Raw genomic sequence first — 110,994 nt, forward strand, 5'->3', positions numbered from 1 at the left:
CATGCGGGTGGGGCACTGCTCGGGGAAAGGCATGGAGGCAGGAAGCAGCACAGGTGTGCAGGAGTGAGGCTGGGGCAGAGGGATGACGTGGAGGGAACACAGCACGGGCAGGCCACTCCTGCCCCGTCCAAGGGCTCCTGATCTCAGCAGCATCTATCAGAGGCAGAACAGGCTGCAGTCCGGGAGAGAGAGGAGGGTACCTGACCCGCCCGCATGCACCAGGACAAGAATGCTGCCCGCAGGGCCAAGTGGGAGGGAAGGTCACGCCCCAGGCACCCCAGTCTGTGGGCTTTTCCGTCTGTTTCAGAGGGTTGGGGGCCAAAAAGCCCTTGGCTCCTGGCTGGACTCTCCCTGCCCGGGTTTCCCGGGGCTGCCGCCACTGCACCGGGCGCGCTCTTTATTCTCTGCAGCGCTCACGCCAGTCATTCCAACTGTGCCGGCCAGGAGCAGGACTGCAGACCCATCTCTCACCCCAATCTGGTCCCGGCCTCTCTCTTCGCTGACAGAGGTGATCAATTTGGGGATTAGCAGTGACAGGCATTCACTGAGGCCCACCTCTTTGGGAGCGCGGAAAATCAAAGCTGTAGGTCGCGGCACAGGGAAACGGAAACGGCCCAGACTTTGCTCCCCCCGCACCACTCTTCTGGCGGATGAGGCCCTGTGAGCCTGGTGACCACCACCCAGCAAGCAGCACAGTCAGGAGGGAGGGAGCGGGCTTTGCGCCTTCTCCCCACCCAGCCTCCCAGCCTGGGGAATTTGAGACGAGAAGACACCAAGACACCCCTAGACTCTCTGGTGCCAGTCAGTGGCTGAGGGTCCAGGCCTCTGTGGTTAGGGGGTTCCCTCAGGGAGCTCGGGAGGAGCCCTGCAGAACACGGTAGGATCGGGTCACAGTCTCTGAGCAGTATCTTCTGAAACCCTCATCCTGGCTGGTTGAGCTGCAGGGGAGACCCCCAGAGAGTCAAGGACGTGTCCTCAATTGGAGGAGGAAGTGGGGTACATCCGGGCTGGCTGGAGGTGCAGGAACCAGAGTGATTTTTTTCCTTTGCCTTTTTTTTTTTTTTTTTCTTGAGACGAGTCTCGCTCTGTCTCCCAGGCTGGAGTGCAGTGGTGCAATCTCAGCTCTCTGCACGCTCCAACTCCCAGGTTCACACCGTTCTGCCTCAGCCTCCTGAGTAGCTGGGACCACAGACGCCCGCCACCACGCCTGGCTAATTTTTTGTATTTCTAGTTTCACCGTGTTAGCCAGGATGATCTCGATCTCCTGACCTCGTGATCCGCCTGCCTCGGCCTCCCAAAGTGCTGGGATTACAAGTGTGAGCCACTGCGGTTTTGTTTTTTTCGAGACGCTGTCTCACTCTGTCGCTCAGGCTGGAGTGCAATGGCATGATCTCAGCTCACCGCAACCTCCACCTCCCGGATTCAAGTGATTCTCCTGCCTCAGCCTCCCGAGTAGCTGGGATTACAGATGCCCGCCACCATGCTCAGCTAACTTTTGTATTTTTAATAGAGACGGGTTTCTACCATGTTGGCCAGGCTAGTCTTGAACTCCTGACCTCAGGTGATCCCCCCACCTTGGCCTCCCAAAGTGCTGGGATTGTAGGCGTGAGCCTCCACACGCAGCCCTCCAGAGCCATTTTCTTATTGATGTAGGGGTTTTCTATATCTCAGATTTTTATTTTTATTTATTTATTTTTTTGAGACGGAGCTCATTCTGTCGCCCAGGTTGGAGTGGAGTGGCACGATCTCAGCTCACTGCAACCTCCGCCTCCCGGGTTCAAGCGATTCTCGTGCCTTGGCCTCCCCAGGAGCTGGGGTGGTGTACACCACCATACCCAGCTAACTTTTGTATTTTTTAGTAAAGACAGGGTTTCACCATGTTGTCCAGGCTGGTCTGGAACTCCTGACCTCAAGTGATCCGCCCGCCTCAGCCTCCCAAAGTGCTGGCATTACAGGCGTAAGCCACCCCACCTAGCCTATTATCCTGGATATTAACTCCTTCTCAGATGTGTGATTTTTTTTTTTTTTTTTTTTTTTTTAAAGGGAGTCTCGCTCTGTCGCCCAGGCTGGAGTGCCGTGGCGCCATCTCGGCTCATTGCAACCTCTGCCTCCCGTGTTCAGGAGATTCTCCTCCTTCAGCCTCCCAAGTAGCTGGAATTACAGGTGTGCACCACCACACCCGGCTAATTTTTGTATTTTTAGTAGAGATGGAGTTTCCCCATGTTGGCCAGGCTTGTCTCAAACTCCTGAGCTCAAGCGATCCGCCCGCCTTAGCCTCCCAAAGACCTGAGATTACAGGCGTGAGCCACCGCGCCTGGTCCGAGGCTGACTTCTGAGCTGGTTTTTGTGCTTGCTCCGGGGTAAGGGTCCACCTTCACTCTACTGCAGAGGCTCCTCTTCCTCTGGGGGAGTGGCCTCTGCTCTCAAACCCCTGCGTGCAGAGCCTGGCCCCAGCAGGCCCCAGAGGGGGCACCCAGGACACTGGGGGTCCTCATCACACTTCCTGCTCCCCTCCCAAGGGGACCGCGGCAAAGGTGGGCGCGTGCCTGGCACAGTCAGCCACAAGCTTTGCCCAGGATCGTATAGTTACTGACTCAAACCCCCCACGCTCTCCAAGCCTCGGTTTCTCTTTTGTACCCAGGAAGCTGGACCCAACAGGTCCCCTCTCTTTGAAAACACGTGTGCCAAGTGCAGGCTGCTCAAAGAACACTTCTGGGCTGAGGATGCACAACTGAGGGAGCCTCTTCCCTCCCCTCCTGCTCCATGCCCCTCACCCCCCCCCCCCCCGCTCCATGCCCCCCGCCCCCGCCTGCTCCATGCCCCCCACCCCCGCCTGCTCCATGCCCCCCGCCCCCGCCTGCTCCATGCCCCCCGCCCCCGCCTGCTCCATGCCCCCCGCCCCCGCCTGCTCCATGCCCCTCGCCCCCGCCTGCTCCATGTCCCTCGCCCCCGCCTGCTCCATGCCCCTCGCCCCCGCCTGCTCCATGTCCACCTCCCCCGCCTGCTCCATGCAACTCGCCCCCGCCTGCTCCATATCCCCCTCCCCTGCCTGCTCCATGCCCCTCACCCCCGCCTGCTCCATGCCCCTCGCCCCCACCTGCCACAGCCTCCCCAAACCCCAGCCCCTCCCGGCACTACTTCCCACCAGGACGAGAATTCTCTGAGCACCTGAGCCATGTCTCCTCAATCCCTCACCACCACACACAGGGAACCAGGGCCTTATCTTGCTTCTCCTGTTCCATAATCTTCTATGGCTCCCATGGCCCACAGGTTCAGGCCCAGGCCCTCCCCAGCCACACACCACATCCAGTCAGTCTCCTCAAGCCCCACTCATGACAAACCCCCCACCTCGCCAGCCCTGCCCTCTCTGTGCCTGAGGCTGGAGCGGGATCCGCCCAGGCCCATGGCTCTCCTTGCTTTCCTTCGACCATGGTCTTTACTGGCTGACAGTTCCCCACACAGCCCTATGCCGGCATCTTCGCCAGAAAGATGGCGTTGGAAACTTAGCCCATGCCAGGAAGCCAAAGGGCCATATCCCTCCGCCAGGCTTGCCCAGGGTGCTGGTTAAGAATGCAGATTTCGGCCGGGCGCCGTGGCTCAAGCCTGTAATCCCAGCACTTTGGGAGGCCGAGACGGGCGGATCAGGAGGTCAGGAGATCGAGACCATCCTGGCTAACACAGTGAAACCCCGTCTCTACTAAAAAAAAAAAAAAAATAGAAAAAAACTAGCCGGGCTAGGTGGCAGGTGCCTGTAGTCCCAGCTACTCAGGAGGCTGAGGCAGGAGAATGGCGTGAACCCGGGAGGCGGAGCTTGCAGTGAGCCGAGATCTGGCCACCGCACTCCAGCCTGGGCGACAGAGCAAGACTCCGTCCCAAAAAAAAAAAAAAAAAAAAAAAGAATGCAGATTTCAACCAGGCGCGGTGGTTCATGCCTATGATCCCAGCACTTTGGGAGGCTGAGGCGGGAGGATCACTTCTTCAGGTCAGGAGTTTTGAGACCAACCTGGCCAACATGGTGAAACCCCATCTCTAATAATAATACAAAAATGAGCCAGGTGTGCTGCTGCACGCCTGTAATCCCATCTACTCGGGAGGCTGAGGAAGGAGGATCACTTGAACCCGGGAGGTGGAGGTTGCAGTGAGCCAAGATGGTGCCACTGCACTCCAGCCTGGGTGACACAGTGAGACTCCATCTCACAAAAAAAAAAAAAAAAAGCAGATTCCCAGGACCTCAAGGCTGGGGGCCGGGAGAACAGGTGTCCAGACAGGCCACGGTGGCTCTGAGCCTGGGATGCGCAGCCAGGCCGGGCCCGTGCTGGTCTTGGTGGGACAGGGCTGTGTGCAGGTCCCAGGGCCTGGAGTCTGGGGGAGGCCACCCCTGCTGCCCTGGACCCCCACCCCTGCGGCTACGCCTCCTGGGCAGGCGGACCCAGGGTGCGTGGCCGCCCCTCCTGCTGCGGGTCCCTGCCGGGGGAGTGCCTGCTGGGGACCCTGTGGGAGGCGGTGGGGGAAATAAGTGAGGGAGGGAGGGAGTGAATGAGTGAGGGAGGGAATGAGTGAGGGAGGGAATTAATGAATGAGTGAGAGACGGAATGAATAAGTGAGGGAGGAAATGAATGAGGGAGGGAGGGAATGAATGAGTGAGGGAGGGAATGAGTGAGGGAGGGCGGAAATGAGGGAGGGAGGGAATGAGTGAGAGAAGGAAAGAATGAATGAATGAGGGAGGAAATGAGTGACGGAGGGAAGGAATGAATGAGTGAGGGAAAGAATGAGTGAGTGAGGGAAGGAATGAGTGAGGGCGGGAATGAGTGAGGGAGGGAAGGAATGAATAAATGAGTGAGCGAGGGAATGAATGAGGGAGGGAGGGAATGAGGGAGGGAGGGAATGAATGAGCGAGGGAAGGAATGAATAAGTGAGGGAGGGAATGAGTGAGTGAGGGAGGGAATGAATGAGGGAGGGAATGAGTGAGGGAGGAAAGGAATGAATGAATGAGGGAAGGAACGAGTGAGGGAGGGAATGAGTGACGGAATGAGTGAGGGAGGGAGGAATGAGGGAGGGAGGGAATGAGTGAGGGAGTGAATGAGTGAAGGAGGGAGGAAATGAGTGAGGGAGGGAATGAGTGAGGGAGGGAATGAATGAGGGAGGGAGGTAATGAGTGAGGGAGGGAAGGAATGAATGAATGAGGGAAGGAATGAGTGAGGGAGGAAATGAGTGAGGGAGGGAATGAGTGAAGGAGGGAGGGAATGAGTGAGTGAGGGAGGGAATGAGTGAAGGAGGGAGGAAATGAGTGAGGGAGGGAATGAGTGAGGAAGGGAATGAATGAGTGAGGGAGGGAATGAGGGAGGGAGGGAGGGAATGAGTGAAGGAGGGAGGGAATGAGTGAAGGAGGGAGGGAATGAGTGAGGGAGGGAGGGAATGAGTGAGGGAGGGAATGAATGAGTGAGGGAGGGAATGAATGAGTGAGGGAGGGAATGAGGGAGGGAGGGAATGAATGAGTGAGGGAGGGAATGAGTAAGGGAGAGAAGGAACGAATGAACGAGGGAGGAAATGAGTGAGGGAGGGAATGAGTGAGGGAGGGAATGAATGAGTGAGGGAGGGAATGAGGGAGGGAGGAATGAATGAGTGAGGGAGGGAATGAGTAAGGGAGAGAAGGAACAAATGAATGAGGGAGGAAATGAGTGAGGGAGGGAAGGAATGAATGAGTGATGGAGGGAATGAGGGAGGGTGGGAATTAATGAAGGAGGGAACGAGTGAGGGAGAGAAGGAATGAATGAAGCAGTAAGGGAGGGAATGAGTGCGAAAGGGAATGAGTGAGGGAGGGAAGGAATGAATGAGTGATGGAGGGAATGAGGGAGGGTGGGAATTAATGAAGGAGGGAATGAGTGAGGGAGAGAAGGAATGAATGAAGCAGTAAGGGAGGGAATGAGTGCGAAAGGGAATGAGGGCGGGAATGAATGAGGGTGGGAATGAGTGAGGGAGGGAAGGAATGATTGAGTGATGGAGGGATTGAATGAATGAGTCAGGCAGGGAATGAGGGAGAGAGGGAATGAGTGAGTGGGGGAGGGAATGAATGAATGAGGGAGGGAATGAATGAATGTGGTCAGTCCCCGCGGTCCCCAAGCACCCGGACACCGTGACCTTGGCGGCGGCCCCGCCGTCAGCGAAATGGGGGGCGGGGGGACCGGGAGAGCCCCGGGGCCAGCACGACCGCGCGTTGGCGAACGGAGTATCCCGCGCGCTCGCGGGGCTGGGGGCCTCTCGACCCGTCTCGGGAGTTGCGTGGGCGGGGGGTGGGGGTCTGTTGCCCGGAAGCGCCCCTCCCCCAAGGGCTCGCCCCGCCCCCGCCGCTCGTAGTCTCCCCACGCCCCGCCCCCGCCCAGGGCCCGCCCCCGGATTAGGGAGCATCCACACTTCTCCTCCCGTCGGTCATGCTCGCATTCGGCCTTTTGTACGGGGTCGGCTCATTGGGCAGATGAGAAGGTCTCTCCGCCCACCGCCCAGAAATGGCCAATTGCAAGAGGTTTCACAGGGCGCTGAACTCGCGGGAGCGTCACCGTCCTGCGACGCTTCTGGGGATCCTTAGGCCTCAGTGGTCTTTGCCCCCTGGCCCCAGGCTCTGACCCCAAGGAAACCTCGGAGACCTGTGCCTGGAGAGGTGACCGCCGGGCATCCGGGGAGCTTTTGGAGATCTCGGCCTCCTTTATCCCCCGCTGCTCGCCGGCGTGTCCTCGGGTGGACGCGGGCACCCCGAAGGGGAGTTTACAGACGCTCCCTCACATCGGGGACGCGGCTCCTTTAAGGGCGTAGGTGTCCAGGGCGCCGCCTGACTGAAAAGTCACCCCCCGGCCGGGCTCCTGGGGCGGACCCGGGGCGCGGGCGCGCGGCGGCGGGGCACGGGCAGCGGGGGGCGCGCGGCGGCGCTGGCGGTGCTCGGGGCCGGGCGGCGGTGGCAGCGCGCGAGGCAGGCGTGCAGAGGGCAGCCCTGCACCAGGCCCCGCCCCGCGCGCCCCGCCCGCGCCAGGGTCCTCGGAGCTGCTCGGGCTGCGCGCGGAGCGGGCTCCGGAGGGAAGTCCCGAGACAAAGGGAAGCGCCGCCGCCGCCGCCCCGCTCGGTCTTCCACCTGTCCGCGACGCTCGCCGGGGCCGCGGCCGCCCGAGGTGAGCGCGGGCGGGGGCCGGGCCGGGGCCGCGGGGCGGAGGTCGGGCCGAGGCCTCTACTCCTGTCGGGCCCGGGCCCCCGGCTGCCCCGCGCCCCGCCCCGCCGAGCCGGGCCCCGCGCCGCGGCCGAGCTTCCCGGGGAGCCCGAGAGGCCCCACGCTCGGCGCCGGTTCGGTCCGCGCTGCTGGCGCCGCGGGGCTGCGGCCCGAGCGCCCCGGCCGCCGCAGGCCTTGGGGGCCGGGGCTCCCCCACTTCGCCCCCGAGGTGCTCCTGGCGCGGGGCCGGGGCAGCCACCTGCAGCCGGGGCCCCGCGAGGCCGCGCCTTCCTTCTGCGCGGGGAGCGGCTTCCGGGGTCACTGTCGCCCCGCGGACGGAGGGGATGGGTCGCGGGGGAGACTCTTGGATTGCAACACCGCTGGCTCGCGGGGGTGGGGGCCGGCGAGCGGGCCTGTTTTCGGTGCCTTAAAACCAAAACAAGTCTAAGTTTTCCTGCTCCTCTGAAGATGCTGCCCTGGCGCTTGCTGGGGCCCTGAACGTGAGCGCCTCGCTGGAGGGAGTTTTATTGTTTTGGGGATGGGTTTTTACCGGTTGAATAGTGGTTGGCTCTGGTAGTTAACGTGCGTGGGAGGAAGGTAAGGGAGTGATTAGCTGGGCTTGTGATCGTGGCCTGTAGTCACGCTTGAATCGCAGAATGAAGTGGTTTCGTTTTTATAATTGGAAGTTAAGATTTGTTTCTCTGTTTGCAAAGTGCCTGTCTTTGGGGAGTTCGGTTTGTTTCCTTTTATAGGACCTACCCCGAATGTTTCTTGAAGAACAAGAAACATTGCGTTTGGGTAGAGAAGCTGTGCAGCGGAAGACAGGACGGATCCTGAGTTTGTCCTCATTGCTTCTTCAGAGGTCCCTTCCCTAGACCACTGGGTGGGTGAAGGTGTGCGCTTGTGTGATGTGTCAGGGTTTGGGATCTTGCTTCAGAAACATTCTGGGGGCCTGGGGCAGATCAGGTGCGGCCAGGTGAGCGTCTCCTGACTGCAGGTGCCTGGGTCTTGTAGAAGGGAATACCTCCCCAAGCCTGGGAGAGTTTGCGTTTGGGTGCAGGAGGACCTTTACAGGCTTCTTGTGCCAGCCGTCGTGGCGACCACCCGTTGTGGAGATGAGTGCGGTGGAGTTGTGAGAGGTGAGTGCTTTGCTCACCCTCAGCCAGGAAGTTGCTCGGAAGTCGGTGCTGTCAACCAGCAGAGCAAGGTGGTGATCCGAGAAGCTAAAGCTCAGCCGGTCGCGGGTGCCCAGCAGGACAGAAGGCAGACCTTCAGGCCGCTCCTGGAGTGCGTGGCCCTGTCCTGGTTGCTGCAGTGTCTGGGCCTTGCTTGGCTGTGATAGATAAGGGTTGTTTTTGTCTTTGCCTCATAGAAGTTCCCTGCTCTGAAGGGTCTAGTAACTGCTAGCCATTCACTTAGTGCTTATCTGTTAATTTGGAAGGACAAATTCGATTTTCAGCGAGATTTTGAATGCTGGGTCTGTGTTGTGATTACATTGTAACACATTGGCCACTTTCTCCAGGAGGCCAGTAGGAGGGGGAGCAGGGGGAGGGGCCTGGCTTCTGCCTAGGACAGGGTGGGTGTGCACCTGTGGCTCCTTGCCCTGTGGTGCAGTTTCCTGTGAGACCACCCCGTGGTGCTGAGTGCTTTGGGGCAGGGGATACAGCAGCATCAGCCAGACCTTGGCGGGAGGTCTCACAGGAGCACCCTCACGACTTCTCACATCTGAGACAGCAATAGCTAGGTGCTGGGACGGGGGCCTCTAGGTGGCTCTGTCCGGTCTTCAGTAGGAGGGCTACCTGTGGCAGGGTTCCAGGCCTGGCTGGCCTCTCTGGGGCCTGGCCTTGCCTGGCTGTGAGGATCGTGTTGGCCATGGTCCTTCAGTGTCTGGAGCACTGGCCTGGGGCTTCAGAGACCTGCTTGATACCTGGCCCCGCTCAGACCCCGGGCACCTGGGAGGTCGTGGCTTCTCAAAACGGCCGTTCACCAGGCTGCTTTGCACCGCACCAGGCACAGGCTGTGGCTACTCATGAAGCCCACCCTGGGGCTGGGGAAGCGAGAGCTGTGAGTTCTCAAGCCACAACTGAGCTGCTCCATGTGGAAGTGGAGGGTGGAGACACGTGCAGAGAGAGCCTTGAAACCGTGGTTGGCGGGAGCTCCACTCCACTCTGGGCTCGAACCCTGCCTGCCCACAGCTGAGCCCAGCTGTGTCCCCCACTTTCTCCCTTTCTGGCCCCTGGCTTCCCCCCACCCCCACTTAGAGAAGGGCATGGGGATGGGCAAGTGGTCCAGAGGGCAGGCGGCCTGCGGGCTCCTCTGCATCCCTGTGAGGAGGGCATGGGGAGGGACATCCCGGTGGGGCCCAGTCTGGGGCTACCTGTCTTGGACTTAATCGTGTAGCTGGAGGCCAGTGCCCGGATGGCCCCTGTCACCCTCTCGCTGTGATGCCAGCACCTACTGACTGGAGGACCCGGGTTCCTTTACCTGATTTTTCTCAGGCTGCCCTGAGGATCCGTGTTTGGTTAAAAAGGAGCCAAATCCACCTGCAGGGCAGGCGGCTCTAGCAGCCCCGCCTGGCTTCCAGCACCCTGGTTCCCTGGCGACACTGGACCCGCCTGGGCTTCCTTGATCCCAGCCCCACCCCTGATTTCTGCTTTGCTGCCTCGGGAAGCCATCGTGCCGCCCAAAACCTGAATGTGGGCCTCTCGGAGCTCCTTCCTCAATGAGTCTGCTGGGGACTGGGCCTTGCCTCCCTAACAAGTGCCAGGTGAGGCTGCGGCGGCTCTGGCCCAGGTGGAGCTGCTGACCTGGCCCCTTCCTGCAGCTGTGAGGTGTGTGAGGTTCGTGGGCCTGCACAGGTGCGGGCGCCATCCAGGTCACCAGGGCCCTTGTAGGGACGGCCCCCCCACAGTTTGGAAGGCCTGGCGCAGCCCCCAGCTTTGTCGAGGTGGCCCTTGCTTGGCGCTGAGATGCCAGACTTGGAGGCAGCTTCAGTGTTCTTGTGGACTTTGAAAACCAGCACACACTTGGGTTTGAATTCTCTGGCAGGTTTTGTGCCCTGAGTGCTGTTTTTCATGGTAAAGGTGACCACCAGTAGGGTGACAGGTGAGGCTGGTGTCGAGGCTGCTGGCCCTGTTTGCCTGGTGTCCCCGGGGACAGTGCGGGCCGACAGGCTCCCGCTGGGAACCAGAAGGCAAAGGTGCCAAGCCCCTGAGGTCCCGTGCAGAAGTGTGGAGCTGGAATCTGGCGTGTGTGCCGCTGCCTCTGACCAGGGACCTGGTCCTGTACCCCATGCTCCTGCCCTGCCCCACAGGACCCGTCTGTCCCCTGAAGCCACAGGGACATGCTAGCGGCTGCAGGGTTCGGGAACGGTGGCCCTGTGGGGGGCTCCTCTTTCAGCGAGGCTGAGCCTCTGCCCTGTGGTACTTGTTCCACTCTGTCTTCAACACGGTGAAACCCCATCTCTACTAAAAATACAAAAATTAGCCGGGCATGGTGGCGGGGGCCTGTAGTCCCAGCTACCCGGGAGGCTGAGGCAGGAGAATTGCTTGAACTCAAGAAACGGAGGTTCCAATGAGCCGAGATAGTGCCACTGCACTCCAGCCTGAGGGACAGAGTGAGACTCCATCTCAAAAAAAAAAAAAAAAAAAAAAAAAAACAATATTAGGTGTCCCCCTGGCCCGGCTTGAGTCTCAGTTCTGAGCGCCTGATAGTAAGGCAGGGACCCAGATAGTAAGGCGGGGACCCAGCCCTGCCTAGTCCCCACCTGACGGTTCAGTGAGGACCCTGCCACGCCAGCCACCACAGGGTGGCAGCTACCGCCCAGCCACAGCGGCCCAGCCTCTGAACATCCGTCTCCACCGTGGAGCAGAGGCCACGGCACGTGTCGCAGACCAGGGCTCGGGGGGCCCATGGGGAAGGGGTCCTACCTGCCCCCCCACCCCCGGTGATCTGGGATCCACTCATGAGGCCTCCCCTGGTAGACCCCGGGGTCGGATGACGGCTTCCAGGAGGAGAGTCTCTGCTGGGCTGGGCTGGCGCCTGTTAGGAGCAAGACTGCCCACTGCGGGCCGTGTGCACGTGGTAGGGCGGCAGGAGCCCGCTAGCCTGTCCTGACCCCGTGCTCTGCCTCCTGTGTTCCAGGGACTCTGAACATGTCGGGGATCGCCCTCAGCAGACTCGCCCAGGAGAGGAAAGCATGGAGGAAAGACCACCCGTTTGTAAGGAGGGCTTCGTTTCCGTGTGCAGTGCCGCGGACGGCCCCCCTGGGCTGAAACCGTGCCCCCCCCCACTGGGAGGGAGCTGGCCGCGTGCCTGGGTCGCGCTGGTGGGGCTCGCGGACCAGTTCTCGGTGGTTTTGGTCAAACGAGATGCCACCGCACTGATGTGCTTTTGTGGTTGTTTTCTCTCAGGGTTTCGTGGCTGTCCCAACAAAAAATCCCGATGGCACGATGAACCTCATGAACTGGGAGTGCGCCATTCCAGGAAAGAAAGGGGTAAGAGGCGCGCGCTGCTAGCCTCCTGCCTGTCGGGGCTCAACAGATGCGTGTGGCAACGCCACGGGGAAACTGCTCAGCCCCTGCCGTCTGTGACGGCCGCCCTTGTCACGGGCTGCGGACAACAGGTCAGATCCCCAGCTGTGGCCTGGCCCCCGCCCCGTGCGGACTTGAGCTCAGAAGGTGGTGCTGGCAAGGTTGGGGTGACAGCTGTGTCCCCACCGAGGGCATTTCTGGTTGAGAAGGAAGCAGGCTGGGCACAGGGCTGAGCTGTGGCAGAGGGGAGGGGCTCTGGTGTGTGTTGGGAGCAGGCCTGAGGGCGGGCAGCCTTTGCAGGCTGGAACCCGGGATTCTGCTGTGTCCTTCCAGGTGTGGCTCAGGTCACGGGAGCTGGGTTTGCTGGAGAGCCACCCCGGCGTAAAGCCGCCTCCTGGAGAACCTCCTGGGGCACAGGGACTGGCGACAGCAGCCTAGGATGCCTGCTTGGGGCGCCCTGTGTGTCTGTGGGGAGCAGGGCGGCCTGTGTGCCTGTCGTCTTTGCCCGGCTCCCGTGAAGCACTTGGCCGGGGACTCCAGGCTGGTGTGCACATAAGGTTCATGCTGGTGAACCCTGAAGGAAGGAGAGAGCCCTGAGGTGCTGGTCCTGCCCGAGGCCTTGTTCCCTCCGGCCCATGCCACCCTCTGGGTTTCACTCAAACTCAAAGCAGCTTCGGTGCCCCTGAGCTGAGCAGTCCCAGCAGGTCTCAGCTTTGCCTGAGACATGGTGTCACTTGGGTTTGTCGCTTGTCTGAGGCTCTGCTGAGAACGTCCCTTGCTCTTCACGTCACGGCGACGCAGGTGTGCGGCCCCGAGGAAGACGGGAGTGGTGTCGGATTGTGGGGTGGCAAAGGCGCCTCATCCAGGCAGGATCTGGGGCGGGGCTTGCAGAACCCTTGGGGCGAAGGCTGTGCTTTTGGTGCTGCCGCCCCAGTGTGTGGCACCCGCCGCCCCGGCCCAGCCCCCGAACCCCGTCTCGTCTCCTTTCTAGGAGGACCTTTCCGACTTACTCTCTGGGCACAGCAGAGGTCCTGACAGTCCCCTTGGTGGGGCCAGTTCAGGCTTTAGGCTGGTTTGGGAGCCGCCACTGTCGGGCCTCTGGCCCCGGTGTCCTGGCAGTCGTGGGAGTTGTGTCCTAGAAGCGAGCGCCTTCCTCCTGGGCTGGCCTGAGGCGGGCAAGCCGCCCATCTCACCACAGTTTATTTCCCCACAGACTCCGTGGGAAGGAGGCTTGTTTAAACTACGGATGCTTTTCAAAGATGATTATCCGTCTTCACCACCAAAATGTAAGTAGCTCACTGTTGAGTGTCCTGGAAGTCAGCCTGTTCCTGTGGGGATCGGAGTTCTCTCCAAAGAGGCCCCAGGCTGTGGCCGTGGCGCCCGGGCCAGGCGATCCACGTGGAGCTGGGAGGAAGATCACAGACCTGGAGGTCGGCTTTGATCCCTGATCCCCGGCTCAGGCTGCAGATTCGAGTCTGTTTCCAGCTCCGGGGGTGGGCAGTGCACGTAATAGACTTAGTCTCTCGTCCCAGCTAATTGGCTGTGAAGCTCCAGAGTCCTGTGGAGGGAAGGGCTGTGAGATCCAGGCTGGAGCTCCTGGGCTAGGAGTGCCTGGACCCTCAGTGGTTGTTGGCGATGAAGACAGGATTTGGTGCCCACAAGACCCCGGCCCTGGCCGGGATGCATGTGCAGAAGGACCATCACTCAGAGTCTCACCCTCTGAGGATTTATCTTGCTCCACCTTCTTAGTGCTCTTCCTGTGGTTTCTTACGTTCTCTCCCAACCGTGGCTGTGTCTGCAGCCTGGGCAGGCCTCGAGTAGGTGAACAGCAGAGAAGGCGTGGGAAGAAAGGGCTGAGGCTGGGTTCAAAATCGAGCCTACAGCTAAGTTAATGATCTCAGTCAGTTCGGCAAAACTCAGGAGAGGAGGGAGAGGACCGCCACGTAGCTGGAAATCGGTGGGCCCTGTCTGTGGTGAATTCCACGCGTTAACACGCACCCAGCATCTAGAGAGTGCCTGGCCACGGCGCGGCGAGAGCTGTGTGTAAAAGCTTCCCCTGCGACTCGCTCAAGACACACAAGTGTTTTCCACAGTGGCACCGACCGGAGGAGCTCGAGGGCTGCTGACAGCACCACCCGGCTGAGACTTGCTTCATTTTGGATTGTCCTTTGCTGTTTGATTTTTTTTTTTTTTTTTTAACCATGAGTGGATATTAAGATGATTTATTTTAATTAAGAAAAATAAAGAATGGGACAGAGTAGCTGCTTTCATTTATTCCGTTCAACCATTTATTGGAATTCCAAGCAAATGCAGCAAGATGAGAAAAAGAAGTCACAATGGAAGAGGTGGCGAGGAAGGCCAGGACAACAGCTCACTAAAGCTGAGGTGCAAGCAAGGCTGGGCGCGGTGGCTCACGCCTGGAATCCCAGCACTTTGGGAGGCCGAGGTGGGAGGATCACCTGAGATGAAGACCAGCCTGGTCAACGTGGAGAAACCCCGTCTCTACTAAAAAAAAAAATACAAAAAATAGTAGGTGTGGTGGCGGGCGCATGTAATCCCAGCTACTTGGGAGGCTGAGGCAGGAGAAGTGCTTGAACCCAGGAGGCTAAGTTGCGGTGAGCCTAGTTCACACCACTGCACTCCAGCCTGGGCAGCAGAGCGAGACCCTGTCTCAAAAAAAGAAAAATAGCACAGGACATGGTGAAGGAAACAAAACTAAGTAACTATAAAAATAAAATAGAGATTGAGATATACACAAACCCGCTCTTATATCATTTCAATGACCAAGGATTTAAAACTATGCCATTTATAGCAGCTTGAAATACGTTGGAATACAATAAAAGATTGGTTGAGGACTTCTCTACTGAAAACTGAAGAATATTCCAAGGGAAGCCGAGGCTGGCCTGAGCAGTAACTGAGCTCTGCTTTGCGTGTGGAGGGGAAGACACGGTGCTGCACAGGCGGCCCTTCTCTCCAGGCCCACTGTGGATTCCGTGTGATCCCAGCCGAGTCAAGCACATCTTGGTGGAAACTGCCCCGCGGACTCTGGAAATGCAGAAATGCAGAGGCCTTGGCTTCTCGGTAGGGGTGGCGAGACCCAGGCTGAGGCGGTGGTGCACAGCACACCCCCCCACCCCACCACCCCCGCCAGATCTGCCACGGGACGCGGTGATGAGAGTGCGGGATTGCTGAGGACAGGCAGGCAGGCCTGTGGACAGAGTGAGGAGTCGAGGCCACACTGGTGGTGGCTTGGGCTGTGACAGGACCAGTCCTAAGGGATGTCCCAGCAGGAGAGACGAGCCCTGCCTCCCACCGTAGAGAAACAGCTTCCGGAAGGACTGTGGTGCCCGAGCGGAACGGCGTGGAGAGGATGACCCAGGAGGGCGTCTCGCGAGCTCTGGGCAGGCAGGGATCTCTTCACCAGGGATGCGCTGAAGTGCTGGCCGGGGGGAGACCGACGGGTTGACTAAATGGAAATTAAGAATCTCTCTCTATCCCAAAGACTGCAGGTGGCGCCAGGCAGGTGGGCACACCGTAGTGTATGTACGTATCTCAGCCCTCGCCCTGAATCTACCAAGAGCTCCTGGGAATCCGTAAGAAGGCAGACAGCCATGACGCCTCTACCTGGCCAGCAAACGCGGCAGGGATGCCTGGCTTTGCCAAAGAGTGGAAGCCTCCGCAGTGGGACCTGTCGTACCGCACAGGGGAGCAGACAGCCGCAGCACAGGGCAGCGGGAGCCTGAACCACCGCTGGAGCGGGCAGATGTTCTGAACGTTTCCCCTGGACGCTGCCTGCCGCGCTGGTGGAAGCCGAGCTCATGTTGTAATGCCTGGCTGTTCACTCGAGTCAATCAAGATTCACAGAAACACACGCGTGTGTCCACCAGAGGCACAGATGGGTGTCGGTGTCACCCCCACTTGCCACAGCCCAGACGTCCTAGGATGACAGATGGGGAAGAGTGAAGAGGCCTCATGACACCTGGCAGGCAGTCCAGACAGGAGGGCACCCCCTTTCTGTTCCTTCTGCGAAGCATGGCCACCTCCAAGCTGGAGGCCATGAGGAAGGAGGAGGCAGCCCCCACCTTGGGAGGGCCTGGCGGTGCTGGCGTCCAGCATCTCTGTGGGCCTGGCGGTGCTGGCGCCCAGCATCTCTGCCTTTCTGTGGGTAAGTTGTGATTGGTAGAAGAAACGAGATTGAGAAATCAGATTAAATTGAAATTAGGCACTTGTGTTTGCCAAAAGATTCTCTTAGAAGAGTGAAAAGTAGGGCTGGGCACGATGGCTTACACCTGTAATCCCAGCACTTTGGGAGTCCGAGGCCAGTGGATCGCTTAAGGTCAGGAGTTTGAGACCAGCCTGACCAACATGGAGAAACCCCGTCTCTAATAAAATAGAAAAATTAGCCAAGTTTGATGGCGGGTGCCTGTAATCTCAGCTACCCTGGAGGCTAAGGTGAGGCGGGAGAATGACTTGAACCTGGGAGGCGAAGGCTGCAGTGAGCCGAGATTGTATCACGTCACTCCAACCCACGCAACAGAGTGAAACTCCATCTCGAAAAATTTTAAAAGCAAAAACTCAAGCCCCGAGCAGGAGAAGAGGCCTGTACGTGTCACTTGAAGAGCTCCGAAGCAGTCGCCAGGAAGCAGTCCGGGCTGAAAGGGGCGCTCCGTGGTCACCAGGAGACGCAGTGTAGGCCGCTGTGCACCTCACCCAGTGGCTGGAATCCACCAGTGACAGCCCGCATGAGCAGCCTGGAAGCAGCACGGCTTGAGGACCGATGCTGTGACCCCACATTGCACAGCAGTGCACTCACGCCAGTGTTCATACTCAGGATGGCCACGCAGCTGCTGGTGTCGCCTATGGGCTCCTGCAGTGTGGGATGGTCCGCCGTGTGGGATGGTCGCAGCGTGGGGCGGTCTGCGGTGGTGTCCTCACTGCATTCTCCAGGGCGTGTGCCCTGTGCGCTCTGTGATACCTGAAGTCCAGGAAGCTGCCCCTGGGTGTTGGAGTTGGGATTACGGGGCAGACGCAGTGGTCGGTAGGAGCGAGTGTTCGGGAAGCTGTAGGTGTTTGTGGCGCGTCGGCTTTGAGAGAATTCCTCAGGCTGCGCTGGACTTGCCGCACTGTGTGCCCTCCATAGCATTGAGGGAGAATGCCCGGGAAAAGACGGGAAATAGCCTAGAATATCAACGGTGATGGCCCCGATGGGGCTAATGGTGGCAAACTTTTTTGCTTTTTTGTAAAGAAATAACACAGGGTCCTAAAAGCCCACGTGTCCTGGAAGCAGAGGGTCTGCGTAGGAACTGCCGACTCTGGAAGGGCCTTGGCTATGTCCCTGGACATCTCCCGCAGCTCCTCCTATCTCCCCTGAGTCTGGCCCAGCTGGGAACGACGTGGGGGCCACAGGTTAAGTGGCCACCCGGGGGCCTGTGTTCCCAGACGGCCTGGCTGTGCCGGGAGTTCTGTCCTGGGAGAGAGACGGCTTCGTCTCTGGCCTGCGGCCGTGTCCCCAAGGCTCTGTCCCCTGCGTGCAAAGGTGGACGTGTCTTCCTCTTGCCTCCTCGTGGCCACAATGTTATTTTTTTGGAAAGTTCTTGGCCACATAACCTGGCTCCCAACCCAGTGGCCCAGTGTTGGGAGGGGGTGGCGGGGGGGAAGGACATGACTTGGGGACAGTGCCTGCCTGCAAAAAGCGCTTTCTTTCTTCCTCGTTCTCCAGGTAAATTCGAACCACCATTATTTCACCCGAATGTGTACCCCTCGGGGACAGTGTGCCTGTCCATCTTAGAGGAGGACAAGGACTGGAGGCCAGCCATCACAATCAAACAGGTACGGGGCCTCCGCCACCCATATGGGCAGGGCTGCCTCAGTCTCCCCTCTGGACGCGCGGGTCTGCAGTCATTCTCAGTGGCTGAGGCCGAGTCTCACCGTGTCCCCCTTTCAGACTGCTCACACCCCTGTCTTGTGTTTTTGTTTCTGGCACAGATCCTATTAGGAATACAGGAACTTCTAAATGAACCAAATATCCAAGATCCAGCTCAAGCAGAGGCCTACACGATTTACTGGTTAGTAGCAGCCCTCGCCCCGCTGCTGGCAGCTCCTCTCCATCCCAGCCAAGGCCGCCTGGCAGGAGGGGAGTGGAGCACACAGGCTCACCCTAGAGACAGCCAGGGTCCGCACCTCCAGGGGAAGGTCGGGGCATAAACCCTGTGGGCAGCAGGCACCGACGCACAGGGTGTGCCGTGGGCGTGGACGGTGCCGGAGCCCTGTCTGGGGGAGGGAGCAGGCCAGGTGACGGGGGCTGTCTTGGGCCCCTACTAGGAGGGGAAGGACCTGGCCATGGGTGCCGGAGGAGGCCATGCTGAGGGGCTTGTCCACCTGCTCAGCCTCCTGTGGACCCCAGCCTCTTGCACTGCCCCTGCTGCTTATCCCCAGCCCCGCATACTTGGCTCCTCCTGTGGGGGCCCAGCACGGCTCAGTGATGTGATGCTGTCACATAGGCTCTGGGCTCCCACCCGGTCCCTGTGAGGAGGTGCTGTGGCTACAAGGGTTCCCGTGGTCCTGGGGTCACTGTCTGCACTGAGGAGGGCCTGGTGTGAGTGAGGATGCAGATGACAGCCAAACAGTGCTGGGGACAGCAGGGAGGACCCTGCCCTGAGCAGACGCCACGCGCCTGCCTGTCCTGTCCCCAGCCCTGGGGGCCGCCTCTGCAGCTGCTCTGGGCAGGTCCATAAGAAGGTGGGTTGGGGGCTCTGACCCCCACTGCTGCACCTGCAGCGTTGAGAAACCCAGCCCCATCTCAGCGTGGGTGCCCACACCTCTGAGGGGGTCTCGGGGGCCCCAGTGGCCGGGGACCCAGGAGACTCACCCTGCAGCCACCCCACATGTGCCTGCCACCATGGGCATCGGAGGCACGCTCCCTCCAGGGGGCATCTCCTGGTCGGGAGTGGGAGGCTGAGGGGTCACCGTTGCCCTTAGCCCAGCCCGCACCGGTTGTGAGGAAAAGCACCTGGTTTGGGCCGGGCGCAGTAGCTCATGCCTGTAATCCCAGCGCTTTGGGAGGCCAAGGTGGGCGAATCACGAGGTCAGGAGTTTGAGACCAGCCTGACCAACATAGTGAAACCCCATCCCTACTAAAAATACAAAAAGTTAATTGGGCGTAGTGCTGGGTGCCTGTAATCCCAGCTACTCGGGAGACTGAGGCAGGAGAATGGCTTGAACCCAGGAGGCGGAGGTTGCAGTGAGCGGAGATGGAGCCACGGCACTCCAGCCTGGCAGCAGAGCAGGATGCCATCTCAAAAAACAGAAGGCACCTGGCTTTGGAGAGATGTGTTTCTCCCTGGATGCAGGCCCAGCCCAGGTGTCTGCAAAGTGCCCTCCCTGCTGGCTGAGGGTGGCACAGAGGCCCCAGGCAGGGAGCAAGTGTCACAGCAGCCACCCCAGCCTCAGCCTGGCTCCCCTGCACACCTCACAGACGCTCAGTCGGCCGAGCCGTTGCTGGAACTGGCTCGTGGGATGTGGCGTGGCCTGGGTTTCGGTGTTGGCCTGCTGTGCCCTAGGAGTTCCGTGAAACGCATTCCACTGGGCAGGAAGCCACAGTGCTCACGAGTGTCACATGGCCCTTGAGGTAGAAAATATTTTCTTTTTTTTTTTTTTTGAAACAGAGTCTCACTCTGTCACCCAGGCTGGAGTGCAGTGGTGTGATCTCGGCTAACTGCAACCTCCGCCTCCTGGGTTCAAGTGATTCTCCTGCCTCAGCCTCCAAGTAGCTGGGATTACTGGTGCACACCACCACACTTGGCTAATTTTTGTATTTTTAGTAAAGACATGGTTTCACCATGTTGTCCAGGCTGATCTTGAACTCCTGACCTCAGGTGATCCACCCTCCTTGCCTCCCAAAGTGCTGGGATTACAGGCGTGAGCCACCGCGCCTGGAAAATGTTTTCCAGGCCATGTGTGGTGGCTCACGCCTGTAATCCCGGCACTTTGGGAGGCCAAGGTGGGCTGATTGGTTGAACCCAGGAGTTCACGACCAGATTGGGCAACACAGCAAGACCCCATCTCTACAAAAAATTAAAAATTTGCGCCGGGCGCGGTGGCTCAAGCCTGTAATCCCAGCACTTTGGGAGGCCGAGATGGGTGGATCACGAGGTCAGGAGATCGAGACCATCCTGGCTAACACGGTGAAACCCCGTCTCTACTAAAAATAAAAAAAATTAGCCGGGCGTGGTGGCGGGCACCTGTAGTCCCAGCTACTCGGGAGGCTGAGGCAGGAGAATGGCATAAAACCCGGGAGGCAGAGCTTGCAGTGAGCTGAGATCTGGCCACTGTACTCCAGCCTGGGTGACAGAGTGAGACTCCGTCTGAAAAAAAAAAAATTGCCAGGTGTAGTGGCTCACGCCTGTAATCCCAATGCTTTGCAAGGCCACTGCGGGAGGGCTGCCTGAGCCTGGGAGTTGGAGACGAGCCTGGGCAGCAAGGCAAGACTACCTCTCAAAAAAAAAAAAAAAAAAGTTAAGCCAGGCATGATGGTGCACGCCTGTAGTCCCAGCTATTTGGGAGGCTGAGGTGGGAGGATCGCTTGAGCCCAGGAGGTTGATGCTGCAGTGAGCTGAGATTGCAGCACTGCACTCCAGCCTGGGTGACAAAGCAAGACCCCATCTCAAAAAAAAGAAAGTAGGCCGGGCACGGTGGCTCACGCCTGTAATCCCAGCACTTTGGGAGACTGAGTCGGGCAGATCACGAGGTCAGGAGATCGAGATCATCCTGGTTAACATGGTGAAACCCCGTCTCTAGTGAACATACAAAAAATTAGCTGGGTATGGTGGTCCCAGTACCTGTATTCCCAGCTACTCGGGAGGCTGAGGCAGGAGAATGGCGTGAACCCGGGAGGCGGAGCTTGCAGTGAGCCGAGATCAAGCCGCTGCACTCCAGCCTGGGCGACAGAGCGAGACTCCGTCTCAAAAAAAAAAAAAGGAATGTTTTCCTGCTTAGCCCTTAGTTGGTCTGCCATCCCGAGCATGGTGTGGGCGTGAGCTCTGTCTGGCCTGCACCCCATTTGCCGGCCATCTCCAGAGCTGGGCTGTGGCTCCCACTTGCCGCATGGGCCAGGCAGGGTCGCAGTACCCCGCCCTGTGTGACTCTCCACTGTGTCTCCTGGGCTTGGTGCCTGCTGGGCTGCACTGTACACTTGTGTTCACGTAAACAAACGTTCTTTCTCCTGCAAACATCCACTTGAAAAGCGCCCTTTGTGAAGCATGTTTGCAGGTTTCAGTCCTTTTTCCTGGGTTTCGTGGAGGCCTTGGGCTGCGTTCTTGCCCTGGCAGGTGCCTCTTCTGGGGGCCCCTGCTTGGTAAAGGCAGAGCCGGGACATGTGGCCACTGCCTCTGGTTCCTTCCACGCCCACCCAGCTGAGCTGCTCTGCCCTGGGGCCAGCTGGTGGTCCAAGGAGGGCGCTGGGGTCTGGGGTGCAGTCCAGGCCCTTGGCCTGGGTGGGGGTGGCGCCTGCACTGCTGCCGTCCTGGGCTGTTGGCCTTCGCTCTGCACCAGGCCTGGCTTGGCTCAGTGTCTCAGACCAGGTCCAATCCTGGCGAGACTGCCAGGACTGCTACCTCAGGAACCACCTCCATGAATGTCACAGTGTTCCCCCATCCTCACGGTCACACTGCCCTGTGTCCCATCAGCTCCTAGGTGCAGCCTGGGCAGCTGTTTGCAGACGGAACCTCACTCTGCCCAGCTCCGGACGTGTGCCCTGATAACGCCTGCACTGCCCAGCTGGGGCACCACCCCCTTCCGAACCAGGCGTGCCTTCCCACATCTTTGCCCCTGGGGCTGAGCGCCTCATGGAAAAACCCTCCAGAAGTTTCTGTCTGTTTTGGGGAGTTGGCGAAGAACAGTGGCAAGCAATCAGTGTTTTCAGTTTATTAGCGCTGGCCCTAGACTTACAGAAAAGAGAAGCTGCTGATTGCTAGTTAGGACCAGACTTTTGGCACAGGTGACGATGTTGCAGGCCCCCTGGTGTGGGTCCCCTGGGGCCTGAGCCCTCCTCGCAGCCCTGCGGGGCCCCTCTGTCCTCCTCTGACACCACTTCCACTCAGCATGGTTCCTCTCCTCCCTGCCCTTCTGCCCCCCTCAGACCACAGGACAGTCTCAGCCAGGTCAGAGCCAGCCTGGGCTCCCCACCACGCAGGCCTTCCTGCTTCTGTTACTGTCACGAGCTCCACACTGCCCTTACCCAGGAGGTCCCGTCCTGCAGCCTGGTCTGCCAAGCTGGCTCCGGGGCCGGCGTGTGGGCCAGGCTGCTCAGCCCCCTAACACGTGTCTTTTCTTTTGACCTCCTCAGCCAAAACAGAGTGGAGTACGAGAAAAGGGTCCGAGCACAAGCCAAGAAGTTTGCGCCCTCATAAGCAGCGACCTTGTGGCATCGTCAAAAGGAAGGGATTGGTTTGGCAAGAACTTGTTTACAACATTTTTGCGAATCTAAAGTTGCTCCGTACAATGGCGAGTCACCTGGGGGGGTTGGGCGGGCGCCATCTTCCATTGCCGCCGCGGGTGCGCGGTCTCAATTCGCTGAATTGCCCGTTTCCATACAGGGTCTCTTCCTTCGGTCTTTTGTATTTTTGATTGTTATGTAAAACTTGCTTTTATTTTAATATTGATGTCAGTATTTCAACTGCTGTAAAATTATAAACTTTTATACTTGGGTAAGTCCCGCAGCAGCGAGTCCTCGCTCCGGGATGCAGGCATGCTTCTCACCGTGCAGAGCTGCACTTGGCCCCGGCTGGCTGTATGGAAACGCACCCTCCCTCTGCCGCTCCTCTCTAGAACCTGGGCTGTGCTGCTTTTGAGCCTCAGACCCCAGGTCAGCATCTCGGTTCTGCGCCACTTCCTTTGTGTTTATATGGCGTTTTGTCTGTGTTGCTGTTTAGAGTAAATAAACTGTTTATATAAAGGTTTTGGTTGCATTATTATTGAAAGTGTGAGGAGGAGGCCTCCGAGTGTCCCGCCCTCCCCACCTGACTGCAGCCCCACCGCGGGCCAGGACCAGGCTCTCCCATCTGCTTCGGATGTGCCCAGGCTGTGTGGCTCCGTCTTGCCCTGGATCTTTGTCAACAGGGCTGTGTACAAAGTGCTGCTGAGGTTTCTGTGCTCCCGGGATCTTCGGGCTATAGAGCGCTGGGCAGCTAAGATCTGCATAGGTCGGGATTGGCGTTGAGACCCTGGCAAGTGTGCACCGGTGCCAGCTGTCTAGAGGGCCACAGGGCCAGGTCCAGACCAGGGCTGGAGGCTGTGTGAGGACTTCTATCCAGGCAGCCTGCTGGCGGGGGTGCCCCTCAGTGGCCGGGTCACAGGGATGGAGCCGTGCTGTGCACAGGGTGCCACCTCGGGTGTCTGTGTCTCACGTCCTCCGGAGGCAGCCTTGCTACCACCCCTGGCAAACACGGGGTGCTTTCTCCAGGAGAGCCCACAGCCATGGCCCCTCCAGGGAGCGCCAGGTGGAGGGCCCTGGGCGGCCTGTGTCTGGAATTCTTCGTCCTGAGGTTACCTGAGCATGGCCTCTCCTGGGGAGGCTGTGCCACTCAGAAGCCGCCCTGATGCTGAGCCCTCTGCAGAGGCTGGGCCGGCCAGGCCTCTTGGGGCTGCCTGAGCTGTGGCTGAACCGCTGTAAGAAGTGGCCTGGCTGGGAAGTTGGGTGCCAGTCACCTCCCAGCAGGAAGGTGCAGTGGACAGAGATGGGAAGCCCTGGGGGACACAGCCCGACGCTCCCAGCCCTCTAGCCTCCGACCCACCACCCAGTCTCCGCATCCTAGTGAGCTGGGCCCTCCTCAGTCTCGTTTCAAGCCCTGGGGCTGGAGCTGGCCCTGCTGCCCTGGTGCGCCCCGGCAGCTGGAGCTGGGTCCCGGTGGCCCAAGTGCAGGGTTCCAAGGGGGCGGGGCAGGTGCTCCCCAAAGGAGCCAAGAATGCAGGGAGGGCGGCTGCTGTGGGCTGGGAATCGAAGTTAGAGGTGACTTCCGAAGGCCCCCCCGAGCCGGCAGTGCCCCCCGCCCCCACCGGCAGCTCTGCAGTGCCAGTGCCTTGTTCGCTTTCCTGGTTACGTGCCCTGCAGTCACTGAGCTCTCGGTCTGACGCGTATGGTTTGTTTATAATGCAGGGGGCCTTACCTGGGGAATTCAGCTGGTTTGAATATTTGTAGCCCGCTCCCAGAATGTCTTATTTTGTAACGACTGAACTACATTTAGTAATAGTTACACATGTATATGGTTAATATATATGGAAATTCAGTATATTTTGTAGTTAACGTATTCTAAAGTAACGGATGTTTCTAGCCAATCGTAGTCACTTCAGCTAATGAAATGTTCCTTTTGTGGTACCACAGTCCTCGGCCTAACGAAGGACGTGAACCTTGTAACAGGAGAGCTCTGAAACGCGGTCACCTTTGTTTAGCGGAAGGGAGAGCGGGTTCCCGGCATGAGGTGCCTCGGAATTAATAAAGAATTGTGGGCGATGGGTTTACCACTGTATCTAAGAATCCACCAATTAAAGCATTTGCACAGACTGCAGTCTGCTGGGTGTGTCCTTTTCTGCCCTGTCCCTGGCTCCCCTGGCTGTGGGGGTGGGAGCCCACTGGGGCCACAGGGCCACTCCCCCCCATCCGGAGGTCCAGCCCTACACCCCAGGGTTTCCTTCCGGTCCTGCCTCCGGCCCTGTGTTAACCCCTCCGGGTGATACCCCTCTAGCCAAGGTGACCCCCAGGCTCAGGGTCTCTTCACCTGTACCTCCCTGGCCTGCTCTAGGGGACTCCTCCCTGGGGCTCGAGGCTGCTCTTGCTGCCCCTGGCAGGGGACTTCCTTGGGGAGCAGGGACCCCAGGTGCCCAGAGCTCTCCTCACAGGGCCCATCCAGGGCTGGCTAGAGCCACCAGGTAGGAGTCCGGTGCAGGAACCCCAGCCCCTGTGGGATGGGCTAGCCAGGCCTGAGCTGGCGCTCGGGGAGCCCTCCCTTGACTTTGGTGGTCGGGCTGGCCACACGTGCCCTCCGCCTCTCAGGTCCCTTGGGACTTGGGTGTGGCTGGGCTGGAGGAGGCTAGGAGATTTGGCCACCATGCTGGCCACTGCCCCCGGGGACACAGGCTCCTGGCCAGGCTGCTGGTCCCCAGGTCCCGTCACCTTCCTGGACCTGAGGCCCGGCCCCGCCATCACTCCCGGGTGCCACTGATGGGAAGCCTCCCTTGTGGTTACCATGACAACAAGTTGCCAGGTTGGAGGGCCTTGCACTGACTCAGACTGGCTGGAACTGGTTTGAGCCAGCTCCAGCAGGGAGGGGCCTGGGAGTGCTGGGTTTGGGATCCATCCCCAGCTGACCCTGATTCTGGGTCTGGGGGCGTCCTGAAGCACCTGCTCGGGAGAGGTAGCCTGAAACCCCCAGGCACCACCTGGTCTGAGGAAGCCGTTGGGCCCAGTTGGGGTGGGGGCTCCTGGCTTCGGCCCATTGGGTGGGAAGGGGCCGGGACAACTGGTCCCATCCACCCTGCCTGTCTCCGGCCCAGCCTGGTCCAAAGGCTCCTGCACCTGCCAGGAGCTTATCCAGCTCTTAGGACAAAATAGGAATGGGCTCAAGAAAACCACCGGCCACATGTGGCCTGGGCTCTTCCTTCCCTGGGCCTCTGCCCTTCCTCCAGGACGCCCTTCACTGAATAAGGCAAGTTCCTACTCCTAGATGCGGACTGTGCCTTATTTATTTATTTACTTATTTAGAGATGGAGTCTCACTCTGTCACCCAGGCTGGAGTGCAGTGGCGCGATCTCGGTTCACTGCAATCTCCGCCTCCCAGGTTCAAGCAATTCTGCCTCAGCCTCCCAAGCCTGGGCTGTGCCTTTAAAGATGGACTCTGAGGCTGGGCACGGTGGCTCACGCCTGTAATCTCAGCACTTTGGAAGGCTAAGGTGGGAGATCACCTGAGGTCAGGAGTTCAAGACCAGCCTGGCCAACACGGCAAATGCCCATCTCCATTAAAAATGCAAAAATTAGGCCGGGCATGGTGGCTCACGCCTGTAATCCTAGCACTTTGGGAGGCCTAGGCGGATGGATCACAAGGTCAGGAGTTCAAGACCAGCCTGACCAATATAGCGAAACCCTGTCTCTAGTAAAAATACAAAAATTAGGTCTTTGAGGAAGACGCAGTGGTGGGTGCTGTGGATCGCGGATCCGCACGCTCCTGCTCCTGACTCACCGCTGTTCGCTCTCGACGAGGAACAAGTTGGTCAGGAAGCCGCGTAGCAGCTATGGCTTTTAAGGATACCGCAAGAACTCCCATGGAGCCGCAGATGGCAATTCACTAAAATTCAACAAATTCAAATCGCTCTAACGAGCCACAGGGTAAATCCCTGGAAAAGGTGTGTGCTGACTTGATCAGAGGCGCAAAGGAAAAGAATCTCAGCGTGAAGGACCAGTTTGAATCCGACGACCAAGACTTTGGGAATCACTACAAGAAAAACTCCAGATGAGAACCCACAAGTGACTCATTGACTTGCACAGTTCTTCTGAGATTGTTCCGCAGATGACTTCCATCAGTATTGAAGTGGAGTTGAAGTGGAAGTCACCACTGCAGATGCTTAAGTCAACTATTTTAATAAATTGATTACCAGTTTAAAAAAAAATACAAAAATTAGCCAGGCATGGTGGTGGGCGTCTATAACCCCAGCTACTTGGGAGACTGAGGCAGAGGTTACAGGTGAAATCACACCACTGCACTCCAGCCTGGGCAATAGGGCAAGACTCTGTCTCAAAAAAAAAAAAAAAAAGGAAGAAAAGGAGGGACTCTGAAGCCCCCGGAGCTGGGAGGAGTCGCCTCCCACCCCCAGCTCTGTGTAGAATGATGCGCACTGAGGGCCTTGCCTCTCCCTGCTGGGCCCCTAACCACAGTGAGCACGGAAGCCCACCTCGCTGGGAAAGGGCCTCTGACACCTCCACCCTTAGGCTGGTGGGAAGCCTGGCCAAGGTACAGGGTGCCATCCTCCCTGCCATCCAAGCCTCACTGCAGCAGAGGCTGTCCTGCCTGCTGGGCTCTGGCACATGAGTGGCCTTTATTTGGGAGCTTGCAGGCACGGCCTCCTAGGAGCTGCCCCCAACTTCCCCCTGAGGAACCAAGCAAGGAAAGGCAGGGCCCTTGGAGAGCTCGTGGGGTCAGAGTCCGGGGACTCTGGCCAGGCACCCTGCCTCTCCCGGAGCTGGAGGACCCTGAAGACACTGCCAGAACGTGTTCCTTGCCCACACTGGCCAGGCATGGTGTCTTGGGCCCACTTCTTTGTCACCATCCCGCCCTGGACACCTCACAGATGCTGCAGCAGCATGGAGGCCTGAGAAAACTCCAACGTGGCACCGGGCGGTCACCTCCAGCCAGCTCCACCTGTGCACGCCTGGCAGCAGGACTCCCGGGCGGTCACCTCCAGCCGGCTCCACCTGTGCACGCCTGGCAGCAGGACTCCCGGGCGGTCACCTCCAGCCGGCTCCACCTGTGCACGCCTGGCAGCAGGACTCCCGGGCGGTCACCTCCAGCCGGCTCCACCTGTGCACGCCTGGGAGCAGGACTCCCGGGCGGTCACCTCCAGCCGGCTCCACCTGTGCACGCCTGGGAGCAGGACTCCCGGGCGGTCACCTCCAGCCGGCTCCACCTGTGCACGCCTGGCAGCAGGACTCCCGGGCGGTCACCTCCAGCCGGCTCCACCTGTGCACGCCTGGGAGCAGGACTCCCGGGCGGTCACCTCCAGCCGGCTCCACCTGTGCACGCCTGGCAGCAGGACTCCCGGGCGGTCACCTCCAGCCGGCTCCACCAGTGCACGCCTGGCAGCAGGTCTCCCGGGCGGTCACCTCCAGCCGGATCCACCTGTGCACGCCTGGGAGCAGGACTCCGGGGCGGTCACCTCCAGCCGGCTCCACCTGTGCACGCCTGGCAGCAGGACTCCCGGGCGGTCACCTCCAGCCGGATCCACCTGTGCACGCCTGGCAGCAGGACTTCCGGAGCTGCTGGTGTGGGCTCTGGAGACCAGCATCTCAGGCATGAGGCCAGACCTGGGCCAAGGCCCTCCCACCCAGAGCCTCTCTTTTGATGGGGCACTTCTACCCCAGGGCCAGTGTGGGCAAGGAACACGTTCTGGCAGTGTCTTCAGGGTCCTCCAGCTCCGGGACAGGCAGGGTCCCTGGCCAGAGTCCCCGGGCTCTGACCCCACGAGCTCTCCAAGGGCCCTGCCTTTCCTTGCTTGGTTCCTCAGGGGGAAGTTGGGGGTGGCTTCTGGGAGGCTGTGCCTGCAATTTCTAGGGCTGCCACCAGAGGGTGGTAGCACAGGGCCCTGCACGGTGCTCCTGAGGGTGGAACAGGAGCGGGTGTCTGACTCTGCCATGGCCTCACCTGTGTGCTTCAGCGGCTTTGGTGCCTGCGTATCCAGAGCCTGGTGTTTTCCCCCGCCCTAAGGAGGAAAAGCTACTCTCCCTGGCTGCCAGCCCCTTTCCAGCACAAAGTCCTGAGAATGTGAAAAGAACCAGGCTTGAAAAATGGCTCTTGTCAGCTTTACACAAGCAGCCCTGGTGCCCCAGCAGCCTCCTCAAGCTCTGATCCCATCTGGGCAGGGGGTCTTGTATCCTGACACATCGCCAGGAGGTGTTCCTGCACCTGCGCCATCCCCTCACTGTCCCCGGAGCACAGCAGCTGTCTGCACTCGGGTCCGAGGGCAGACGCCAGGGTAGCCCCTTCGGAGTGAGATCTGGGGCTCAGGTGTGGGGAGGGTGGGTGGTCCTGTCTCTTAGTGGGAGGGGACTCACACAAGAATGGGCTTCCAGCCCCGAGCTATGGAAAGGTAAATTGGGTCACTAGAGTGGTCGGAGTTCTGGCTGGGTGGCCGCAGTTCCCACCCCACCAGGTGGGACTGAAGCTGACCTGCTGTGAGTTGAGATTGGCTCACCGAGGTCCCCAGCTGCACCCAAGGTGGGCGCTGCTGTTGTCCCCATTTTACAGAAGAGGGAAACTGAGGCCCGGGCCGTGGAGGGTCGCCTTCGGGCAGGGGTGAGCAGGGTGCTGGGACTTTGATCCAGGTCAGCCTGTCTTCAGTCTCAGAACAAGTTGGAGAATGAACGCGTCGGTCACTGAGTGGGTCTTCACTCGGCTCGTTCATTCTGTGACTCTGCACTGAACGTTTGTGGAGGCGACGGTCCTAGCGACCATCCTATCCTGGGGAAATGGAGGCCCAGGGCTGGTTTGGGACTCAGCTTGTTGCTTTGTGGCCCTGGAAAAGCCCTTTCCCATCTCCGGACTTCAGTCTCCCTACCTAGAAAAGAGTGGGGAGAGGTCTCCAAGCGTGCTTCCGCCCCGACAGACTGCAGTGTTGGTTTGAGGGCTGCTGCCCTCGTGGGGGCTGAGCAGCAGCTGCCCCTCCCAACTTCCTGTTTACTGTGGCTGCAGAGCCTGTCCCTTCACTCAAAGCCAGTGTGATCACCATGGCAACCGGCCCGTGTTTGTTCCAACAGGTGGGCAGAACCTGGTGCAAGACTGCAGAGGCAGGGGGCATCGCTCCCAGACGCTGGCTCCAGACCCGCCAGCCCCTCAGGAGGGACGCTGCTGCAGAGGGGGGCTCAGGGCGCAGGCCCCCTCCCCTGCTTCCCCCGCGGCGTCCCCGGCCCAGGCAGTCCCTGCATTTCCTGCAAGCTCCCTGCCCTCCCCCACCAGCCTGGCTGTGCTGGGTCAGGATCGGGCAGAGCCTGGGGCCGAGCATCTGGAAGGAGAGCCCACCCAATGGTCCTGCCCCCCATCCTGCACAGACAGGCGCGGGGCGGGCATGGATGGGAGTGAGTTGGGATCCAGAAGTCAAAACACTTGTTGGCAGACGGGCCCCCTCCCTTTGAGGAGCTGTGTTCTGGAAGCCCATCTTGCCTTGGGCTGCCCTGGTGCCCTTTCGGGTGAAAACTCCAAAGTCTGACACCCTGCACCCCCCATCCCCAAAGGACTATGAGTGTCCAGCTGTATTCGGCCAAGCGCAGGTGGGGCCAGGGCGCTGTGCTCTTGGCAAGTCCGAGAGCCTCAGGACCCCCCAGGGCCGTGCTTAGCACAGACTTCTCCAAGTGTGGTCCCCAGACCTGCGGCAGCAGCCTGCAGCTGGGAAGTACAGGCACTGGCTGGCCCGGGGGTCCGCGCCTGTGATCTCAGCGACTTAGGAGGCCGGGAAGGGGGACCCCTTGAGCCCGGGAGATGGAGACCAGCCTGGGCAACATAGGGAGACCCCCATCTCCACAAAATAACCCCCCCCAAAAAAATAGCCTGCGGGAGGTCCCAGCTACTGGGGAGGCTGAAGCGGGAGGATCGCTTGAGCTGGAGAGTTCGAGGCTGCAGTGAGCCGAGATGGCGCCCCTGCGCTCCGTCCTGGTCGAGAGCTTTGAGAGCTTTTTTGAGACCCTGTCTCAAAAGAAGGGAAAAAATGCAGATTGCGCCCCCGCCCAGACTTTGGGAACCAGCGGGTTGGGGACGGGACCCATCAATGCCTTAACAAACCCTGCAGGAGACCGCGGACCCGCTGGGTTCCAGGTCAGCGCGGCGGAGGGAGAGTGGGGAGCCGCCCGGGAGGGGCTGGCCGGATCCAGTTCAGACCCCAGGGGCTCCGGCCGGCTGTGACCCGACGAGCGCCAACTGGGCCCTCACCAGAGCCTCAGGGACGATCGCCCCACAGGCCGTCCGCGTGGGCGTGGGGCGTCCCGAGTGGATTCCTGCAGGACGCACCCCTGCTCCGAGAAGAGAGGGGCGGGACCCTCGAGGGGTCCCTGAGCGAGGCCCTTCCAGAAAGGTCTGCGGCGCTGCCGGTCTTGGTGACTCTGGGTTCCCTGGGGTCCGCGGAGGAGACCCTGCCGACCAACCCCTCCCGGACCCCACGTGCCACAGGGAGGGCGCGCGCGGCCAGGCGGGGTCCCGAGGCACCCAAGCCCGCTCCCCGTCCCGCAGACACCTGTGAGTTGACTGACAGCCCCGCACCCCGGGGGAGGGGGCTCCGGCGCGGCTCAAGGCACAGGGACCCCGGCCCGGTCCCCCAAGGCGCAGTGAGCGCGGGGGGCGGGGCGAGCCCGGGGTCGTGGGCGGGACGAGCGCGGTCAGGCCCCGCCCCGTCAGGCCCGGCACCGCCCCCAGTAAGGCCCCGCCCCCGCAGCGGCGTCCGCCCCGCAGTTGCTCAGTCGTCGGCGCGCGCGGCTGGGAACGGTCGCTGATCCTCGGCGTTGCCGAGCTGGTGCCCGAGCGCGGCGCCCCAGGAGCCCCTCTCCCCGCGCCGGCCCACGGTGAGTGCCGCGGGCTGCAGCCGGTGCTGTTGGGCCGCCGTCGGGGCTCGGCCCCGAGCCCCCACCCGGACGGACCGACGGCCGCCGCCCCCTTGGCCCGGGTCCCCCAGGAGTCACGGGGGTGGCCTCCGAGGCGGGGGGCGGTGGGAAGGTCTCGACGCCCCCTCGGCCCTGGGGAAACTGAGGCCGCGCATGCTCGGAGGGGCGGGGTCTCGGGGGCATTTCTCCGAGCGCGCAGGAGCAGGTGCGGCGGTGGGGTCCGCACTGCGGAGCGGACGGGGGTGGTATCGGGGCTCTGGCGACGGCCTCCCCCGCACTTGGGCCGCCAAGCGAGGCTTCGACCCCCGCGCCCGCCTCCCCAGGGGAGCAGACGGGCCCGGGGCCTCCCAGCACCCCTCCCGGGCGGGCTGCGCCCCCCCCAGCGCCCTCGTCTCTTCCGTCCTCCCGCAGGTCCTCGTAGGGCCCTTCAGGCCCCCCCAAATCCCTGCGAGTGTAAAGTCGCCCCTCCTTCAGCCCCACTCCGCGAAGGGCTGTGGGCTCTTGGCCTGGGCCGGGGTCTCCGGGGGAGAAGTTTAAAATGACACACTAGGCCCGCCCCCAGACTCCCCCCGGACCGCCCGCCCCCTCCAAGGGGAGAGACCCCCCATAGAACTGAGGGTGCGGCTCCCGCGGGCGCCCGGAGCCCCGGGAAATGGGGTGCCGCGAGGCGGGGCAGGGAGGGGGTCGGTGAGCAGAGGGAGGAGAGAGCGCTGCGCAGACACAGGAGAGGGGAGGAAGAAGGCGCCGCGGACTGCGGTCTCCTGCGCTCCTGCTGGGCGCCAGCAGCTGGACCTTGGCAGCCGGTCTCAGACTTCAGGGAGCCCAAGGCCACCGGCAGCACTTGTTAGAATGCAGATTCCCGGGATTCGACTGGAATGAGACCCCGGGGAGCAGCGTTTGTAGCGGGCCCGCCAGGTAACCTGCACCTGGGCACTGCCATCAGCCGCGCAGGGGCCGTCTGGAGGAGTCAGTCAGACCAGGGAGAGATTCCCACGGGAAACCCCCAGGGCCTGGTGAAGGGGAGTCGGGGGCGCTGAGGGAGGAAGAGCGGGGAAGCTGGAGAGAAGACCAAGAGGGCGGCTTGGAGAGCCAGCCTGTGGGGCAGACGTCCCGCCACCTCCCCTGACAGGCACACACCCAGGGCACCAACAGCCACCCCCCTGCCCCAAATGTGGTAAGAAGGGCAGCCCCAGCACGTTGAAGGCGTTTGTTCCCAGACATCCTGCACTGGGGAGGAAGGTTGACCCAACCTCTGCTCTGCTGCCCCCAGACTTAGCTACCTCACTGTTCCCCCACCCCCAGCCCCCAAATGGCCTGGCAGGAGATGGCTCAGAGTCCCAGTTTCACATCTGGGCTCTGGGCAAGTCGCCCCTGCCCTGGGCTGTGAAATGAGATGTGCCATCCTCCTTGCAAAATGCCATTCCCCATTCAGCCAGGGCCTGGGGGACAGCCAGGGAGCAAGGTGGGACGGGCAGGTGTGGCTCCACCCCCGTGCCACAAGGCAGGAACTCCTTGGCAGTCCTCCCTCTGCTCACTGGACACATGGGAGTGTGGTCCTGGCCCTGGCATCAGGCATGAGCAGAGTCTGGGCTCATCCTGCCTCATGCTACTGTCCCAGGGTGAGAGCCTGGGAAGGAGTTACACCACATCTGGACCCACGGGAAAGACGGGGGGTCCCCTGCACCTGGCTCACTCCTGTCCCATAAGTGCTGAGAGCCACCCAGGCAGTCAGTGCTTCCTGCACTGGTCACAGACACAGGCAGATGCGTATGTCCACCATTCACAGCAGCTCTGGCCTCTGTGGCAGGTGGCTCCCAGGGCCCATGCAGTTGGGTGCAGCCAGGCTATGAGCTGCCCAGGCAGCCTGGGGTTTCCAGGGCAACCAAAGGGGTTTCTGCGCACCCAGGATGAACCAAGTCTTCTGTACACCTGTGCCAAGACGCCACTATTGCACCCATCCTAGCAACGGGCAGCGGGAGGGGCAGGAGCTGCGGTTGGGGTCAGGGTGGCTGGCCTAGCTGGTTGTCTCAGGAGCTTAGCACTGGGGACACCAGAGAGACCTGGATGGCCGTCCCCGGCCCACCTGCTAGCTCTGGGACCTTGGATAGGCTCTCCGCCCTGCGCCCTCTGTTTACCTATCTGAGATGCAGGGAGCAAAGGGCATCCCTCTCGGGCCGCTCTGGGGATGAGGAGGTGAGTGTGGAGAGAAAAATGCAGGGAGGGCACTGAGCCCCCTCTTTCTGCCTGGAACATCTTGTTCTCACCAAGACACCCCCTCCCCAACCCCGCAGCTCGGGCCACTTAGCTCCTGCGTCACGTTTGTCTCCAGGACTGCGAGCCCCCATCGCCCCGTCACACGCACATGCGGCCGGCGGTTGCCCTGGCAACAGCTCCAGCAGCGGCTGCTCTGCTGGCTTCGGGGGGCTGCAAGGGGAGCAGCCTTTTCCACCCAGCAAGGGAGGGGAAGCGGGGTCTGCGACTCCCGGGTCCCTGGGGATTTCATGACTGGCTGTGGGGGTGACAGCTTCCGGAAGCATTGTACCCAGCCCACTGAGCCCCCTGTCTTTTGGGGGGAGGCTCACAGGGGAAGGCACTGATAGGTTTGAAGGAGTGAGGCCCCCCCAAGCATTACCTCTCACAGGGTGGGAGCCGCAAACCCTCCTTCCTGTCCTCAGCTCTAGGGTCTGGTCCCATGAGAGCCTGCACCCAGGGCTCGGGAGCTTGCAGGGACCCTGGAATCCAGTTGAGATGTCCAGGAATGGTGTCTGAGCTAGTGTGGGTGTAGATTGGGGCTGGTGACCCTGAACCCCCACAGACACAGCAGGGGCCCGGGAGCTGGCGCCACAAGGTCCATTTGGAACCCACCACTGGCATGGTGTGCCCGGGCCCCTGTGCTGCCCACTGAGCTTATGAGTCTAGTGCAGCCAAGGGGAACTGGCCTGGGCATGCAGGGGAGGGGTGGGCTAGCCTGGCCCTCACCGCCAACTGTGGGAGCCTGGGTGAGCAATAGAACCTGCTGAGTCTTCGTTTCCTCTCCTGTTCCGTGAGAATGACCATGCCCCCTGCAACGGCCAGTGTGCCCAGCCCGGAGGCACCCTCCGCAGGTGGATGAGAGAGCACTTGCAAGGGAAGGGGACCCAGATAGCAAGGCTAGGACCCCGGGGGGCTGGGGGAGCGCAGTGTCCTAGAAATCAGAGACCGGCAAGGCTGGGACAGGAGCCCAAGAGTGGCTACGTCTCTTGTGGTGGGGCAGAGGTGGCCTGACTCTGGGACAGTTTTCATGGAGGGGGGAGGGGACCTCCCTGGGGCTGCTGGGGGGCCATGCAGGCAGAGGCAGTGCAGAGGTGGAGGGTCTGCATCTGTACCAGTGTGGAGGAAGAGGGTCTCAGGAGGCTGTGGTGTCTTAGCCATCATCCTGCCCCTGTTGAAGGGGTGTGCAGGTCGGTACCACCCGGCCTTCCTCCCTGACACGGGTGGGCTCGGCAGCGGTGGCTCATGCCTGTAATCCCAGCACTTTGAGAGGACGAGGCAAGTGGATCACCTGAGGTCAGGAGTTCAAGACCAGCCTGGCCAACATGGTGACACCCCGTCTCTACTGAAAGTACAAAAATTTAGCCAGGCGTGGTGGTGGGCGTCTGTAATCCCAGCTACTCGGGAGGCTGAGGCAGGGGAGAATCACTTGAACCTGGAGGTGGACGTTGCGGTGAGCTGAGATCGTGCCACTGCTCTCCAGCCTGGGCGACAGACTGAGACTCCATCTCAACAAAACAAAACAAAAAGTGGGTGGGGCCTTCCGGGCAGGGGTCTGCTTGGGCCCGGGCTCCAGGCCTCGGCAGAGGGCAGCTGTGTCCCAGTGGTGACATCTGGGCTGCTGCTGCTACAAGCAGGAGGCTGACAGGGTGGCTCAGTTGCCATAGCAACATGAGGGGAAGTGACTCCGGATGGACTGGGAGGGAGCTGTAGCCCCCACGCCCGGCATTTTCCAGCGGGGCCCGGCTCGCTTCACGTTCTCGTTTGTACCAACTGTGGGGAGCAGGCCCTGCTTTGTGGAGGCACTGCCCCCCACCTTCCACTGTCCACCTCAGGTTCGCTGACCAGTTCCTGGGGTGAGGAGGGGGCACTGACCTCCGCTGTGGTTGGTGAGTGAGGACCCCCAGGCCGTCCCCTCCAGGGCCTCCTGGCCATGTGAGCACTGCCTGCCCCACCTGGGCATGAGTGCTGCAGCCCAGGCCACCGGCCCCTCCTCTGTCAGGGTGATGAAGACCAACAGGCCTTTCGTACCCAGGCTCCTCTGTGGTCCAGGATGTCAGGGTTCTGGCCTTTCGTACCCAGGCTCCTCTGTGGTCCGGGATGGCAGGGTTCTGGCCTTTCGTACCCAGGCTCCTCTGTGGTCCGGGATGTCAGGGTTCTGGCGAGTTTTTACCTCCTGCATAGGAGAGCTGGGTACCTGGCATCTGTCCTGGCCCCAGAGTGGGCACAGGGGCTGGGGGAGCTGAGTGCTGTGACCTAGATCTTGGTCCTCTTGGTGCAGCCCCAGGAGACAGGTGCCTCCCCCGTGCTGTCATGGGGAGAGGTGTTGGGGGGCGAGTGCAGCAACCACCTCCCTCTCCAGTGAGACCCCAGGAGCCCCTGGCTGGACCCCTGGCTCCGGGTGGGCACCAGCCCCACCTTTGATGGCATCCACTACCTCCTACCTGAAGCCGCCCTGTAGGGCGTGCAGGGACTTAGCTGGTCACCCAGCAGGTGTGTGGACAGGAGCCCAGTGCCATCCAGGCTGTGGGTGAGCCCCCAGGCCTCTGCCCCACCTCTTCCCGCCCACCCCCTGCCTGCCGTGGCCTCTGTGGTGCACGGAGGATGGAGTGGGTGACCTGAGGCTGCGGGCCGTGCTCTCTGCTGTAGGTCACCCACCATGTCGACCTTGCTGGACATTAAGAGCAGCGTGCTCAGGCAGGTGCAGGTGTGCCCGTCCTTCCGCCGCAGGACTGAGCAGGAACCAGGGAGTGCCAGCGCCGACCCACAGGAGCCTGCCACGGGGGCCTGGTGGGTGCCCAGGGGCCCAGCCCCACACGCTCACAGGGTCACTCCCCACCAGACTTCACACACGGCCACCCTGGCCCCAGCCCACCTAGGTGCAAAGGAGGGCCTGCACTCAGCCATGCCACACTGTGGAGGTCACATGGCCCTGTCTGCCCCTGGAGTTGAGGGTCCCAGGCAGGGGCCAGTGTGCTGAGAGCCTCGAGCTGACCCAGCCCTTCCTCCAGGAAACCTGGGGACGGCGTGGAGTTCTTTGCCCACATGCGCCTCATGCTGAAGAAGGGGGAAGGCAGACAGGGCCTGCCGTGCCCCGAGGTGAGGGTGCCGCCCGCAGGTCCCGGTACTGCAGCCCAGCATGGGGCTTCCCCCTCCTCTCTCTCCTTCCCCCTCCCCCCTGCCCTCGCTCCCACCTCCTGGGGCACCACTTGTCCTCCCAGCCGCAGGCCTAGGGCTCTCCCTGTGATCAAGGCCCTCACCCTGGGCCCCACACACAGGTCCCCCTGCGCAGTGGCTCACCGGCACCCCCAGAGCCTGTGGATCCCAGCCGTGGCCTGAGAGCCCTGGCCCCGGAGGAGGTAAAGGTGGGGGCCGGAATCAGGGGCAGTTGTCTGCAGTGGCCGCTCTCTCAGCCGTTTATAGGCAGATACTGTGTGCACAGGGTCTGGTGATGGTGGAGAGCCAGGGTGGGTGGGTGAGTGAGGAGCGGAGGGGCTCCCAGTGCAGGGCGGCAGGGGTGGGGCCTGGGCTCGGCAGGCAGGAGGGGCTGCTGAGGGCTGGGGGCCTGGGACGTGGCACTGTGGCTGCCCTTCCCCCACCTGCAGGTGGACATGCTCTATGAGGAGGCCCTGTACACAGTGCTTTACCGAGCGGGGACCATGGGCCCTGACCAAGTGGACGACGAGGAGGCCCTGCTCAGCTACCTCCAGCAGGTCAGCCCACCCGGACCCCGACAGCTTCCCCACCTCAACCCCTTCCCGACCCACTGACACCATGATCACCCAAACAGCAGGATCTCCCCGATCCATGCACAACAGGCAGAGATGGCTGAGGGTGCACACAGACACACACGCGCACAGGCTGACAGATGCACCCCCAAGGACGCACCTGGCTTCCACCTGAGTGTGCTCTGAACTCCCCCGTCCCCTTGTGGCCCCCCCTCCTGCACATGCACTCGTGTGCCCCTCATCACGCCGACCATCTCCGGGCATGCCCGGGCCCCTTGGCACAAGCCCTCCGCCGCTCCCTCCCAGGCTTCCCCCAACCCTGCACCCGTGAGGACTGAGGTCCGGTGTCTGTGACTGGGGCTGAGCCCGAGGTCCCAGCATGGTGGCAGCCTCGCTTCAGGGGTTGCCTAGGTCCTGCCAACCCACCCGCCCTCCACAGGTGTTTGGCACCAGCACTGAGGAGCACACCGAGGCCATCGAGCGAGTGAGGAAGGCCAAGGTGAGGCCGCGGCTGCCTGGGCAGACCCTGACCAGCATGTGCCTTTGTGGCGGGGGCACAGGGCAAGGCCCTGTCACCTCCATGCTAAGCAGGGTGTCTGGGGGGCAGCTCAGCCTCACTACCCTCCCACACCCCTCTGTCCACAGGCCCCCACGTATGCCTTGAAAGTCTCTGTCATGCGTGCCAAGAACCTTCTGGCTAAGGACCCCAATGGTGCGTGGGGACCCAGCGGACCTCGGCTGCACCCAGGCCTGGCAACCGTGGAGGGCAGAGGGTGTGGGGCTGGGGCTGAGGCGCCTACCGTTCCCAGGCTTCAGTGACCCATACTGCATGCTGGGCATCCTGCCTGCCTCGGACACCACGCGGGAGCCCCGTGCGCAGAAAGAGCAGCGCTTTGGCTTCCGCAAGGGCAGCAAGCGCGGTGGTCCCCTGCCCGCCAAGTGCATCCAGGTCACCGAGGTGAAGAGCAGCACGCTGAACCCCGTCTGGAAGGAGCACTTCCTCTTGTGAGGCCCTCACCCATCTAGGTGTGGGAGGGGGGCTCTGCCTGGGGTCCAGAGTTGGGCTGTGCCTGGAGGGGGGTGGCTCGCAGCGGCTCCCGGTCTCTGTGGGGCCCTGTGGCCACTTTCCAGAGGAGGAAACTGAGACCCAGAGATGGGCGTTGTGCCACCGGGGCCACACGGCTGGCGACACGTGGCAGGATCGGGATTTGGACCTGAACAGCCTGTCTGGAGAGCTGGAGCTTGTGGCCTGCTCCCTGCTGCTTCTGAACTCCCTGACCCCGGCCTGGGCAGAGCCTCGCCAGGGACCCTCATGGGCATCTCTCTGTTCTCCATGTAGTGAGATTGAGGACGTGAGCACGGACCAGCTGCATCTGGACATCTGGTACAGGCCCCTGCACCGTGCAGGGAGGGGGGAATGGGCACCTTTTGGGAGGGAGCAGGACGAACTCAGGGCTGGGCTGGGGGCTCCAGACAAGCCAGGTCCTCTCCTCTCCCCACCAGGGATCATGACGACGACGTGTCCCTGGTAGAAGCTTGTAGGAAGCTGAATGAAGTCATCGGCCTGAAGGGCATGGGCAGGTATGACTGCGGGGACCTTTCTACCCCTCACCTGTGCCCTCAGCTTGGTTATGGGGCGCAGCGGGTGGTGGCTCCCCAGGAGCCTCAGCGTGATGCCCACCACCGCGCTGGCCAGGTACTTCAAACAGATCGTCAAGTCAGCCCGTGCAAATGGGACAGCAGGACCCACCGAGGACCACACTGATGACTTCCTGGGGTGCCTCAACATACCTGTCCGGGTGAGTAGGTGTGGGGTGGGGCTGGTGACGCTTAGGGAAGGGCCTGGGGGGTGTCCCAGTCTTCAAGGGGCAGGGCATTGCCTGGAGGAGCTCCTGCTCTTGGGCCTCCGCTGAGTGCTCACCGTTGCCTGACACCCTCGTTCCCCGGAGAAGGGCAGCCCAGGCCATGTGGTCTCTCCAGGGTCTCACAGAGTCAGTGTGGAAGGAGAGGGGGAGGAGTCTGGTGGGCCTGACCCCCATGCTACCCCCAGGAGGTGCCTGTGGCTGGCGTCGACCGCTGGTTCAAGCTGGAGCCACGTTCCAGTGCCTCGCGTGTGGAGGGAGACTGCCACCTGGTTCTTAAGCTGATCACCACGCAGGTGGGGAAAGTGGGCGTCTCGGTCTTCCACCCCCGCCCGCGGGGCTGGGGCAGAGCTGGTGACCCGGGGGGCTCTGCGTTGCAGAGAGACACCGCCATGAGCCAGCGCGGGCGATCCGGCTTCCTGTCCCACCTGCTGCTGCTCAGCCATCTGCTGCGGTTCGAGCACCCAGCAGAGGAGGTAGTGGGTGCTCCTGGGATTGGGACAGCCTGGCAGGGGGCCTGAGGAGGGGATGTGGGGCTGTCCCGCCTCCACCCACGCCAGACCTCCTCCCCCAGCCCAACTCCAGCAGCTGGCGAGGAGAGCTCAGCACACCAGCCGCCACCATCCTCTGCCTGCACGGAGCCCAGAGCAACCTGTCACCCTTGCAGCTGGCCGTGCTGTGAGTGGGTGGAGCTACGAGTGGGTGGGGAATGTGGGCGGGGCGTGGGTGGGTGGGGCATTGGGGACCATGCGGTGAGTGGATGTGGTGGTTGGGATGGTGGGTCAGGGAAAGGGGCGGTGATATGAGTAGGTGGGGCAGCAGAGGGGCGGTGCTATGAGTAGGTGAGGCAGCGCTGATTGGGTGGGCAGGGAAAGAGGCGGTGCTATGATTAGGTGGGGCAGCGCTGATTGGGTGGGCAGGGAAAGGCGCTGCTATGAGTAGGTGAGGCAGCGCTGATTGGGTGGGCAGGGAAAGAGGCGGTGCTATGAGTAGGTGGGGCAGCGCTGATTGGGTGGGCAGGGAAAGTAGCTGCTATGAGTAGGTGGGGCAGCGCTGATTGGGTGGGCAGGGAAAGAGGCGGTGCTATGAGTAGGTGGGGCAGCGAGGGGCGGTGCTATGAGTAGGTGAGGCAGCGCTGATTGGGCAGGGAAGAGGCGGTGCTATGAGTAGGTGGGGCAGCGAGAGGGGCGGTGCTATGAGTAGGTGGGGCAGCAAGAGGGGCGGTGCTATGAGTAGGTGAGGCAGCGCTGATTGGGTGGGCAGGGAAGAGGCGGTGCTATGAGTAGGTGGGGCAGCGAGAGGGGCGGTGCTATGAGTAGGTGCAGCAGCGCTAATTGGAGGGCAGGGAAAGGGGCGGTGCTATGAGTAGGCACGGCAGTGCTGATTGGGTGGGGCCGAGAAAGGGGTAGTGCTGTAGGTGGTGCTGAGTGGGCGTGGCAGGGGCGGGGTCCATATCCCTTGACCATGGGCTGGGCCCCGCAGGCACTGGCAGGTCAGCAGCCGCCACCATCAAACCTGCACGCTGGACTACAGCTACCTGCTGGGGCTGCTGGACGACATGCAGGCACACTGGGAGGAGGCGCCCTCACTGCCCCAAGAGCAGGTGGGTGCAGCCGGGGCCTTCTTGCCAGCCATGGCGAAGGGAGTGCTTGGGACTGGGGCTGCTGAGTGCCGGTCGGCGAGGGGCAGAGTCTTGCCTGCGTGGGGGTCAAAGACAAACAAACTGTATGACATGGATTAGAGCCAGCGCTCTGCGGAAAGGAGACGGGAGGCTCGTGGAAGTCACCTCGGGGAGCAGCCAGGACTTAGGACAGAGTTGGGGAAGGCCGCCAAGGTGGCGCCCATCTGAGCGACAGGAGGGAGCGGCCTTTGCAGGACGGACGTGGGAACTGGAGGGGCACAGGCCCTGCGTGTGCTGCGTGGGTGGAAACCGAGGCTGGGACAGGCCGGCTGTGCCCGTGGAGGGTGCTTCTCAGGGCAGAGCTGGGCTGACCATGCGGGGGGAAGCGGGTTGCGGGCCGAGAAAGGGAGGGTGTTTCTCCTCATCAGTGAGCGGTCGGGGCTGCTGGCACTGAAGGGCCCTGTCCCCACAGGAGGAGGGCCTCGCTGATAGCTTTTCCGCCTTCTCTGAGTTCGGGCTGCAGCTGCTGCGCCAGCTCCGCGACTACTTCCCCGCCACCAACAGCACTGCTGTCTACCGCCTGGAGCTGCTGCTGAAGTGGGTGCAGCCCCGCGTGTCGGCGTGGGTGGGGGCGGCTGGCAGGGCAGGCCCCACTCAGCGTGCTGCCCCCACCCAGGTGTCTGGGCAAGCTGCAGTTCTTCCAGCCCTCCTTTGAGATCTGCCCCTTCGAGACAGAGCTGAATATGGACGTTGCTGCGGCCCTGAAGGTGTGTTCCAAAGCCCATTGGGGGCCAGCCGCTAGGCCCTCCCCTCCCCTGCCCTGCCTTCCCGTCCCCTGCACCTCTGCACCACGGTCTCTTGCCCACCTCTCCCTCTTCCCTGCAAACCCCCATGCTGTCTTGGTGGTGTCTGTTGCAGAGAGGCAACCGTGAGTGGTATGACAGGATCCTGAATGCCAGGAGTCCCCGAGAGCAGGTGCGGTTGTGGGGGACCCTGGCCGTGAGGGGTGCGGGCAGCCGAGAGGTGGGTACGAGCTAGGCTTCCTTACAGCCAGGACCACAGCGCCTGCCTGGGCTGGTTGTGCTGGCCGACGCCATCTATGATGACCTTCAGTCCTGCTACAGTGTCTATGCCAGCCTCTTCCACAGGTGGGCCTGGCCTCTCAGGGCTGTTCTGGGGCTGGGGTTGGGGCCAACAGAGCCTGCAGGGAGGGCGCAGGTGGATGAGGTATGTCCCTTCCTCTGCAGCATCCTCAATGTGGACGTCTTCACCCTGACCTTCCGGCAGCTGGAGCGTCTGGTGAGCAGGGTCCCTGACCCCGGGTACCTGCCAGGCATGGGGAAGTGGGCAGAGGCCCTTGACTAGGTTGCTGCAGGTGGCCTGATTCTGCTGTCCTGGACAGGTGGCTGAGGAGGCGTGGGTGCTGACAGAGGAGCTGAGCCCCAAGATGACGCTGGAGGTGGCCTCGGGGCTCTTTGAGCTCTACCTGACCCTGGCTGACCTCCAGCACTTCTGGGATAGCATCCCTGGCCGGTGGGTGCCCCGTCCCTATCTCTTGCAGACAGACTTTTGGATGAGGGCCCCCGGACCTGTGAGGGGGGCTCTCCTGGGGCTATTAGTTTGGAACGTGCTAGTTAAGGCATCTGAGTCAGGGCCAAGCCCTGACCGGCCTCCCACTACAGGGACAGCCGTTCTCTGGCCTTGGCTGGCATCCACACCCCATTCCTGCCTGCTGTGAAGCTCTGGCTCCAAGTGCTGCGGGACCAGGCCAAGTGGAGGCTTCAGGGAGCAGTGGACGTGGATACAGTGAGAGCTGCCCTGGCCCGAGGACACTGGGGCTGGTCCAGGCCCCCAGCCTCCCCCACAATCCTAGCCTCCCCCACCTCTCCATCCTCCCCCACAACCCTAGCCTCACCCGCCTCCCCAGCCTCCCCAGCAACCCCAGCCTCCCCTGTCTCCCCAGCTGGAACCTGTGGACCCTTCCTCCAGGCACAGCAGCTCCGCAGCCACTGCTGGTCTCTGCCTCAGTCACATCCAGGAGCTGTGGGTTCGCCTGGCGTGGCCTGACCCTGCCCAGGCTCAGGGGCTGGGCACCCAGCTTGGCCAGGTGTGTGAGTGGGCCCTGGGGGTGAGGGGAACAGGTGGGGGAGGTGATGGGGCAGGGGAGGGTTCCATGGTTCCCCACCACCGCCCCCTCCTCAGGACATGTGTGAGGCCACCCTCTTCTACACGGAGCTGCTTCGGAAGAAGGTGGACACTCAGCCAGGGGCGGCCGGTGAAGCAGTGAGCGAGGCGGTGAGTGGCCAGCTGGGGAGGGGAGTCGGCAGGAGGTGGGGAGCCATCACCAGGCCCTGACCCATCGCCACCTGACCACACCTCCCCCAGCTCTGCGTGGTCCTCAACAATGTGGAGCTCGTGCGCAAGGCTGCTGGGCAGGCCCTGAAGGGGCTGGCATGGCCCGAGGGGGCCCCGGGACTCGAGGGGGTGCTCCCCCGCCCCCTGCTCAGCTGCACACAGGCCCTGGACGATGACCTGCAGCGGGAGGCTCACACGGTGACAGCGCACCTGACCTCCAAGGTGGGTGGGGCCTGGAGACCGGAGCGTGGGGACAGTCCCTGGTGCCCCCTGCCCATGCTGAGCGCTGCTCCTGCCCTCAGATGGTGGGCGACATCCGGAAGTATGTACAGCACATTAGCCTCTCACCCGACTCCATCCAGAACGATGAGGTGAGTGCTGGGGCGAGGGGCCGTGGACGGGACTGTGTGTGCTGGGAGCAGGGCAGAGGTGCGGGGTCAGCCCGGCCTGAACACCCCTGCCGGCAGGCCGTGGCCCCGCTCATGAAGTACCTGGATGAGAAGCTGGCCCTGCTGAACTCCTCGCTGGTGAAGGGGAATCTAAGCAGGTGCGGGCGGGTGGGGTGGGATGGACTGGCCCGTGGTCACTGATGCTGCCCTGCAGGGTGCTGGAGACCCTGTGGGAGCTGCTCCTCCAGGCCATTCTGCGGGTGGGGCCAGCGGGGCAGGTGCGGCTGGCCCGTGGTCACTGATGCCACCCCGCAGGGTGCTGGAGGCCCTGTGGGAGCTGCTCCTCCAGGCCATTCTGCAGGCGCTGGGTGCAAACCGTGACGTCTCTGCTGATTTCTACAGTCGCTTCCACTTCACGCTGGAGGTAGAGCCCCGTGAAGGAACGTTTCCCGCCGGCCCCCGCCTCAGGGCTGCTCTGACCCCTCCCTTTATCCCCACTGGCTCAGCAGCCACTCCCGGGCTGTCCACGGCGTCACCTCCCGTTAATGCCGAGGTGTGACCTCTGGTGATGGCCTTTCCCCAGCTTTCCTGGGAGCTTCCGATGCCCCCCAGGGTGTGAGAAAGGGCTCTGCCCTGGACTGCTGAGCCCCCAGTGCTGCCTGGGCTCCTTTGTGCTGGGGGTCTCCACCTGTCCCCAGCACAAGCCAGGCTCCCTGACACCTCCACCTTCTTTCCCTGCCCCAGGCCCTGGTCACTTTTTTCCACGCAGAGGGTCAAGGTTTGCCCCTGGAGAGCCTGAGGGATGGAAGCTATAAGGTGAGGCGGGACCCTCTGTGCGGCGGGGGCGTGGACGAGGGGACCGAGTTCAAACTGCAGCCCCGCACAGGCTGTGTCCTTGAGCATGAGGTGGCCCCACGGGCAGTCAGGTCTCCCAAGTGCCAGCGCTGACTACCAGCACCCAGGGGCCCCTCCTGACGCGCTTCCCCTGCAGAGGCTGAAGGAGGAGCTGCGGCTGCACAAATGTTCCACCCGTGAATGCATTGAGCAGTTCTACCTGGACAAGCTCAAACAGGTAGGGAGGCGCCCGGGACAGGGTGCTGCCTCTAAGGCTCCCCGAGCCCAGCTGCGCTCACCCGCCTTTCTGCAGAGGACCCTGGAGCAGAACCGGTTTGGACGCCTGAGTGTCCGTTGCCATTACGAGGCGGCTGAGCAGCGGCTGGCTGTGGAGGTGCTGCACGCCGCCGACCTGCTCCCCCTGGACGCCAACGGTGAGCTGCAGCGGGGACGGGTCGGGTGATGGTAGGATGGGGACGGGGGGCTCATGACCGTGCTCCTGCAGGCCTAAGCGACCCCTTTGTGATCGTGGAGCTGGGCCCACCGTATCTCTTCCCACTGGTCCGCAGCCAGAGGACCCAGGTGAAGACCCGGACGCTGCACCCTGTATACGACGAGCTCTTCTACTTGTGAGTGTCCCAAGCCCCAGCCCCGGGCTCCAGGCTGCGGGAGTGAGACTCCGCTGACTGGCCTCTGTCCGCAGCTCCGTGCCTGCCGAGGCGTGCCGCCGCCGCGGGGCCTGTGTGCTGTTCACCGTCATGGACCACGACTGGCTGTCCACCAACGACTTCGCTGGGGAGGCGGCCCTCGGCCTAGGGGGCGTCAGTGGTGTCGCCCGGCCCCAGGTGGGCGGGGGTGCAAGGGCTGGGCAGCCTGTCACCCTGCACCTGTGCCGGCCCAGAGCCCAGGGTGAGTGAGCATCCGGGTGGGGGGAGGGGCAGCGGCCTGTCGCTGGCTCCCACACATCTGCCCACGCCCGCTTGCAGTGAGGTCTGCGCTGCGGAGGCTGGAAGGCCGCACCAGCAAGGAGGCGCAGGAGTTCGTGAAGAAACTCAAAGAGCTGGAGAAGTGCATGGAGGCGGACCCCTGAGTCTGTCAGCTGCCAACCCCGGCCCTGGCCCCCACCCCGAGTTCCCTGAAGCATCTTCCAGCTCACTGTGGCCAGTTTTGTGCAGCCAGGGCCCACGGCGCCCCTCCTGTGCTGTGACGTGTGTGTCGTGGCTGGCCCCGTGGCTCCCATCGCCCTGGCCGTGTCCGTCTGGTGTGTGCTGTGAACCCCTGCACCCAACCCCACATCTGGGTGGCCAACTTGGCAGGACCTGGCCAGAAGCTGCCCGGGACACAGTGCAGGCCACAGTGGGCTTGGCCACCAGGTGCGCTTCCCTGCCCGCTTCCTTGGGCTCCCTGGCCCTGGGTGGGCGGTGGGCAGCTGGTCTCCAGGGACTCAGTGAGTGGCTGTGCTCCCTGCACGACGGGCAATGTGCAGAGGCATTTTTTGGTAGTCACAGCTGGGGAGGGCAAAGGGTGCCACTGGCACCATTGGGTGGAGCGTCCAGAGCCTCCACTCACAGAGGGATGCAGAGGGCAGGTGAGTCAAGAACTGCACAGATCTCCAGTCCCCACGGGGCTCGCAGGGCAGGGACGTCACCCAAGACCGGTGGTCAGTGTGAAGGGCTCCATGCCGACTGGCAGGGTGTCCTTCACGCACATATCTGTGGCCACCCGAGACCTGCTCCACAGCCCCGCCAGGCAGAGCCAAGAGTTCGCCCCAACCCTTCCCCAGGCCCGGGGTGAAAAACAGAGACTCACACGCGGCTTCCTGGCCTGCAGCTTCATTGCGAGCGCGCTGAGGCAGGATGCAGAGCACAGCTGTGCTGGAAATGCGGAGAGAACCCGGACAGCTCAGTCCTGCCAGCAGCCACGAGGAGCCGAGACTGCCAGGCCCATCTACGTCCCTCATGTCTCTAGATCTTCTCGTCACCCAGCCTCAAATATATACGTGTCTGCAACCCTCAGTCTCTCTGCCGCGTCTTGATTCCTTTCCAAACCTCAGCCGGGGCCCTGGCTTCAGCCCCCTGTTCCTGAGTCTGCTCCTCTTCAGAGCAGCTGCTGCTGGTTCCTCCGTGCTCGGCACCAGGCCCCGGGTCCTCAGACGCATCACTGTCATCAGTGTCCGAGGGCAGCCTGGGAAGGGAGGGGGAGCACGTTCCCAAATGACATCCTCCCTGGCTAGCTGGAGGCAACCTCATCCACAAAAAGCCGCAAGCCCAGGACAGATTCCTCTGCATGTACTCTCCAAACCCAACCTCTCCAGTGGGATGTCCACTTCAGGTTTTCTAGTCAGACCATCAGGGTGTTGTTTACGACACCACCCCCAGGCAGCAGGAGGGGCTCAGGCCAGAGGTAGAGGAGAGCCCTGGGTCTGAGTGATCATGAAATTAAGAAGCCCAAGGACCTACCGGGTGCTGGCCACAGGCCTGTTGGGGTTTCCAGACTCTCTCCCTGAATCCACATCGAAGGGATCTGAGCCGAGAGAGGAAAGTGGTCTGTAAGTGAGCTCAGAGCAGGACCAGGCCTCCCACCACCCAGGCTTTGGAGGGCCTTGGCTCCCAGCCCCGCCAGGGCTCACCAATCTCCTCCTCCTGGGGGCTCTCCTTGGCGCTGGCTAAGAACTCCTGTTCTGCCTGTAGCACTTCCTCCGGGCTGCCGCAGGCCGCGTACTTGTCCAGGAGCTGGCGGTTCAGGTCCAAGAAGCCCTTGCCCCATTTAAACTTCCGCAGCAAAATGACAGCGAGGTCCGGAAAGCCTGATGGTGTGACAAACGAGAAACCCAAAGAAGTAAATGGTCCCCTCGAGTGCGTCCTGATCACCTGCTGCCGGATGGCTCTCCCACGTAACTGCAGGGTCCTCACCAAACATTAGCTCACAGTCCTGAGAGCCCGAGCTGCCCCCAGCCCCAGCCTGCACCTCCCCTGCTACAGTCCACACCTCTGCAACCGACCGAGTCCCCCTCCTTGTTGCGAAACGCAAACATTCCCACCAAGAGTGCCCCATGCCTCATCTGGGCTTCTTTAGATCAGCAATTCAGTAAGGAGGACACGGAGGATAAGCAGGATTCTCGGGGCAGTGCTGCCGTAATGAACGGCACCCCATACGCTGTACCGCGGCGATCCCATTCCGCCTCCACTGCAACTCCACAGGCCGAAAACCTGAGCTGAAACCCTGGCCGGTCTGAACTGCTTCCCTGTCTGTCCCTTACGCTCCTCCAGGGGTGTGTCCGCAGGAAACACGATGCTGGGAGCACAGCAGGAACACCAGGTTGCCCAGTCACGCTGTTGTGGAGCCCCTGGACTCACCTACGATGCAGAAGGTGGCAGCAAAAGCTTCCACGCAGGAAAGTCTGCACGGCCGGCCATAATTTACGGGGTTGGCAGCCACCAGGTAGGGCAGCAGGCGCAAGTGGCTACCTCGCATCTTCCCAAACGGCGTCTCGTCCAGCCTGGCCCAGGAGCAGTCGATGACGGCGACCCCAGACTGCGCCACCAGCTGTCTGCCAGGGACAGCATGGGGTAAGTTCAGGAGCCAGTACTACCCAAAGTGAAGCATGTCCCTGGAGAATTTCTTCGCTAGGGATTCAGGGACATCATTCTGCCATCTCCAAATATCCTCAAACAGACTCCATGAGCAAGGTTTTGAGGCAGCTGTTTGGGGTACCTAGGGCATGCGTTTATTCACTAAACAAACGTTTATTATCCCAAAACCTCCTTTATCCTAAGCTCTGCGCTATGCAAAGCAGGCAAACTAGACAGACGTTCCCTGGCCACGTGGGTGTGGCTGTGGGTGTGACATACAAGTCCCACTAAACGATCCCTGAAAGGAACCACGCGCTGGAAATGACGAGCTAGGGCAGGCCTCCCGCGCCTACCTGTCTGCGGGGGACACGTACTGCTTGCCCACGGGGCTGAGCACCAGACCGCCGAACCTGTGGCCCAGGCGCAGGCATCGCACCAGCCCCAGGCGGGCCAGCTTGCGGCCGGTGCAGCGCCGGGGGTCGCAGTGGCCCAACTCCCACATGGCCAGCGTGCAGGGCAGCGCTGCCGGGCCCGGGCCGCCCTCGCCCTCAGCCGTCCCTGGCTCCACGGAAGCTGCACGAGAGAGAGAGAAGGGCACTCGGCCTCAGCGTAGGATCCCCGGGCAGGCCCTCGAACCCCGACCCGCTCTCCCCATCACGCCTCGCTCACCTTGCAGTGCGGCGCCGACCTCCTCGGCGAAGGCCTCCAGGGAGCGGGTCCGGAGGTGCCGAGGGCGGCCGCCTTCCGCCCCCGGCCCGCGCGCTGCCCTCCTGCGGCCCATGGCGCGAATCCGAGGTGCCGAGTACTCCCCACCGGGTACGCCCCTCAGCCTCTGGACTGGCCGTGCGGCTGCCAGCCCATGCGCGGGGCGCCACTTCCGGTTCCCGCGGTCACGTGACCGTCATTCCACGTGACCGCGCGGCGCTGCGGCGCGATGGCGGCGGGGCTGGTGCGGGTGCTGTTGTTCCTCGGGCTCTCGGCCCGCGGTGAGTGGCCCGGCCGCCCGCGTCCCCAGGCCCCGCGGCGCGCGCTCTGCATCCCGGCCTCCCCGCTCACGGTCTCGCTCCCCGTAGGCCCCGCGCCGGCAGGTGCCGCGAAGATGAAGGTGGTGGAGGAGCCCAACACGTTCGGGTGAGCAGCCTCGCGGCTGGCGGCTCGGGCAGGGGGACGGCCCGGGCCAGTTCCCCGCTGACCCTGCCGCTTCCCGTAGGGTGAACAACCCGTTCTTGCCCCAGGCCAGTCGCCTCCAGGCCAAGAGGGATCCTTCACCCGTGTCTGGTGAGTGAGGAGCGCTGCTGGCGGGCTCGGGGGTGACCGCGGGGGGCAGCAACAATGGAGGATGGGTGAGAGACCCTGAGAGTTACGGCCCGGAGTCTAAAGCATTGGTTTGTCAGCCTTCTAAAATTAGTGTGGACGTGCGAGAGAATATACCAGAAGGTTCTTGTACCGAATTAAAAGTTATCTCCAGACTTAGTCCTTCCTTTTCTTTCCGAGAGGTAATTGCCGTTAATAGTCTGGTAACTTGGCAGAGGCGTTTCTGTGCTTTTACGTGCGTATCCATGCAGCCGGAAAACGTGTAGTTTTTGTAATCTTTGTCGCTTTTAAAAAAAAATCATGCTGCGCGAGTATTTGGCTGATTTGTCGTTGTCACTCGCTGTATGTCTTGGGACGCTTCACGATGGTGATATAGGTCTTCATTCTTTCTCTTGGTGCTCAGTACGCGATGGGATGGCGCTGCATTTCCCGATTGTATTTAGGTTCTTTACATTTTTTTTTTTTGGCCATTAGAAATAGTGCTGTGGAGAACATGCTGTGTAGGTGCCTTGGTTTGCCCTCAGGTGAGTGGTTTCCCAAGGCAGAATTCCAGAAGTGAAATTGTTGGGTCATGAGTATATATGCCTTTTAAACACTGAATGAGTATTAAATATAAGAGACAAAAATCCAAGGATTTTTTTTTTTGAGACAGAGTCTCACTCTGTCTGCCCAGGCTGGAGTGCAGTGGCACGATCTCTGCTCACTGCAACCTCCACGTCCTGCGTTCAAGCAATCCTCATGCTTCAGCCTCCCGAGTCGCTGGGATTACAGGCATGCATCACCATCACGCCCAGCAAATTTTTGTATTTTTAGTAGAGACATGGTTTATTTCACCGTATTGACCAGGCTGGTCTCAAACTCCTGACCTCAAGTGATCCGCCCATCTTGGCCTCGGAAAGTGCTGGGATTACAGGCGTGAGCCACCGTGCCCAGCCTCAATAATTTTATTATCGAATACTTTTATGTGTTAGGGTCTGTGCTGGGGTTGCAGAAACGAACACAGATACACCAGTGCTTGTCCTCAGGGAGCTGACAGTCTCATGGGGAGTGATGGACGAACAGGCACTGAACAAAGAATTAGGTAAAATACATAGAATGGTCAATGATGAAAAATGCCATGTAGATATGTGAAGCAGAGGAGGGAGTATGTGTGTTAGAGTATTGTTTGGGGGATCGCTTTTTTTTTTATTTTTAGAGACGGGGTCTTGCTCTCTCACTCGGGCTGGAGTGCAGTAGTGCATTCATAGCTCACTGCATCCTTGAACTCCTGGGCTGAAGCAACCACCCACCCTCAGCTTCCTGAGTAGCTGGGACCACAGGTGCATGCCACCATGCCTGGCAAATTTTACGTGTTTTTGTAGAGATGGAAGTCTCACTACGTTGCCCAGGCTGGCCCCAAACTCCCAGCCTCAAGCAATCCTCCTGCCTTGGCTGGGGACTGCTTTAAATAGGGTGCTGAGGAAAAGTCTAAGAAGTGACATTTCAGCCAAAAGCTAAAGGAGAAAAGGGAGTAAAGCTGTGCCTGTTTGGGGAAAGGGATTCAGGAAAGGGAGTGGCCAAAGGCCTTGTGCAGGAAAGCCCGTGCCAGAGGGGATCCAGCTGGGTAGCCACAGATGAGCGAGAAAGGGGATCAGGTGGAACCGCAGCTTGTTGGTAGGTTTTGTGGACTTTGACTCCAAACAGATCTTTTTAAGGTTTTTGTTGTGTGGCTGGGCATGATGGCGCACGTGGGGTTAGGCTCACTTCCCTGAGGCTCAGAGCCATGGGATGTGGCTTCCCAGGGCCTGAAGTGCTGGAGTCGGGCCAACACCTGTCCCAAGAAGCTGGGGAGGAGGCAGGCCGCTGTGTAAGAGCAGTTCCCGACCGAACCCTTTCCAGTAGGAGAAAGGCAGCCTTGGCTAAGGGGACCACATCTTTTCGGAGGTGAGAGTCCTGGAAAGAAAACAGAATATGCTGGTTGTGGTGGTATGTGCTTGCTGCTCAGGAGGGACGCTGAGGTGTGAGGATCGCTTGAGCCCAGGAGTTCAAGACCAGCCTGGCCAACATGGTGAAACCCTGTCTCTACTAAAAAAACACAGAAACAAAAATTAGCCGGGCGTAGCGGTGTCCACCTGTAATCCCAGCTACTTGGGAGGCCGAGGCTGGAGAATCGCTTGAACCCAGGAGGTGGAGGTTGCAGTGAGCTGAGATTACGCCACTGCACTCCAGCCTGGGTGACAGGGCAAGACTTCGTCTCAAAAAAATAACAAAAAACCTAAAAAATTTTAAAAGACTGCCTTTTTTAGTGTTCCCCACCCCCATCCCCACACCTGGGCCCGTCAGGGTTCACAGGTGCATTTGGTTAATCATGTCTCTTTAGTGTTTTAATCTGGAGCAGTTCTCGTCCCACCTTTGGATCCAAGTGGCATGTTTGTTTTCCTGTTTCCCAGTCTTTTTGTTGATAGTGTTTTTCTCCAGACCATTTTTTACTGCATCTGTGGGGTTGGGCGCGGATAGTCTCCCGCGTCCGTGGGATTGGGCACGGATATTCTAAGTGTTTTTTGTCTTTGATGTGGCACTCCTTCAGCATCAGCGTGTGAAACAGATTGTGCGCAGTGGGTAGGAGAGTGTGGTCTGTGGAAGGAGCAGAGCAGAAAGATAATCGGGCTGAGAAACTCGGGCGTGGTGAGTGCAGCCTAGGGCTCAGAAGGTCCCGGCAGAAGAGCCTCTGCCAAAGAGAAGGAAGGGGTGGGTTTGCCAGGGCCGAGGCTGGTGGGGCGGGGCTGGGCTGGGCAGTGGGCACCTCCATGGCCTGGGCCTCCACCGGATGAGTCAGGAGTCTCGTCCCCTGACAGCAGGAGCAGCAGAGTTTGGTAGGTCTGTGATTTAGAGACAGTATCCTGCTGTGGCATGGACAGGGGATGGGGCATGGTCAGGGTGGTGGTCCTGCCACAGCCCAGCACACTGTCCAGGAGGGAGCTTTGCCTCAGTGGCAGTGGGAAGGAGCAGCCAGCTGGGCAGGACTCTGGGGCCCTGGCAGGGGCCTGGATCTGGGGAGAGGTTGGGGAGGAGCAGAGTGGCCCCAGGATCCTGGCTAGAGAAGCCATGGAAAGTGGACTGCAGGGGTCAGGCTGGGAGCTTGCTTTTGGTTGGGGCCAGGCTGGGTCTATGAGGCAGTTCTGGTGCTTGGAGAGGGGTCATGGTGGGCACAGGACTCATTAGTGGGGGTGCGTGAGGTCCAAGGGTGAGGGTGAGGTCCCCGGGGAAGTTCTTGGTGGGGTGTGGGGGTTGTGGAAGTTAGGAGGGCACTGGGACCAGGTGTGGGGCTAGGCCAGGGAGCAGAGTGGGAGGGAGGACCCTCTCGAGAAGGGACTGTCACCAAGAGATGCAGCCCTGGAGGACTGCTTCCCGCCGAAGCTTGACCAGGGGCAGACGGAAATGAGGGAGTCTAGGCTCAGCCAAGCTGATGGGGCCTTGAGGAGCTGTGGCCTCGGGCGCAGGGCCAGCTGGTGGTAAGGCCACCTGGGCCCGCAGGAGCCAAAGGAACTGTCGAGTGTCCTGGCCATGCAGACTGTGAGCATGGAGCCTGCAGGTGACGTGCGGGCGAATGAGGAGCAGAGGAGGAGCCTGCCGGCAGGGGTGATGGCATTTGGGGGTGGTGGTATTTGGGGGTGGAGACTCTGGCTCAGGTCTGGCTGTGTCTGGCTGAAGGAGCGGAGGGGCCGGACCCCACCCCTCTCAGGAGAGCAGGCTGCTGAGACCTGAGGGCCGGGTGGAGGGGAGGGGCCGTGGCTGGGGTTCTGGTGTGGGCCAGCAGCAGAGGACCCGGGGTACTGGGCACTGCCAGTTGGGGGCTTGTGGTACCATCCCCTGCAGGAGGCTGCACCCCAGCCCGTGGGAGCCCCCTGAAGCTGTGGACAGCTTCCGGGCAGAAGCTTCCTCCCAGCTGCAGAGCCAGGCCGGGGCCCGCCACCCTCACGCAGCCCTGTTTGGACGGATGGCCCTGCAGGTGCAGAGCTGAGCTTGGCACCCACGCCCCTCCTGGGATGTCTCCAAGTCATGTCTGCTGGGGATGAGCCTGGGAACGTGAGTTCCCAGGACACAGGAGCTTGACCAGCCACCCTCCCAGTGGGAGTCTATGAGTGGCAGATGGGCGAGGGACACGTCAGGGTCTCGGATGGCTCCAAAGGCTTCCCTGTGTGCCTGTTGGGCAGAGCCCTGGGGCCAGACTGGAGGGGCCGAGCCCCAGCACCCCAGGCTATGGGACAGCAGGCATGACAGGGCTGAGGTGGAGCCCCCAGCGGTCAGGCTGGGAGGACAGTGGGTGAGCTTGGGAGTAGGGGCCACCCAGATGGTATCTGACGAGGAAAGACCAGGATCTTCCTATATCCACAGCCCCTGAGCAGGGCAGCCGGGCCATCTTGGTCTCCATCTGTCTTGGGAGGGGACAGCTGCAGGGGTGACTGGAACATCAGGGAACAGAAGGCCAGGCCGGGCCAGCACCCTAGAGGTCTCAGTGGCATTAGCCTCTGCCCTCGGGGGGCGGGGGCCAGGCTGAGGGTGGCATCAGGCTCCTGGGTTGGCCAGGTTCCCAGGGAACAGTCACCCAGCACCTCGTGTGTATTTTGGCTTTATTATTATTTTTGAGACGGAGTCTTGCTCTGTCGCCCAGGCTGGAGTGCAGTGGCATGATCTCTGCTCACTGCAACCTCTGCCTCCCGGGTTCACACCATTCTCCTGCCTCAGCCTCCCGAGTAGCTGGGACTACAGGCACGTGCCACCACGCCTGGCTAATTTTTTTGTATTTTTAGTAGAGACGGGGTTTCACCGTGTTAGCCAGGATGGTCTTGATCTCCTGACCTCGTGATCTGCCCGCCTCGGCCTCCCAAAGTGCTGGGATTACAGGTGTGAGCCACCGTGCCCGGCCTTGACTTTATTAATACAGTAAAACTGCAGAGTTTAAAACATCAGTCTAACTGAGGCATCCTCTAACCAGTGCACTTGCTGCTGCAGCGCAGGCCTGACAGGAGCCAGGGGCCAGGTGTCCTCCCCGCCTCCACAGCCCACGCCCCAGCCTTGCCCACAGCCCAGAGGATGGCCTCGTGGCTGACAGTCTCGGTGGGCGCCGGGACAGGTGCATACCCAGCCAGGTCCTGACTCCCCAGCGTGCCTGAAGAACGGGGTGGCTGCTGTGGCGTCTTTTACTGACAAGTTGCCACTGGCCTTGATTTGTACACGCCCTCGCTCTAGCACTGCCTGTGGCCGGCCTGGCTGGAGGGTCGGGACGCTGCACACCCTCCCTCTTCCCCTAGGGGCTGGTTACACTGCCCTGCAACCGTCAGCACCATCGTCTCCACAACTTGCTCTGTCCCCTTCAAACCCTGGCTCCCCCGGCCCTGGCACCCACCATTCTGCTGGCTCCCCCGGCCCTGGCACCCACCATTCTGCCGTCTCCGAACTTGGCTGTTGCAGAGACGGCACACAGATGACCCGTAACTGCGCACGACCTTCTGTGTCTGACTGACTCCTCTTGGCACAGTGTCCCCGGGGTCCCCCAGGCTGGAGGCTCTCAGAGCCTCCTTCGTTTTTACGGCCGAGGACTGTCCCACGCGAGGAGAGACCACGTGTTTACCCGTCGTCTGGACACGGGCGTGGCTTCCAGCCCCTGGCTGGGAATAGGCTGCTGTGAACTTGGGCGTAAATACCGAGTCTCTGCTTCCAATTTCCGAGAGTAGCTTTGCTGGATCTTGTTAGAATTCCATGTTGAGCTTTTTGAGGAGCCACCAAACTGTTTGCACGGTGGCTGCACCATTTCCCGTTCCAGCCAGCGCTGCACAGATGGTCCGGTTTCTCCACATTTTCACCAACACTTTGTTTTTTTGCTAACAGCCGTCCTAATGCGCGTGACGTGGCACCTCAGGGCTGTCTTAATTTGCACTTCCCTAGTTAATGCTGTGGGATCTTTTCAGTTGCTTATGGTCTGTTTGTATGTCCTTTTTTTTTTTTTTTTTTTTTTTTTTTTGAGATGGAGTCTCGCTCTGTCGCCCAGACTGGAGTGCAGTGGTGCAACCTTGGCTCACTGAAACCTCCGCCTCCCAGGCTCAAGCAGTTCTCCTGCCTCAAGCCTCTCAAGTAGCTGGGATTACAGGCGTGCACCACCACACCTGGCTAATTTTTATTTAGTAGAGACAGGGTTTCTCCATGTTGACCAGGCTGGTCTCAAACTCCTGACCTCAGGTGATCCACCCGCCTTGGCCTCCCAGAGTGCTGGGATGACGGGCCCCTTTGCCCATTTTTAAACTGGGTTTATTGTAGGGCTGTGGTTCTTTATATATGCTGGATATGAATCCCTTACGTCTATGATTTGCCAGTGTTTGTTTTCTCCCATTCCGTGGGTCTTTTCACTCCCTTGATGGTTTTTTGTTTTGTTTTGTTTTTTCTATACAGAGTGTAAGTCTGTAGCCCAGGCTGGAGTGCAGTAGCACAATCTCAGCTCATGGCAACCTCTCCACCTCCCAGGGTCAAGCAGTTCTCCTAGGTCAGCCTCCTGAGTAGCTGGGACTACAGGCGTTTGCCATCACGCTCGGCTAATTTTTTGTATTTTATTAGAGACCAGGTTTCACCATGTTGGCCAGGATAGTCTCAATCTCCTGACCTCGTGATCCGCCTGCCTTGGCCTCCCAGAGCGCTGGGATTACAGGCGTGAGCCACCGTGCCCTGCCTCTACGCCGGTCTTTATGCTAGTATCACACAGTTTTGATCATGACCGCTTTGAAGTAATTTTTGGAATCAGTAAGTGTGAGTCTTTCAACTCTGTTCTTTTTCAAGACCGTTTGATGATTTGGGGGTCCTCTGAGACTCCCTATGAACTTTAGGATGTGTTTTTCTATTTCTGCAAAAAATGTCATTGGGATTTGGATGGCGTTGCATTGAATCTGCACATCACTATGCGTGGTAGTCATCTTAAAAATATTAAATCCATCAGGGCGGGCGTGGGGGCTCACGCCTGTAATCCCAGCACTTTAGGAGGCTGAGGCAGGTGGATCACCTGAGGTCAGGAGTTCAAGACCAGCCTGGCCAACATGGAGAAACCCTGTCTGTACAAAAATACAAAAATTAGCCAGCTGTGGTGGTGGGCATCTGTAATGCTAGCTACTGGGGAGGTTGAGGCGGGAAAACTGGTTGAACCCAGAGGTGGAGGTTGCAGAGAGCCGAGATCGTCCCATTGCACTCCAGCCTGGTGACAAGACTAGACTCCATCTCAAAATAAATAAATAAATAAAGGGTGTGGATGTCTCCTGTCAGCCTTATATAGTGGGTGGCAACGTTTGTACATGGATAATTGTGGTGTCTTGGCACATGGACCCTTGTGTCAATATATAACGTATTTGTCTCTTGTAGTTTCAGCCACTCCAGCTCTCTTTTGGCTATTTACATGAATACTTTTCCATACCTTCACTTTCAACCTGTTTATGTCTTTATCTTTTTTTTATTTTATTTTTTATTTTTTGAGACGGGGTCTCGCTCTGTCACCCAGGCTGGAGTGCAGTGGCGTGATCTCAGCTCACTGCAAGCTCCGCCTCCCGGGTTTACGCCATTCTCCTGCCTCAGCCTCCTGAGTAGCTGGGATTACAGGCGCCCGCCACCTCGCCCGGCTAGTTTTTTGTATTTTTTAGTAGAGACGGGGTTTCACCGGGTTAGCCAGGATGGTCTGGATCTCCTGACCTTGTGATCCGCCCGTCTCGGCCTCCCAAAGTGCTGGGATTACAGGCTTGAGCCACCGCACCCGGCCTGTTTATGTCTTTAAAAGTTAGTCTTTCAGGCGGGGCACAGTGGCTCACGCCTGTAATCCCAGCACTTGGGAGGCCAAGGTGGACGGATCTGGAGGTCCAGAGTTCAGACCAGCCTGGCCAACATAGTGAAACCCCATCTTTGCTGAAAATACAAAAATTAGCCGGGTGTGGTGGTGCGTGCCTGGAATCCCAGCTACTCGGGAGGCTGAGGCAGGGGAATCACTTGAACCCGGGAGGCAGAGGTTGCAATGAGCCGAGATCGTGCCATTGCACTTTAGCTTGGGTTACAGAATGAGACTGTGTCTCAAAAAGAAAAAAAAAAACCTGATGCCTGATGAGGTGAGGTGGAACAGTTTCATCCCAAAACCACCCATCCCCACCCCTGGCTGATAGAAAAACTGCCTTCCATGAAACCAGTCCCTGCTGCCAAAAATATTGGGGACCACTAGTTTAAGTTCTGTAGATACACAGACCACAGCTAGAAAGGTACCTGGCATTTAATTTACCCCCGTACTAGGGCCCTTGGTCTCCTTCCAGCTGAGCTGCTGTCTGTCTACTCACTTCCCCGCGGGGCACATGGGCCTGCAGGTAGCCAACTCCTGAAGCTTTTATCTGGGAATGTCTTTTTTTTTTGTTTTTTGGAGACAGGGTCTTGCTCTGTCATGCAGGCTCTGGAGTGCAGTGGTACCATCTCAGCTCACTGCAACCTCCGCTTCCCGGGTTCAAGCAATTCTCCTGCCTCAGCCTCCCGAGTAGGTGGGACTACAGGTACACACCACCACACCCAGCTAGTTTTTTGTGTGTGTTTTTAGTGTAGACACGGGGGTCTCGCATTGTTGCCCGTACTGGTCTCGTACTCCTGGCCTCAAGCGATCTTCCTGCCCTGGCCTCCCAAAGTGCTGAGATGACAGGTGTGAGCCACGATACCAAGCCTGAACTCTCATTTTTAAAGGGCTGTTAGAATTCTCGGTTTTGTCAGTTTCTTCCATTGAATGGGACCTGTTTTCCTGTTTCTTTGAACATCTTGTGCTTTTTGTTAAAAACTGGTCCTTTGAAAACAGACTCTGCCAGTCTTTGCAAACAGGTTCTGTGCACGGAGCCTGGGGATCAGTGTGAGTCTCTTCCAGGGCCGGCGCATCTCTTCCGACTCTCGGGCAAGTGCTTCAGCCTGGTGGAGTCCACGTGAGTGCGGGGGGGTGCGAGGGTGGGCTGGGGCGCAGCCTGGGGACCCCCCTCATGCCACCTGTGTCCCCAGGTACAAGTACGAGTTCTGCCCATTCCACAACGTGACTCAGCACGAGCAGACCTTCCGCTGGAACGCCTACAGCGGGGTCCTCGGGTGAGCGGGGCCGGGCCAGGGATCCCAAAGCAGCAGCGCGGCTCCCCCGCCCGGCCTCACGGGCCATGCCCGTGTCCCCGCAGCATCTGGCACGAGTGGGAGATCGCCAACAACACCTTCACGGGCATGTGGATGAGGGATGGTGACGCCTGCCGTTCCCGGAGCCGGCAGAGCAAGGTGGGGCCTCAGACGGGAGCCCGGGACGAGGGGCCCCAGCCTCTGCAACACACCCACCGGCGTGCCCTCCCCAGGTGGAGCTGGCGTGTGGAAAAAGCAACCGGCTGGCCCACGTGTCCGAGCCGAGCACCTGTGTCTATGCACTGACGTTCGAGACCCCCCTTGTCTGCCACCCCCACGCCTTGCTAGGTAGGGGTGCGGGACACAGTGGGGGCCGGTGGGGTCAGCCATGCACATAGCCCTGCAGTGGTGGGGGCCAGGGTTGGGACATGGGGCACAACTGAGTCTGGCTTCTCTTGGGCCCTCAGTGTACCCGACCCTGCCAGAGGCCCTGCAGCGGCGGTGGGACCAGGTGGAGCAGGACCTGGCCGACGAGCTGATCACCGCCCAGGTAAGCATATGCTCGGGGTTGCCCCTGGCGGGCCCAGCTGGGAGCTGGGTGCTGCCCCTGCATCCTCCATCTTCAGGGCCATGAGAAGTTGCTGCGGACACTGTTTGAGGACGCGGGCTACTTCAAGGCCCCAGAAGAAAACGAACCCACCCAGCTGGAGGGAGGTCCTGACAGCTTGGGGCTGGAGACCCTGGAAAACTGCAGAAAGGTGCCGTAGTGGGGGGAGGTGGCAGCACACAGTAGCCTCCCGCCCAGCCCCGCCCCCACCCCGGCCTTTCCATTGAACTTCGTGTTGTAGGCTCATAAAGAACTGTCAAAGGAGATCAAAAGGCTAAAAGGTTTGCTCACCCAGCACAGCATCCCCTATGTGAGGCCCACAGGTAAGTCACCTGTGGGGAGGGGGCCAGGCCACCATCGCACCCACCACCTGTGGGTCCAGGTGAGGACCGGCCACCTGGTGTTTTGGCAGAAACTTCCAGCTTGGAGCACTTGGGCCACAAGACACCCAGAGCCAAGCCTCCAGAGCAGCTGCGGGGCGACCCAGGACTGCGTGGGAGTTTGTGACCCTATGGTGGGAAGGCAGAGGTGGACACGGCCGAGAGCCCTGGAGATTGGCTGGTAGGACCCCCAGGGACCAGCGGGCCAGGCTTGTGCTCAGAGAAGCAGACGAAACAAAGATTCAAGGTTTTAATTAATTCCCATACTGATAAAAATAATTCCATGAATTCTGTAAACCATTGCATAAATGCTATAATGTAAAAAAATTTAACAAGTGTTAATTTTAAACAGTTCACTACAAGTAAATGATTATAAATCCTACCTTCCAGGTTAAAATTCCACTCAAACAACACTCTCATCTAAATAAACATACAGATCGAGGCTTCCAGAAATGAATCCACATGACGCGTCCACACGGAACAAGGTCTGCTGACCACAGTTACACACGTCACTGTTTCACGGCTAATGTTGAACACTAGAGTTACAGACGACAGGCAACAAGCACACACAGACCCGGCCACCACCCGGCTCCTATGCCCAGTGCCGGCCATGGCCACAGGTGGGAGCCGCTGGGCCCGCCTCCACGGGGCACCTTCCAGCCACTGCTGTGTGCCTCGGCCACCGAGACGGGTGAGGAAGGCCCCAGGGCAGGCAGCCCCAGGGTCTTGCCTCCATTTCCAATCCTGGCAGCACTGCCAGCCATTCTTTGGTCTTCCCACTGCTCACCTGTCCTCAGAGCCAGTACAAATATGGGGGAGGAGGTGTCTCCGCCGTCCCCCAACCCCTGGGGCTCCCAGCTCCACCACCCCAGAAGCTGATCCATGGAGATGCCCTGAGGGGCAGCCGCCACGTTGTTCCCAGAAAGAGCAGAGCAGCCGGCAGACTAGCGCTCAGCTGCTCCCGACAACCGGGAGACGTCTGGGCAGACACCATATCCCAGAAAAGACCAGAGGCCCGAAATGGGAACCAAGTGCATAAATAATAAAAACAGAGGATTTACACATTGATGACAGTAGCACAAAATATACGTAATTTCTAGATACTGAGCTAATAAATCATCACTATAATTAAAAACAAAATAGATTCACTAAAACCAAGTCGATAGTTACCTGGAGTAGTGGACTAGCTGCAGAATGTCACGGATCCACTTCCTTTAAAATGATAGAATGTTGCTATCAGTTTGTCTTACGTTAAAAAAGTTCTTAAACCTCCTACTATATTAAATACATTCTAATTTGGTCACTGATAAAAATTTTTTACCTAGACGTTTTGCACTTTTAAAAAATGCTATTAAAAGTCTTTGGCAAAGCCACGGGCAGGGAGGAACACGTCGATGCTGCTGCCTGCTCTTGTGCCCTCACAACCCACATGGCCCACAGAAAGCCAGGTCGCCGTAAATCACAGACGCCTGTTCCTGCTCCTCAACTCCTAGGGACAGTCCCAGCCCTGAGCAGAAGGGTCAGGTCATCGCGGGAACGCGTTCTCAGTCGCGTTTCTGCTGCGGCCGGAAGCCACTCTGTCGCTCTGGGGCAGACAGGCCAGGGGACGCAGCAGAGCCGGGACCTCGGGGGGCCACTTCCCCCGTGTGCTCCAGGCCACTAAGAGGCTGCGACTGGGTCCTGGTGTGACCTCGCTGGCCACATGGATGAGCTCCGATACTAACTGGCAGTACGGGTCAGGTGACTCTCATACACCCGGCACCCTGGCGCACACCAAGGCTCGAGCGTCTCCCACACAAGCAGGACGGGGGTGGCCACAGGGGCTGGGGAGCCAGCCACTCTCCCAGTTCACTGCCTGACCCCCACCAGGACGCCCAGCGATGTCTCCAAGGAGCTACAAAGCACCATTGCCTAGGACAGATCTGAGTAATCAGAAGACAGCTTTTTTTTTTTTTTTTTTTTTGAGCCAGAGTCTCACTCTGTCACCCAGGCTGGAGTGCAGTGGCATGATCCTGGCTCACTGCAACCTCTGCCTCCCGGGTTCAAGCGATTCTCCTACCTCAGCCCCCCGAGTAGCTGGGACTACAGGCGCCCGCCACCACGCCCGGCTAATTTTTGTATTTTTAGTAGAGACAGGGTTTCACCATGTTAGCCAGGATGGTCTCAAACTCCTGACCTTAGGTGATCCACCCGCCTCAGCCTCCCGAAGTGCTGGGATCACAGGCGTGAGTCACCGCGCCCGGCCAGAAGACAGCTCCTTAAAAAGGTAATTCTAAAACCTCTGATGTCTGATCCCTTCTGCTGCATTTTTCGTTAGTACCAAACTGTCTTTCAGAGATTCAAGGGAGAAAACAAAACCAATGATGTTCCTTCACTTGTTTAGCAAGGCACAGGCACATAGGAAAAGTGGCCACGGATCCCAGAAATGCAGGACGGAGCTCTCCTGCTCCCACGTCACGAGGCTGGAATATCAACCCTAGTGCCTTGTGCGCACACAGGCTCGGGAAAACGAGCTCCTTCCGTCAAGTTAAAAACATCTAAATCCATAATCACTCTGCTTATAAATACTATGCACTTAATGGGAGAATGTAAAAATCCTAGGTCTTACTACTAGATAAACGCTCATTTCATAAGTACTAGTTTCAGAATATGAAATCTAATATATTCAGCATACTATGAATTGACAATAAACTGATATGAAATATTTAAGTTCACAGTACACATATAAAGCTTCATATTATCGCATATTTAAAAAACAACATAAAAAGCAGCTTAGAGCAATTTATAACCTCTAAATTCCTCGGTTTACAAAGTGCTTTGAAAGACCCCAGCTCCCAGTGGTCCAGTCACAGGAGTGTCAGGACCACAAACTGCTGTGATCACAGCGCCACGCGGACCCCTGAGGCACCAGGCCCCTCGAGGACAGGCAGGCGGGTTCTGTGGGGTTGCCTTTAAGGTTTTTGAGGAAAATACCTTGAAACCGTCGGTAGGACTAGATAGGTGACAACGTGTGACAGGAAAGCTGTCCGGCCGAGCCCAGGCGGGGGCTCCCAGCCTCATGATAACGGCTGAGCGCGGGCGGGGCTCCCAGCCTCGGTCCTCACATCGGTGGCACCAGAGGGGAGTGACGGTGTGTCTGTGGTTACAAGCACTGGAGCCAGGGTGCCCAGCAGGAGGTGGCTGTCCCCGCTGAGGTCACCACCGCAGGGGCTGGCCCTTGCAGTAGGGGCACTCGGGTGCGGCGGCCGCACACGGCTCACAGAGGACGCGGTGCTGGCAGGGCCGCAGGACGGCACCGTGGGCCCGCTCCCGGCAGGCCACGCACTGCTTGGCGCGGAGCTGGAAGATCACCTGCAGGGCCAGAACGGTAATGGGTCAGGAGGCCCCTGCCCAGGCTGGACCAGCTGGGGAGCCGCAGGGCCTTCTGGGCAGGACTCGGCATCTTGGGCCACCCGGCCACCAGCTACAGAGACAGGGTCAGGGAGATGCCCCCAGCCAGGGCCACCTCAGGGAGAAGGCAGCTGCGGGGTGGCGGGAATGCTCTGTCTCGAGCCCTGGGCAGAGGACGGCCCCCGGGGCCACCACAGACACGGCAGTGGCCGGACAGGACAGGCCCCTGAGGGCCCTGGCGGCTGGGTGCCCAGGATGTGAGCTATGCAGGACACACTGGCCCAGAGCAGTTAGGCGGAGAGTCCACCCTTCACAGGCGAGGTGAGGAGAGACATGCTGAAGTGGAGGGAGCATGTGTGAGGGTTGCCGCTGTGAACAGGGAGGGATGGGGCCGCCTTCCCTGTGGAGGGTGCAGCCTGGCATTTGCTGGTAAGAGGGAGGGGTGAAAGGGCAAGGGCCAGCCTGACAGGAGAGGCGGCTCCCAGGGAGACAGGCAAGGAGGTCTCAGGGGGTCTGTGCTGGGGCGGGGCACCGTCCCCTCCTCCCCAGGCCCGGAGCAGACCCGAGGGGCAGGGGGGGAAGGGACGCCGCACCAGCCAGGGCCCTCCCCAGACAGGGACAGCAGCCCTGCAGACAGGCTAGCCCTCACCCCGCCCCGAGCAGGACTCACGCCATCCACCACCTCCAGGTCTAGGCGCAGCTGACTCTGCAGCGAGTGCAGCTTAGGCAGGGGAATGGTGCCGATGTCCGCGCAGCCCCGCAGCCCCGGCAGTGTGGAGGCTACGCCCAGGCCCTCCAGCTCCTCCTGCAGCTGCTTCACCTGCGCCTCCACCTCCTCCTTCTTCTGCAGCGCCAGCTGCCGGTCACTATCGGCCACGCGGGCACGTTCCTTGGCCTCCTGCGCCTCTCGCTGCCAGGCATCGCAGACCTGAAACCCAGGGCCCGTGCAGGAGGCAGCTAGAGCCCATCTCAGTCCCTCCCACCTCACCTATGCCACCTGCAGACCCCATTGCCCATGTCACCTGCGATCCTCCCTCCCGTCCCCCATCACCTGTGGCCCCCTCACCTGAGTCCCCTGCGGCCCTCCCTCACCCCCCCCACACTCACCTGAGTCCCCTGCGGCCCTCCCTCACCCCCCCCACACTCACCTGAGTCCCCTGCGGCCCTCCCTCACCCCCCCCACACTCACCTGAGTCCCCCGCGGCCCTCCCTCACCTGTCTCACCCCCCCCACACTCACCTGAGTCCCCTGCGGCCCTTCCTCACCCCCCCCACACTCACCTGAGTCCCCTGCAGCCCTCCCTTCCCCTCACCTGATTCCCCGGCGGCCCTCCCTCCCCCTCACCTGTCTGGCCCCCCACACGCTCACCTGTTTCACCTGCTGCCAGGACTCCTCCCACTGCCGGATCTTCCTCTTGGCCTCGTCCAGCTGCCGTCTGACCCGGGCCAGCTCAGTCCCATTTGGACTTGAACCCGAAGAGGATGGGGGGCCGGCGCTCAGGATAGGGGTGGGGCTGGGGGAGAAGCTGCCGGAAACAAAGTCCCAGATGCTCCCGGGGACACCGTTCAAACCTGAGTGTGAAAGGGCCGATGACGGCCCAGCCCAGCTGTGCTCACGGCCTGGTGACTGGTGGGTGCTATGCCCCGGCCCCGCCTCCACATGGGCACCCTCTGGGGCTCACCCACCCTGATGGCAGGGGTCTTGCCCTTTGTCCTGCCAGCCCCTTGCCCCACTCCTGGACCCCACCAGCCTCGGGAAGAGGCGCTGGGGACCGAGTGGGGCTGGCAGAGGCACTGACAGTGACACCTGCCCCGGCCGGTCTCCCCACCAGATCTATGCCTTCCCGGCCACCTGAGGAGTCTGAACAGAGGAATTAAATTCGTTCCTGGGACCACATCACGAGGTGGAAGGGGCAGTGGTTCTCAGACTCCACCCCCAGGAACGCCTCACACGGACTCTCACAGACCCCAAAGAGCTGTGTCCACACGGTGACATCTGCCAATGTGTATGCAGCTTAGAGACTATGAGATACTCTAAATGTTACTTTAACAAAAACAGGCCTGTCATCCCAGCACTTTGGGAGGCCGAGGCGGGCAGATCACCCGAGGTCAGGACTTTGAGACCAGCCTGGCCAACATGGTGAAACCCCATCTCTACTAAAAACACAAAAATGAGACGGGTGTGGTAGCAGGAGCCTGTGATCCCAGCTACTCGGGAGGCTGAGGCAAGAGAATCATTTTAACCTGGAAGGCGGAGGCTGCAGTGAGCGAAGATTGCTGGAGCTTGGGCGACAGAGTGAGAGTTTGTCTTAAAAAAATAAACACTTTTAAAATTTTGTAATTTTTGGAGAGTCAGGAATCTCACTATGGTGCCTAGGCTTCTCTTGAACCCCTGGCCTCAAGTGATCCACCCACCTCGGCCTCCCAAAGTGCTGGGATTACAGGCCTAAGCCACTGTGCTGGCCCAAAGTGTTTTGGTTTTTTTTTCTTGAGATGGAGTCTCGCTCTAACACCAGGCTGGAGTGCAGTGGCGTGATCTCGGCTCACTGCAACCTCCGACTCCCGGGTTCAAGCGATTCTCCTGCCTCAGCCTCCCGAGTAGCTGGGACTACAAGTGCCCGCAACCACACCCGGATAATTTATTTTTAGTAGAGACGAGGTTTCACCGTGTTAACCAGGATGGTCTCGATCTCCTGACCTCCTGATCTGCCCTCCTCGGCCTCCCAAACTGCTGGGATTACAGGCATGAGCCACCGCACCCGGTCTTTTTTTTTTTGAGACAGAGTTTCACTCTTATTGCCCAGGCTGGAGTGTAACGACACAGTCTGGGCTCACCGCAACCTCCACCTCTCAGGTTCAAGCGATTCTCCTGCCTCAGCCTCCTGAGTAGCTGGGATTACAGGCGCAACTCACCACGCCCAGCTAATTTTGTATTTTTAGTACAGACAGGGTTTCTCCATGTTGATCAGGCTGCTCTCGAGTCATCAAGCCCGGCCAAGTGTTAGTTCATTTACAACGTAACAAACAGCCATGCACGGTGGCTCAAGCCTGTCATCCCAGCACTTCAGGAGGCCGAGGTGGGCAGATCACGAGGTCAGGAGTTTGAGACCAGCCTGGCCAACATGGTGAAACCTGTCTTTACTAAAAACACAAAAATTAGCCGGGTGTGGTGGCGCACGCCTCTAATCCCAGCTACTCGGGAGGCTGAGGCAGGAGAATTGCTGGAACCTGGGAGGCGGAGGTTGCAGTGAGCTGAGATCGTGCCATTGCACTCCAGCCTGGGTGACAGAGCAAGACTCAGTCTGCGGCGGGGGGAGCCTGTGAGCAGCAGGCCATGTGGTTTGCCACCATGGATGGGGCACAAGGTTCCGTGTGGGGCCCCTCAGTCAGGGTGGCCTCTGGGAGGCAGCCCCACGGAGGCTTCATGGGAACACTTGCGTGGAGGGAGCTGGCACTCACCTAAGGAGCTGAAGGATGAGGCTGAAGAGCCCAGTGCACCCGGCTCTGAACGCAGGGGTGGTGGCTGCTGGGGAGGCGTCATGGCCGAGGAACCCACCGGCCCCGGGAGGGGCTGGGACAGCGAACTGAGTGGCGAGGTGGACGCGGAGGACGGCGAGTGCAGCGATGGTGCTCGGGGCAGGGAGCCGGGTATGGTAACAGGCGCAGAGCCGGCCAGCGACCTGGCACCTGGCAGGGGCAGACCAGTGAGCGAAGGAAGTACCGCTAGGCCTCTGCCCAAACATCTGCCCACCGGCGGGCGGCAGCCACGGAAGACGGACCCTGCAGGCGGTGGTGGTGGGGATATGGGGGGTGGGGATACGGGGGCCAGGCCAGCAGCCACCTTCTATGGGTGTGGAGCCACAGAGCCCCGGGTGGCCACGTCTCATACAGTTGGGCAAGCCATGGGCTCAAAGAGATTTCAACCAGAGGTGGGGACACGGGGGTTTAGCGTGGGCCCCCCCAAGAGGCCAGACACCCACCGGGCTCTGCCAGCCAATTTAGCCATTAGCACAGTCCTCCCAGCACTTGTCCAGGCCCTCTAAAATAGTCTACTTTCTTTTAAAGTCAGAAAGAAAAGATACACTTTTAGGCTGAAGGAAAGGGTGTTGTATAGGATAAGACTTTTGTATGGATGTTGATCTTTTGACTACAATGTGAATACATTTGTCCTTTGGAGACCATCAGGACCTTCCTCAGGGAGAGCCCCGCCTGTATGCAGGGCCACTTTGCTGGGACAAAGGTCAACTGAAGAAGTGGGAGGCAGGAGAGAGAGGCTGAGGAGTCCGTGTGCAGGGGGGGAAGGGGAGGGGCAGTGAGGGAGAGGAGGAGGTACCGCCAGAAGGGGGCCCTCCTGCCCCCAAAACCAGATACGGGCTATTGCACTGTGGCCCAGGCGGGACCTAAATGGTCCAATCCCCGCTCACTGCAGCCTTGACCTTCCCGGGCTCAAGCGATCCTCCTGCCAAGCGATCCTCCTGCCACGGCGCTTAGCTGTTGAGCGGCTGGAGGAACAGGGCCCCAGGTGCTCCTCGCCCTCACCTCCTGGTCCCAGGTCGTGGCCGTCTTGCTCTTCCAGATCCTTCTCCAGGGAAGCAATATTCACATTGCTAAGATGTGGGTCTAACGCGGAACCTGTCAACAGAGCCCCCCATCATCCACAGCCCACTCAGTGCTGCAGAGCTCAGGAAGCCCAGCTGAGGACGACGACTGTCCGGCCTGGGCGTAGAGTGAGACCAAGGGCAGAAGGCGTGGGAGTTGCTGGGGGAGCCTCGGAAGGACACCACCAGCCCACCCTCGCAGCCCCCAGCAGGCAGTGGGGGGCTTGGCTGTTCTCTGGCAGAACGAGCACACACAGGTAGGACACCCCGCCACAGCCCAGCAGCTGGGTCCTCGCCTCCGCGTGCCACTGCTGCCCCTCGGAGTTTAAATACCTAAGCGTGTGTTAGCATCTCACCATGTGTGCACACTCGACTGTCTGAAAAACTTTCCGGGAGGGTGATTTCAAGGAGCAGGTGATCATCTGCAATTTCATGCCAAGCACCAAGACCTCAATCCCCCAGGCTCAAGACTGAGTGGGAAGGACCCTCCTCGGAGCGGCCTCACCCAGCCAGCCCTGCCTTCCGAGGCTGTCCCCACCCCCAACCCCGAACGGCACGCAGTGGCCCCAGTGCCCCTTCCTAGTATTAGGAAGCCGTCTTGAGGAGGCTGAGCTCTGGTCACCAGCCCCTGAGGACACAGCGTGTCTCGAACTCCTGCAGCCTCTGCATAGAGATCGGGTTGGGGATGGGGGGTGACCAGAAGATCTGGGATCTGAGAGCCCACGTGCCACAGGGGGCAGGCCAGGGGACCGCGGCGGCTGCAGGAGCTCCGGGACACACCCTGTGGGCTGGTGCCGCCTCCCACAGCAGCAGGTGGGAGAGGAGCCTGGCTCAGGAGTGGACAGTGAACTCCAGGTCCACCTGGGGGTTCTTGAACCCGCACTGACGCCTGGTACTGGACAGAGTGCTGCTAAGTCCTGCTCTGAGACACGCGAAGCCACCCCTGCCTGTCCCTGAAGGGTCTCAGACCCCCTTCTTCCTGTCCTCACCTGGGACAGATGGTCCCTCCACAGCCCCGGGCAACCGCACCCCGGGGACACCTGTCAGACCCGACTGGGGGTTGGCGCGCCGGGAACCTCCAGCCTGGCCAGCCCTGCCTGGTGCTCGGTTCACACCAGTGGCCCAGCGGAAGCGGAGAGGTGGTCATTGCCCCCCAGGTACCGACGTCAAGCCCCGCCCTCACAGGGCTCTTGCGGCCGCACTCCCCGCACCCCACCCCACCCCACCCCACCCAGCGTGGAGCTGGCTGATCCAGGCAGCGATGACTGCTGCGACCTGGTGGCCGCGTCAGGGTGACAGCAGGTTCACCACACAGGGGGCGTCCCAGGAAACAGCTGGAGAAACGGACTGGGCAGCCAACAGGTCGCAGAGGGACAAACCCCCTCAGCTGGGGAAGAGGGCTGGGGCCTTTCCAGACATTTTCAGCATCAACAGGAAAGGCAGGAAGGTGACTTCTGAAGAAGAACGCGACACTAGCCACACGCAAGATTCGTGGGGACCGCAGGTGTGGGGCCCAGCCTCACCCCTCCGCCCAGGCCTCCGCTTCTCCTCCGTGGAACCGGCTGGCACCAGTCAGTGCCACGGGGACCATGGGAGCAACCACAGGGTGGCAGGTGGCCCCTCGCCTGAGGCCTGGTGCTCGGCGGCCACACCCTCTGAACCCCACAGGAGCAGCCAGAACATCCTCGTGCCACGTGGTGGCCCTGGCCGGGCACAGCCCATCGCGCACGGGCACAGGCTGGTGTGGATGCAGCACGGCCTGGCAGGTCCGGGCCTCTGAACTTCACCCCGAATCTGGCCTCGCTCAGCAGCCACACTGTGTGGAGACCGTGCTCCACCACCCACAGCAGCAGGTGGGAGAGGAGCCTGGCTCAGGGGTGGACAGCGGACTCCAGAGGCCGCAAGGCAGAGGCCATCCCCACCCCACTCCACCGCACAGCACGACCCAGACTCAACCCTCATCCACACGCCAGTCATGAGGGAATTTCCGGGGCACGGAGGCCGGGCTGTGGTGCCACCGGGCAACACGGTCCTTCCCGGTCACAGAGGCAGCAGGGCCCAGGGCAGAGAACCTGAAGCCCTGAGGCATCCGGGACAGCACATGGTACCTGCAGCAGCATCTCCACTCCCACAGAGACACTGTTCAAATGAAGCTTTTAGGGACTTTCGAAGGTCTTATCCAGAAACTAAAGGAACAGGTGGGGGGTGGAGGTGGCCAGGCCAAGACCCCCGAGGACCAGGAACCCACAACAGCAGTCACCAAGGCCTCGGCCCTCAAGGACGCTCATTGGCAGAACCAAAGGCAGACCCTGGGCCAGCGGCCCCCAGAGCCATTCGCTCCTCTCCTTCCACCCACAGGACAGTGACGGCCCCCAGAGCCATTCGCTCCTCTCTTTCCACTCACAGGACAGTGACGGCCCCCAGAGCCGTTCGCTCCTCTCCTTCCCCTCACAGGACAGTGACGGCCCCCAGAGCCCTTCGCTCCTCTCCTTCCCCTCACAGGACAGTGACATCCTCGAGCGGACATCCACCCTGGCCTGCAGAGTGGGCCAGCCCTCCCGGTCCCTGTCATCCACCTGACGTGCTGCTCAGACCATGGCCGAAAAGGGCACGACCTCAAAGCCTGACTGAAGTCGTGCTGCGAAGCACAGAGCTGAGACGCTGGAGGCAGCAGCAGAGGACCATGCACTGAGTGGCCTCAGACAGGTGGCTCCAAGGCTGAAAGTCAGATCTGTAGTGGGCAGGGCCTCCTCCCTCCAGGGCTGGGGTGTGCTCCTCCTCCCTCCTCCCTCCAGGGCTGGGGTGTGCTCCTCCTCCCTCCTCTCTCCAGGGCTGGGGTGTGCTCCTCCTCCCTCCTCTCTCCAGGGCTGGGGCGCTGCTCCTCCTCCCTCCTCTCTCCTTCCAGGGCTGGGGCACACTCCTCCTCCCTCTCTCAGGGCTGGGGCACGCTCCTCCTCCCTCCTCCCTCCCTCCAGGGCTGGGGCGCTCCTCCTCCTCCCTCTCTCAGGGCTGGGGCACGCTCCTCCTCCCTCCCTCTAGGACCTGGGGCGCTCCTCCTCCTCCTCCAGGTGTCCACCCTCCTTCATGGCAGGCAGCCACATGACTCCCGTGTCTGCCTCTGCGCTGGGGGCCATCTCTTCTGAGTGTCTGTCCAAGTTTGTTCTTATAAAGACACTGGTCACTGGCCCACCCTACCGGCCTCATTTTAACCTGGTTATGAGGACCCTGCAGTAGCATCCCCCGATCTGTAGCAGGGGGGATACATTCCAAGACCCCCCATGGAAGCCTGAGGCTGCGGATGGCATGGAACCCCTACATACCAGGGTTTTTCCTATATGAACGTCCTCATTTGCATGTCAAGCCCAGTAAGAGATTAACAAGATTTACTAGTTACATAGACAGATTTCAGCACTGCACAGTAATAAAAGTTAACTGAGCAACCAAATGCCCTCCTGTACGGTGCCATCCTGAACCCAGACCTCACACCAGCAACTGAGGCAGTGGACAGCGAACGCTGGGATAAGAGGACCTGTGGTGCTTCCACGCAGCGCCACGGAGCCCGGGGCGGGGCCTGGGGTTCAGGTGCGTCTTTTTTTTTTTTTTCCTGAGTCAGAGTCTTGCTGTGTTGCCCAGGCTGGAGTGCAGTGGTGCGATCTCATCTCACTGCAACCTCCGCCTCCCAGGCTCAAGCTATTCTCCTGCCTCAGCCTCCTGAGCAGCTGGGACTACAGCTGCCCTCCACCACCCCCAGCTAACTTTGTATTTTTAGTACAGACAGGTTTTCTCTATATTGGTCAGGCTGGTCACGAACTCCCCACCTCAGGTGATCCGCCCGCCTTGTCTCCCAAAGTGCTGGGATTACAGGCGTGAGCCACCGTGCCCGGCCTCAAATGCAACTTTCAGGGGACACAATTCAACCCAGGACATGGGGGCTCACCTGCAGATGCCCCGTTGGTCCTGTCCGTCCTCCCCAGGCCCCTCAGGACTCTGTACCAACAGATCTGCCCCTGCTGTGCACAGCCCTCCCTCCCTGAGTCCTCCCCAGGGAGGAGACCCCCGCCTCTGTCTCCACTCCCCCTGCAGCTGTTTTCTGGGGCCTCCTCAGCACTCACTCTGCCCACCGCTGCCCGGGGCCTTTCCCTCCAGCCCTGCACCTGTGCCCTGAACTGCCTCTGGTCACAGGCACCAGCCTCCCTCCCAGGCCAACCCCCAGGCCCACTCTCCTCCCTGGGTCTGGCAGCCTCTCCTGTGGCCTGGACCCGCCCAACACAGTGGCTCTGCAGCCCCCAGCCCAGATGTCCTGGACGTCCCCCAGCAGGGGCCAGAGCCCCTCCTCCCTGGCAAAGGATCCCTCGCTCGTTCCCATGGCCCCACTGCAGGGCCTTCCCAGACACCGTGTGTGCAGGGCCCTCCTGGAAGCTGGCACCGCGGGACCCCTTCCTCAGGGGCTGCTCGCTCAGCCCACACCCACTGAGGCCAATCCCTTCATGCATCGCAAGAGTGACCTTCCTACTATGAAAAAGCCTCATCGTGTCCCGAGCCCTGGCCTGCAAGAAAGGAGGGAGGGAGCTTGTGCCCTTGCGCGTGCCGGTCACCGCTTCCCAATGGGTCCTTTGCCAGGCTCCCAACCTGCTGTGCCACTGAGGCTCAGCCTGGCCGTGCCTTCCATTCACTAAGATCAGCCCCACCAGTCCCCAGAAAGCTGCTTGGCCTCCAAGCCCTGCGTGGAATGCCCCCCACTCCATCCTTGCAGGTGACAGCCTCAACCATGCCAGGGACCTGGGCAGACTCACCCACTGAGGACAGGCACCGATCCCCAACCCGCAGGCCTGCCCACGGCCCCCGTGTGCTTCCACACTGGGGCTTGATGACGGGGAGGGCCAAGCCGTCTGCGCAGGGTCAGGTCAGCCAGGCTCAGGAACCTGGACCTGCCCTCTGCACCCAAGTCCCGGGATCAGGATGTGGCAGCCCCTTCAGAGCTCACCGCCCCTCACACCTGGCAGAGATCCAGAAACTCCTCATGAAAAGCAAAGACGCAAAGGAGTTGGGGGGACAGGAACGGAGGCGCCTTTTCTCCCCTTGGAGTGGGGGGATCGCACCATGCTCTGTGCCTAAGTCAGGACAGAGGCTTCTCCCACCAGGTGCAGAGCGCACAGCATGTGGAGGGGCTAAGCTGCCTTCAACGCTCACCTGACAAACTTCTACAGCTCGCATTCAGCTCAGAGGACGTGAGCCGCCACCTACCTCAGCCAAGTCACCTGCGCTGAAACCTGGGAAGCTACCTGGAGAGGGGACGTTCGGGGAACATGTGGGTGCCCCCAAGAGACTCCAGCCCTGCTTCACAGCCAAGTGCCCCTGATCCAAAGAGGGCACTGGGGAGGGTCCTGGGGGCTCCACCACCCCTAGAGTGCTGTCTAGGAGCCCACTCCCAGAAAGCTAGGGGGGAGAGAGCTGCTGCACCCACCTGGCCCACTTTCTCGCCCGCAGCTTCTTCCCCACCTCACCTCACTGTTCCAAGGTCAGATCCAGATCTTCTGAAACATTCTCAAAGAAAGAGCTAACCCTCAAGCAGAGGCACAATCCAGGCGAGGCTGGTTATCTAAGCGAGTACAGCTGGGTCAGGCCAGGCTGCCTCAGCCCCGGGGCGTTGGGAAATCACGGCCCGCTGAGTCACGGCCCCACAGCCCGGCTCTGCCGTGACACAGCACATTCAAGCCGCCGCGGTCCCCCGGGGTCAGGGACACGCGAGGACAAGCTACAGACTGCTGGGAACTCAGCCCAGGGCGGGGGAGCCCCCGACGCCAGGGAAATCCCCGAACCACGCGGGCTGAGTGCAGGCTGGGCCGGGCCAGGACGCAGGGGTCGGCCCTCCCCTGCCCCGTTCCCCTGCCCCGCTCCGCCCCACTCCCCTGCCCTCCCTCGGGGCACCGACCCCGCCTCTCTAGGGGACGCAGAGGGTCCGAGCCCACGCTGGGAACCGGCGAGCGCCCGGCAAAGGCAAGTCCGAGAAGGCAGCGCCCTCGCCTCGCTCCGGGTCTCTGAGAAGCCCGGGCCCACCCCGCGGCTGTCACACCCGGCTCCGGGACGCGGGGGACGCACCTGGGGGGCGCACCTAGCGGAGGGCCCGCTCCTGAGCGCCGAATAACGAGACCCGCACCTTGACGGCGCGGGGCTGCCACGCGCTGGGGCCGCCGCCGATGCTGACTCACGGTCCGCGGCCGCCGCCGGGGATTCAAACCCGGCCCGCGCCCCGCCCCCGCAACGTGACTCGGCCCCGCCCCCGCCGCTCGGGCCCCGCCCCGCAATGTGACTCGGCCCCGCCCCCGCCGCACTGGCCACGCCCTCCCCCAACCTTCCCCTCCCCCCGGGCGCACCCGGCCCCCGCGGCTCCTGGCCACGAGCTGGGCGGGCATGTGGGCGCGGGCAGCGGGGGCTAGAGGTCTTCAGGCCGAAAGCCCCGGAGCCGCCCCCCTGCCCGGCTCCTCCTGCCCTGCCCTGCATCTGCAGCGGCTCCGGGCGGACTCAGGTGAAACACCGGAGCCAACACGGGCGCTGGCGGGGCGGGTCGGGGCGGGGCGGGGCGAGGCAGCGTGACCTGGGGCCGCTGCCTGCCCTGCAGGACCCTCCTCCCTCCCAAGTCCGCGTGCCCGCCCAGCCCCATCTAAACGCGGGGTACGGAGCTCGCAGGTCACTCTTAATCTGAAACCTATTCCTACGAAGTGGAAGATGAAGGCAAATGGAACCTATCAGATGGGCCTGAAACGCTTTCACTAAATCTCTTAAATACAGAATCCGCTCATTTTCTCTGTTCCGTGCTTCAGTCACGGTATATCTACAACCTGAAGGAAACTGTACTATTAACAAGGAAAAAATGACCCAGTCTACACGCCTGCTTCGCCCAAAACCCTCCACAACAGCTAATAAAATGCACACGCAGGCAGGCGGGCTTACACCTGGGGCCATACAGTCCCGCTCGCTCCGGGAGTCCCTGAGCCTGGGGCACAGGAGTGCTCCGGGGTCAGCGGGCAGGACACTGCCTCTGGTGCCTGCGGCTAGTGCAGGGATGTAACTTCACAGTGATGCCTCAGGCATGGACAGAGGAAAAAAGTGAGGCTGGCACTGGGTGGCAAAGCTCACAATTTCAGTCGCAGCAGCAACAACAATACATTGCCTGTAACTAAGGCAATGTCGATCCTGGGGAAAAAAAAAAAAAAATCCATCGCTTCACCTCTGAATAGCTGGTTCGGAATTTTTTTTTTTTTTTTTTTTTTTGAGACGGAGTCTTGCTCTGTCGCCCAGGCTGGAGTGCAGCGGCTGGATCTCAGCTCACTGCAAGCTCCGCCTCCCGGGTTTACACCATTCTCCTGCCTCAGCCTCCCGAGTAGCTGGGACTACAGGCGCCCGCCACCTCGCCCGGCTAGTTTTTTGTATTTTTTAGTAGAGACGGGGTTTCACCGTGTTAGCCAGGATGGTCTCGATCTCCTGACCTCGTGATCCGCCCGTCTCGGCCTCCCAAAGTGCTGGGATTACAGGCTTGAGCCACCACACCCGGCCAGGATTTTTTTTTTTTTTTTTTTTTTTTTTTTGAGAACAAATCTCGCTCTGTCGCCCAGGCTGGCATGCAGTGGCATGATCTCAGTTCACTGCAACCTCTGCCTTTGTGGTCCAAGCAATTCTCATGAGAAGCTGGGATTACAGGCGCAAGCCACCACACCCAGCTAATTTTTGTATTTTTAGTAGAGACAGGGTTTTACCATGTTGGTCAGGCTAGTCTCGAACTTCTGACCTCAGGTGATCCACCCGCCCTGGCCTCCCAAAGTGCTGGGATTATAGGCGTGAACCACAGCTCACGGCTCAGGAAATATTTAAGTCAATGAAAGAACGTGCTTCAAGATCGCGAGTGACATACTAAAAGAGGTCGAAAACATACCTCAGATATGAAAAAATGTTTGGAAAAATTACTACAAATGTGCTAACTCCAGTCCATCTGAGTTAGGTCAGCTATGCAGATGCAGCCACGCCTCTGTCAATCACACAGGCACCTGGCTCTGTTTTCCACCAGAGTAAGCAGAGTCCAAGATGGTCTCTCTTGTTTAGGATTTAATTTTCCTAAATATTTTTCTGCTATGCTCAAATTCTAGCATTACTTTTAGGTTGGGGAAGAGAAACTTCATTTAAAAAACAGAATGTATACTTATTTGTTTAAAAAAATAAGTGGCCGGGAGTGGTGGCTCATGCCTGTAATCCCAGCACTTTGGGAGGCTGAGGCGGGCGGATCATGAGGTCAAGAGTTCGAGACCAGCTTGACCAACATGGTGAAGCTCCGTCTCTACTAAAAATACAAAAATTTGCCAGGCGTGGTGGCGGGTGCCTGTAATCCCAGCTACTCAGGAGGCTGAGGCAGGAGAATTGCTTGAACCCGGGAGGCAGAGGTTGCAGTGAGACGAGATTGCACCACTATACTCCAGCCTGGACAACAGAGAAAGACTCTGTCTCAAAAAAAAAAAAAAAAAAAAATCAATCAATCAATCAATCAATCCTGGGCGGGCACGGTGGCTCACGCCTATAATCCCAGCATCTTGGGAGGCTGAGGTGGGCGGATCACTGAGGTCAGGAATTCAAGACCAGCCTGGCCAACATGCAAAACCCCATCTCTACTAAAAATACAAAAATTAACCGGGCATGGTGGCACACACCTGTAGTCCCAGCTACTCTGGAGGCTGTGGAGGAAGAACTGCTCGAACCTGGAAGGCAGAGGTTCCAGTGAGGCGAGATTGTGCCATTGCACTCCAGCCTGCATGACAGAGCAAGAAAAACAAAAGCACCTGCTCAGAGGCCAAACCCTCCTGGAGCTTTAGCCACTGTGTGGACTTCATCCCTGACCTGAGTTTCTGATGGGGATGTGTGAATTTGAGGGTGTGATTCAGCACGATCCAGGGCCTTGGATCACACAACCCATTTATGATAGCGATCTCAAATTAAAACAAGCACGTTCTAGCTAGGCCCATAGCGCCTGCCTGTGGTCTCAGCTACACTTGGGAGGCTGATGCAGGAGGGTCTCTTGAGCCCGGGAATTTGAGGCTGCAGCGAGCTGACTGCACCACTGCACTCTTGCCTGGATGACAGGGCAAGACCCTGTCTCAAAAAATAAAACCCCAAAACGAACAAAAACAAACTCAGGGAAGGCCGTCACCTGTGGGGTCTCCAAGTGCTGTCCCTGGGCTGGAATGGAATGGGATGGGGGTGGGCACCCCAGCCCATTCAACTCCTGAGACCGCTCTGGTTCCAGAGGAACAGCATGTACGCCCTAGTTTCCAGCTGGACACACACGTGGGCTTGTTTCTGCATGAGAGAAAAATGAACACAGCGCTCCCGCCCATGGAGTATTCACGATTTTAAAACCCTGCCCTCTACAGTGAAGCCCTAACGGGAGTCATCTCACACCACATGCTTCCTCGTCCAGAGGCTCCGGGAGAAGATGACTTCCAAAACAGACCGGAGGGCGGAAGTCTGAGTCCTGTCCTGAAACCAGGTGAGCCCTCCACAGCAAGGCAGAAACGAGAAGCCCTTCCCTGGGCGGGGCGGCCCAGTGCTCCCAGCCAGTGAGGACGAAACACACACAAACATGGCCTGAGCCTGTGCCCCTGCCCCGGCCCGACCGAGCCCCCCCGCACGGGCGCTGGGTCCATCCAGGATGCCCACTCTCCCCATGGCCTCCTGAGGGAGGGACTGGTCCTGGATTCTGGAGGGTTCTCCGGCAGGTGCACGACAGAGCCCACATAGGAACACCAGGGCTGCGAGGGAGAGACGCATGCGGCCACAAAAGGTCCCAGTGTTTGGGAAAGAGACCTTTTAAAAACTTCAGGCCGGATGTGGTGGCTCATGCCTGTAATCCCAGCACTTTGGGAGGCCGAGGTGGGAGGATCACTTGAGGTCGGGAGTTCGAGACCAGCCTGGCCAACATGGTGAAACCTCATCTCTACTAAAAACACAAAAATCAGCCGGGCATGGTGGCACGCGCCTACAGTCTCAGCCACTCAGGAGGCTGAGGCAGGAGAATCACTTGAATCCAGGAGGTAGAGGTTGCGGTGAGCCAAGATCATGCCACTGCCCTCCAATCTGGGTGACAGAGCGAGACTCTGTCTCAAAAAAAAACACACACATGCCGGGCAGTGGCTCAAGCCTGTAATCCCAGCATTTTTAGAGGCCCAGGTGGGCAGATCATGAGGTCAGGAATTTAAGACCAGGCTGGCCAATATGGTAAAACCCCATCTCTACTAAAAATACAAAAAAAAAAAAAGAAGTTAGCCGGGCATGGTGGCAGGCACCTGTAATCCCAGCTACTCCGGAGGCTCAGACAGGAGAACGGCGTGAACCCAGGAGGCAGAAGTTGCAGTGAGCCAAGATCGCGCCACTGCACTCCAGCCTGGGCAACAGGAGGGAAACTCTGTCTCAAAAAAAAAAAAAAAATCAAAAACAAAAACAAAAAACCCACACACACACAAAACAAAAATGTAAAGGCCTGGGCTCAACCCCAAGGGGATGTAGGGATGGGACGGCCCCACAGCAACACAGGCTGAGAGCCATGCCCAGAAGATGCACCTGGCTTGCAGAGGTGCTGAGAGCGGGGCCCTGGGTGCTTGGGGGACTGAGGACCATCCTGGGGCCTCAGGAGCTGCACCTGGCTTTCCTTGCAGACACCACTCAGGATGAGACTGGTGTAGCGTCCTGCCGAGGTGCAGTCTGTGGCCTAAGTGGCCGCTGGGAAGAGTCTCTCTCCTCGGCTTCCTTGGCCGGCGGCGTCCAGGCCTGCACGGATGGAGCTGCTGGAGGCTTGCAGCTAGGCCCGAGTAGTTCCATATGGGGCAACCACCAACGACCGGCAGCTGCGGCTCTTGGGCAGGAGTCATCGCGGGTCTGGCCGCCGGGCCGCCTCCCACATCGACGCGGGCCCTGATGGTGCCGGGCTCCCACTCCGAGTCCCCAGAGTGTGCCCATGCAGACACTGGAGCAAGGGCCCCCACCACGTGGCCCCAGCAGCCCTGTCCTCCTGATCCCATGCCCAGCTCCCCCACCACACCCTGGACAGCAGAGGATGTAGAAGAGGAAGGGGTGGGCTCCAGGCCCGGGCTGAGCTGAGCAGGGCCCATCCTCACTGTACCCCCAACCCCATCCCACTCCACCCCAGCCCAGGGACAGAACTTGGAGAGCAGCACAGGTGGCGGCCTTCCCCATGTCCCTCACTGTCACTGTCAGGAGAGGCAGGTTTGGGTCCCTTGGGCGCTGGTGGCCATGGAATGTGGGGCTTCAGCACGTCCCATCATTCACCAAGCGTCTCTGCAAGCAAAGCGCTGCACAGGTGCGGCAGGCGTCCCCCACCACCCCAACCTGTCCCCAGGGGCTGAAAGGGACCAAGGACACACACAGCCCAGCCCCTGGCACTGTCCCACCCCGAACTCTACCCCCTCTGGGCTTCTGGAAGAATCTGCCCCCCAGGTTCTGGGCTTCCAGCCAGGCCCCGACGGGTCCCCACAGCCCAGCTCTATCACGTGTCTCAGTGCCCAGTGACTCCCTCCAGCTAAAGGCCTCCCTAAACTGCCAGCCCAGGTGCTCACAGCTTTGCCCCCGACTCTAAGCCTTCGCCGGGCTCCCCACCCCATCACTATCCCCTACCTTCAGTGCCCTCACTGGTCCACAACCCCTACTTTCAATTTTTTTTTTGAGTTGGTCTCACTCTCTCACCCAGGCTGGAGTGCAGTGGTGCAATCACAGCTCACCACAGCCTCCACCTCCTGGGCTCAAGTGATCCTCCCACCTCAGCCTCCCAAATAGCTGGAACTACAGGTGTGCACCACCATGCCTGACAAATTATTTTATTTTTAGTAGAGACGGAGTCTCACTATGTTGCCCAGGCTGGTCTTGAACTTCTGGGCTCAAGTGATCCTCCTGCCTCGGCCTCCCACAGCACTGGGCGCACAGGCAGCCAACTCCCACGCCTCCCATCATCTGTCAGCAACCTCCCTGTTCTCAGTCCCTGGGCCGGGCGGCGCCCACTCTGCCTGGCTCCAGGGAGGCTCCTCATCCCCAGTGCCCGTGGCACCCAGACCAGGAGCCTCTCTGAGCCAGGGCTTGTTTTCACAACCCCACGTGCAACACAACCAAAGTGACAAAAGACCGAAAACACATGTCTGGCTTCTTTACAAAAATGACGATTCTGTAACATGTCCTGAAATAGAAACGCTGTTCCTGAAAAGCTACAGCATGAGAACAGAAGGAGGTCAGGGAGAAAGGAGGATGGTGCCGGACTTACCGAGGACGGCCTCCACGGTGCTGCCAGCGGGGCTCAGCGGGAGGGCGCGGGTGGGGGGCGCGGGCAGTGCAGTGGGGGAGGAGCTGCCGGAACCGGCGCTGGACGCCAGGCTGGACGCCACGCTGGAGCTCACGCTGGGGGCCGGCGGGTGGACGGCTGCAAACACGGCCAGGTGGTTCTGTTCAAAGACACAAACACCGTCAGCACGTGCCCCCTGCGTGGAGGAGGCAGCGCCACGTCAGCACCCTGCAGAAAGCACCACGGGACAGCGGCCGACTTCCACGCCCTGGCGAGGCCCGGGGAGAGTTTCCCAGACCCGGAGGGACTCCGACCGCACTGAGGAGAAACACCAGGACGGGCAGGGCAGCGGGCTATGGTGCACTTGGGAAAGGCACAGACACCTCTGGGAAGTGTCTCGTGAGCTTTTCTGCAGAAAATGTTTCAGGAGTAGACATCTGCCAGTAAAAATCAATCCGGCAGGTGCAGAAAGATGTGTCAGAGGCCAGGGGCCTGCCAGCCCAAGGGGCACACCTCCTGGGTGCCCCCACCCCAGCTCTCACTCAGGACTGGCTCCTGAGCACCTTTGGGGGCCCCCAGAGAAATGTCCTCCCAGGGACTTAAAAAGAGACCCAGCACCACTTCTAAAACATCCATACCATGGTCCTGTGACCTCATCACCAGGGAAAGTAAAACACGGGGCAACTCACATTGTCTGTATTTGGTGGATAATAGATCAAAAGAAAAAGAGCAAGCACACAGAGCAGTGCTGAATAAAACCCAGTAACGGGCAGGGCGCTGCACACAAGAAAACACCCGATACAAATGACCCAGAGCCACCTACGAGGTCACTGCAAAATCGAGCATCAAAAGCTGGATTAGAATGAGTTTCTGGCCAGGCACGGTGACTCATGTTTGTAATCCCTGCACTTTGGGAGGCCGAGGTGGGCCGAGGTGGGCGGATTACTGGAGGTCAGGAGTTCGAGACCAGCCTGGCCAACGTGGTGAAACGCTGTCTCTACTAAAAATACAAAAAAAATTAGCCAGGGCCGGGCGCGGTGGCTCACACCTGTAATCCCAGCACTTTGGGAGGCCAAGGTGGGCGGATCACCTGAGATCAGGAGTTCGAGACCAGGCTGCTCAATATGGAGAAACCCCGTCTCTACTAAAAATACAAAAAATTAGCCAGGCATTGTGGCAGGCACCTATGGTCCCAGCTACTCGGGAGGCTGAGGCAGGAGAATCGCTTGAACCCAGGAGGCAGAGGTTGCGGTGAGCCAAGATCGCACCACTGCACTGCAGCCCGGGCAACAGAGAGACTCTATTTCTAAAAAAAAAATGAATTGTATACTGAAATATTACAGTTGAAATGATATGATATTTGGGTTTTGCTGAAAAGTAATGCAGGAAAAGTTAACCTTGGGGGGTATGATTCTACTAGTTCGCCTGCTTAAGTAAAACTGTCCATAACGAAGAAATTTTAACATGCATTTCCTAAGGGTGAGAAATTAGGCACTGACTAGTCCTCAAGAACGCACCTGGCTCCAGGCTTCTGTGGCCTTGCGGTCCTGCTGCCTGCACTGGCTTCCTTCTGGATAACGGATTTGCCCCTCAGCCCACGGCACAGGAGGTGCACAGAGCCCCCGTGACTGACTCTGAAAACAGTCTCCTCCAGCTGCAAACTCTGGAGACAGCCGCCGCCAGAGCTCCCCTCGCAGGTGCAAGATGGGGCCTGCCCCCTCGTCCATAATCCACTTCCCCTCCCTGGCCCGGAGACCACTTTCCCTCAAGCCGTGAAAAAAGGAACCACAGTCCACCCCGTCAGCATCAGGGACGGCGGTAACTCCTGCACCCAACACCACAGACCCACCCAGTCATGCAACGCCAGGGACCCTCCCAGCCATGCATGGCGCTGCCGACACCCCCCATCAATCACCCATGGTGAGCCTGGTGACAGGGTTGCTGGAAGCCTCACGTTCTCTAGCAAGCAGCCCAGAAACACGGTGGGTGATTCGAGACCTGGTGCCATCTCAGTGGCAACCCGCCCTCTACCCCTGGCGCTTCCTCTCTCTGCTCCAGAGCCTCGATGTGGCCCCAGGAAGGCTGAGAAGGACCTCCCAACAGACGTTCCGGTGACCCGACATCCAGGAGCGACACAGACACCTGGGAGCTCCTTGTTCCCCGACAGCTTGGATCAGGGAGGGGACCGACCTTCTCTACCAGCAAAGGACAGGGCCACCCGGGCTGCGGGACCGAGGAGGCGGGCACCAGCAAGGGGTGAGTGACGTGGGGCAGTCTGCCGAGCTCACCGCATCCAGCAGCTGTGACTCAGAACCAAAAGCTCAGGGACGGCAATGCACTGCCCTCCGGGGATGTGGGCACTGCACAGCTGCACGGCCCGCAGAAGCCCTCCCCCACCCCCTCCTTGTCCCATCTCTTGGCAGCCCACCCTGTGTCTCAGGGTCTGCCTGGGTCCCTGCTCTGGGGCACGGTCCCTACACACAAGCTGCCCCTGCTCCGCCAGGCTGAGGTCCACCATGTCCTGACCCACCAGTAGCCAAGAGGCCACCGCCCGCGTCACAGTCACCCCTGTGGATGTCCTCCCAGCTCCATGACCCCTGTAGGCGTCTCAGTCCTTGCCTGAACCCAACTCCAGAGCATCACCCAGGCCCAGAGGCCACCTCCCAAATAAGGGAGAGCCTAGGGACTATTGCCTGGAAGGGCCCGGGCCCACCAAGAAGCCATGGACAATGCTGGGGTTTGCAGAGCAGGCCTGCCCTGCCCTGGGTCAGACAGGGAGCCTGTGCCCCGCACCTGTGTCTGCATAGAGCCCAAGAACGCAGAAAGCCGGGGGGCACCACAGTGCAGGCGCCACATTTGCCCCCAAAGCAGCGCCGGTCTGAGCGCTGGGCACAGGCTGACCCTCAGCTAGGAGGCGGCCTCAGGCTCCCAAAGCACTGCCCGGCCCAGGGTGAGTGCAGCAGCCTGAGAAGCCAAGGCCGCCTCCTTCCGGGGTGTCTGCAGGAGAGACTCCACCCGGGGAGCCTTCCCCAGCCTACTGGAGGCCATAAACCAAGAGGGATGGGAGAGGAAGCCTCAGCGCTGAGTGACTCCCAGACCCCATGCTGACCCTGCCCGGGAGCTGGCCGGGGTGATGTGCACACTGTGACTTCAGCCCAAATGATCACCTGAAATCATCAACATCCAGGTCAGTCCTTGTTCGCCAAGGTACAATGGCCACACACGACGGGCCTGGTATGGGGGCCCATCCACAGGAGGGCTGCGCATGGTGAGAGGCGTCAGACGAGAGCCCCATAGGGACGCCGCACCTGCGCTAACACCGGCACCGCCTGCCCCGTGAGGACGCCGTGGGGACGCCGCACCTCCGCTAACACCGGCACTGCCTGCCTGTTTTTCATCTCTGTATTACGGTGAAATATAACATTTACTACAGTGGTCACGGGTCGGTGTAGTCCGTGGCATGAATTCCATCCACGCCGCTGTGCAGCCATCACCGCATCCATCCCCAGAGTGCCTCATCTCCCATCCGGAAGCTCTGACCCCAGGAACACCAGCTCCCTCCCCCGCCCGGCCGCGCACCCACCGTGCTACCTGCTGTCTGTGAATGTGGCTCCACTCGCGGCCTCCTGCGGGTGGAATCACACAGGATCTGCCTTTCAGTACCTGGCTCGTTTCAGTCAGCACAGTGTCTGTTATGGACCAAGCGTGTCCCCCCCAAATTCCTACATGGAAGCCGTGACCCCCGGCGTGACTAAATTTGGAGATAGGCCTGTGAGGAGTAATTAAGGTGAGACGAGTTCTTAGGCCGGGCGTGGAGGCTCACACCTGTGATCCCAACACTTTGGGAGGCCAGAGCAGGAGGACTGCTTGAGCCCAGGAGTTCAAGACCATCCTGTACAACACAGTAAGACCCCATTTCTTAAAAAATACAAAAATTGGCCAAGCCTGGTGGTGTGGGCCTGGGGTCCCAGCGACTCAGGAGGCTGAGGTGGGAGGACTGCTTCAAGCCTGGGAGTCCCGGGCTGCAGTGAGCTGGACTGGGCCGCCGCACCCCACCTGGGTGACAGAGCCAGACCCTGTCTCAAAAAATTCAAGAAACTAAAAAACAATGACATGAGGTGTTGGGGCAGGGCCCTACGCAGCCACTGTCGCCAGGAAGAGACCCCGGGATGCCACACACAGAGGAGTGACCCAGAGGATACGGAGGAGGCGGCATCTGTACCTAGGGGGACTCAGGAGCCTCAGCCCCCAGAACTGAGAGAGAATCGCGTGCTGCTGCTTGGGGTGTGGTTTTGGTTTGGGTTTGGTTTGAGATAGGGCCTCACTCTCGCCCAGGCTGGAGTGCTCGGCTCACTGCATCCAACTCCTGGGCTCAAGCAATTCTCCTGCCTCAGCCTCCCAAAGTGCTGGAACCACAGGTGTGAGCTACTATGCCCAACCAAAACTCCCTCATTCATTCATTTACTTAGAGATGGACTCTTGTTCTGTGTCACCCAGGCTGGAGCGCAGTGGCATGATCTTGGTTCACTACAACATCCACCTCCCGGCTTCAAGCGATTCTCCTGCCTCAGTTTCCTGAGTAGCCGGGACTACAGGCACGTGCCACCACGCCTGGCTAATATTTTGCATTTTTAGTAGAGATGGGGTTTCACTATGTTGGCCAGGCTGGTCCCGAACTCCTGACCTCGTGATCCGCCCTCCTTGGCCTCTCAAAGTGCTTGGATTACAGGTGTGAGCCAACGCACCAGGCAAGTTCTGCTGTTCAAATGGCCCCATCTGCATCCTTCCCTTGTAGCCCAAGGAAAGTAACACAGATGGGCTCCAAAGGGCCCCTCTTATTTCCCTGAGCAGAAAACGGCAGGAGGTTTTGGCTTTGTTGTTTCCAAGGTATAACACGAATGTTCCAAACAGACAAACACGGGGGCACCAGGGGAGAGCTAATTCTGTCACAAGCAGATGTTAACCAGACGGCTTTGTGAGCCCAGAGTGGGAGGGACCAAGGATGCACCAGCGCAGCCCTAAGGCAATGTCGCACCGGCAGGCATGAGGGCCGCGGGGAGCCTTGGGGCCTGTACCTGCTTGCTGTCCTGCTCGCTGCCCTTCAGGCCGCCCTCGGCCGGCGAGTCTCTCCGCTTGGCCTGCAACATAAAAAAGAGTCATGTGAGGAAAAAGCGGGGAGGAAATGTGAATTAAAAATATACATATTCAGGCTGGGCACAGTGGCAGCACTTTGGGAGGCTGAGGCGGGTGGATCATCTGAGGTCAGGAGTTTGAGACCAGCCTGGCCAACGAAAACCTGTCTCTACTAAAAATACCAAAAATAGCCAGGCACAGTAGCACATGCCTGTAGTTTCAGCTACTCGAGAAGCGGAGGCAAAAGAATCACTTGAACCCAGGAGGTGGAGGTTACAGTGAGCCGAGATGGCACCATTGCACTCTAGCCTGGGCAACAAGAGTGAAACTCCGTCTCAAAAAATAAAATTAAAAATTAAAAAAAAAGGGAATTGCTTGAACCCGGGAGGTAGAGGCTGCAGTGAGCCAAGGTCGTACCACTGCACTCCAGCCTGGGTGATAAAGTGAGACTCCGTCTCCAAAAAAAAAAAAAAAAAACACCACACACACGCATATGTATATATATACACACCTACCCAGCAGTACTTCTGGTTCCTAAAGATATGTATACACACACACACACGCGCGCAGATGTAAGCTCTGCTCAGAATTTAGACAAATGCTATTTTTTTTCTTTTTTGAGACAGGATTTCACTGTCTCCCAGGCTGGAGCACAGTGGTGTGACCTCCCTGGCTAAAGCAATCCTCCTGTCTCAGCCTGCCAAGAAGCTGGGGGCACAGGCATTTGCCAGTGGACCCAGTTAATTTTTCAAAGCTTTCTGTAGAGACAGGGTCTCGTTTTGTTGCCCAGGCTGGTCTTGAACTCCTGACCTCAAGCGATTGTCCCACCTCAGCCTCCTAAAGTAGTTGGTTTACAGGCGTGAGCCACTGCAATTGGCCAAGGATGCCAAATCTTGAAGGTTTCATGAAAAAGAAGAGACGTCTGAATCTGCTGGCTCCCTGTCGGTTCTCCTAAGTTCCATTTCTTTTCTTTTATTTTTCTGAGACAGTCTCCCTCTGTCGTCCAGGCTGGAGTGCAATGGTGCAATCTCAGCTCACTGTAACCTCCTCCTACTGGGTTCAAGCGATTCTCCTGCCTCAGCCTCTGGAGTAGCTGGGACCGCAGGCATGCACCACCACGCCTGGCTAATTTTTGTATTTTTAGTAGAGATGGGGTTTCACCATGTTGGCCAGGCTGGTCTCGAACTCCTGACCTCAGGTGATCCACCCGCCTTGGCCTCCCAACGTGCTGGAATTACAGGCATGAACCACCGCACCCGGCCCTGAGTTCCATTTCTTACATTTAAACGTGGCTCTCTGACCTTGGGTTGGTCTGTGTGAAGGCAGGTGCCAGCTCTAGACTCCCCAAACCAACCACAGTGTCAAACCCCAAACCGAGCCATGGGCCTAAGGCAGAGGCTCACGTGAAGCTCTAAGACACACACGAGGGGTCAGAGCATCCCACCCCACAACATGCCACTCTCTGGGAAAAAGATTATTTCGAGTTGAAAGCAGCTGAGAAACAGCAGACGCAGGAACCGCTCTCCGCTCCCTTCCTGCCTCGAAGCCAGGCGTGAACTCCCTGTGAAGGTGCCCTCTCCCCTCTCCACACCAGGAGGAGAGGCTGCGTAACCACCCTCACTGAAGTTACTCTTATCTTCCACCAGTCTCCCCCAGAGCCTTACCTTCCTAGGAGCCCAACCCCCCTTCCCCCCTCTTTTTTTTGAAAGAGTCTCGCTCTGTCACCAGACTGGAGTGAACTGGCGGGATCTCAGCTCACCACAACCTCCGTCTCCTGGGTTCAAGCAATTCTCCTGCCTCAGCCTCCTGAGTAGCTGGGATTACAGGCACCTGCCACCACACTCAGTTAATTTTTGTATTTTTAGGATAGACAGGGTTTCACCATGTTGGCCAGGCTGGTCTCGAACTCCTCACCTCAGGTGATCCGCCCGCCTCAGCCTCCCGAAGTGCTAGGATGACAGGCATGAGCCACCGCCCCTGGCCTAGTGGCAAGGATTTTCTAGACTCTTCTAGAAGAGCCACAAACTCCACAGACTGCCTGCGACCACACTGCTGAAAACTCACATGCATCCACATCCCTAAGAGTTCAATTAAACCAAAGGACACTTGGTATTGTCCCGGGAACACCGTTCACTTACGTTTCCCGGCTGGCCGCTGCCCGTGGAGGCAGGACTCGTGAGGTGGAGGTCGCGGCAGCCCCAGTCATTCACCATCCCCAGGCTCTCTGCAAGGAAAGGGGAGCAGCAGGCTCTGAGGGCCACTGGTGGGTGACAGGAACACGCAGTCTCTGCGCCACACGTCAGGGCCGAGCGTGCGCGGCCTTGTCACAATCATCCCTCAGGGGTGCAGCAGAGGACGGGCAATGACAGGGGACGCTCAGGCCTTAGACCAGTGTTTCATGTTTTTACCACGAAAAGCAATGTTTAAAATGTGAACAAGAGCTGCCCTCCCTACTAAAACCAAAAACAAAGGGAAATTGGAGCTTGCGACCACAGGCAGAAAACCCGGAGCCCAAACCCCAGCTGCGAGGAGGCGGCCGCGGGTTCCCACCGGGGCTTGTTTCTGCTGCTGGGAACTTATTCGGGACCACGCGATCGCCAAAGCTAAGCCCTCATCCTCTGGACCGCGGACGGCTCTGGAAAGCAAGGGCTCAGCCCCAGCCACCCTTGCTCGAGGGTCTCTGCTGTCTCCCCGAGGGAGCTGGGGTGGGCAGACCCCTCTCTCCACAAGGGTGGTGCTGCTCCTGGGTGGGCGCCCGGCAAGATGGCAGTCTCAGGGCAAGGCCCAGGCAGCGGGGGTAGAAGGACCCAGCTTGGATGCCCAGGAGGCAGGTGGAGGCGCCAGCCGGCCCACACCAGGACTCAGCCTCCACGCTCGGGGCCCCATCGTGCCTGGAGACAGGGTCCCTGCAGGTTCCACCTGGCCTGGCCCACGCCAGCGTGGAGGGAACCCAGCCTCATGTGGCACAAACACCCCAGGGAGCCTCCATGGGCATGTCAGGGACCCCCCACCCCCAACCACAGTGCTGAGCTCCCGCCCGTCTTCCAGGCCCTCGTAACCAGCTCCGGGTCATCAGTAACTCCAGTGAGGGCCTGCAGAGCCGCAGAACCTGCTCAGGTGAAGCTGCCACAGGGACGGTCACTCACTCTCAATGTGTGCAAAGGCGCAGAAGGGGCCGCGAGGGCAGTACCCGGTTTGGCGCATGTCGTTGCATTTCGTAGATTTGTAGATCTGGGGGAAAAAATGAAATGAAGACACTTGATTGGATATGGGATCCTGTGGAAAGATCACAGCTGGCATCATCCCAAGGTAGAGGATGAAGCTCCAAGTCATAACAAGACAACCCTGAGAAGGGGGGTGTGGGCCCTGCCCTCCTCCACCGTGTGCCCTTGGTCCCCACATCCCTCCTCTCTGCACAGCCGACCCACAGGGAACAGGCACACCTGTGGGCCATTCCCGCAGCATCTGCCCTGCAGTCACGGGCAAAGTCATTTCCCTGCTGATCTTCTCTGAAAGATGCACCAAAGTCAGAGTCTGGTATGCAGCAGGTGCCTAATAAGCGCCTATTAAAAGAAGCGCGTGTCTCTGTTCCCTGACCAGACCCACTGACACTTCACCTAGGGTGACAGCCCCTCTCATGGGTCAACAACGCTTAAGACCCAGCAAGGGACAGACCGGCCTGGAAGCCCCCAGTCCGCCTTCAGAGGGCCTGGCCCAGCCCCTCCTGCTCCGCAGCTCTCCGGGAAGGACACAGCCACTGGCACACCTGGCCCTCAGTGCCCACACCTGCCTGGGTCCCAGCAGGAAGCCTCTCTCCTGCCCTCCAGCCTGGCCCCACCCCACGGCTCTCCCACCACGAGGCACCTGTGGGGGCTCGTTCACTTGTTCATTTTGTTTGTTTTTTGAGAGAGTCTCGCTCTGTTGCCCAGGCTGGAGTGCAGTGGCGTGATCTCAACTCAATGCAACGTCCATCTCCCGAGTTCAAGTGATTCTCCTGCCTCAGCCTCCCAAGTATCCGGGATTACAATCACGTGCCACAATGTCTGGCTAATTTTTTTTTTTTTTTTGAGACAGAGTCTGGTTCTGTCCCCCAGGCTGGAGTGCAGTGGCGTGATCTCGGCTCACTGCAAGCTCCGCCTCCCAAGTTCACGCCATTCTCCTGCCTCAGCCTCCTGAGTAGGTGGGACTATAGGCGCTCGCCACCTCGCCTGGCTAATTTTTTTGTATTTTTAGTAGAGATAGGGTTTCGCCAGGATGGTCTCGATCTCCTGACCTAGTGATCTGCCTGCCTCAGCCTCCCAAAGTGCTGGGATTACAGGTGTGAGCTACTGCGCCCAGCCCTGAATATGTATGTTTTTAATTGACATTTATTTAATCGACATTTTCCCACGATTCTTTTCTGTTGCAGGCCAAGCGGAGAGACTCGCCGGCTGACGCAGCCTGAAGGCCAGCAAGCAAGACAGAAAGCAGGAACAGCCCCCACGCGCCCCCAGGCTTCCCGCCCCGCGCCAGCCCTCGGCCAACGTTCATCACTGTTCTTTCTGTGTGATGAGCCACGCTGTGAAACCCTCGGCTTCTCCGGGGCCTTCCAGCAATCCCTGCACCTGGGGGGCCGGAGGGACGTACCTCGGGATGGAACTGCTGCTCCGTGCGGGAGTGGCAATACTGGCAGCCGTCACCGCCGTCACAGCGTGCGGGCTCCCCCCACTCATCCCCGTGCTTCACGCTGGGGCAGGGCGTGGACCTGGGGATGAGGAGGTGTCAGGGGAACGGAGGACTTGGCTCCCCCCACTCATCCCCGTGCTTCACACTGGGGCAGGGCATGGACCTGGGGATGAGGAGGGGTCGGGGGACACGGAGGACATGGCTGCCCCCGTGTGCCCAGAGGTGTCTGCCTCCCACCAGGAGGGCCTCAGGCCTAGGGCCCTAGAGTGACCGGCAACCCAGCTCTGCGCTCACGGACACGCAGGCCCGGCCAGTGCCAGGATGGGGTCAGGAGCCCCGGGGCTGTTCTTCATGGAATTTAACTTGAGTCTGAGTCAGAGCCACCCTCACGGACGTGGAGAACGCAGGGGAGATGCAGCCGAACTTCCTGGGGGCAGTGAGGCTGGGCACCCCGACAGCACGGGGCTGTCTCGTCAACCTTCTATAAAATGCAAGTGAGAGTTCTGATCCCACGATTTAAAAATCCTCACCAATTTCAAATTACCTATATTCCTACTGCAGTGAGCTGAAATGCACCACTGCACTCCAGCCTGGGCAACAGAGACTGTGTCTCATAAAGAAACAAAATCCTCTACTCTTCGTAGAATTTCTAGCAGCTTTATTGTAACTGGCTTGGATTTATGGAAAACATAAGTGCCTGTTGAAGAAAAGAATTTTTCTTTTCTTTCCATGACGGGTGATGACAAAAACCTAGAGACTAATTTGTGGTTTGTTCTACAGTTGTTCAGGTCCCTCAACCTGGACGCTGCTCAGAGGGAGACGGAATGTGGCAAAACAAGGAGGGGGATCCTTCCCATGGGGGCACAGGCGCCCTCCAGGGCACATGAGGCAGCACCAGGTCATTCAGAAGAGGAGAGGGTGGCTCTCTGCTCAAAGGAAGAGCTGGACACAGACAGGGCCTCAAGGAGGCCAAGGCCATGGTCCAGTCATCTAGACACCCTGTGGGGTCTATACCCCCCACCCCCATCTCAGGTACACACTGCAGACGGCAGGCAGGCCAAGCACAACCAGGAGGCCGGGCTGGGGCAAGGAGGAGAAAGGGGCTTCAGAGGCAAGCAGGCTGCAAGGCACCAAACCCACGGGCCAGACGCAGAGACAGTTGGGGCTCAAGCAGTGGAGGAAGGTCCTTTGTGCACCCTGGGCAGGGCGACCCTTGGGTTGTTGGCCGTGGGACTCAGCCTAAGGACCCGGTGTCCCAGCTGCCAGCTGTGAAGACGAGGTCGATCCCAGGTGACAACAACGTCAGAGTGCCTGGGGCTCAGGCGAGGAGACAGCATGCGGCCCACAGCCCGGAGAGCATGGCTGCGACCAGAGGCACTGGTGGGGCACACGGGGATCCCTCCTGCAGTGCTCCGACCCCTTGCCTCGAAGAGGGGCCCCGGTAGGGGACTGCATGGGAGCCACTGAGCATGGGTAGGGAGGCCCGTCCCCGGGACAGACGCGTGGGCCTCCATGACGCCTCCCACAGCCACTGTGCTTGGAGATGCCCTCCCCTCCCGGGGATGATGGTGCCACAAGGGCAGCCCTCCCATGAGAACCCGGGGTGGGCAGTGCGGGCCACGGGCCAGGAAGGACGCCCACCAGCCGGGGTCCTCTCAGCACGGTCCCGCAGGCTCACCTGTACTGGAACCGCCGGGGGTTGCGCCGCCTGTCCCGGCTGTTGTGGTAGTGCGGGCATGCGTAGCCCTGGCGACACAGGCGCGGTGGCTTCGGGCACTGCTCTGTCTTGTAGCTACCCAGCACGAAGTTGGCGTCTGAAAAATGGGCCACACGGTGCCTGAGCTGCGTGACTGGAGGCTGGGCACAGGAGACCGAAGGTGGGAGGACCCGGCTGTCCCCCAACGGAAGGAGCTGCAGGAGCACTCGGGCAGCGCAGACACGCGCCACGGCACACGCGGACCTCAAAGACTCACGCTCCGTGAGGGAAGCCGGGCCCACAGGCCATGTGGTGTGATTCTGTTTATGTGAAAACAAACGCCCAGAACTAGGGAACCCACAGAGGCGGAGTGGAGCCGAGACCACCGGGGGCGGGAGGGAGTCCTGCTGTGGGTGGAGCCGAGACCACCGGGGGCGGGAGGGAGTCCTGCTGTGGGTGGAGCCGAGACCACCGGGGGCGGGAGGGAGTCCTGCTGTGGGTGGAGCCGAGACCACCGGGGGCGGGAGGGAGTCCTGCTGTGGGTGGAGCCGAGACCACCGGGGGCGGGAGGGAGTCCTGCTGTGGGTGGAGCCGAGACCACCGGGGGCGGGAGGGAGTCCTGCTGTGGGTATGCGGCTTCCTTGATGGGGGATAAAAACGTTCTCCAACTAGACAAAGGAGATGGTTGCACAGCTTTGTGAATATGCTAAAAAACAGAGAAAAGCACACCCTGAAATGCTGCACGTTGAGCCTCATGCACACCACAGCCTCTGGGTGACAAGCACACCTCAATGTGGGTTCACTGCTGGTAACAAGCGTACCTCGCAGTGCAGGAGGTTCATGGCAGGAGAGGCTGAGGGAGCAGGGGGCGTCTGGGAAATCTATTTTTCTACTCAGTTTTGCTGTGAACCGAAAACTGCTCTAAAAAATAAAGCCTAGTTTTAGAAGTCATTCACTGGGCCGGATGTGGTGGCTCACGCCTGTAATCCCAGCACCTTGGGAGGCCGAGGTGAGTGGATCACAAGGTCAGGAGTTCAAGAGCAGCCTGGCCAACACGGTGAAACCCTGTCTCTACTAAAAATAAAAAATTAGCCGGGCGTGGTGGTGGTGCGCGCCTGTAATCCCAGCTACTCAGGAGGCTGAGGCAGGAGAATGGCATGAACCTGGGAGGCAGAGCTTGCAGTGAGCTGAGATCTGGCCACTGCACTCTAGCCTGGGCAGCAGAGAGACTCCGTCTCAAAAAAAAAAAAAAAATTGCTGCCATACGAAGCGTCCAGAATAGGCACATTCACAGAGCTCGGATGCAGGCCAGTGGTGCAGGACCAGTGAGGGGTCGGGGAGGAAGTGCTCACAAGCAGGGGGTTCCTTTCGCAGGGCTGGAATGTTCTGGAACTAGAGAGAGGTGGCGGCTGCACAACACTGCAAACGTGCTAAATGCCACTGAACTGTACACTTAAAAATGGTGCATTTTATGTTATGTGCATTTTACCACTTTTTTTTTTTTTTGAGACAGAGCCTCTGTCGCCCACGCTAGAATGCAGTGGTGTGATCTTGGCTCACTGCAACCTTTACCTCTCGGGTTCAAGAGATTCTCCAGCCTCAACCTCCCAAGTAGCTGGGACTACAGGCGCCCACCACCACAACCGGCCAATTTTTTATATTTTTAGTAGAGATGGGTTTTCACCATGTTGGCCAGGCTGGCCTCGAACTCCTGACCTCAAGTGATCCACCCACCTCAGCCTCCCAAAGTGATGAGATTACAGGCATGAGCCAGTGCCCCCGGCCTTACTACATTTTTTTTCAAATCAAACTCTCCCCTGCATATAACCTCGTCTATGTGCCAGCCAGGAATGCACGTCCCCCAGCCCTGAGGGACAGCCCTCTGGTCCATGCCTTTCCAGCCAAGCCCAGGGATTTGAAAGCTGCTGTCTAGAGCACCACCCCAGAGAGGCGCAGGGCTGAGGGTTCTGCTGGGCATCCTGGTGGGTGCCTGGTGGGTGCCCCAGCTCTGGGACACGACGCCCCACAAATTCCGGGGGAGTTGTGCTACTACCCCCTTGGCCACTTGGTCCATAGCTGACCCCACTGAGATGCCAGCTGCTGCAGAGATTCAGAGCAGGTGTGGGGAAGGCACCTGGGCCCAAATCCTACTCAGCACCCACCCACTGTGGGGGAGGGGTTGGTACTGAACTCCATGAGCCTCAGTTTCCCCGTCTGATCACCCTGCACATAAACCGAAAAGCATGGAGAACCGAGTGGCCCAAGCTGTTCTTGCGCTGTGCCCGCCCCTCCCACCGCCCTCAGCTGCGGCCGTGGAGTTACCTTGCCACCGGGGGTCCTCGCTCAGGATCTTCTCAATCATGGCCTGGCTGGCCAAGACCCCAGGCTGCAGATCTGGGACCCCTTCCCCGCTGCCCAGCTGGCCGTTCTGCAAGGCTTCCTGAGCCTGCAGCTCCCTGCAAGCCAAGGACACAGTGGTCACGGCTCTGTGTCTGGAGCCTCCAAAGCTGAGAGGAGGTCACTGGAGGGCAGGCTCCCCTCCCACCACTGCAGCCAAACGTTCAGGACGGCGTCTAGTGTGTAGATGCTCCCCTGTCCTGGCCCACAGTCCTCATCCAAATCCCAACCACTTCACTTTGTTTGCTTTGTTTTATCTGAGACAGGGTCTGGCTCTGCCCCACCACGGCTCACTGCAGCCTCCACCCCCCGGGCTCAAGCAATCCTCCCACCTTGGCCTCCCAGAGCACTGGGATTACATGTATGAGCCACTACACTCGGCCCGACCCACGTAAGAGCGGAGACTTCTTTGGGCAGGATTTGCTTTCCTGCAGCCCCAGACTGTGTGCTGAGTTCATTCTCCCGGAAAGTAGTGCCTCACAACCTCAACCCCACTGAGCTGCCCGCCGGACCCAGAGAAGAAACACCCAGTGAGAAGAGGTGAGGGATTGTCTCATTAGAAATAACATCCAGGCCGGGCGCGGTGGCTCACGCCTGTAATCCCAGCACTTTGGGAGGGCGAGGCGGGCGGATCACGAGGTCAGGAGATCCAGACCATCCTGGCTAACATGGTGAAATCCCGTCTCGACCAAAAATACAAAACAAAAACCCCGGTGTGCTGGCGGGCGCCTGTAGTCCCAGCTACTCGGGAGGCTGAGGCAGGAGAATGGTGTGAACCTGGTAGGCAGAGCTTGCAGTGAGCCGAGATCGCGCCACTGCACTCCAGCCTGGGTGACAGAGCGAGATTCCGTTCCACAAAACAAAAAAGGAAAAGAAAAAAAGAAAGAAGTAACATCCAAAGGCTGGGCCTGGTAGCTCACACCTGTAATCCCAGCACTCTGGGACGCTGAGGTGGGAGGATCACTTGAGGTCAGGAGTTCGAGACCAGCCTGGCCAACAGGGTGAAACGCCATCTCTACTAAAAATACAAAACTTAGCTGGGCCGGCACCTGTAATCCCAGCTACTCAAGAGGCTGAGACAGGAGAATCACTTGAACCTGGGAGGCAGAGGTTACAGTGAGCTGAGATCGTGCCACTGAACTCCAGCCTGGGCGACAGAGAGAGACTGTGCCTCAAAAAAAAAAAAAAAAAAAAAAAAAGGTCTGGGCGAGGTGGCTCACACCTGTAATCCCAACACTTTGGGAGGCCAAGGCAGGCAGATCACGAGGTCAAGAGATCGAGACCATCCTGACCAACATGGTGAAATCTGGTCTCTACTAAACGTACAAAAAAAAAAAAAATTAGCTGGGTGTGGTGGCAGGCGCCTGTAGTCCCAGCTACTCGGGAAGCAGAGGCAGGAGAATGGTGTGAACCTAGGAGGCGGAGCTTGCAGTGAGCTGAGATTGCGCCACTGCATTCCAGCCTGGGCAACACAGCAAGACTCCGTCTCAAAAAAAAAAAAAAAAAAAAAGGACTAACATCCAGACTCAGAAACAAATTCTGGAAGAGAGAGATTTGGGCCAGCAGAGCCTGCAGCAGCAGGCAGGCAAGCCGCTGGCTGAGTGCCCACCGTGGATGCTCACTCACCTGACGTCACACACGGGCGGCCGCAGGTCCAGGGGGCCGTGCGCGAAGGCACAGTGCAGCCCGTTCTTCACGCAGTGGCCACGTGCATCCGTCTCGTGGATGCAGGTTCCCGTCTTGTAGTAACGCAGGTGGTATTTGCGTTCCGTGTCCCCTGTTGTCCGGTGCAGGTAGGGACACCTGGGGAACAGAGGGGCACATAATGCCTGGTTCTCATGGACCCAGAGGCAGCCCTACTAAGCTCCCTGGGTCCACACCCCATCAGCACGTGGCAAACAGTGAATTCCCTTCCCTTCTCCCAGATTCCTGTTCTGATCAGGACAGACACCCTGAACACAGCACCTGTCCCCAAAGGTACACAGACCACCGCAAACCCCCAACTAGTCAAACACAGACCACCGCAAACCCCCAGTGAGCCAAACACAGCAGGAAACACAACGCTGAATTTCCACAAAGCTCATCCTTCCTAATGTTCCAAATAAACTTTTAAACCTGTGTAGGAATGAGAGTTCACGCCCTGCACACAGGCTGCCTCACCTTCCTAACCAGTCATTGGCACAAAGTGGGGGCCCCTCCTGCCCAGTGTCCTGCTGCTTTCAGGGACCCCAGGAGGGACGTAGGGGAGGGAATAAGCACAGGGCCCTGGACGCGGCTGGGGGAGACGAGGGGCATGGGCAGAAGAGGAGGCAGATGGCGTGGTGGGGAGCACAGGTGAGGCAGCGTCACCATCCCATGGGCCACCTGCAGGCCCAGAGCCACACTCCTGGGGAGTCACAGGCGGCTCCTGGAGCAGGACGGGGCGCAGCAGGGAGGGGAAGCAGCTGCCAAGGCCCAAGTCATAGGCAGGCAGCAGCAACAGAGACAGAGAGGCGACACAAACCGCTCCGGCATTCCTGGGCACCTCCAGGTAGGTCACTCCAGAAGGAGGCAAGGGGACACACAGAAGACCCTGAGAAGTCAATGGTGCCGAGCCCCGACTGGTCACAGAATCACCCTGAGTGGCCTGAGGGCCAAGGCAGAGGATGACAGGGGCCATCACTGCAGGTCCCCAAATGTAAAGACTCAAACCTTCACCTCCAGCTCCGGCTGGGGAGCTCCATGAGGGCCCCGCCCACCTCGCTGTGCTCAGGGCTGCAGCCTGGACACTAGGAGCTCCGGCCAGGGATGGCTGGGGACCAAGAGCGATTCAGCAACACCAGGTCCAGCCCCATCCTCTAAGGCCAGGAAATAGAGACACAGAGTTCAGAGAGCCCAACCCAGGCTCCACGGGCACCTGTGATGTGCCAGACACTGAAAGCTGAGGGGGACAGAGGCAGAAGAAGGGGTGCCCGGCTGGCTCTCAGGGTCCCCAGGAGCCAGCCAAGCAGAAGTCAAATTAGAACGCTACCCTGGTACCCAGCGATCCTGCTAAGTACACATCCAAAAATCCCAAAGGCAAGGTCTTCAGGAGACACCTGCACACCCATGTTCACAGCAGCGTCAATCGCAAGAGCCAAGGGGGGAAACCACTGAAGTGGGCGCCAATGGAGCCAGTAAGGAAAGTGTGGGCTTCTGTCCACACAATGGGGCAAACGTGGGCTTCTGTCCACACAACGGGGCAAACGTGGGCCTCCGTCCACACAATGGGGTATTTTTCAGCCTTGGAAGGGCTGGCACACTGGCTGACATCTGTAACCTCAGCACTTTGGGAGACAGAGATAGGAGAATTGCTTGAGGCTAGGGGTTCAAGACTAGCCTGGGCAACATAGTGAGTCCCTATCTCTACAAAAAATTTAAACATTAGCCCAGCGTGGCGGTGGACACCTGTGGTCTCAGCGACTTGGGAGGCTGAGGAGGGAGGATCGCTTAAGCCCAAAAGGCCGAGGCTGCAGTGAGTCGTAATTGTGCCACCGCACTTCAGCATGGGCAACAGAGCAAGACCCTGTCTCACAAAAAAAAAAAAAAAAGGAGAGGAAGGAAGGGAGGGAGAGAGAGGTGGGGAGGGAGAAAGGAAGGAAGGAAGGAAGGAAGGCAGCCAGCCAGCCCAGCTGGGTACAGTGGTTCACGCCTGTAATCCCAGCACTTTGGGAGGACGAGGTGGGTGGATCACGAGGTCAGGAGTTCAAGACCAGCCTCGCCAGGATGGTAAAACCATCTCTACTAAAAATACAAAATTAGCCAGGCATGACAGCAGGTGCCTGTAATCCCAGCTACTCGAGAGGCTGAGGCAGAGAAGCACTTGAACCCGGGAGGCGGGGGTCGCAGTCGGCTGAGATCGCGCCACTGTACTCCAACCTGGGCGACAAGAGCAAAAGTCTGTCAAAAGAAAAAAAAAAAAGAAAGAAAGAAAAACTGGAAGAAGTTTTAGAAAAATGCCTTACTCTACGGACACCTAGGAATGAGAGGGAATACCTAAGAGAAAGCTCACGGATGCCCAAGGAGGGGACGCAGGAGCCCCCAGGGGTCGGGTGACACACATGGTTCTCAAATTCATCCGAGACAATCAGTGAGCAGAGCCACCAGATTACACCCAGTGCACGGGAACCGCTCTGCCTCATGCTCCAATGCCCTGGACCCACCGAGACCAGCGGATAGGAGGCAGCCAGATCCCGGAGTGTGAGAAGCTGCCCTTCCCTCAGGCAGCTCTTACCTGAACCCAAGGAGGGTGCACCAGACCCCCTTAACACATTCTCCAGACTGCGAGCCACGTGCATCAAAATCACCTGGGAGGCCTGTAGCCCACGCAGTCCCCCCAGCTGGCATGGACGAGGCCCATGGATCTGCACTGCCGGCTGGTTCCCAGGGAACGTGCGAGAACCACCGGGCTTAGGGGACAGGCAGTGTACATGACTCCCTTCCAGCTGAGGGGGCCCCAAAGCACAGCACAGAAACAGCTCGGGGGATGGGAGGAACAGGCGCACCCCCATGCCTGGCTATATTGGTTTTTGTTTTGTTTTGTTTTGTTTTGTTTTAGACGGGGTCTGGCTCTGTCACCCAGGCTGTGGAGTGCAGTGGCATGATCTTGGCTCACTGCAAGCTCCGCCTCCCAGGTTCACGCCATTCTCCTGCCTCAGTCTATCAAGTAGCTGGGACTACAGGCGCCCACCAGCATACCCGGCTAAACTTTTTGTATTTTTAGTAGAGACGGGGTTTCACCATGTTAGCCAGGATGGTCTTGATCTCCTGACCTCGTGATCCGCCCGCCTCGGCCTACCAAAGTGCTGCGATTACAGGCGTGAGCCACCGCGCCCCGCCGGTTTTTTTTTTTTTTTTTTTTTTAGACAAGAGTCTCACTGTCACCCAGGCCAGAGTGCAGTGGCGCAATCTTGGCTCACTGCAATCTCCGCCTCCTGGGTTTAAGCGATTCTCCTGCCTCAGCCTCCCGAGTAGCTGGGATTACAGGCACCTGCCACCATGCCCAGCTAATTTTTGTATATTTAGTAGAGATGGTGTTTCACCATGTCGACCAGGCTGGTCTTGAACTCCTGACCTCAGGTGATCCATCTGCCTCAGCATCCCAAAGTGCTAGGGTTACAGGTGTGAATCACCAGGCCCGGCCTAATTTTTTGTAGAGACATAATCTTGCTCTGTTTCCCATACCGGTCCCAAACTCCTGGGCTCAAGCGATCCACCTGCCTAGGCCTCCTAAAGTATTGGGACTGCAGATATGAGCCACCGTGCCCGGATGCCTCTGAGTTTTAAAAATTGCTCTCATGCCCCAGGCCAGCCCCGGGCTTTCTTCTCGCTCCCAAAGCCCAAGCTCATCATGAGATCAGTTTAAACAGCAACAGCCTACACACCCTGAAGTGAGTAAATCTTTTACCTATGCCTTAGGTCCTAAGGCATTCAACATTTTAAAATTAAATATTCCAATTGGATCTTTTAACAGATCAGACTCCTGGCCAGGCGCAGGGGCTCACGCCTGTCATCCCAGCACTTTGGAAGGCTGAGGCGGGTGGACCACCTGAGGTCAGGAGTTAAAAATCAGCCTGGCCAACATGGGGAAACCCCATCTCTACTAAAAATACAAAAAAAAAAAAGTTAGCTGGGCACAGTGGCGCATGCCTGTAATCCCAGCACTTTGGGAGGCCAAGGCGGGCAGATCATGAAGTCAGGAGACCGAGACCATCCTGGCTAACACGGAGAAACTCCATCTACTGAAAATACAAAAAATTTGCTGGGCATGGTGGCGGGCGCCTGTAGTCCCAGCTACTCCAGAGGCGGAGGCAGGAGAATGGCGTGAACCTGGGAAGCGGAGCTTGCAGTGAGGGGATTGCACCACTGCACTCCAGCCTGGACAACAGAGCGAGATTCCATCTCAAAAAACAAAACAAAAAAAGAAATGGATACTTGGAAAAGTTTCTCCTCCCACCAGTTCCTCACAGAATGCACAGTGGAGACCCAGCTAGGCACACCCTGGACCCATCCAGACAGGAGTTGGGAGGTCCCTGGGGAGGGGACTGGGGAGGTCCCACAGGGCAAGCGGGAAGTATCAGGTCTGCCAGGTGACACCACCAAAGAGAGCTCTGGAAAGAAGACAGAGGCCAGGTGCAGTGGCTCATTCCTGTAATCCCAGCACTTTGGGAGGAGAGGTGGGTGGGTTACTTGAGCCCAGAAGTTTGAAACCAGTAAGACCCCATCCCTATAAAAAATACAAAAATTCCGCTGGGCGTGGTGGTGTGCGCCTACGGTCCCAGCTACTCTGGAGTCTGAGGTGGGAGGATCACTTGAGCTCAAGAGGTTGAGGTTGCAGTGAGCCAAGATCCAGCCTGGGCGACAGAGTGAGGCCCTGTCAAAAAAAAAAAAAAAAAAAAAAGACAACAAACCTGTGTGTCAACCTGGAAAAGCTGCGCCACAGGAATGGGGTGAGCCCGTTTCTTCCTGAGAACAAGAGACCCAGGGTGGCTGCAGGCCACAGTGCAGGGGCGCTCTTCTGGGCAGGGGTGGGCTGGCAGATAGCCACTGGTTCTGTGGCTACACAGCTGCAGGCCACGTGGATTTTTTTTCCCCAATGAAAATGGGCCTGGCCGGGCGCGGTGGCTCAAGCCTGTAATCCCAGCATTTTGGGAGGCCGAGACGGGCGAATCACGAGGTCAGGAGATCGAGACCATCCTGGCTAACACGGTGAAACCCCGTCTCTACTGAAAAGTACAAAAAACTAGCCGGGCGAGGTGGCGGGCGCCTGTAGTCCCAGCTACTCGGGAGGCTGAGGCAGGAGAATGGCGTGAACCCGGGAGGCGGAGCTTGCAGTGAGCTGAGATCTGGCCACTGCACTCCGGCCTGGGCGACAGAGCGAGACTCCGTCTCAAAAAAAAAAAAAAAAAAAGAAAATGGGCCTAGAGGCTGGGCATGGCGCCTCACGCCTGTAATCCCAGGACTCTGGGAGGCCGAGGCAGGTGGATCGCTTGAGTCCAGGAGTTGGAGACCAGCCTGTGCAACACAGCAAAACCCCATCTCTATTAAATTACAAAAAAAAAAAAAAAAAAAATTTAGCTGGGGGTGGTGGCGCACTTGTGGTTCCCGGTACTTCGGAGGCTGAGGTGGGAGGATCAGCTGAGCCCGGGAGGCAGAGGTTGCCGTGAGCTGAGATCCGAGCCACTGCACTCCAGCTGGGGAGACAGAGCCAGACCCTGGCTCAAAAGAAAGACAAACAAAAAAGAGGGACCCTGGAGCGGCCCGGGATCCCACGGGGCGTCTTTTCTATTTCTTTACCACAATCTGTTTAAAGAGAAAAAGCAAGCGCCCCGCCCCTCAGCGACAGCCCGGCAGTCTCAAGGCCCCGCCCCCACGGGGCTGCCACGCCCCCATGTCAGGACGGTTCCCACGGGGGCGGGGCCCTACACGTGACCTGGGGCAGCCAATCGCGGGCGTGCAGGGGAGGGGCGTGTCCCGCAGAACAAAGGGCCTTTCCCGAGCCAGGCGGGTCTGGGCCCGGGATCCCCACGATGCCCACAGGACCGGCACGACTTGGGGTGCAACAAGCGGCGGCCACCCACCTAGGAAAGGTCGCACAGTGGGGGCACCCACGGGGGCAGGCACCGGAGGGGGTGCCCACAGAGAATTGGGGAGGACGCTGAGAAGTGACCTGGGAGACCATGGAAGGAGGAGAGAAGGGATGACAGCAGGGGCTGGAGGAGGTCACCCTCCACGGAGGGGGCGGTGACGGCAGAGGCGCCCGCAGGAGCTGGTGCCAGTGAGGCTGACCCCAGGAGGGGCTGACACTGAGGCAGCCACTGAGCAGGCAGGGGTGGAGCGAGGTGCCAGCCTGCCCAGGAAAGGCGGCGCCAGCAGCGGGGGGCCCTCCTGGGGTCCCAGTCCTGCTCTGCCCTACAGCTCAGCCCCAGCGCCTCCAGCCAGAACCAAGAGCCAGGCCTGACATGTGCTAAGGGTCTCTGCTCTCTGATACACATTTATGTGTAAAATAACAGGTTGGTAGTATCAACACCCAAAATAGAAATTTTTTTTTTTTTTTTTTTTTTTTTTTTTGAGACGGAGTCTCGCTCTGTCGCCCCGGCTGTAGTGCGGTGGCACGATCTCGGCTCACTGCAAGCTCCGCCTCCCAGCTTCACGCCATTCTCCTGCCTCAGCCTCCCGAGTAGCTGGGACTACAGGCGCCCGCCACCACGCCCAGCTAATTTTTTGTATTTTTAGTGGTGACGGGGTTCCAGCACCAAGTGCTGGAATTACAGGCGTGAGCCACCGCGCCCAGCCAAAATAGAAATTTCAAAAGCCAATGAACTAAAGAAAAGGAAGGCCCTGGCTGATGGCAGGCGCCTGCTACTCGGGAGGCTGAGGCAGGAGAATGGTGTGAACCTGGGAGGCAGAGCTTGCAGCGAGCCGAGATCGCACCACTGCACTCCAGCCTGAGCAAGAGGCTGGACTGTTTTTTTTTGAGACTCCATCTCAAAAAAAAAAAAAAAAAGAAAGAAAGAAAAGGAAAGTCCTGTCCTTATTCTGAACGTTCATCTATTTACAAATTCTGAGGCAACCCTCAATGAGAACCAGAGCAGGCACTTCAGTGGGACAAACTGGCTATCCCCTGTGTGCAGTGGTAAGAAAGTTCCACTCCCGGGGAACGAAGGGTAATTACGGAGGAGATTCCCAGGGGAGGCAGCCTGTCAAACACCTCCGAAAGGGCCGGCCAAAGCAAGTCATTCACATGCTACAAACAAAATATTAAATAAAATAAGGAAATTTCCTTATTATATGTGGATATACCCAGGATGCATCCAAAACAAAACACCAAACAGGCATCTTAGCCCCACTTACCACCCTCAATTATAAACTGTAAGCCATTCAGACAGCAGGCTAATATTTGTGTAATGAATAATCGTGTTATGGAACTGCTACTTGAGCACGGCTTGAAGCGACCACCTCAAGGCAGGCGCTTACTACAGCACTGTCGGTCCCTGTAAGAACTGGACACCACCCTGTGCCTAGCAGTGGGGCTGAGTCCACACCAGGACTTCCAGACTCCGGAACCAAAACAGTTATGAGGCCGGGCACAGTGGCTCATGGTGGCTCATGCATGTAATCCCAGCACTTTTGGAGGCCGAGGCTAGCAGATCACCTGAGGTCAGGAGTTCAAGACCAGCCTGGCCAACACGGCGAAACCCATCTCTACTAAAAATACAAAAATTAGCCAGGCATGCTGGCACACGCCTATAATCCCAGCTACTTGGTAGGCTGAGGCAGAATAATTGCTTGAACCCAGGAGGCAAAGGATACAGTGAGCCGAGATTGCGCCACTGCACTCCAGTCTGGGAGACAGAGTGAGAGTGAGATTCCATCTCCAAAAAAAGAAACAGTTATGAAAAGATGCTTTCTCACCGGGTGCAGGGCTGCACACCTGTAATCCCAGCACTTTTGCAGGCTGAGGCGGACGGATCACCTGAGGTCGGGAATTCGAGACCAGCCTGACCAACATGGAGAAACCCCATCTCTACTAAAAACACAAAATTAGCCGGGCGTGGTGGTGCACGCCTGTAATTCCAGCTACTCGGGAGGCTGAGGCAGTATAATCGCTTGAACCCGGGAGGTGGAAGTTACAGTGAGCTGAGATTGCACCATTGCACTCCAGCCTGGGTGACAGAGCGCTGCCAATCAGTGCCCCGTATTCAACACTGGAGCGGGGTCAGACAGGCTGGGTGCTCGTATTCACACTTCTGGAACCCCCGCACCAGAGTTAGGCAGCACTGGCCCCACTCGAAACTCAGGATCCCAGATCTGGGCAGGTAAGTGGCTTGACCAAGGGAAATTAGGGGCTGAGCCCAGACATTAACTAGACAAATACCTGCCTTTGAAAGCCCCATTTGCAGTAAACAGTGGTTCAAAAAGCAATTCAATTATGCACTTTCAGAACCACCTAGAAGTACATCATCATCCTCACCAAAACGGGCTGGCTACATTACTTCAAGTTTAGGCACCAACCTGCCTTAACAACACTAGAGCCAGGTGTGGTGGTTTGCACCTACAATCCCTGCACTTTGGGGAGGTCAAGGTGGGAGGATCGCCTGAGGCCGGGCAACACAGTGAGACTCCATCTCTACCAAAAAAAAAAAAAAAAAAAAAGTGAGCCAAGGTGTGTGGTGGCTCACACCTGTTATCCTAGCACTCTGGGAGGCTGCGGTGGGAGGATCACTTGAGTCCAGGAGTTTGAGACTGAGACCAGCCTGGACAACGTAACAAAACCCCATCTCTACTAAAAATACAAAAAAATTAGCCGGGCGTGGTGTAGAGAGTCTGTAGTCCCAGCTACTCCAGAGGCTGAAGAGGGAGAATCACCTGACCCCAGGAGGTAGAGGCTGCAGTGAGCTGAGATCGTACCACTGCACTCCAGCCCAGGCAACCAGAGTGAGACTTGGTCTCAAAAAAGCAGTAATAATAAATTAGCCAGGAGTGACAGAGCACTCCTGTGGCCCCAGCTGCTCAGGAGGCTGAGGCAGGAAGATCGTTTGAGCTCTGGAGGTTCAAGCTGCAGTGAGCCATGTTCGTGCCCCTGCACTCCAGCCCAGGGGACAGAGCAAGACCCTGTCTCAAAAAACAAAAACAGCTGGGTGCAGTGGCTCACGCCTGTAATCCTAGCACTTTGGGAGACCGAGGTGGACAAATCATGAGGTCAGAAGTTCAAGACCAGCCTGACCAACATGGAGAAACCCAGTCTCTACTAAAAATACAAAAATCAGCTGGGCGTGGTGGCACGCACCTGTCATCCCAGCTACTTGGGAGGCTGAGGCAGGAAAATCGCTTGAACCCGGGAGGTGAAGGTTGCAGTGAGCCGAGATGGCGCCACCGCACTCCAGCCTGCGTGACAGAAACTTCGCCTCAGAACAAAAACAAAACAAACACTATTCAATGTGCAATTAAAAACATTTCAGTATTTAAAGTTTCTAGCATCCCTAAAAAAAAATTAGAAAAATTTATCCCCTGGGCTAAGCACTATTGAAAAAATACAGAAAAACAGACTTCACACGGGTCTCCGCACTGAAAGCAGCCTCCAACGGGAAGGTCCCTGGAGAATCAGCTCCTTCCAAAAGATCAGAGGATGGAGACTTCAAGACTGCAACTGCCGCCATCTCACTCCTAGGTAGGAATGGACCACCGTCCGCCCTCCACCCTCTGCCAGCAGCCCACAGGAAGCAAGTAGAACCTGACACCACCTCCCACCGGTCTGTGAATATACAATCTGACTTGTATTTTCCCTGTTTTCCCATTTTACATACTTCAAAATAAAGACATCTGTTCATAACACTATTAGGAAACTTGTAAAAAAAGAAAAAAACCAAAACAAAACGTTGATTTCTTAACTTTAAAAGTGCTACACAGGGGCCAGGCATGGAGGCTCACACCTGTAATCCCAGCACTTTAAGATGCCAAGGAGGCAGAATCACCTGAGGTCAGGAGTTTGAGACCAGCCCGGCCAGCATGGCAAAACCCCATCTCTATTAAAAATACAAAAAATTAGCCAGGTGTGGTGGTGGGTGCCTGTAATCCCAGCTATTCAGGAGGCTGAGGCAGGTCACTTGAACCTGGAAGGTAGAGGTTGCAGTGAGCAAAGATCATGCCACTGCACTCCAACCGGGATGACAGAGCAAGACTCAATCTCAATGCTACATAAATGAGCCTGCACATAAAAACTTTACTATCTTTTCTAAAATTAAAATAAATATGTAAACATCAAGAAAGGAAACATCCCAGATATACTCTACAGCGTGAATATTCTCACAAGCTCTCTGCGTGGAAAGCAACCGACCGCTACAAAATGCTCCAAAACCTGGCCAGGCGCAGTGGATCATGCCTGGAATCCCAGGACTTTGGGAGGCCAAGGAGGGAGGATCACTGTGCCCAGGAGACTGAGACCAGACCAGGCTACAGCAAGAACCCCATCTCTACAGAAACACAAAACAATGCACTTGGCCAGTGGTTGGTTCTGATGCAGGAACTGTGTCAAATCAAGAGTGGGAAACAGCTAGGCACAGTGGCTCACACCTGGAATCCCAGCACTTTGGGAGGCTGAGGCAGGAGGATCACTTGAGCCCACAAGTTCAAGACCAGCCTGGGCAATGTAGTGAGACCCCATCCCTACAAAAACTATGCAAAATTAGCTGGTATGGCATGAGCCTGCAGTCCCAGCTACTTGGGAGGCTGAGAAGGGAAGATCACTTGAGCCTAGGAGTTGGTGGCTGCAGTGAGCCATGTCCCATCATTGCACTCCAGCCCCAGTGACAGAGCAAGACCCTGTCTCAAAAAAAAAAAAAAAAAAAAGTGGGGCCAGGCACGGTGGCTCATACCTGTCATCCCAGCACTTTGGGAGGCTGACGCGAGTAGATCACCTGAGGTTGGGAGTTCAAAACCCGCCCAACCAACATGGAGAAACCCTGTCTCTACTAAACATAGAGTAAAATTATTTTACTCTATTAGCTGGGCGTGGTGGCACATGCCTGTAATCCCAGCTACTCAGGAGGCTGAGGCAGGAGAATCACTTGAACCCGGGAGGTGAAGGCTGCAGTGAACCGAGATCATGCCATGCACTCCAGCCTGGGCAACAAGAGCGAAACTCCGTCTCAAAAAACAAAAAACAAATAAACAAAAAAAAGTGGCAAGTGAAGCAAAATTGGTTTGAGTCACACAAGCGTTACCCCTAAAACCCATATAATCCCTCCGGAACTGGCCTGAGACTAGGAAACGCCTCCCCAGCATCCCTGGTCGGTCACTAGAAAACTTCAGCATATAATTACGACGCCCTCGACAGAGGCCAGGAATGGACACCACGGCGTCCGCTGAGGGTCCAGGCCGAGTCCCTGGGCGGAGGCCCCCACCTCCCCCCGGGCAGCGGCGCCCCCTCGCGACCGCTTACTCGTCGCCGTCGGGGCACACGCCGGTGGCTTCGTTGTACTTGGAGCAGTACACGTCGGGGCTGTAGTTGAAGGTGCCGTCGCGCCTGCGGAGGGGCCTGCGGCGCCGCTGGTTGAGGAAGTGCCAGTGGAAGCAGGTGAACGGCCGGTGCTGCGCGCACTTGTGCTGTGAAAACAGGGGGCACTGCTCCGTCCTGAACTCCTTCAGGTACCTACAAACACAGACAGCGCCGCAGCTCGCTTCCGGCAGCACCTCCGGGGACTCGTGGGCGGCGGGACCCACCGGCCTCAGGCGCTCCAACCCCAGGGTCGACCTGCACTCAGATTCCTGGCGGGTCCCGGGCGCTGCGCCCACCCCCATCCCGACTCCAGATACGACCCTCACCCGACCTCGAAGCCCAGGCGCTGACCCTGGTCCCCAAGCCCAAGCGCCACCCCGGACCCTGGGCGACCCGCTGTGACCTCAGGGTCAGCAGCCGGAGCAGAGGGTCCCGGTCCCCGAGCCCAGGCGCAGCCCCCAACCCCGGGGCGTTCCTCCCTCCCATAGGCGCGTGGACCCCGGAACCGGGTGCCGTCCCAGACCCTGGCGCCGCGCTCCGACCTCAGGCGGAGGCCGCCGAGCGCAGAGGGTCGTGGCCCCCCCAGACCAGGCGCGGCGCGGAGGCCAGGGGGCGCCGGGACGGCGAAGGGGAGGCGGAGGCGGCGCGAGCCCCGGCGGGAGGCTCCGAGCTGTACCGGGCGCGGGCGGGGGGCCGCAGGCCGGACGGGCGCTGACCTGTAGTGGGTCGGCTTCTCAGTCTGCGGGGGGGACCCGCTCAGCGCCGCCGCCGCCGCTTTCGAAACCGACGGCATTTTCAGTCAAAACAATGCAGCGCGCATGCGCCGCGCCGGCGCCCCCGCCCCCGGATCTCCTCGCGCGCCCCCCGCGGCCACGCCCCCCGCTGCCCCGCCCCCGGCCCGCAGACCCCAGCCCCGCCCCAGCCCCAGCCCCGCCCCCGGCTACAGACCCCGCCCCCGCCCCAACCCCGCGCCCCGCCCTACCCTGCCGTGCCCTGCGGTCCCCGGCCTGGGACGCGGGTGGGAGGGGGCCCTGCCCGGGGCCGCGCGTGGGACCCGCGATGGTCGCCCCTGCTGTGACATGACCCGACATAACCGTGTATTTTACATGAATTAATCACAAGAGTTGTATCTCAATAGAGCTGGTCTTCCACAAACTAACCAAGAGGCTAATGTCAGGGGGAGCCAGGCACGGGGCGGAAGGGCCAAGGGGTCCTGGCCTTTGTAAAAAGGAATTTCTTCCATTTCGAACCCTGACCTCAAAAACTTACATTCAAAGATTCATCTACAAAGGTAATTATCACAGTTATTTTGCAAACACTTGAGGCCCCCCTCCCCCAACAGCCCAGTAGCCGAGAAAATGGAAAACTCTAAGTGCTATACGTGATTTGATAGAAACAGCGTTTCCTAAGAATTGTTAGTGGTAGGAGGCCGGGCGCGGTGGCTCACGCCTGTAATACCAGCACTTTGGGAGGCCAAGGCGGGCGGATCACGAGGTCAGGAGGTCAAGACCATCCTGGCTAACACGGTGAAACCCCGTCTCTACTAAAAATACAAAAAACTAGCCGGGCGAGGTGGCGGGCGCCTGTAGTCCCAGCTACTCGGGAGGCTGAGGCAGGAGAATGGCGTGAACCCGGGAGGCGGAGCTTGCAGTGAGCCGAGATCGCGCCACTGCACTCCAGCCTGGGCAACAGAGTGAGACTCCGTCTCAAAAAAAAAAAAAAAAAGAAAAAGAAAAATGTGCCCATTTAGGTTAAAAACAAATCACTTCCTACAGATTTGTTCCAAGTATGTCAGGTTTTTTTAAAAAATATTATTACTGTAAAACAACAAAAACTATCATTTGCTGGTAGGATAAATTTCTTTATAGGTTCACATTTTCTTTTCTTTTGGCGGGGGAGAGGTGGGGGGGGACGGAGTTTCACTGTTGTTACCCAGGGTGGAGTGCAGTGGCTCGATCTCGGCTCACTGTTGCAACCTCCGCCTCCCAGGTTCAAGGAATTCTCCTGCCTTAGCCTCCGGAGTAGCTGTGATTACAGGCATTCACCACCGCGCCCAGCTAATTTTTTATTTTTAGTAGAGACGGGGTTTCTCCACGTTGGTTAGGCTGGTCTCCAACTCCCAACCTCAGGTGATCCACCTGCCTCAGCCTTTCAAAGTGCTGGGATTACAGGCATGAGCCACAGCGCCCAGCCAGGTTCACATTTTCTAAATGAATTATTTCTACAAACATTATATTTAAATCTTAAAATTAAAATGATAATGAAGAAAATGGTATTTTCAAGTTGAGTCAAGCAGGAAAATGAAGTCAAGCAGGAAGGACAGGGCCTGGGAATTCTTCAGAGAGGAATAAACAGATCTTGAAGACTCCCAGGGTGCTAGGAATGGAAAGGGAGTCTAGGATGATGCCCAGGTCTCTGGCTTGCAGGAATACAGAACAAGGGAGAAGCGACAGGTTTGGAGGAGATTAATTCCATTTTGGAGTTTAAGGAGCCTGTGAGCTGCCCAGCAGAGGTGTCTATGGAGCCTGCTAAAGCTAGGAAAAGGATTTGAGGCCTTAGGGTTCAGGAATTTGGGGATCTTTGCTATAAACGTATGAGTGAAGACGCCTGCTGTTCCTCCACACCCCGGGGGCATCTTCCTTGAAGAAATCAAAGGAAACTGATGTAAGGCTTATTGAAAGTATCATTTTTTTTTTTTTTTCATGCTTTGGAAGAAATGTTCTCTAAAACCCAGGGTGGTACCACATTTAATAACCCCAGGTTTTCCTTTTTTTTTTTTTTTTTTTTTGAGACAGAGTCTTGCTCTATCGCCCAGGCTGGAGTGCAGTGGAACGAGCTCGGCTTACTGTAAGCTCTGCCTCCTGGGATCACGCCATTCCCCTGCCTCAGCCTCCCCAGTAGCTGGGACTACAGGCGCCCGCCACCGCACCCGGCTAATTTTTTTGTATTTTTTTAGTAGAGACGGGGTTTCACCGTGTTAGCCAGGATGGTCTTGACCTCCTGACCTCGTGATCCGCCCGCCTCGGCCTCCCAAAGTGCTGGGATTACAGGCATGAGCCACCGCACCCAGCCAACCCCAGGTTTTTCACTGTGAATTTATAAGTATTTCACTTTTCTTGGGGACAAAATGCACAGCACTGGCAGGACCTTCTGAGACAGTTCATCGGTTTAGATGTGACCATTTGGGCTAACATATTCCTTGAAAGAATTTTCGTTTTAAAACAATTTCTGGCCGGGCGCAGTGGCTCAACCCCGTTAGTAATCAGGAGTTTGAGACCAGACTAGCCAACATAGTGAAACCCGTCTCTACTGAAAATACAAAACAATTAGCCGGGTGCAGTGGTGCGTGCCTGTAATCCCAGCTACTCAGGAGGCTGAGGCAGGAGAATTGCTTGAACCCGGAAGGCAGAGGTTGCTGTAAGCCGAGATCACACCACCACACTCAAGCCTGGGCGACAGAGACTCCACCTCGAAAAAAAAAAAAAACAATTTCCACCTTTTGCCCAGCTGTCATCTCAAGTATCGCGCAGTTACGTCTGTTCTAGCATGCTTACAATGGTCTCCCTCTCAAATGCTTATCTGGGGAGGTCAGTGTGCCATGTACCCTGGGGAAAATAAAACCTACAGCCCAGTCGGGAAAACAAGACAAACACACTACAAAAATAGTTAAATACAACTGGGCGCAGTGGCTCCTGCCTGTAACCCCAGCACTTTGGGAGGCCAAGGTGGGCAGATCGCCCAAGGTCAGGAGTTCAAGACCAGCCTGGCCAACATGGCAACACCCTGTCTCTACTAAAAATACAAAAATTAGCCAGGAGTGGTGGTGTGCCTGTAATCCCAGCTACTCAGGAGGCTGGGGCAGAAGTGCTTAAACCCGGGAGGCAGAGGTTGCAGTGAGCCAAGATTGTACCACTGCACTCCAGCCTAGGCAACAGAGTAAGACTCCATCTCAAAAACTAATAATAATAAATACTAACTGTACTGAATTAACTGTTCACCTATCAACCTGCTCTGTTACCATCCTTTGAAAACTCCAGGAGTAGGGAAGATCCGCCCACCATCCCCAGCTGGCCCTGGGTCTGTCCATGGCACAGGTGTGAGGTCAGCAACTGGAAAAGCCCTCCCAGATCACTGCCCTGGAGGCACTTGGGATCTGCTGCATGTGGGACAGTCACATTGTCAAAAATGTATATGTATATATGTATGAAAACAATTGACTGGGCACAGTGGCTCACACCTGTAATCCCAGAACTTTGGGAGGCCAAGGCGGGCAGATCACTTGAGGTTGGGACTCCAAGACCAGCCTGGCCAACATGGAGAAACCCCATCTCTACTAAACATACAAAAATTAGATGGGTGTGGTGGCGCATGCCTGTGATTGAAGCTACCCTGGAGGCTGAGGCAGGAGAATCGCTTGAACCCAGGAGGCGGAGGTTGCAGTGAGCCAAGATCCTACTACTGCACTCCAGCCTAGGTGACAGAGCAAGACTCCACCTCAAAAAAAGAGACAAAAAAATCTGGGGCCGGGCGCGGTGGCTCCTACCTGTAATCCCAGCACTTTGGGAGACCAAGGAGGAGAGATCACTTGAGGTCAGGAGTTTGAGACCAGCCTGGCACATGCCAAAACCCCGTCTCTACTGAAAATATAAAAATGATCTGGGTG

At 59.0% G+C, this 110,994-nt stretch overlaps 5 protein-coding genes across 21 annotated transcripts; 3 read left to right on the forward strand and 2 right to left on the reverse strand.

Moving 5' to 3' along the window:
- Window positions 1-7,024: 7,024 nt before the first annotated feature.
- LOC105485861 (ubiquitin conjugating enzyme E2 I) lies at window positions 7,025-24,284 on the forward strand. 3 transcript variants are annotated; one of them, XM_071083843.1, is made up of 7 exons: window positions 7,025-7,157; window positions 11,336-11,412; window positions 11,605-11,688; window positions 12,938-13,010; window positions 17,444-17,553; window positions 17,710-17,789; window positions 22,067-24,284. In XM_071083843.1, the coding sequence occupies exons 2-7, from the start codon at window positions 11,347-11,349 to the stop codon at window positions 22,128-22,130; spliced, it is 477 nt and encodes a 158-aa protein (XP_070939944.1). In that variant the 5' UTR covers window positions 7,025-7,157; window positions 11,336-11,346; the 3' UTR covers window positions 22,131-24,284. The 3 variants fall into 3 exon arrangements, with proteins under 3 accessions (XP_070939944.1, XP_070939943.1, XP_011746740.2); XM_071083842.1 differs by lacking the exon at window positions 22,067-24,284 and having other exon boundaries at window positions 17,710-19,604; XM_011748438.2 differs by lacking the exons at window positions 7,025-7,157; window positions 22,067-24,284 and adding an exon at window positions 7,563-7,692 and having other exon boundaries at window positions 17,710-19,605.
- A 6,654-nt stretch (window positions 24,285-30,938) lies between these two features.
- LOC105485856 (BAI1 associated protein 3) lies at window positions 30,939-46,123 on the forward strand. 7 transcript variants are annotated; one of them, XM_071083840.1, is made up of 36 exons: window positions 30,971-31,030; window positions 35,601-35,849; window positions 35,969-36,109; window positions 36,331-36,418; window positions 36,598-36,678; window positions 36,925-37,032; window positions 37,487-37,546; window positions 37,693-37,759; window positions 37,857-38,052; window positions 38,387-38,431; window positions 38,551-38,628; window positions 38,744-38,846; window positions 39,098-39,205; window positions 39,290-39,385; window positions 39,484-39,587; window positions 40,392-40,512; window positions 41,003-41,127; window positions 41,207-41,297; window positions 41,449-41,505; window positions 41,581-41,678; window positions 41,778-41,829; window positions 41,933-42,063; window positions 42,213-42,336; window positions 42,494-42,637; window positions 42,733-42,825; window positions 42,916-43,107; window positions 43,188-43,256; window positions 43,353-43,432; window positions 43,590-43,698; window positions 44,019-44,090; window positions 44,266-44,346; window positions 44,422-44,542; window positions 44,614-44,737; window positions 44,812-45,017; window positions 45,095-45,481; window positions 45,939-46,123. In XM_071083840.1, exons 2-35 carry the CDS (start codon window positions 35,743-35,745, stop codon window positions 45,196-45,198), a joined length of 3,576 nt encoding a protein of 1,191 aa, XP_070939941.1. In that variant the 5' UTR covers window positions 30,971-31,030; window positions 35,601-35,742; the 3' UTR covers window positions 45,199-45,481; window positions 45,939-46,123. The 7 variants fall into 7 exon arrangements, with proteins under 7 accessions (XP_011746726.2, XP_070939941.1, XP_011746728.2 ...); XM_011748424.3 differs by lacking the exon at window positions 35,601-35,849 and having other exon boundaries at window positions 30,939-31,030; XM_011748426.3 differs by lacking the exons at window positions 30,971-31,030; window positions 35,601-35,849 and adding an exon at window positions 31,052-31,984.
- LOC105485857 (TSR3 ribosome maturation factor) lies at window positions 45,925-48,532 on the reverse strand. Its single transcript, XM_011748428.2, has 6 exons — window positions 48,350-48,532; window positions 48,034-48,253; window positions 47,465-47,658; window positions 46,738-46,914; window positions 46,568-46,631; window positions 45,925-46,292 (listed from the first exon to the last, which is right to left on the reverse strand). The coding sequence occupies exons 1-6, from the start codon at window positions 48,459-48,461 to the stop codon at window positions 46,121-46,123; spliced, it is 939 nt and encodes a 312-aa protein (XP_011746730.2). The 5' UTR covers window positions 48,462-48,532; the 3' UTR covers window positions 45,925-46,120.
- A 53-nt stretch (window positions 48,533-48,585) lies between these two features.
- Window positions 48,586-59,492, forward strand: LOC105485858 (N-acetylglucosamine-1-phosphate transferase subunit gamma). Of its 3 annotated transcripts, none has more exons than XM_071083849.1 (12): window positions 48,586-48,666; window positions 48,754-48,811; window positions 48,891-48,958; window positions 57,415-57,534; window positions 57,894-57,948; window positions 58,022-58,105; window positions 58,189-58,282; window positions 58,357-58,471; window positions 58,591-58,673; window positions 58,750-58,881; window positions 58,972-59,053; window positions 59,143-59,492. In XM_071083849.1, the coding sequence occupies exons 1-12, from the start codon at window positions 48,615-48,617 to the stop codon at window positions 59,235-59,237; spliced, it is 1,038 nt and encodes a 345-aa protein (XP_070939950.1). In that variant the 5' UTR covers window positions 48,586-48,614; the 3' UTR covers window positions 59,238-59,492. The 3 variants fall into 3 exon arrangements, with proteins under 3 accessions (XP_070939950.1, XP_070939951.1, XP_011746731.2); XM_071083850.1 differs by having other exon boundaries at window positions 58,982-59,053; XM_011748429.2 differs by lacking the exon at window positions 57,415-57,534.
- LOC105485859 (unk like zinc finger) lies at window positions 59,347-107,162 on the reverse strand. Of its 7 annotated transcripts, XR_011616236.1 has the most exons (16): window positions 107,048-107,162; window positions 106,275-106,484; window positions 94,943-95,119; window positions 93,242-93,375; window positions 90,902-91,037; window positions 89,185-89,302; window positions 87,705-87,789; window positions 86,697-86,782; window positions 84,501-84,563; window positions 79,408-79,585; window positions 67,039-67,131; window positions 65,959-66,279; window positions 63,869-64,071; window positions 63,171-63,428; window positions 62,084-62,461; window positions 59,347-60,322 (listed from the first exon to the last, which is right to left on the reverse strand). XR_011616236.1 is itself a non-coding variant. In XM_071083845.1 (15 exons), the coding sequence occupies exons 1-15, from the start codon at window positions 107,122-107,124 to the stop codon at window positions 62,306-62,308; spliced, it is 2,202 nt and encodes a 733-aa protein (XP_070939946.1). In that variant the 5' UTR covers window positions 107,125-107,162; the 3' UTR covers window positions 59,347-62,305. The 7 variants fall into 7 exon arrangements, 6 of the variants coding, with proteins under 6 accessions (XP_070939946.1, XP_070939945.1, XP_070939947.1 ...); XM_071083845.1 differs by having other exon boundaries at window positions 59,347-62,461; window positions 65,959-66,186; XM_071083844.1 differs by having other exon boundaries at window positions 59,347-62,461.
- Window positions 107,163-110,994: the final 3,832 nt, after the last annotated feature.

This window comes from Macaca nemestrina, chromosome 18, assembly GCF_043159975.1.
Source record: "Macaca nemestrina isolate mMacNem1 chromosome 18, mMacNem.hap1, whole genome shotgun sequence".
Lineage (NCBI taxonomy): Eukaryota > Metazoa > Chordata > Mammalia > Primates > Cercopithecidae > Macaca > Macaca nemestrina.

Bases quoted from the DNA above. Each gene is read 5' to 3' on its own strand.
- LOC105485861 (XM_071083842.1), top strand. From the start codon at position 11,347: ATGTCGGGGATCGCCCTCAGCAGACTCGCCCAGGAGAGGAAAGCATGG. The intron at 11,413-11,604 runs GTAAGGAGGGCT...GTTTTCTCTCAG, and splicing joins GGAGGAAAGACCACCCGTTT to GGTTTCGTGGCTGTCCCAAC. The intron at 11,689-12,937 runs GTAAGAGGCGCG...ATTTCCCCACAG, and splicing joins CCATTCCAGGAAAGAAAGGG to ACTCCGTGGGAAGGAGGCTT.
- LOC105485856 (XM_071083840.1), top strand. From the start codon at position 35,743: ATGGCATCCACTACCTCCTACCTGAAGCCGCCCTGTAGGGCGTGCAGG. The intron at 35,850-35,968 runs GTGAGCCCCCAG...TCTCTGCTGTAG, and splicing joins CAGTGCCATCCAGGCTGTGG to GTCACCCACCATGTCGACCT. The intron at 43,257-43,352 runs GTGAGTGCTGGG...CCCTGCCGGCAG, and splicing joins ACTCCATCCAGAACGATGAG to GCCGTGGCCCCGCTCATGAA.
- LOC105485857 (XM_011748428.2), bottom strand. From the start codon at position 48,461: ATGGGCCGCAGGAGGGCAGCGCGCGGGCCGGGGGCGGAAGGCGGCCGC. The intron at 48,254-48,349 runs GTGAGCGAGGCG...TCTCTCGTGCAG, and splicing joins GGTCGGCGCCGCACTGCAAG to CTTCCGTGGAGCCAGGGACG. The intron at 47,659-48,033 runs GTAGGCGCGGGA...TGTCCCTGGCAG, and splicing joins TACGTGTCCCCCGCAGACAG to ACAGCTGGTGGCGCAGTCTG.
- LOC105485858 (XM_071083849.1), top strand. From the start codon at position 48,615: ATGGCGGCGGGGCTGGTGCGGGTGCTGTTGTTCCTCGGGCTCTCGGCC. The intron at 48,812-48,890 runs GTGAGCAGCCTC...CGCTTCCCGTAG, and splicing joins GAGGAGCCCAACACGTTCGG to GGTGAACAACCCGTTCTTGC. The intron at 57,535-57,893 runs GTACACACCACC...AGTCTCTTCCAG, and splicing joins CCGAGTAGGTGGGACTACAG to GGCCGGCGCATCTCTTCCGA.
- LOC105485859 (XM_071083844.1), bottom strand. From the start codon at position 107,124: ATGCCGTCGGTTTCGAAAGCGGCGGCGGCGGCGCTGAGCGGGTCCCCC. The intron at 93,376-94,942 runs GTGAGTGAGCAT...CTTGGCTTGCAG, and splicing joins CCGCCCGTGTGTGACGTCAG to GGAGCTGCAGGCTCAGGAAG. The intron at 63,429-63,868 runs GTGAGCGTGTGG...CCTGGGTTTCAG, and splicing joins CCTGGCAGCAGGTGAAACAG to GTCTGCGATGCCTGGCAGCG.